General features: G+C 36.9%; 2 long non-coding RNA genes across 2 annotated transcripts; both read right to left on the bottom strand.

Annotated features, from left to right (window-relative positions):
• Positions 1-49,687: 49,687 nt before the first annotated feature.
• LOC139995189 (uncharacterized) lies at positions 49,688-121,086 on the bottom strand. Its single transcript, XR_011801904.1, has 3 exons — positions 121,052-121,086; positions 50,189-51,217; positions 49,688-50,110 (listed from the first exon to the last, which is right to left on the bottom strand). It is a non-coding gene; the product is annotated as an uncharacterized lncRNA (long non-coding RNA).
• Positions 74,171-76,659, bottom strand: LOC139994778 (uncharacterized). Its single transcript, XR_011801726.1, has 3 exons — positions 76,204-76,659; positions 75,227-75,379; positions 74,171-74,397 (listed from the first exon to the last, which is right to left on the bottom strand). It is a non-coding gene; the product is annotated as an uncharacterized lncRNA (long non-coding RNA).
• Positions 121,087-123,036: the final 1,950 nt, after the last annotated feature.

Consider the following 123,036-nt stretch of genomic DNA (forward strand, 5'->3'; position numbering starts at 1 on the left):
TAGCTCCGGTGCTGCTGTGCGCTGGTCCCGTCCTTCTCACTAATTCACTCGTACCACATGCGAAGGAAGCTGCCGTCTCTTTTGAGGCCTTGATATATGTCCCCTTAAGATTGGACGATGTCGTCGCAACCTTCGTTATCTCGGAGACATGCCTTGTTAGCTCGACGCTGATGTCCGCAGCCGAGCTCGTCCTCATCTGCAGTGTCATTTCTTCGGAAACGTCCGGGGTAGTGCGCATGATTTCTCTTGTGCCTCTTCTTTCCCCTGGTCACCACTGAAGCCTCTGATGAGCGCGACACGAATGAAGTAACCGACTCTTCGTCGTCGAACCCCGTTCGCGCCCGCAACACTCTTGCCATCGTATGATCGTGAGATCATACGCGGTGTTACGCCACGAGGCTTAGTATAGATCATGTTTCTAATCGTCGCTCGCGCTCCTCCAGCGTCGCAGACAAATCGTCTTATTTGCCCGACGAAAAATATACAACGTATCGACGAGCGCATGGTTGCCGCCAAGTCGCGAGTTCCAGAAACGTCGATTTTTATTTTCACAAAGAAGTCGGCATACGTGATCATCGGCGCCAGCGGTGGCGTGATCCGAGCGCAGTAGGGGGTGTCTCCCCGAGAATTTATCTAAGGGCAGTCAGTCTCTTTTGAAAATTCAAACGACATACATCGTGAGGTCTAACGATTGAGATTAAAGTTGCTCTTCCGTTTTCACTTGTACTTAGAATTACCCTTACACTCCATCGACTCATACGTTACTTATACATACGCACCACTGTAACTATCTTCATTACAAAGTTGTAGGAATAAACTGTAACTTCTAATTTGTTAGATCGGTGTCATATTCAATTCAATCACCCTTATTATCCTAATCGAAATAGGGGATCGATCATTTCGCGGCGTCGATTGTCTAATCGTAACGGGAATTCACGACTCGCATTAACGTGCTTCCTCGCGATCGCGTCTCTCCGCGAGTGAACGAAACAGAACGCGCACCAGCAGCTAGCGCACCCGAAATGGTATTTGACCCTGAAGGTAATAACGATAACGAATAACAAGACTACAATAAACTGCGACAACACCAGACTATGTTATCAGCGGCAAGATACATTCCAATTTTAAACGGTGACGATGATGTTAGAATAGAAAATTTCATTTAAAAAATACGTGCTATGCGAATAAGTCGTTCACAAAACGATTTGTTATTGAAAGCCATTAAAGTCGATAAAATAGTTGGTAAAGCCGCGCAAAGTATTCGGAACATACATATTGAAAATTATGCAGATTTACATGACGCTTTGACATCCGACGTAGCAGTTCAAGTAACATATTCGTCAGAATACGGTGAAAAATTACGCGATTTGAAACAAGGACGGGACAAATCTGTTCAAAGCTTCAATATCCGATTCCGCCGCATATTAAATAAACTTACTTATGGAATAACTAATGAAAATCCACAATCACTTACACCAAGAAAATAATGACTGAAGCCACCATGAGAAAAGTAAGTCGAATTTATTCGAAAGGATTTCGACACGACATAAGACGCATACTATTAGCAAACGAGCCAGTTTCATTGGGCGAAATTGAAAAGAAAGCCACCGGCACTGAAACTGCAAAAATATAGGAGGGATTCGGAAATACAAATAATTCACTTTATTCAGCACACAACAGTTATACATATATTTTATACTCTGAAGACCTCGTAAACCTACTCGCACGCACGCTTGTTGTCAACCGACTCTTCCGGATGCTTCTAAAAGATTGCCAATCGTCTTTTGTCCTAACTAAGGCCTGGACGCCCTCTGACGCTTACACAAACATTCACATGTACAGTGTAACTGTATCATCTTCCTAACACGCCTCCTTACATTTACATTGTACACTTTATCGTATTTACATGCTTCGTCGAATTACTTAACAGAAACTTTAACACTTATTGCTTTATTTACATTCCTCTTGGTTTACATTCATCCATGATCTAAACCTTTCGAATTTCTCTCTACACAATGCCTTCGTAAAAATATCCGCAGTATTTTCGTCTGTACTTACTTTAATTATATTTATCTTATTTTCCTCTAAGCACTCGTGAACGTAGTGGTAATGAACTTCAATGTGTTTAGAATTTTTTGTAAAATTTCCGTACTTTGCTATACTTATCGCTCCAGAGTTATCCTCATAAATTTTTACAGGGTTATCGTTTAGATTTACATTGAAGATTTTCATAATTTCTCCAATAGACATAATTCACTCACCGCTTCCCATAGAGCTACATACTCTGCATACGTCGAAGCTTTTGCCACACAGCTTTGTTTTCTAGACTTCCATCCAATTACATTTCCATACAATCTAATTACATATCCAGAAGTCGATTTCCTATCTAAATGATCTCCTGCCCAATCAGCGTCTACATAACCATCTATCGTTTCACACTTTTCATTCCTTTTATAATCTATCCTTAAATCTCTAGTCCGGTACAAGTATTTCAATATTCGCAAAGCATATTTAGAATGTGTCTCGCTACAACAATCTTGAAATCTACTCAGATAATTCACACTATAACTTATATCGGGTCTGGTATTCATACTAATATACAACAATGCGCCAATTAAATTCTTGTATCCAATGTCCTCTCTATTTATCTCGGCCTTTTCAATTTTTAAGTTGGTCTCCATAGGTGTACTGTACAACTTGCTGTTTTGTAATTTATATTTGTTTGCTAACGATTCAATGTATTTCTTTTGGCTTAATCTCATTTCATTTTTGAAATAATCATACTCTATATTTATTCCAAGATATTCTTTTACTTCACCTAAATCTTTCATTTCAAATTTGTCAGTTAATAACCATTTTACACTTTGTATCTTCCTTTTGTTTCTACTACAGATTAACACATCGTCTACATATATTAACAAATAAACGACATTTTCTCCCTCTCCGTGAGTATATAAGCACAACTCTATGTCATTCTTCTTAAAACCTAATCTCGTCACATACCTATCAAAACACTCATACCAGTCCCTCGGACTTTCTTTTAAACCATAAAGCGCTTTCGATAATTTACAAACTCTATTCGTTCCGTCTGCATATCCCTTTGGTTGATTTACATATACCTCCGAGGTTACTTCACCATTTAAAAAGGCAGTTTCTACATCCATTTGCTCAATGATTAATCCATCTTGACAACAATATGATGGCAATATCTTAAAGGTCTGATCCTGACTCGCTACTGGGGAATATATGTCATCGGCTACGTTTCTTTGTTGGAATCCTCTTACCACTAACCTAGCCTTATACCTGCCATCTGATCGTCTCGTGTAAACCCATTTTACATCTAATACTTCTTTGCCTTTTACCCTTTCTACCAATTTCCAAGTTTTATTCTTATAGAGACATTCTATTTCCTTATCCATAGCCTGTTTCCAATCTTCACTATTTTCGCAACAAATCGCCTCCTCAAATGTACGAGGGATATCTACTCTACAATAATTTGCATGAATCTCACTAATGTTTTCCTTTTCTGGATACCTTACTGGAGTTCTCTTATTACGCGTATATCTCCTAGGGATGTTTAAGCTTTCAGAACTGTTATCATTTTCATCTTTCCTACTTTCTAACTCTTCCTTATTCATGCCGTCCAATAAATAATTATCTTTGTTATCATCGCTATCTGCATCTAACGAATTCTCCTCAAATCCGATAGTGTCTGTCTCTATGACCTCTACATGTTTAGCTATTGTTATTTTCCCACCTAATAAGACTCTGTACCCTACTTCACTATATCCTAACAGAATTCCCATATCTTCCTTCATGTCCCATTTGCAAACTTTTTTTTGTTCTGGCCTTCTTACAAAAACTTTACTTTCATGTAGATGTACATTTTCAACACTTGGTATCTCCCGAAGAATATTTCAAAAGGTGTCTTTGTGTCTATAGTATTTGATAGTATTCGATTTTTCAAGTATGCCGCTGTACATACTATTTCCGGCCAATACCTTTTATGTACTTTCGCTTCCGCTAACAAGCAACGCGCCATGTCCATTACCGTTCTATTATATCTTTCCGCTGTCCCGTTTAATTCATGTACGTATGTTGGGCAATTATTTATTCTGATACCTTTATCCCTAGCAAATTTATAAATTCGATTATTTAAATATTCTTTACCATTATCGCATCTTAATATTTTTAATCTCTTGCCCGTTAAAGACCTCATCTTTTTGATTTTATACAATAAATTCCAGCTACTTTACTATAATCATCGATAAATGAAATAAAATATTTTTCTCCATTGAATCCGGTAGTCTTAAAGGGACCACACACGTCCGTATGAATAATTTTCATTATTTCCCTAGCCTTAGTTCGATTATTTTTGAAAGATAAATTATGCATTTTGCTTTCTATACACACCCTACATTTCAAAAATTCCTTTTCAAATTCGTTCGGTATGCCAGTCACTAGCTGCTCTTTACCCAAAATATTTAAGTATTTAAAATTTACGTGTCCTAGCATCCTATGCCATCTTTCCTTATTACTCATACCACTACGTTCGGCACTGTTTACTAAATGCTCCTTCCCTTTCAATATACTTTTCATTCTATATGTCCCATTCTCTTTGATCGCTACAGCTGTAAATTTATTGTTCTCATCTATTATTTTTGCAATATTTCCTTTTGAAATAACCGTATTCTTATTGTCTGTTATGTTAAGGTTATGCGATGTTTGTGGGATTAAAGAAAAGCGTGGGTAAATTGTAAGGTATTGTATGTATATAATTTATTGTGAATGTAAAGTACAAAGTGTGGAATATATGTAAGCTGGTCCAGATCCGCACGCTAGCAATGTTACCCTGAGACTAAAAGAACGCTGAAGCCAACGTCGCACGTTTATGGTCTGTCGTCGACGCATTCTTTTGTCTATGCGCTATCGATGACCTCGGCGCTTGAGAAAGCCGAAGACCAGATGTAGAGTTTTCCTAAAAGTGTCGATCACCTTAACATGTTAATTTACCTAAACTGATCAAATTTGCGGACATTTCTTTCGCGTAAAATACTTTACTCATATTTATTTTATTTTGTTTTCCAAATACTTCAAAGTAGCTTATAACGTTTCCAACTTTTGTTGCTTTTACCGGTCCATTATCGTCTAAATATATATTTACTGGTTCCTTAAGGTCACTACATTCCTCAAAGTAACTTACATTATTAATTATATGATCGGTACAACCGCTATCTAATAGCCACAATATTTTGTTCTCACTTATCTCATTCGTCTCGCTGCTGCGTGCTGCGTGCGTTGTTGCTATCCATGTGCCGCTCGTGTCGGCTGTTGATTGACGATGGAAGTTTCCACGTCCCCTGCTCGTATTGCTTTTGTTTCCTTTTCCTCTGCTGCGACCGCGTGTTGACCCACGCCAACAGCTGTTACTACTTCCTGCTTGAACGCCATTTTGACACTCTCTCGCAAAGTGTCCTTCTCTTCCACATCTGAAGCATCCTCCCTTTTTTTGCAGAAAAGGCGTTGGTTTGCGTTTCTCCTCGATTGGATTTATTTTTCTTCTCTGCTATTTCAATTTTATTTTTCACATATGCTACCGTTTGATCTTCTTCTCTCAATGCATCTGTTATGTCCGCTATGTAACTGTATTCTTCGGGTAACGTATTCAGCATGTAATTTAGCTTTTCCCTCTCACTTACTTGTGCGTCCGCACCTTTTAATTCATTTATTAATTTTTCGAAATCGCTGAAGAACGATGCTGAATCTCTGTAGTTCTCAAGTCTTATCTTTTCCAATCTCCTTCTGCATACGATCTGTAGTGCCGTCGACTCTTTCAAGTACATTTCATCGAGCTTTTTCACTATTTCATATGCCGTTTTTTCTTCCCTGATATATTCCAATTGTCTATTTGTGATGGCACTGTAAATTATATTTATTGCCTTCAGATCCTTTTTGTCCCAATCTTCATTGTCTGTTTCGGTCTTCACTCTAGTTGTAACAATCTCGCATTCTTTATGCCTGAGAAACATCGTGATTCTTTGCTTCCACATACTATAATCCTCACCATCGAATATAGGTATCATGATTTCCGATCTCTCCATTTTAATTAATTCCTTATCTCTTACTCAGGCGTTCCTACGGGCTCCAAGTATATTTTTTTCTTTTTATCCTTTGAACGTTTCTTCCCTTGCTGAAACTTACTCGAACTAACTCGCAAGATTGAAGAACCACGCTATGCTACCATGTAAAGATATAGGAGGGATTCGGAAATACAAATAATTCACTTTATTCAGCACACAACAGTTATACATATATCTTATACTCTGAAGACCTCGTAAACCTACTCGCACGCACTCTTGTTGTCAACCGCCCTCTGACGCTTACACACACATTTACATGTACAGTGTAACTGTATCATCTTCCTAACACTTTTACTACGGCATGTGTTCTTCCTAGAGATCCATTTGACCGAGGGTGGAAGCTAGTGGTTTTAATGTGTTTAATCTTAAATGCCTCTTCGAATTTTATAATGAGTTCGCTATTGAAGTTTTGTCCCTGGTCTGTTAGAATTGTATTGGGTGCAGAAAATATGTAAATGTAGTGTTCTAAGAGTGCATTTATTATGGATTCTGTCTGTTGTGTCTTTAGTGGTACTAGGACCAAGTATTTCGTCAGTTCGTCATGTATTGAGAGTATAAATTGATTCCCTTTCTTAGTTTTGGTCATAGGTCCTATGATATCCATAGCAATTTTGTCGTTAGGTTGTAATGGTGTGTCCGATATTACTGGTTCTTCTTTTGGTCTAATCCGCGTTAATTTCTCCTTTTGACAAGCTTCACATCTCTTTATAAACTCTTCGACTTTATTTAATAAATATGGAATTTTATATCGTTCTTTTATTCTTTGGTATGTCTTTTGTATCCCTAAATGTCCTATCGTACTGTTATGATTTTCTTGAATTATTTTCTCTATCTCTTCCTCGGTTAATTCTTGGATTGGGTCCCACGCGAAAGTGACAGGGTATCGGGTATCATTGAAATATAGAAGCATAAGTTTGATCTGGCTTTTTTCTAATTCTGTAAACGTGTTGTCTCCTATACCTACTTTCTTGTTATTTCGTAATATGTTGTCGATTTTCCGTAACCACACTGCCTCGTCGAACTCTCCTAATTCTGTTTCAGTTAATTGATAGAAAGATTGATCGTTAGCTTTTATTTCTAATCGTTTTGGGATATCTGATTTCTTTTTCCATTTTGTAAAATGTTGTAAGAAATCTAAGACTACTGCTCCTTCAGGGGTTTCTACTTTTTGAATCGCGTGAATTCTAGATAAGCTATCTGCGACTGGGTTTTCTTTGCCTTTAACGTATTCGATTGTGTATTCGTACTCTTCTAGCTTTAGTCTCCATCGCATTAATCTAGACGATGGGTCTTTGCAATTATTCAACCATTTCAAAGCTTCATAGTCTGTTCTAATAATAAATTTTCGTCCTAACAAGTATTGTCGTAGTCGTTTTCATGCCCATACGATAGCTAATAATTCTTTTTCTATAGTCTTATAATTTTTCTCTGGAGGGTTTAGCGTTCGAGAGATGTAACAGCACGGGTGTCCGTCTTGTGATAATACGGTTCCTAATCCTTCATTACTAGCGTCCGTCGTTAATATGAACGTTTTAGAGAAACTAGGTATGACAGAACAGGTGCTTGACAAAGTTTTTGTTTGAGCGTATCGAAACTGTTCTGTTGTTTGTCCGTCCAATGGAAGTTAGTGTCTTTTTTGTTTAGGTCCGCCAGGGGTTTGGCTATTTTAGAGAAGTTACGTATAAATTTCCGGAAGTATCACACGTGTCCTAAGAATGATTTGACTTCGGTAAGGTTTCTAGGAATTTTAAAATTTTCGACTGCTTCTATTCTTTTCGGCTTAGGTTTTACTCCTTCCGATGTTACTATGTGTCCTAAATATTCGAGTTCTGGTTTTAGAAATTCACATTTATCTGGTTGGATTTTTAGTCCTAATTCTCTTAGTCTTTGTAATACTATGGCTAAGTTTTCATTATGTTTTTGAATAGTACTTCCAAATATAATAATGTCGTCTAAATATACAAAGCAATGTTTATTAATTAATCCGCGTAACGCTGTGTCCATCATTCTTTGGAATGTTGCTGGTGCGTTTTTGAGTCCAAATGGCAATCTGTTAAATTGGAAATGTCCTTGCGGTGTTGAAAAAGCAGTGTATTTCTTTGAGTTTTCGTCCATAGGGATTTGATGGAAACCGGATGATAGGTCAAGTGCTGAGAAGAATTTCGCGTCTCCTAGTTGGCTTAATATGTCTTCTATGTCGGGTAATGGATAGGCGTCTTGGTCAGTCAGTTCGTTTAGTTTTCTAAAGTCAATAACTATTCTCCATTTCTGTTTTCTCGATGCATCTAATTTCTTGAGAACAACCCATACTGGTGAATTGAAAGGAGAGTCTGATTCTTCTATAATGTTTTTATTTAGCATTTCTGTCATTTGTTTCTCGATTTCACGTTTGTAGCAGTCGGGGGGTCTGTATTATTTGGTGTTTATGATTTTGTCTTGTCTTAATGTGATTGTATGTTTTGTCAAATTAGTACACGGTAATAGATCTGTTTCTAAATTGAATACGTCAATGTAATGTATTAATATTTTCTCTACGGGTTCGCGGAGTTCGCGTTCAATATGATTTGTTCTCACTATGGTTTTGAATTTAACAATTTGATCTAGTTCTTTACTGTTATCAATATCGTTAGAAATTTCATGGTTTGTCTCACCAGAATTGAAGAAGCATACTCGCGTTGGTTTGCCTTCGAGGTAGATGGTTCGAATTCTCTTTTCGCCTGGTTGTATCGTTTCTGGTTTCTGAAAGTATAAAATATTATTATCAAGTTTTAGTCTATCGTTGGAGATTTCATATTGGTACTTATCTAAACAGGGTAGTCCTATTATCCCATCTTCTATTAAGGGAAAGTCTTCCCGTGTTACCGTGGATTCTTTGCGTATGACCGTTGGAATATTCGATAAGATAGGTGCGTGGTTTGGATGAGACGATTTCTGCAGATCCTAGCCATTCGTGGTGTAGTATATTAGTTTTGTGATCGTTATGTACCCATACTTTATCTTTTACTCGGAATATCGTCTGTGCTTTAATAATTTTTCGTATTTGATTTTTCTGATATCGCTTTTTGTTAGATTCCTTAATTCGTCTTGCTTTAGCTGTATAGGCGTTGTGTCGATTTTTCCAGAGGTTAAACAATTGTTCTCTAGTTAGGCTAGAAGTGGTTGATATTGAGGATGTCATGTTAGCTTGTCATCGCTCGGGCAATCGAGGTAAGCAGACGTGTGTAAGCAAACGTGTGCTTCAGTCAAGTGATTCAGAGAAGTGTTACGAATAGTGATAGTGACAAACAATGCAGCAGCAGATACCAACAATTAAGATCGCAACCAAAGGAGAAAAATATTATATAAATGGGCCGTTAGATTTACCAGGCTTAAAGCAACAACAGCAAAATAGTAACAACCAAAACGATATGGAAACAGAAGAAATGGAAGAGCAGTGGAGACAGAAGGAGTGCAGACACGATAACGAAAGAAGTTACCAGGACGAAAACTGGAAGCTAGCAAAGACTAGCAAAAAAAGAAAAAAACGTAAAATAATTCCATGCACAAGTGCTGCTGGAAACCCAGATACAGAAAAGCAGCGATGGCTGCAAGAATTACCTTTAAGAAACTCCTTCAGCTCATTAACGGAAGAAATAGACAATGACCCGGCAAGCAAAACCACAACTAAATCAACTTACATATCAAAACCACCACCAATATTTGTTGAGGCCCAAATAATAGACCCGCTTATTGATCTACTAAACAATATAGTCAGGAAGGATAACTACACAACAAAACAAACAAAATTAGAGCAAGTAAAAATTCAAACAAACACCGCAGAAGTTTATAGGAGAGTGATAAATGAACTAAAGGAAAAAAATGCTATATACCACACGTACCAACTCAAAACGGAAAGGAGCTATAAAATAGTTATAAGAGGTTTACATCCAAAAACTAACACAAAAAAATTAAGTGAAGAATTAGGAAAAATTGGCCATGAAACAAGAGCAATAAACAATATGACAAGATACGATACGAAGCAACCAGTGCCATTATTCTTAATAGAACTGGAACCCAGAACCAATAACAAGGAAATTTATGAAATCAAAAAGATACTAAATACAATTATAACAGCGGAACCACCATGCTACAAAAAAGATATACCACAATGCATGCGGTGTCAACAATACGGACACACAAAAAATTATTGTAACAGAAGCCCGGCATGTGTTAAATGTGCAAAAAATCATCTAACAATACACTGCCCATACACAGGAAAAATAGAAGAAGTTAAATGCTATAATTGTAACGGAAACCACCCAGTCAGCTACAAAGGATTCCTCCACTTCGCAATAGATCGTACAATAACTACCAACCACAACAAAGTATAACGGATAATGAAACAACATTGAAAGCACGATACGAACTAAACGCTATAAACAGAACCATAGATCCCCAAGGTAACCGAAGCTACGCACAAGTAACCAAAAACGTTAGCCAAGCAACGCTTACAAACAATCAGAATCAAAGCAATAACATCGAAGACGTTACAGAAATCAAAGAAATGCTCAAACAATCCATTAAAGGTATGGAAATGTTAGGAAAAATGGTAAGTGAGCTAAACACAATACTAAGACAACAAGTACAACAAACAACAGTCGTGTTACGACTACTCACAAACTTGCTAAGTAAAAAATAGAGATGGACATATTGAAAATAGCAGCCTGGAACTCCAATGGCTTGCAACAGCGAGCCCACGAAACTAAAATATTTTTGTATAAAAATAATATTGATATACTACTTGTCTCAGAAACACATTTCACTCTAAAAAACTACATGAAAATACCGTACTACACCATCTACGATACCAAACATCCCTCGGGTAAAGCACATGGAGGAACTGCAGTAATAATAAAAAATGACATCAAGCATCACCTACATAGTCAAACAAATCAAGAACACTTACAAGCAACCACTGTCACAATACAAACCAATGACAATTACTTCCAGATGTCAGCAGTATATGTAGCTCCGAGACACAAAATGACACTAGAAAAATGGGAAGAGTACTTCCAATCCTTAGGCGACAAATATATAGCGGCAGGAGACTTTAATGCAAAGCACACATTATGGGGTTCGAGAATTAGCACGCCGAGAGGTAGAACATTAGAAAAATACTTTAGAAGCAGCAACCTCAACGTACTGTCTACAGGAAAACCAACGTACTGGCCGACAGACCCCAATAAAATACCTGACCTGTTGGATTTTGCAGTAACAAAAGGGCTAAATGTAAGCAAATTAAAAATAGCAACCAGCCTCGAGCTTAACTCCGACCATACACCAATTATAATAGAATATACAAGCAAACCACTACTTTATAACAAGTCAGAGTCGCTTTGCAATAAAACCACCAATTGGCAAACTTTCAAAGAGCTGATCGAAAACAAAATCAACTGCAATATCCCGTTGAAAACACCTGGACACATTGAGCAGGCAGTAGCAACTTCGACAGAAATAATACAGGAAGCAGCGTGGGCAACCACTACCTATGAAACAAATAGCAGGCAATCAAAAATTATTCCGCAGGACATCCTAGACAAAATCAGGGAAAAAAGAAAAGCGAAAGCAAAATGGCAAAAACAGTTACATACTGTTTTGTGGGCTTTCCTCCGATGTATTGGGTTGAAGTTAAAGCTTCGCCTGATCCTATCTCGTTATCGGTGTTCTGGAAATGTAATATGATCTAAGTTAAATTGCAAATTTTGTTAGTGGTATGTTTGTCACTTCCCATTAGGAAGGTCTTTGGGTTAAAGGTTTGGACGTTTAGTGAGGCTTTTTCTTTTATAAGGTTGATTCCTACTCCGGTATCGATGAAGAATCTGGCTGTTCCTCCATCTCTTCGTTGCAGTACGATTGATAGTAATCTTCCAGTGGTGGTGCAGTTGACTCTAGGTATGCTTCCTCTGGATTCTCCGTTGTTTGGTTTACTCGAGGTGGAATCTTTCCTTGATTGGCGAATGGAAAATTTCGAGAGTAGCAGTTTTCGGCTGTGTGTCCGATTCGTAAACACTTGGGACACTTCGGTTTCATGCGATCGTCTAATGGTCGGCTAGGTGACTCGGCAAAAGTTCGTGGTCGTGGATCGGTAGTATTTCGCTTGGATACTAATATAGTGTTGTGAGATTGATTCTTTGGGCGGTTGGCGACACGATTTGCTTCTCGTAACCATTGTTCTCTATCAGCTGCCAGTTGATCCTGTTCAGTATCCTGTTCAGTAGATTGTTACCTCTTACTGTAATAAGTCTACTGCTCCATTGAGTATGTATAGCGTTGTAGTCTCCTCCTGCTATGAATCTATTGCCGAGGTCTTCGAGGAAGTTATCGAATATCCAGGAGGACAGTATACTGCTGACGTGGTGATTGGACCATGCTAATCTTCTATTGCTACTTTTGTGGCTTGGAGGTAGTCTTTCTGAAATGATGGAGGCTCATAATGTTTTATGCTGGTTTTAATGATAATTCCGGTGCCGCAATGGGCTTTTCCGCTGGGATGTTGGATATGATAGAGGTTATGATCATTTATTTTTAGGTAATTTTTATCGGTGAAGTGGGTTTCAGATATGAGCATTACATCAATTTCTTGTTGTTTTAAGAAGAGTTCTAGTTCGTATTTATACTGAGTTAGACCGTTGGCATTCCGAAGAGCTATGTGTAATGGTTTTATTTTACGTCGCAGTGTAGTTTGCTCACAAGGAGTGTAAGCAGTGATAGCAAGCTTTTAAATTGCTCTGATTGTCTGTCGATTAATTTTTCGAGCCTATCGAGGTTATTCGTGCTTTGTGGACTGGGAACTGAGACTGGGATATTTTGGGAATGTTCATTATGGATTATCGGTCTGCTTTGTACTCCTTAAACTACCTGTGCATAGGAGATTGAAGGAGTAGATAGTTTTTGTGGGCTGGGTGTTGGAATCGTGAGGTCCTTTACTCTGGGTTTGGGGTACTTGTTGTTATATAAGATCTTGTAGGCTGAGCAGCCTTTGTAGTTCGCAGGGTGGTCTCCTTGACACTGGATAACATTTCGCAGGAGTTTCTGTTGATTTAGTGCATTGATCTGTAAAACGAGGACCTGCACATTTGCCGCAGCAGTAATTGCGGTTGCAATATTTTTGCGTATGGCCGTATCTCTGGCACCTTTTACACTGAACTATTTCTCTCTCTCTCTTTTTTTTTTTAAAGTAATTCTAATTTTATTATTGAGTTCATTAATCGGTTGATATTATATATTTCTTTGTTGTTTGGCTTTTGCTTTAATACAACAAAGAATAGAGATAGTGGGTTTTTTGTGATTCGGTGTCTTATATTGCTGATTTTGGTAACTTCATGGCCAAGATGTTGGAGTTCGTATTTCAGTTCATCTAAGTTAGCAGAGTGATGAATGTTGCGTAGTACCACTCGAAAGGGTCTTTCTTGTTTTAGTTGATAAGTGAGGAATTTAGCATTCAGGGTTTTTAGCAGCTTTATTAGTTTTCTGTAGGAGTCTGGATTAGTCGGTAGAATTTTAACCTGATTGTTTTTAATTTTTAGTTGATAATCTTCTTTGTTGATGTCTTTCTCGATGGACTTGATCATTGTTTGAATATCGGTGACGTCATCGATGAAGATTGGTGGGTGAAGGAGGAGCTTTGTTTGCTTTTGTTGGCTTGGTGATGTTTCTATTACATCCACAGAGTCGTGTGTGGATTCTAGTAGTTCGAATCTGTTGTAAGTGGAAATATTTATGTTTTTGTCGGGTGAGTCTAGCGTGCGTTTTCTGTTATTATTTGTGTGGTTTGGAAGGTGGGACAGTTTATCCTTTTGCCACGGAGGAGGGAGAATAAAGCGGTTATAGCTTTGTTCGAGTGAGCTAGTTCGGGATGTTTGGGCCACCTTCGAGCTACTTAATTCAAATTGAAATAACTAGTCGAGAGGCTATGATTCGGATTGCAGATTAGAAGAGTCTGATTATTCACTACTAAGTTTAGAAGCACTTGTTCTATTTTGGTTTCACTTCACTTTCGACGGAGGGTCGTCACTTGTATTGTGAACTGCACTAGGCACTAGACACACACGTGTTCACGCTTCGGCAGTCGACCGCTGAATGTCCAAACGTACACATGAATCCAGATTTCCAGCTTACCGTAGTAGCTATGGCCGTTGAGAAGTCTTTGGGGTGTTTTCTCTCTGGTTGGTTCTAGATTCCGAATCTTATTCGTAGGTTTGCTCTGCGCTGACCATAGTCCTCTCGTCTGGTTTCACCGTAGTGGAACGTTGAAAGTTGTTGCAGGGCTTCGTAGTAGCGAAGATTCGCAATGATCCTTCGATCTTCAATGATGCGCGTACGCCGAAATCGTGATTTCGTTTACACCGAAGCGAATGGATCCTGGCAGGATCGCCAAAATGTCGCGTAAAAATTCAACAATTGACTAAAATAAAAAAAACTTGTCGATTCCCGAACAGGAGATCGAGTTCTTTATTTTTACTCAATTTATACAATAATTAAATTTTGTTTAGTTTTTTAGTTAAATAACTATTACTGTGAATTTTAGAATCTATTTTAGATCTAATAAATTCGTTAGTAGTGTATCTGTCTTGTCCCATGGAGAACATTTGAGGTTCATCGGTTTTGTAGGTTTGAGAGTCTACCTTGTCCTTTTTCAATAGGTTAATTCCTGCTCCTGTGTCGATGAGGTGTGTTACATGTCCTATTCTTGTGTTAAACCGTATTGTGAGGAGTTTGCTCGTCGTGGAATTTTCCTTGGTCTTTCGTCATTTCGTTGGAAGTTTCCGTTTCTATGTTGGTTTGATTCATTCGCGCCTGCGGAAGTTTTGTTGGCTGGGTGATTAAAAATTTCAGCATTGAGGTGAAATGTGACCAATCTTTCCACATTTGAAGCATTTGGATTGCATTCGTTCACTGAGTGATGTTTGTTCTCCTTTGACAAATGTCTTCGTTTCGTTACGTTTCACGATGTGCCCTGTTGATGGTGTCTGTCTGTTATTTCTTAGTGGTTGACGGTCAGCGAAACGGTTTGTAGGTAATCAACCGGGTCCTTTTCTCCAATCTCTTTGTTCTTCTCGTAGGTGTCGTTCTATATCGACAGCATTCTTTTCCGTTTCATTAGGGATACTGGTTCATTGGCCAAAAGTATTCGTCCGATTTCGTGGCGTAGTCCTTTTAGCTAAATTCGTCCTAGTTTTCTCATTGTAGCATCAAGCATGATACGTCTGGTTAATGGTTGTGGATTTTCCGTGGTGATGGCGCAAGTTAATTTGTTTAATACGCATCTGAATCAAATATTGAATGATAGTACTGTTTCGTCGCGTCCTTGCTTTAAGTCGCGTGCGTAGCTGTTCGTTATACTCGTCTGAGGTTACTTGAATTGCTACGTTGGCTCTTAGTGCTTAGAGAAAGTCTACGTAGTTGTCGATTGGAATATTACGAATACTCTGTGCGGCTTTTCCTATAATTTTTTCTACTTTAATAGCTTTCAGTAATAACTCTTTTTGTGAACATTGATTTCTCATATCTCGAATTTCTTTGATGAAGTCTTCTATTTCAATGTCATCGTCACTGTTCAAGACTGGAATATATCTTATCACGTCTTTAGCAGACAACAAAGGATATTGTGCGCTGGCATTGCTTTGGAGTTTGTCATTGTCGCTGTCGTTATCTATCTCTACTGATGGAGCAAACGGAGTGTGCATTGATCTTTGACGTGCAGAGTTTAGAGTGTTATCAATGGACTAGTTTTCTGTTATTATTGTCGCTTGACTACCTAGTCCTAGCTTCATTTCAGCTATTGTTTTTCCTAAGAACTCTATTTCTTTAGTTCCTTTAGCGTTTTCTTCGTCGGTTTGTTTTGTTAACATGTTCATTTAATGGCGTAATTTCATTACTTCTCGCGCACTTTCTTCGCGTTATTTATTAATGAAATATAATATTTGCTTTAACGTTACTTCGTCTTTACTGTTGGTTGCTCAGTCTTTTGATATCTTATTAAATTTTATGGTTTCGACTGAGTCTTGACTGTCGAGGTTAGGACGTCTAGTTTTGTATTGTGAAAATGAATCCAACTTTTATCTGAGATTTAGCGTCCGTAGTTGCTTCATGCTTTTCAGGTTGGTTCAGGTAGGTTGGATGTCTTGTTTTCTCAACGAGCACTTTTCACTATCCTGACAGGATCGCCAAAATGTCACGTAATATTCGTGAGAAGAAAATAGAAAAAGATGAGTTGAGGAGGATCCCCAACTCTTATATTTTCTTTTACTATATTTATTGATCAAGTATAAGAATACAATAGATTTGCAAAAAGGAACGTTAGCGTATAATTCCGAAGTATGATCGGGGGTCGACAAGACTTGTCAAAACTGCGATTTCTGGGTAGATGCTCGGCTTTTATATCCTAAAGGTATTGGTGCTGAGGGACGGTGTTGAAAGCTGTGGGTGCTGTGTGCAAAAGCTGATGATGACTATCTGGATGACTTCATTTGAGGTGTGATGGCCGTCACAGGCTCGTTTCTCTTGCTATCTGTTCATAGGTCGTACTTGTCTTTGTTGTTCTTCCCGTAAATATCTATCAATGTCTCCTGCTCCTTTCTCGGCTTCTATTAAAGTTGTTGGTTTTCTTGGTATTATCATTCGTCCTATGTCGGTACGGAGTCCTTTCAGATATATTCGACTTAATTTCTGCATGAGCTTCTCGAGCATTATTTTTCGTGTTAGCGGTTGTGGATTCTCCTTGACGTACAGGGTCACGCAGGTACTCACCGGGCATGGATACTTCAGGAAGTACCTGCATCGGATCGGAAGGGAGGCGAGCACATGGTGCCGCTATTGCGGGGGGAGTGCACTCGGACCGGCATGCGTCGGAGCATTGCCCGGCGTGGGCGGCCCCGCGTCGTGCTCTCACCGTGGAAATAGGACTGGATCCCTTGCCGTCTGTGATGCTTAGAGGTGCAATGAGGTTAAAAAGGAGGTGGGACAGAGGTCGTGGGCCTGCAATGTCCAGACGGATTATCCTGCCATTCGGTGGATCCTAGGTGCCAGCAGGCCGAGCATCACGGTGTTGTCAAACCGTCTGGTCGCGAAGCCAGGCGGTCTTGCATGGGGGCCCGTGGGTGGGAACGCGAAACGCGGTGGTCGCGCATCGTGCCGCTACATCAAGATCAAGTCGGCGGTCTTACAGCATGCAGAAGGCTAGTGAAGTAATGCTATAGCGGTTCCGAGGACCCCCAAACGCGCTCGGTATTGCCACCGTGGCAACGTTTTAGTCGGTAAAAAAAGAAAAAAAAGATATGTTTAACCCTTTGCACTCCTATGTCGAGTCCCATTTGACATTCTTTCATGTCAACTCAATAGATGTCGCGCACATGTTACCGACACTCTTACCGAGCTGGCTTACTTACCTAACTTATATCAATCTGTCCAGAGTTTGAAAATTCTATACCTGTTACCCTCTAAATATTTACAATGAATGAAAGATGAGAAATAAATAAGAACTTTGACAGTAGTGATAGTGATGATTAAATGCAAGAAGTATATCTTGAGTACAATATAGTCGAAGAAGAGGTTCACACAAATGATCTTGATAATGATATCGCATAAGTCAATATAAGTCAAGATTTCGATACAGGCTTGGAAACATATTTGTGTCGTAGGCGCAAACGAGTGAGGAAACTTTCTAGAAGTGATGAGAATAACAATTTCAGCAGTAATCAAACTGGAAACGTACTATCACACCCACTAATCTGGAATAATGTAACACACGATGATAGTTACATTTATGATTACAATTTTTCTATCGAACGAAGAAATGTTGAACCAAGAGTTCCATCGTCATGTACTGCGCCTATTCAATATTTTAATCTCTTCTTTATTGAAGAATTGATTAAAAAAATTGTTGACCAGACAAATGCATACGCAGCAAAAGAAATAAATAGAGTGACGAGGCCATTTTCACTTTGGAATGATTGGAAAGATATCACTGATGCTGAAATGAATAAGTTTCTGGGAGTAATAATGAGCATGGGACTTGTAACATTATCAGATATGCAGTTATATTGGTCACGAGCGTTCAATAGAAGAATTCCATTTTTTGCTAAAATGTTCAGAAGAAAAAGGTTCTTCCAAAATTATTGCTCTCTCCATTTGGAAACAATATCATCATTAGATCGAAGCATAAAGATAAGAAAAAGGAGTTACTCAAATTCAAAATTTATGAAATATTTTGTTTCTGGTTAAAATATATGTGTTGATGAATCAACAGCTTTCAAGGGGAAAATTTCCTTTATTCCCTATAGCCCAAAAAAGCCTATGAAATGAGGCTTACGTGTTTATGTTTTTTCGGATTCTGTAAGCAGTTATATTTATTTATTCATGTTGAGGTTATTAGATGTATGAACAGAGGAACGCGTGGATAAATTGTAAAGTAGAAAATATATTTTAATACAAAAGTGTAAGTACAAGTAAGAATATAGTAGCAGTGTTACCCTATGATCGAAAGCCCCGAAGCCATCGTCGCCTGTCAACTGTCTATGGTCTGTCGTCGTCATAGTTTATTGTCTATACGCTGTCAATGGCTTCAGTGCTTGAGAAAACTAAAGACCAGATGTAGAGTTTTCTTAGAAGTGGCGACCACTTCAACACACACATTAACTAAAAGAGGATTATTGAATATTGTTGGATCCATATCAAAAAGTGTATTTGATACCTTTTATAATGACGATTTAAATTTAATAAATTTGATAAACTCTTTCAAGAAGGAAATGAATTAAAGACTATAGTAGCAAACCAAACTCATACGCAAAATTATAAAATCCGACGGTATTAAACTAATCGATAAAGTAAGAATAAAATTTGACGAATACATGGTCAATACCACTAGAGAAAGACTAATAACAGGTTTGATAATTCAAACTGAAAGTGCAATTTATGATCTTCATTTTCAATTCCATACAATATTCAATGCTATAAATATGAGAAACGCAGAAATTCTTAGTCCTCAAATTATCGATCATGTAATATTCATTGATAATTACAAGAAAGCACTGGGGCACCACCTTTACAATACAGCATTAGAATCGAAATATGGAAATTATCAATTTATACTAGACACATCAAAATTGACGGTATTCACTATCAAGATCAAAGTTTTCTTCAAAATAACTGTACCCCTATTAACGGATTTGGCATGGGATATAATGCGAGTATACCCCATACCAAGCAAAAGAGGCCAAGCATTTCTGACACTAGTAGTTGAACATACGATATTTTTGACACAACAATATACATACATGAATGTTGATAATGAGTACCTCGATAAAAATTGTAACATAAAAATAGGAATTACATTGTGCAAACAAACTCAAGTGATACATGACAAGGAACCTATCCACGACTGTGCGTCAGAAATAATCAATTTTAACAAAAAAATAAACATTTGTAAATTTGTAGTTTATAAAATCGAAGATATAACATTCATTCCATTAACATCTGAAATCCAATATATAGCTTACCAAAAGAAGAAATTTAAATATATGTACTTTGTGATAATACTTAGAAACAAATTAAAATAAGAAGATCTTCCATAATTCAGTCACCTGATGAACAATGTAATTTAATATTCAACGATAGTATAACGAAGATAGGACAGAATATCAGAATAACTTAGGTCAAATATCCGACCACATCAATCAGCTAACGAATACAGTCTCTTAAATCATGGGAACTCTCATTTTTACAAATAGCCGGTTATGTTGCCTTAGAACTAACAGGTACCTACCTTCTCAATAAAATAGGAATATGCGATGTACTTAAGAAATGTTTACCTACAAAGTATGTGTTCATTTACTATGTTGTAAAACTAAGAATAACATTCAAAATGTTGCGACAAATCCAACATCTTTAGCCATAGATACAGAAATACCGCAGAACACTTTAGCCATCCACCACTTGGACGAAGAAGATGAAACAGCACATTTGAAACCAAATTAGATGTGGCCTACCAAAGTGCGATTCTGCACCTGAAATGGTGTCATCCAGATAGCCATTATCAGCTTTTGCACACGGCACCCACAACTTCTAACATCACCCCTCAGTATCTATACTTTTAGGATATAAAAGCCGATCATCTACCCAGAAACCGCGGTCTTGATAAATCTTGTCGACCCTCGGTCATACTTCGGAATTATACGCTAACGTTACATATTGTAAATCTATTATATCCTTATACTTGATCAATAAATATTGCAAAAGAAAATGTAAGGGTTGAGGATCCTCCTCAACTCCTCCTTTTCTTTATTTTCTTCTCACGAATATTACGTGACAAAATCATCGGTGATCTGTTATTTTCGTTATTTCTTGTGTATTTCCTACGTGACAAAATTGGCGATCCTGCCAGGATCCATACAACGTATCGAGAGGAAACTTCAACGGGAACACAACGGATTCTACAGCGAAGGACCACGACCACCTCCTTGATCAAAAGAAGAATCTACAAAGAATCTCGGTGAGCTGGCTTTTGTACATTATCGAAGCAGTAGACTCGAATTACGTTCTGAAGATAGTGACTCTTCTGGAAGCATAATATCTATCAACATGAATCCAACTGACAAGAGTACGGCAAAGAAAAACGAACTAATTGTTACTATTCTCGAACAACTTCAAAGTCTAACTCATGAGTTTAGAAACTGTAGAAGTAATACTGATCAAAACATTAACAAAATAAAAGAATTTACGGAAACCAATGATAGAAACCGGGCCAAGGAAATACGTGACCTTGCAAAAAGTATAGAAGTAAAATACAACACTGAAACCGATCAGTCACAGATGAGCACCCACTTAGAAACCGGTGCCGATAACGTGACAGACGACGAAACCGACGGACCAGACGCTTTACAAGGACCACGAATTAGTCACGTCACGATTAGACAAAGAAACAACTGCGGCGAAGAAAGCCTCCAAGCAGGAGAGGGCATACGTACTATTGAGACACTACGGGGTCGAAACGACGTAAGTGTTGAAGACTTTATCTTATCAGTGCGCAAAGCAAGAATCAGGTGCGAGGCAAGTGCTAGAGACTCCCTATTAGACCTTATACTTATTGAAAAGATAACCGATAACGCGAAAAGGAATATACGATACCTAAAGATTAACTCGTTTGATGATCTACATTCGTGTTTAAGACAACACGTGTCAGCACTAACCACTGTTAGCAATTGCAGGGATAAATTGAAAAATTTAAAACAAGGAATAACAGAAAGCGTACAATCTTTCGACTCTAGATTCCGACAACAGCTCAACGAATTAAATCACGCAGTTCAAAACGAAAACCGTACGCCGATTAAACAACGCTTAGACGTGGATATATAAGAACGCGAAGCACTAAAGACGTAATTACTCAATTTACGATACGAAATAGGACAGACAGTAGTAGCTAGTGATCCGAAAAACCTGAACCTCTCCCAATAATTAGTAGTTGATAAGGAACAATAGTTGCGAGAAGCAAATCGTGTTGCCCACCGCCCAAAGAATCAATCTAATAACACTACGCCCGTATCTAAACGAAGTGCTACTGATCTACAACCACAAGCTTTTAGTCAAACATCAGGATACCGAATGAAATTAAAATGTTCCAAGTGCTCGCGAATCGGACACACCGCCGAGATATGCTACTCTCGAAATTTTCTATTAGGCAACCAAGGAAAAATCCCACCTCGAGTATACCAAACAGTGGAGAATCCAGAGGAAATATTCGAAGAGTCAACTGTACCACCACCGGAAAATTATTATCAATCACTGAACGTCCAAACCTCCAACCCAAAGACTCCTAATAGAAAATGACAAACACACCACCGACAAAATTTATAATCTAAACATGCTCAAGAAAAATGTCCAATTCCACGTAGTTCCTGACAATTTTCTTCTAATCGAAGATGGAATAATCGGCCTTTCAATAAGCTGGAAATCTGGATTCATGTGTACGTTTGGACATTCAGCGGTCGACTGCCGAAGCGTGAACACGTGTGTGTCTAGTGCCTAGTGCAGATCACAATACAAGTGACGACCCTCCGTCGAAAGTGAAGTGAAACCAAAATAGAACAAGTGCTTCTAAACTTAGTAGTGAATAATCAGACTCTTCTAATCTGCAATCCGAATCATAGCCTCTCGACTAGTTATTTCAATTTGAACTAAGTAGCTCGAAGGTGGCCCAAACATCCCGAACTAGCTCACTCGAACAAAGCTATAACCGCTTTATTCTCCCTCCTTCGTGGCAAAAGGATAAACTGTCCCACCTTCCAAACCACACAAATAATAACAGAAAACGCACGCTAGACTCACCCGACAAAAACATAAATATCTCCACTTACAACAGATTCGAACTACTAGAATCCACACACGACTCTGTGGATGTAATAGAAACATCACCATTCCAGAACACCGATAACGAGATAGGATCAGGCGAAGCTTTAACTTCAACCCAATACATCGGAGGAAAGCCCACAAAACAGTATGTAACTGTTTTTGCCATTTTGCTTTCGCTTTTCTTTTTTCCCTGATTTTGTCTAGGATGTCCTGCGGAATAATTTTTGATTGCCTGCTATTTGTTTCATAGGTAGTGGTTGCCCACGCTGCTTCCTGTATTATTTCTGTCGAAGTTGCTACTGCCTGCTCAATGTGTCCAGGTGTTTTCAACGGGATATTGCAGTTGATTTTGTTTTCGATCAGCTCTTTGAAAGTTTGCCAATTGGTGGTTTTATTGCAAAGCGACTCTGACTTGTTATAAAGTAGTGGTTTGCTTGTATATTCTATTATAATTGGTGTATGGTCGGAGTTAAGCTCGAGGCTGGTTGCTATTTTTAATTTGCTTACATTTAGCCCTTTTGTTACTGCAAAATCCAACAGGTCAGGTATTTTATTGGGGTCTGTCGGCCAGTACGTTGGTTTTCCTGTAGACAGTACGTTGAGGTTGCTGCTTCTAAAGTATTTTTCTAATGTTCTACCTCTCGGCGTGCTAATTCTCGAACCCCATAATGTGTGCTTTGCATTAAAGTCTCCTGCCGCTATATATTTGTCGCCTAAGGATTGGAAGTACTCTTCCCATTTTTCTAGTGTCATTTTGTGTCTCGGAGCTACATATACTGCTGACATCTGGAAGTAATTGTCATTGGTTTGTATTGTGACAGTGGTTGCTTGTAAGTGTTCTTGATTTGTTTGACTATGTAGGTGATGCTTGATGTCATTTTTTATTATTACTGCAGTTCCTCCATGTGCTTTACCCGAGGGATGTTTGGTATCGTAGATGGTGTAGTACGGTATTTTCATGTAGTTTTTTAGAGTGAAATGTGTTTCTGAGACAAGTAGTATATCAATATTATTTTTATACAAAAATATTTTAGTTTCGTGGGCTCGCTGTTGCAAGCCATTGGAGTTCCAGGCTGCTATTTTCAATATGTCCATCTCTATTTTTTACTTAGCAAGTTTGTGAGTAGTCGTAACACGACTGTTGTTTGTTGTACTTGTTGTCTTAGTATTGTGTTTAGCTCACTTACCATTTTTCCTAACATTTCCATACCTTTAATGGATTGTTTGAGCATTTCTTTGATTTCTGTAACGTCTTCGATGTTATTGCTTTGATTCTGATTGTTTGTAAGCGTTGCTTGGCTAACGTTTTTGGTTACTTGTGCGTAGCTTCGGTTACCTTGGGGATCTATGGTTCTGTTTATAGCGTTTAGTTCGTATCGTGCTTTCAATGTTGTTTCATTATCCGTTATACTTTGTTGTGGTTGGTAGTTATTGTACGATCTATTGCGAAGTGGAGGAATCCTTTGTAGCTGACTGGGTGGTTTCCGTTACAATTATAGCATTTAACTTCTTCTATTTTTCCTGTGTATGGGCAGTGTATTGTTAGATGATTTTTTGCACATTTAACACATGCCGGGCTTCTGTTACAATAATTTTTTGTGTGTCCGTATTGTTGACACCGCATGCATTGTGGTATATCTTTTTTGTAGCATGGTGGTTCCGCTGTTATAATTGTATTTAGTATCTTTTTGATTTCATAAATTTCCTTGTTATTGGTTCTGGGTTCCAGTTCTATTAAGAATAATGGCACTGGTTGCTTCGTATCGTATCTTGTCATATTGTTTATTGCTCTTGTTTCATGGCCAATTTTTCCTAATTCTTCACTTAATTTTTTTGTGTTAGTTTTTGGATGTAAACCTCTTATAACTATTTTATAGCTCCTTTCCGTTTTGAGTTGGTACGTGTGGTATATAGCATTTTTTTCCTTTAGTTCATTTATCACTCTCCTATAAACTTCTGCGGTGTTTGTTTGAATTTTTACTTGCTCTAATTTTGTTTGTTTTGTTGTGTAGTTATCCTTCCTGACTATATTGTTTAGTAGATCAATAAGCGGGTCTATTATTTGGGCCTCAACAAATATTGGTGGTGGTTTTGATATGTAAGTTGATTTAGTTGTGGTTTTGCTTGCCGGGTCATTGTCTATTTCTTCCGTTAATGAGCTGAAGGAGTTTCTTAAAGGTAATTCTTGCAGCCATCGCTGCTTTTCTGTATCTGGGTTTCCAGCAGCACTTGTGCATGGAATTATTTTACGTTTTTTTCTTTTTTTGCTAGTCTTTGCTAGCTTCCAGTTTTCGTCCTGGTAACTTCTTTCGTTATCGTGTCTGCACTCCTTCTGTCTCCACTGCTCTTCCATTTCTTCTGTTTCCATATCGTTTTGGTTGTTACTATTTTGCTGTTGTTGCTTTAAGCCTGGTAAATCTAACGGCCCATTTATATAATATTTTTCTCCTTTGGTTGCGATCTTAATTGTTGGTATCTGCTGCTGCATTGTTTGTCACTATCACTATTCGTAACACTTCTCTGAATCACTTGACTGAAGCACACGTTTGCTTACACACGTCTGCTTACCTCGATTGCCCGAGCGATGACAAGCTAACATGACATCCTCAATATCAACCACTTCTAGCCTAACTAGAGAACAATTGTTTAACCTCTGGAAAAATCGACACAACGCCTATACAGCTAAAGCAAGACGAATTAAGGAATCTAACAAAAAGCGATATCAGAAAAATCAAATACGAAAAATTATTAAAGCACAGACGATATTCCGAGTAAAAGATAAAGTATGGGTACATAACGATCACAAAACTAATATACTACACCACGAATGGCTAGGATCTGCAGAAATCGTCTCATCCAAACCACGCACCTATCTTATCGAATATTCCAACGGTCATACGCAAAGAATCCACGGTAACACGGGAAGACTTTCCCTTAATAGAAGATGGGATAATAGGACTACCCTGTTTAGATAAGTACCAATATGAAATCTCCAACGATAGACTAAAACTTGATAATAATATTTTATACTTTCAGAAACCAGAAACGATACAACCAGGCGAAAAGAGAATTCGAACCATCTACCTCGAAGGCAAACCAACGCGAGTATGCTTCTTCAATTCTGGTGAGACAAACCATGAAATTTCTAACGATATTGATAACAGTAAAGAACTAGATCAAATTGTTAAATTCAAAACCATAGTGAGAACAAATCATATTGAACGCGAACTCCGCGAACCCGTAGAGAAAATATTAATACATTACATTGACGTATTCAATTTAGAAACAGATCTATTACCGTGTACTAATTTGACAAAACATACAATCACATTAAGACAAGACAAAATCATAAACACCAAATAATACAGACCCCCCGACTGCTACAAACGTGAAATCGAGAAACAAATGACAGAAATGCTAAATAAAAACATTATAGAAGAATCAGACTCTCCTTTCAATTCACCAGTATGGGTTGTTCTCAAGAAATTAGATGCATCGAGAAAACAGAAATGGAGAATAGTTATTGACTTTAGAAAACTAAACGAACTGACTGACCAAGACGCCTATCCATTACCCGACATAGAAGACATATTAAGCCAACTAGGAGACGCGAAATTCTTCTCAGCACTTGACCTATCATCCGGTTTCCATCAAATCCCTATGGACGAAAACTCAAAGAAATACACTGCTTTTTCAACACCGCAAGGACATTTCCAATTTAACAGATTGCCATTTGGACTCAAAAACGCACCAGCAACATTCCAAAGAATGATGGACACAGCGTTACGCGGATTAATTAATAAACATTGCTTTGTATATTTAGACGACATTATTATATTTGGAAGTACTATTCAAAAACATAATGAAAACTTAGCCATAGTATTACAAAGACTAAGAGAATTAGGACTAAAAATCCAACCAGATAAATGTGAATTTCTAAAACCAGAACTCGAATATTTAGGACACATAGTAACATCGGAAGGAGTAAAACCTAAGCCGAAAAGAATAGAAGCAGTCGAAAATTTTAAAATTCCTAGAAACCTTACCGAAGTCAAATCATTCTTAGGACACGTGTGATACTTCCGGAAATTTATACGTAACTTCTCTAAAATAGCCAAACCCCTGGCGGACCTAAACAAAAAAGACACTAACTTCCATTGGACGGACAAACAACAGAACAGTTTCGATACGCTCAAACAAAAACTTTGTCAAGCACCTGTTCTGTCATACCTAGTTTCTCTAAAACGTTCATATTAACGACGGACGCTAGTAATGAAGGATTAGGAACCGTATTATCACAAGACGGACACCCGTGCTGTTACATCTCTCGAACGCTAAACCCTCCAGAGAAAAATTATAAGACTATAGAAAAAGAATTATTAGCTATCGTATGGGCATGAAAACGACTACGACAATACTTGTTAGGACGAAAATTTATTATTAGAACAGACTATGAAGCTTTGAAATGGTTGAATAATTGCAAAGACCCATCGTCTAGATTAATGCGATGGAGACTAAAGCTAGAAGAGTACGAATACACAATCGAATACGTTAAAGGCAAAGAAAACCCAGTCGCAGATAGCTTATCTAGAATTCACGCGATTCAAAAAGTAGAAACCCCTGAAGGAGCAGTAGTCTTAGATTTCTTACAACATTTTACAAAATGGAAAAAGAAATCAGATATCCCAAAACGATTAGAAATAAAAGCTAACGATCAATCTTTCTATCAATTAACTGAAACAGAATTAGGAGAGTTCGACGAGGCAGTGTGGTTACGGAAAATCGACAACATATTACGAAATAACAAGAAAGTAGGTATAGGAGACAACACGTTTACAGAATTAGAAAAAAGCCAGATCAAACTTATGCTTCTATATTTCAATGATACCCGATACCCTGTCACTTTCGCGTGGGACCCAATCCAAGAATTAACCGAGGAAGAGATAGAGAAAATAATTCAAGAAAATCATAACAGTACGATAGGACATTTAGGGATACAAAAGACATACCAAAGAATAAAAGAACGATATAAAATTCCATATTTATTAAATAAAGTCGAAGAGTTTATAAAGAGATGTGAAGCTTGTCAAAAGGAGAAATTAACGCGGATTAGACCAAAAGAAGAACCAGTAATATCGGACACACCATTACAACCTAACGACAAAATTGCTATGGATATCATAGGACCTATGACCAAAACTAAGAAAGGGAATCAATTTATACTCTCAATACATGACGAACTGACGAAATACTTGGTCCTAGTACCACTAAAGACACAACAGACAGAATCCATAATAAATGCACTCTTAGAACACTACATTTACATATTTTCTGCACCCAATACAATTCTAACAGACCAGGGACAAAACTTCAATAGCGAACTCATTATAAAATTCGAAGAGGCATTTAAGATTAAACACATTAAAACCACTAGCTTCCACCCTCGGTCAAATGGATCTCTAGGAAGAACACATGCCGTAGTAAAAGTGTTAGGAAGATGATACAGTTACACTGTACATGTAAATGTGTGTGTAAGCGTCAGAGGGCGGTTGACAACAAGAGTGCGTGCGAGTAGGTTTACGAGGTCTTCAGAGTATAAGATATATGTATAACTGTTGTGTGCTGAATAAAGTGAATTATTTGTATTTCCGAATCCCTCCTATATCTTTACATGGTAGCATAGCGTGGTTCTTCAATCTTGCGAGTTAGTTCAAGTAAGTTTCAGCAAGGGAAGAAACGTTCAAAGGATAAAAAGAAAAAAATATACTTGGAGCCCGTAGGAACGCCTGAGTAAGAGATAAGGAATTAATTAAAATGGAGAGATCGGAAATCATGATACCTATATTCGATGGTGAGGATTATAGTATGTGGAAGCAAAGAATCACGATGTTTCTCAGGCATAAAGAATGCGAGATTGTTACAACTAGAGTGAAGACCGAAACAGACAATGAAGATTGGGACAAAAAGGATCTGAAGGCAATAAATATAATTTACAGTGCCATCACAAATAGACAATTGGAATATATCAGGGAAGAAAAAACGGCATATGAAATAGTGAAAAAGCTCGATGAAATGTACTTGAAAGAGTCGACGGCACTACAGATCGTATGCAGAAGGAGATTGGAAAAGATAAGACTTGAGAACTACAGAGATTCAGCATCGTTCTTCAGCGATTTCGAAAAATTAATAAATGAATTAAAAGGTGCGGACGCACAAGTAAGTGAGAGGGAAAAGCTAAATTACATGCTGAATACGTTACCCGAAGAATACAGTTACATAGCGGACATAACAGATGCATTGAGAGAAGAAGATCAAACGGTAGCATATGTGAAAAATAAAATTGAAATAGCAGAGAAGAAAAATAAATCCAATCGAGGAGAAACGCAAACCAACGCCTTTTCTGCAAAAAAAGGGAGGATGCTTCAGATGTGGAAGAGAAGGACACTTTGCGAGAGAGTGTCAAAATGGCGTTCAAGCAGGAAGTAGTAACAGCTGTTGGCGTGGGTCAACACGCGGTCGCAGCAGAGGAAAAGGAAACAAAAGCAATACGAGCAGGGGACGTGGAAACTTCCATCGTCAATCAACAGCCGACACGAGCGGCACATGGATAGCAACAACGCACGCAGCACGCAGCAGCGAGACGAATGAGATAAGTGAGAACAAAATATTGTGGCTATTAGATAGCGGTTGTACCGATCATATAATTAATAATGTAAGTTACTTTGAGGAATGTAGTGACCTTAAGGAACCAGTAAATATATATTTAGACGATAATGGACCGGTAAAAGCAACAAAAGTTGGAAACGTTATAAGCTACTTTGAAGTATTTGGAAAACAAAATAAAATAAATATGAGTAAAGTATTTTACGCGAAAGAAATGTCCGCAAATTTGATCAGTTTAGGTAAATTAACATGTTAAGGTGATCGACACTTTTAGGAAAACTCTACATCTGGTCTTCGGCTTTCTCAAGCGCCGAGGTCATCGATAGCGCATAGACAAAAGAATGCGTCGACGACAGACCATAAACGTGCGACGTTGGCTTCAGCGTTCTTTTAGTCTCAGGGTAACATTGCTAGCGTGCGGATCTGGACCAGCTTACATATATTCCACACTTTGTACTTTACATTCACAATAAATTATATACATACAATACCTTACAATTTACCCACGCTTTTCTTTAATCCCACAAACATCGCATAACCTTAACATAACAGACAATAAGAATACGGTTATTTCAAAAGGAAATATTGCAAAAATAATAGATGAGAACAATAAATTTACAGCTGTAGCGATCAAAGAGAATGGGACATATAGAATGAAAAGTATATTGAAAGGGAAGGAGCATTTAGTAAACAGTGCCGAACGTAGTGGTATGAGTAATAAGGAAAGATGGCATAGGATGCTAGGACACGTAAATTTTAAATACTTAAATATTTTGGGTAAAGAGCAGCTAGTGACTGGCATACCGAACGAATTTGAAAAGGAATTTTTGAAATGTAGGGTGTGTATAGAAAGCAAAATGCATAATTTATCTTTCAAAAATAATCGAACTAAGGCTAGGGAAATAATGAAAATTATTCATACGGACGTGTGTGGTCCCTTTAAGACTACCGGATTCAATGGAGAAAAATATTTTATTTCATTTATCGATGATTATAGTAAAGTAGCTGGAATTTATTGTATAAAATCAAAAAGATGAGGTCTTTAACGGGCAAGAGATTAAAAATATTAAGATGCGATAATGGTAAAGAATATTTAAATAATCGAATTTATAAATTTGCTAGGGATAAAGGTATCAGAATAAATAATTGCCCAACATACGTACATGAATTAAACGGGACAGCGGAAAGGTATAATAGAACGGTAATGGACATGGCGCGTTGCTTGTTAGCGGAAGCGAAAGTACATAAAAGGTATTGGCCGGAAATAGTATGTACAGCGGCATACTTGAAAAATCGAATACTATCAAATACTATAGACACAAAGACACCTTTTGAAATATTCTTCGGGAGATACCAAGTGTTGAAAATGTACATCTACATGAAAGTAAAGTTTTTGTAAGAAGGCCAGAACAAAAAAAAGTTTGCAAATGGGACATGAAGGAAGATATGGGAATTCTGTTAGGATATAGTGAAGTAGGGTACAGAGTCTTATTAGGTGGGAAAATAACAATAGCTAAACATGTAGAGGTCATAGAGACAGACACTATCGGATTTGAGGAGAATTCGTTAGATGCAGATAGCGATGATAACAAAGATAATTATTTATTGGACGACATGAATAAGGAAGAGTTAGAAAGTAGGAAAGATGAAAATGATAACAGTTCTGAAAGCTTAAACATCCCTAGGAGATATACGCGTAATAAGAGAACTCCAGTAAGGTATCCAGAAAAGGAAAACATTAGTGAGATTCATGCAAATTATTGTAGAGTAGATATCCCTCGTACATTTGAGGAGGCGATTTGTTGCGAAAATAGTGAAGATTGGAAACAGGCTATGGATAAGGAAATAGAATGTCTCTATAAGAATAAAACTTGGAAATTGGTAGAAAGGGTAAAAGGCAAAGAAGTATTAGATGTAAAATGGGTTTACACGAGACGATCAGATGGCAGGTATAAGGCTAGGTTAGTGGTAAGAGGATTCCAACAAAGAAACGTAGCCGATGACATATATTCCCCAGTAGCGAGTCAGGATCAGACCTTTAAGATATTGCCATCATATTGTTGTCAAGATGGATTAATCATTGAGCAAATGGATGTAGAAACTGCCTTTTTAAATGGTGAAGTAACCTCGGAGGTATATGTAAATCAACCAAAGGGATATGCAGACGGAACGAATAGAGTTTGTAAATTATCGAAAGCGCTTTATGGTTTAAAAGAAAGTCCGAGGGACTGGTATGAGTGTTTTGATAGGTATGTGACGAGATTAGGTTTTAAGAAGAATGACATAGAGTTGTGCTTATATACTCACGGAGAGGGAGAAAATGTCGTTTATTTGTTAATATATGTAGACGATGTGTTAATCTGTAGTAGAAACAAAAGGAAGATACAAAGTGTAAAATGGTTATTAACTGACAAATTTGAAATGAAAGATTTAGGTGAAGTAAAAGAATATCTTGGAATAAATATAGAGTATGATTATTTCAAAAATGAAATGAGAATAAGCCAAAAGAAATACATTGAATCGTTAGCAAACAAATATAAATTACAAAACAGCAAATTGTACAGTACACCTATGGAGACCAACTTAAAAATTGAAAAGGCCGAGATAAATAGAGAGGACATTGGACACAAGAATTTAATTGGCGCATTGTTGTATATTAGTATGAATACCAGACCCGATATAAGTTATAGTGTGAATTATCTGAGTAGATTTCAAGATTGTTGTAGCGAGACACATTCTAAATATGCTTTGCGAATATTGAAATACTTGTACCGGACTAGAGATTTAAGGATAGATTATAAAAGGAATGAAAAGTGTGAAACGATAGATGGTTATGTAGACGCTGATTGGGCAGGAGATCATTTAGATAGGAAATCGACTTCTGGATATGTAATTAGATTGTATGGAAATGTAATTGGATGGAAGTCTAGAAAACAAAGCTGTGTGGCAAAAGCTTCGACGTATGCAGAGTATGTAGCTCTATGGGAAGCGGTGAGTGAATTAATGTCTATTGGAGAAATTATGAAAATCTTCAATGTAAATCTAAACGATAACCCTGTAAAAATTTATGAGGATAACTCTGGAGCGATAAGTATAGCAAAGTACGGAAATTTTACAAAAAATTCTAAACACATTGAAGTTCATTACCACTACGTTCACGAGTGCTTAGAGGAAAATAAGATAAATATAATTAAAGTAAGTACAGACGAAAATACTGCGGATATTTTTACGAAGGCACTGTGTAGAGAAAAATTCGAAAGGTTTAGGTCATGGATGAATGTAAACTAAGGGGAGTGTGAATAAAGCAATAAGTGATAAAGTTTCTGTTAAGTAATTCGACAAAGCATGTAAATACGATAAAGTGTTGTTACGTATTTATTTGTTTAAATCAAATTAAAATTAAAATTTTGTTTAATTTATTTTCCGTTTGATTTAGAGTTTAATTGGAAGGGAAATATTGAAATGATATTATTGTGTATGAAATATTGATTTGGATTTCTGATTAATACGGTAGTTGCTGCCACCAGAAATAGTCTGACTATTTCAAAAGAAAAAAAATTTTTTTTTTACTCTTATTATTATTATTGTTTCTCTTCAAGTTAAGAGTATTAGTAAGTGATGGGTATTGTTCGTCTATCGGGGTTTTTGTTACTTAGTAAATGCTTATCCAATAGTTTACGTTTATTGGGTAGCGTTAACTAACGTTTAATGCAACTGGCAAACGGATTCCACTTTTCGGCTAACCTGCTATGTGCAGGGATACTAGCACAGGAGAGGATTAAAGATGGGTACAATAAATATTTGTCCTCGTTGAACGGATTTTTATTTGAATGTCGAATTGCTTAGATTGTTACCTATATATATATATATATATGTGTGTGTAGACGTATATATTAGTGTTAGAGGAGGTAGAACAAGAATTTTCGCGTTGATGGATTGGATGAGAATGTGAAATTTTTCGTTGTTTGATATAAATTTATTTTTACGTTTACCTTCTTCTTCTCTTTTAATTTCGCTATAGTAGTTTGTCGTTAGAACCAAAGCTCAGTTCATTTGCTACGATGGATTCTATTGCCACGATTTTCTTGCCTTTTGAGTTTAATAATCGAGGATGATTCTAACGATCCTCTCTGTGCGGGACTTGTGTGATTTCGCAAGCCTTGCCCAAAGACTGGCAATATTTTGCCAACAATGGGAGGAGGAATGCGAAGATCAGTGGGTGTTTCAGTAGCTGAAAACACCGTTCGCACAAGCCAACACAGCGAACAACCCCTTTGTTTAAAGTTTAAAACAATGATTTTATCTTCAAACCGTTCACGGAAATAAAACGAGATCGATGATAGGTAGTTCTAGTTCGATTCTCGAGTGCAACGAAATTATCAGAGAAGAAGGAAATTTTCAAAATTAATTTTCTTACCTTGAGGAATAAGTGCTGTCGGGTGCCATTACTTCGCCTGCTCTAATGGTTGTCGGTTTTTTTTATTTTTGGGTTTATTTCTCGAACTCGGATATAGTTTATTATCAAACTTTTACTTTATTTATTTGTTTCGATACACGCTTTACAAATTGCTAACCGGATTAATACCGCAATTACAATGTGCTTTCTTTTGTCTAAGCGATGAAATGAGGACTTCAAAGATAAATTTTTCTTAGTCGCGACTCTCTTTTCTTGCCTGAACAACTAAAGACCGCCGAAATGCAAAATGCTACACAAAATTTCTAAACGTAGGAATGAGCGTAATAATGAACGCAATAACGAACGTAATAATTGAGCACAATAGGGAACGTAATAATTGAGCACAATAGGGAACGTAATAAATGAGCACGATATGGAACGTAATAATGAGCACGATATGGAACGTAATAATTGAGCACGATATGGAACGTAATAATGAGCACGATATGGAACGTAATAATTGAGCACGATATGGAACGTAATAATGAGCACGATATGGAACGTAATAGTTGAGCACGATATGGAACGTAATAATGAGCACGATATGGAACGTAATAATGAGCACGATATGGAACGTAATAATGAGCACGATATGGAACGTAATAATTGAGCACGGTATGGAACGTAATAATGAGCACGATATGGAACGTAATAATGATCACGATATGGAACGTAATAATTGAGCACGATATGGAACGTAATAATTGAGCACGATATGGAACGTAATAATGAGCACTGCTCTATGTTGCTACGCTTATTTATAATGCCATCCCCCACGGGGTGGTGGTCCACTGGGGGTACGCTTCCGTGGGAATCGGGATGTTGCAGTTTGGGTTTCCTGAAATCGTACGTGAGGGAATGTAAATTCCATATCTCGACTTAGTTCCCATCGGTCCTGTGTTTCTGCTGAGCTAGCGTCTAGGAGGCTTGAAGCATTCCATGCTGATCTAGTCTTTTCTCGAGAAACTTCCACGTTTGTACGGTGGGAATTACCTGTGTTTCTTCGGCGCGTGCAAGGGCTGGCGGCTGCAGCATCATTATCATTTCGATGTTTGCTCGGGCAACACGCGCAATCCGCTGCTCTCCCACAACAAGGACCTCCTCCTTCGAGTTAGTTTGCGTAAGTTTGGTTTAGATGGATATTTGCATATTATGGTTGTTTTCGTGATTTTGATTCTTTTTCCTTTTCTTGTTGTTTCTCTAGACTTCGGTGATCGACGTTTGAACAATGTCTGCGGGGGCACTTCCATCAGGGGTTCCTATCCAGACTTCTCTGGTGCGTATTTTGTCTTGTTTTTAGTCCGCTTGATTCGTCCTGTTTCGTTCTATTTAAACTATATTGTGTTGTTTCAGCGCAAGCGAAAGAGGGATTCCGAAGAACCCATGGGCGACTCGAGAAGACCCATCAAATGCATGCGGCGCTGCGACGAACCACAAGTACCAGAGTGGTCGGAGGAACTACTCGACATTGATACCGAGGCCGTGGATTTCCCGTCGGAATTGAGCTTTGACAATTTTGTTACTGTCGATGAGAGTTTCTTCGATGCAGAGACCGTCGTATTGGAGTGGGAACCCCCTCTGGTTAAAGCCGCTGATACCGATCGTTGTGTAAAAGTTCGTTTTGCAAATGAAATTCCCGGAGAGGTTTTGGAGGCACATCTTCGTCACCATGCTTCTAGGAGAAAGGGAATTTCCCCTGTTGTGCGTTATTGGTGTATGCGTGAGTTCAGCGAACTTTGTCCTGGAGCTCCTCTACCTTGATTCGGTGTAGCTGCTTCAATTTCGCTGGTTCGTTGTTTGATAATCGTGGGTTCCTTATTATTTTTTTAGATGTATTTTGTTGTTTTTTCTTTTTTTGTTCAATATATATATACACACATTTTAAATGTGATAGCGTAAGGTTATCTTTTTTTATGTTTGTTAAATATATGTGTATTTTTTAATTTTATATTTCCCCCTTTTTTAATGAATTATATATATATATATATGTCGGAGATGAAAGGACAACGGGGTCACCCGTTGGAATTGCTTGGAAAAGCCTCAATAGCATTCATGAAATAACCCAGACAGTCATTCGAAACTTGAGACAATGAGCTTGGGCTCGAGGCGACAACCGGTCGCCGAGCGTAGCCGCGGTCACGGGATGAATGTTTCACCTAACAGAAAAGTACCAATATTGTGAGACACACGTTGTATTAACAATCAAACCCTGGGCAAGAGCAATGTCGCAGTTATGCGAGTCTGCCTAGCAACGGTAACAGTTTGTTGGTATCCCAGGCCAACGTTAAACAAAGCCAACGCAACCGTAAGGAAAAGAAAGTTTCCTTTACTCAGATATTCTTGAGATCTCCTTGGTGAGTGACATATCGTTTAGAGAGCAATATAAAGAACGTCATTGTGAGCGATACTTTTGAGTATAGAAATTCTATTCTGAGTTTAATAAAAGTGAGCCCGTGGACCGTGGATTCGCTATATCCAATCTAAGGTCATTGCCATCAGCGTCTAGTTATCATTGTTATTGTTCAAACATATTTCTTCTGTGTTTGTGTTAATAAACGTTATCTTGATTGTGAAACTACAATGAACAATCCAGGCGAAGATTCTTTACACGCCCATAATCAAAACTCAAACAATTCTACATATATATATATATGTCGGAGATGAAAGGACAACGGGGTCACCCGTTGGAATTGCTTGGAAAAGCCTCAATAGCATTCATGAAATAACCCAGACACAGTCATTCGAAACTTGAGACAATGAACTTGGGCTCGAGGCGACAACCGGTCGCCGAGCGTAGCCGCGGTCACGGGATGAATGTTTCACCTAACAGAAAAGTACCAATATTATGAGACACACGTTGTATTAACAATCAAACCCTGGGCAAGAGCAATGTCGCAGTTATGTGAGTCTGCCTAGCAACAGCAGCAGTTTGTTGGTATCCCAGGCCAACGTTAAACAAAACCAACGCAACCGTAAGGAAAAGAAAGTTTCCATTACTCAGTTATTCTTGTGATCTCCTTGGTGAGTGACACATCGTCTAGAGAGCAATATAAAGAGCGTCATAGCGAGCGATACTTTTGTGCATAGAAATTCTATTCTGAGTTAAATAAAGAGTGAGCCCGTGGACCGTGGATTCGCTATATCCAATCTAAGGTCATTGCCATCAGCGTCTAGTTACCATTGTTGCTGTTCAAACTTATTTCTTCTGTATTTGTGTTAATAAACGTTATCTTGATTGTGAAACTACAATGAACAACCCAGGCGAAGATTCTTTACACGCCCATAATCAAAACTCAAACAACTCAACTCCGACATCAGAAGTGGGATCGTCGCCGTTTGTAACGTTGGACCAGCTCATAGCCATCATGAACCAATCCAGAGGACAAAGGGAGAGCGTGGAACCGAAGGAAGTATCCTTACCAGAATTTAATCCTGTTAACGCAGGCGCCGATCCAGCCGCATGGTGCTTAACCGCCAATCAGCTCATGGAGCAAAGGCCCATTAAAAATAACGAATTACTTCTTATTGTAAGCCGTGCGCTGAAGGGCACTGCTGCGCAGTGGCTCACGCATATACTGACCGTCGCAGACTTCACTTGGGCAAAGTTTAAAGAACAATTTCTTGCGCGTTTCGGTGGAAAAGAGACGGCAACCTCAGCGTTGATGAAGATGCTGGCCGAACCTCAGCTGGAGGGTGAATCTACGGGAGCCTATGGTATGCGTCTCCGCTCTCTCCTTGGAGCAAGGTGGGAATATTTGACAATAACCGAAGCAGTCAACGCCGCCGTTCTTTATCACCTGAGTTTACGCGACGAGCGTGTCGAGAAGATAGCGCTTACAACTGACGTGAAGACTATGGATCAATTTGCGGCGGAAATGAACGCTTTTCATTACGCGAAGAAGAGGCTGACGCCTTCGTCAAGAACTCCATCGGCAGGCCTCGAAGCAAAATGACGGAAGCTGTCTGACCCCCGTATTAAATGTCATTATTGTGGAGTCCCCGGACACAAAATGGCGGAGTGCCGTACGAAGATGAAGACCGAAAGACAGGAGACTACACGACGCCCGGAGAAAAGCCGACCAGCTGTATCATCCAAGGTGTTCTGTTTCAAGTGCCGCGAGGAGGGCCATATCGCGCCTGACTGTCCGTTATTGCGGAAAACAAACCGCGATACTGATAACGAAGGTCGAGTAAACTCCTGCGTGGTGGAGTCTCCAATGGGTAAATTAAGTCACCTGGGTGAGTCGTTTTCATTTTGTTTCTATTCTGGAGCCGAATGTTCGCTAATCAGAGAATCCATAGTCTCGATGTTTTACCGGTAAGGAATTTCAAGAGTTTTGTCGGAATAAACAGATCAAACTACACCTAATAGCAACCGGTGCTAGTAGAGCGAATGGACAGGTAGAGCGTACTATGGGTACGTTGAAAAGTATGTTTACGACAGTAGAGACGACCGGACGTTCCTGGCAAGACGCGATCGGAGAGATTCAATTAGCTTTGAATTGCACCACCAATCGTGTGACTAAATCGAGTCCGTTAGAATCATTAATTGGTAAAACGGCAAGACTCTATGGGTTATTACTACCTGAAAATATCGAGGAAAAGGAAGTAAACATCTCCAACGTAAGACAACAGGCCGTACAAAGTATAGAGAACAGCGCTAAGTACGATAAAGAAAGATTCGATAAAACGAAAGCCGAAGTAGTTAAATTCAATGTCGGTGATTTTGTATTAAAGAAAAACGAGGAAAGAAATCAAACGAAACTAGATCCGAAATTTAGGGGTCCATTTGGGATATCAGAAATTTTGGAAGGAGACAGATATATTTTAAAAACGTTAGATGGCAAACGGTCGTATAAATACAGCCATGATAGATTAAAGAAAATGAGTTAGCCCGTGGACCGTGGATTCGTTATATCGAACTTAAGGTCATTGTCATTAGCGTCTAGTTACCGCGGCCACTGGTCGATCTTGTACCATCTATATCCGTGATAATAAACGCTATCTCGATTGTACAACAACGATGTACAACCCAGGCGAAGATTCGTTACACGCCCCTAATCCAAGCCCTAACGTCAACCCGACATATATAACTGTAGATAGCAGTTATATTCAAAACCAAAAACCCCTATTATCCCACAAAAAATAAGAGGATCGCCCTGCTCGTGGTGTCGATTCGTTTAATCGTAACGGGAATTTACAATTCCCGTTGACGCGCTTCAACGCGACCGCGTCTCCCCGCGACTGGAAGAAAATACATGGTCCTTCGAGCCGGATTACAAACCAATGAAAACCGGATGACGTGCCAGTGAAAAGTGTACCTAACAGTGACCACACAGTGCCACGTGAAAACACCGCCATTCAGTAACACGCGTGGACGTCGGAAAGCAGCAAAAGCAAGTAACTTCAGCATCGTCATTATAAAATACATATAACTCGTTGGTCGAGGAACGCAACCAGACTGCGTCCCAACATAACTAGAGAATCAACCAATTGAAAGTTCAAATAACTTGAATATTAACTACGTCGCTAATCGTTCCGACCACGGCAAAGATCAATGTCATAAGAAAAAAACGCGATAAAATACTCGAAAATACCCTCAAGTTCCTAAGGGAGAGCATTGACGAATATGAGCAGTCCACCGCACTACAAATCTCGTTTTTGAGCACATATCAATCCCAGCTTTAGGATGGGTGGGAAACTCCTCCGAGGCGAGTTAGATGATCTCGACGGTGAGGACCTCGCGCAAGAAACGGAGGCCCTGAAAAATTGCGGTTACCTGTCCGCGCGACTCAAGACCCTCGCGGATAAAAATCGATCATTAACCCATCCGACACTTTCAAAACCCGAATCAGAAACCAATTCCGAAGTAATCGCCATCAAACTGCCAGAAATCCATTTGCCCACGTTCGACGGCACTATTGAAGAATGGAATTCCTTTTACGATACATTTGTGTCCACCATCGATCGCAATGAGAAACTGGCAAAGCCGCGAGAAACATACAGTCGTTAGATATCACCGAGTCCAATTATTCCATCGCAATTAATGTGCTAAGAGAAAAATTTGATTGTCACCGTCAAGTATGCATGCGTCATTGGCATCTGATACGTGACTATCCCAAGATATCGAAAGAAACACCAGATGCCATAGATGATTTTCTTGAGACGGTAAAACTTAATCTCAAAGCATTAGAGAAATTAGGGGAGCCGGTCACGTCGAATGTCATCTTGATCGATTTATTCACAGCTAAATTACCCTCATCAACTATACGCAATATCATCATACATTGCCCGATAAAAGGATGCCCTCGTATACACATCTAATAGATTTTCTGACGGCACGGGCAAACGGCGTCCAACCCAATACTAAATCAAAGGAGACAAAAGAGTCGTCTTACCAACGTCCCAGTCATCGATATAACTCGTCACGAGGACAAACTTTCACTACCACAAAGAGGACGTGGACATGTCACATATGCCGAGGACCTCATGTTATAAAGAATTGCCAATTCTTCAAAGCAAAGCCGGCAAAGACACGCGTTGAACTAATAAAGGAGGCATATCATTATGCACAAATTTCCTAGGCAAGGGACACACCATTACCCAATGCTCCGCTGGATCATGTCGCATATGTCGACGACGACACACCATACTCTTCTCCATCGAGATGACATTCAGGTCAGTGATAAAGTTTTGAACTCGCGATCATCCTGCAGTAGGTCACCGTGCGATCGATCCTTAAGCGAACGATCATCAAGCGATCGGTCGTCGAGCGATCGATCCTCTAGCAGTCATTCATCGAACGGCCGTTCCAATAAAGGCCGATCTCCAAATGGGTCACCGACACCTCGTTATACCCACCGGTCAAGACGTACTACCGAATCTAAACGAAGATCTACTCATCACCACGAATCACGTTCACCGCGATCTAACTCGATCGAATCGCACGGATCAGCCAAAGAACAGCGATCCAAGAAGAAATGACTGAAAACGACAATAGGAAAAGCGACCGAGGCACTAGATATATCTCCAAAGGCCCCACAAAATCATGATCTGTTAGTCACCGCGCAGATAAACATTTTAAATAACAGGGCACATCCCATCCGAGCTAGAGCGTTGCTAGACACCGGATCTAGCATGAATTTCATGACTGAAGAATTCGCCCGCTCACTTTACCTCAAACAAAGGAGATGTTCGGTGCCGATCGGAGCTCTAGACAACTTGACCACCACTGCGAAGCGACAAGTCACGGCTACCCTTACTTCTACAGATGGCACATACACGCATACAATGAATTTTTTAATAATACCCACGATATCGCCAGCAATTCCAGACCAACCCATCGATCGATCGCTAATCAAACTACCTCGAAACCTACGATTAGCTGATCCAGAATTCCACAAGTCACGCCCGATCGAAGTATTATTAAGCGCCGGACCAACTTTAGCATCACTATGCATCGGGCAAATCAAGTTAAGTCAAGCAAACCATTCCTAGTTATGCTTACAAAAGACTCGATTCGGTTGGGTCATCGGGGGGAGTCCAACCGCACAAGTAACTACCTGTTCTTTTCATGTAAACACCACTGATTTGCAAGCGGATCTAGCGCGTTTCTGGGAACTCGATGAAGGACCGTCCCACCACGCATTTGTTGGAATCGGAAAGAACATGTGAGGAGCATTTCCGAGACCATGACCGACGCGCACTATAGAAGGGCGATACGTCGTCGCCCTACCATTCAATGAGAGACTTCCTTCACTGGGAACATCGAAAGCCGTAGACATGAATAGGCTTACCTCACTTCATCATCGATTCCAACGCGATAAGCAATTGGAAACAGCATATCGTGCGGTAATTCAAGAGTATCTGGACCTGGGACACATGAGTAAGATCACATCTACTTATCCCTCAGGTAACGTATATTATTTATCGCATCACGGCATGGTCAAGGAATCGAGCGATACCACTAAACTTCGGGTTGTGTTCGACGGATCAGCATCCAGCACTACCGGAGTTTCACTAAACAACACTCTTCATACCGGTCCAAAGCTACAAGATCTAGTTAGCATTCTGTTGAGATTTCGCTCTCATCAGTATGTCCTCACTGGCGATATTGAAAAAATGTATCGTCAAATCCTAGTGAGACCAGCGGATCGGAAGTATCAGCACATTCTGTGGAGCAATTCTAAAGGCGATGTCGAAACCTATCGGCTCAATACCGTGACTTTCGGGTTATCGGCAGCACCGTATCTTGCCCTACGGTGCCTAAAACAATTGGCAGATGACGAGGGCCATCGATTCCCACGTACTTCATCGATTTCTACGTCGATGATGCTCCCACCGGAGCTGATACAAAAGAAGAAGTGGTGTCTATCAGAAAGGAATTAAACAAACTACTGCGATCTGCCGGGTTGAATATAAGAGAGTGGGCATGCAACGACCAAGATATACTACGTGGGCTATCAGAAATCGATAAAAATCAAAGACTACAATTGGGTGAGTCTCCAACTCTGAAAACTCTTGGGGTTTTTTGGGATTCGCATGACGATGCAATCCTATACTCAATTGAAACCAAAACTAACATTTCACATATCACCAAGCGATCAATTAGTTCTGTGATTGCCAGAATATATGATCCACTTAAATTGCTCGAGCCAGTGATAGTTCGAGCAAAAATTCTACTTCAACGAGTCTGGGCACTGAAGGTGGACTGGGATGAATCACTTCCATCAGATCTACATTCAGAATGGAAGCGATACTATTCACAATTAACATTATTGATTAAATTACCAGAAATTCACCTACCTACTTTCGACGGTACAATTGAAAATTGGCATTCCTTTTATGATTCATTCTCGTCCACAATAGATCGAAGCGAACGACTGACACCCGTCCAAAAATTCCATTACCTTCGATCATCTTTGACTGGAAAGGCCGCGCGGAGTATCCAATCGTTAGATATTACGGAACTCAACTATTCGATTGCTATTGACGTTCTTAAAGAAAAATTTGACTGCCACCGTCAAGTCTGCATGCGCCATTGGGATCTGATTTTCGATTATCCGAAAATAACCGAAGAGACATCCGAAGCAGTAGATGATTTTCACGAGACAGTTAAGGTTAACCTTCAAGCCTTAGAGAAACTAGGTGAACCAGTCACTTCAAACGCCGTTCTGATTAAATTATTCACTTTGAAACTACCATCAGCCACCATTCGTAAATGGCAACGCACCCTGCTTAATAAAAAAATGCCGTCATTCACGCACATAATAGACATTCAAAAAACACGAACGAACGGCGGTAGGACAAGCTCCACCACAATTATGAAAAAAAACGGGCTTCCGACCCACATAATCGTCAGCGATAAACCGCGCCGCGAACCCACACATTTACCACTACATATAGAACGTTGGTGTGTCAACTTGCCAAGGACCACGCGAAATTTGGAATTGTCTTGTCAAGGCGAAGTTGGTAAAAATTCGCCTTAAAACCGCCAAAAGGTCGAGCGAGCGATCATCAGGCAGACGATCACCACCTAGTTCACCGACACCTCGTTCGTCGCGTCGTTTGAGACGATCCGACACGTCTCCCCGATCATCTCACCGATCGTCTCCCCGAACATCTCCCAAACGCGAGTCTCGCTCGACAAGGGAACAAGGGAAACCGGATCAAATTTATCGCCGAGTCCTCAACGACAAGGGAAACAATGACTGCCTCAGACGACTTTATTAGGGATCGAATCGCACAAAACGGATTCAATCACCTCGCTTTCCTCTAAACCATCGTACCACGATCTGTTAATGACAGCGCAGATTAAAATTCTGAACGACAAAACTCAACCATTCCGTTGTAGAGCCCTGGCTAAACACCGGCTCTAGCATGAACTTCATCACCGAGAAACTTGCAAATTCATTGAAGCTCAATCAACGGAAATGTTCGGTCCCAATCGGAGCCCTAAACACGTTATCAACGACATCGAAACGTTATATCACGGCTACAATCACCTCAATCGACGGCACATACGAACGTACACTGACGTTCCTAATTATACCAACTACATCAACTTGGGTCCCAGATCAGCCCGTAGATCGCTCAATGATACAAATACCTAGGAATCTCCAACTAGTCGATCCAAGATTCCATAGACCTGCTCTGATCGAAATCATATTGAGCACCGGACCAACACTAGCATCACTCTTTGTCGGTCAACTTGACATCAGTCACTCAAACGGGCCTGACTTGCGTCTGCAAAATACGCGATTCGGATGGATCATCGGGGGGAGCCCAACCTCGCAATCATCAGCACATACGTTTCACACCTCCACGACGGCTTTACAGGCGGACCTCGCCCGTTTTTGGGAGATCGACGAAGGACCGCCCACTTCACACATTTCAGAGACGCAACGACAATGCGAACAACATTTCCGAAATCACGTCCAACGTACCAACGAAGGGCGATACATTGTCACTCTCCCATTTAACGAAACAACTCCTTCGCTTGAATCTTCTAAAGCCATGGCGATGAAGCGACTCGCATCTCTCTGCCGTCGGTTCCAACGAGACAGAAAATTCAAAGCCGACTATCACGCCGTAATACAAGAATACTTGGAATTAGGACACATGACGAAGATCACCACGGACTATTCCACCGACGACGGATATTTTCTGCCACATCACGACGTGATCAAAGAGTCCAGCTAAACTACAAAATTCCGAGTCGTGTTTGACGGATCTGCACCAAGCACCACCGGAGTTTCCTTAACACGTTGACGCTGGCGCCGATATTCATGGTTTTCTCTGTAAGGCGCTGCCCGAATGGACGGTCTGCTTCGTGGGGCGGTACAGGGTCATATTAGATTGTTTGACTTGACCGCAATTTTTCAACTTCGACCTCAATTTATAGCAAAATTACAAAAGCTATACAATTCCTGTTGGGTTCAATGAATTCCGTAGATTTTAACTACATACAAATACATTGATATACAATAGTTTGGCAATATCGATTTGGATATATCTATAAATGTTAAGTAAAGCTGACGGGACCAGTTTTGGCCCTAATTTTGTACTCTTTTCGATTTTTCTCAAAAAGTAGAGGTCTGACGCGAATTCTGACAATCGCACGCAATTTTGTGAACATTTTTCTATAAGAAACATTCATAACGCGAATCAAAAAATTTTTCAATTCCATACAGGGAAAAAGAATATTCATGCATGTAAACTCCCTCGAGTTCAAATGTGATAAGGACTCTCTCTGTTTACGGACAGCACGACTTTCTCTGTTTATGGACAGCATGACTTTCTTTATTTCACGAACAGCCATTTTGAGAGACACTCATTTCCCAAACGGACGGATAGAGAGCAACATCAGAGAAAGACAAAATCATAGAAGAAAGAATAATTATTTAAAACATTGAAGATTGGCGGAGAAAGATCGGTAGCTCAGGACGTTGAAAATCGATTTTCGATTTTCAAGTAGACATTGCACAGAACTTATTATTTATTGTTTACTGTTACAGAGTAGTATTAATTGTTGTTTACTGCTGTATTTCATTTAAGTATTTTCACAATAAACTCGATTTTCAGACTTCAGAATCGGTCACCTGAATTACCCCGAGATTTACGACATTACAAATCGATTTTCGTTACGCCATGCCGTTAAAAGTGAACCTCCGTATCGTTATGAACGAGAGAGCAAGAAGAGAGAAAAGAGAATGCATAGAATTCATAAGAAAACCAGAAGATGAAGTGTGTTATGTTTTTCCCCCGGAGTATCAAGCAAGAAATTATCATCCGCAGTTATTCAGTTCATCGATAGTGAGGAAGACCGCAAACAGCTTAACCAAGGTAGGCCATTACGGAAACATTACAGTAACGATGGATGACGCAACGGCAGCGTCATACACCGACACAGACCTACCTAAACTTCGTATTTCGAGATACTCACCTAGAAGAATCAGAAATCATCCCCACAAGGAAAACAAAAACCGAAACCGAGAAGCCCAGTCTTCACGTGGAAAGATTTTTAGAGATTCTCCAAAAACGAGACAAGCATGAGAGAGAAGGTACGGACTTCGCTATAAAACAATTTGATGGAACACAGAAAGTCACAGATTGGATATTAGAGTATGAAACGGAATGTGAAAAATACGAAATCCAAAGTGATGAGAAAAATATCAAAAATTTGAAGAAATATTTGAAAAAATATTTGAAAAAAAAAAACAGCATCAGAATGGTACCAGATATCTGCTGAAGGATGAAGAATACAACTGGGAAGACTGGAAGGCGGCATTTCTAAAAGCTTTTAGCAATAAAGGTTGGTCTGCAGTACGATACGCCTATAATTTCAGATACATTTCAGGTTCGTTCATCGAGTACGCCATAAAAAAAGGACGGTTAATATTGGAAGTAAGGAGGAAGACTCCTGAAGAAATAAGGATAAATTTGATTGTTATTGGATTACCCATTTACATTCAAGACAAAATCGATAAAGAAGCGGTAAAATCGACAAACGACTTAACCGGAATTTTGGGGAAATATGAAGATCAGATAAAAAGGGAAAAAATACAAGAAAGAAATGTAAGATTTGACAGAAAGTCAGATCCACCACCCAAGAAACACCCGTGCGTGGTTTGCGAAGCACTGAATTTCCCAGGCCGATTTCACCCAATAGAATTTTATGCAGAAACAGAAATGCTCAGATGAACCCCAAACAAGTAAAAAGGCAATAACACCAGATGAGAATGAAAAAAACTAAAACGCCTGGAGAAGTACGAATCACTGATAAAGCTTCGAGTTAAAATCAATGATCAGAAAGAGGTTGAAGGCGTCTACGACACTGGAGCCAATGCAAGCTTCATCAATCAAAAGATCATTGACCAAATAAAAGCAGACATAACAAAAGACAAGAGTATGTTCAAAACTACCAGTGGTAAGGACTTCACGAGTATTCGGGCGAAACTCAGAATGAAAATAAATAAAATAGAAAAAGAGATAGATGTTTACATAGTACGCAATGGTAACTTCACATATGACCTTATCCTAGGGCTGGACGCCATAAGGAAGTTCAAATTTAAACAAGACGAGAACTTGAGAGTCGCCCCAAAAATTGGTGACAAAGAGGCAATAATATTTGATAGAAATGAAGAAAGAAGGAATAATCAGAGAAGAAAGATAAACGTTACCGAATACATGGAGACGGACGAGCCTATGAACAACCTTGGACACCTAAATAATCTAAAAAAAAAGGGGGGGGGTATGTCAACTTATAGAGGAATATAAAGACGTATTCGCCAAACACAAATTTGATGTGGGAACTAGAAAATCACAAGAGGCTCCCATTAAGCTAATCGAAAACAGATACATATAAAAAAACCATACAGATGTAGCATTCCAGATCAGAAAGAAATAGAATTCCAGATTACAAAATTACTAGAATACGACCTCATAGAGGAATCAAGTTCACCATTTGCAGCACCGGTGACACTAGCTTTTAAAAAAGAATCGAACCGCAAAGATAGACTGTGTTATCGATTTCCGGGAGATAAACAAAATTGTAGTTCCGAAATCACAACCGTTCCCAAGAATAGAAGATATCATAGTCAAGACGGGAAATTGCCATCTCTTCTCAACGTTTGACATTAATTCAGCGTTCTGGTTAATTCCAATAAAAAAAGAAGATTGAAAGAAGACAGCCTTCATAACATAAAATAGACACTGGCAATGGAAATATTTACCGTTCGAACTGAAAATCTCTCCTGCTATTTTTCAACGAGTGCTTGCAAATACTCTTAGAAGGAATATACTAACAGAATTTTGCATAAACTATATTGACGACAGTCTTCTCTTTCCCTCACTTTCCTGAGATTTCTCTCATTTTTTGAACCAAGGTTTTCCTTAACGAATCCAATGATATCGTGCCCTTAGACACACTCCATCATAGTGTTCCTCTGCGGCATCACCGCGACGGAGAGACACATTCTCGTGCAATCTCATCAGCGAGAAAAACAACGTCTTTACGATCAGTGAATGCTTCACGTTCTTAACAAAGAGTCAGACTTAGACTTTGGAGGGAAGTACATTACGCTATTCCATTGACTACGGATTCGTTATCGAACCTAAGACCATTGTCATTAGTGTCTAATCACCGCGGTTACTTGTCAATTCTGTAATACTCACACTTGTGCTAGTCAACATTACCTCGATTGTATAACTACGATGGTTAATTCCAGTGAAGATTCATTACACGCCCCTAACCCTAATCATAATAAGAACCCGACATATATATAATATTTGATAGAAAATAAGAAATAGATGGAAAATACGAAATAAAAAGTATAAGGAACAGATTTTTTTCCTTCTAGCTATACTTCCAACATTAAAATATATATGGGGTGTTTGATTTCAAGAAATATATGCAAATTACAGAAATACCATCCACTGTATGAAAAAATGTTTTAGGCAAGAAATGAATAGTTTCAAAGGAAACATAATCTGGTATAATAATTTTCTCTGTATATGGCCAGGTGCAAATCATATGATGACAAAATACGTTTTTTTAATGGAATCATATAGTTTTAAATAAAGTAATTGATTCGTCTCAACGTCCCCTACGAAAAGGTATTAACCTATTTATGTCAAAAAGTAATTAGTTCAACAGATACTTTAACTTTAACAATTACGCGAAAGACACGAAAAGGTATTTTTGTTTTTACAATATCTTTGTCTTCCACATATTATATTTGACAAAAGGAACTTTGCTACTATGTCCTATACAACGATAGGTTTCTCACGCTCAAAATTGCATCCCATATGACCTGCTTCATATAAATCTATGGATGATATTCATAGCCCAGTCTTATACTTAAGATCGTCTCAAGAACAGTCTTCAGATGTCTTTTGATTTCATAACTGTGACTGAAGATTAATTTTAAGGTCGTGTCTTAAGGATTTGCTTAGTAAAGATCTTGTGAAATAAGAAAATCTCATATAACGTCAAAAGGCGCAAATAAGACTACCTTCATCCAAGTTCCCAATGATCTTGGACTTAAGGAAATCTTATTTTAAAATCGCCAATAACTGTAGCCATCTTGGCCGTTCAATCATTGTTCATTCAATGATTGTTAATTTCAAAGAGGAGTTTAGGAACTTGATGAAGATATAAGAAATATACTATCTCCGCTTCTTGTATTAAAAGAAATGAAAAGTAAAATATATAAATAAACAGTTTCATGCTATGAAACATTCTGCTATTTATAGTTACTTAATTTTTCCCCTTTTATAATTATTATATCTTTGTAGCAAAGATGGTTATTGATTCAGTTACATACACGACTGTAAATAGAAATTTAAACATAATACAAAATATAGAAGATGGTTACCAGCTACAGGAGGCGACTATGTAGCCGGGCTAATTCTTAGGTTATGGAGTTGCTAATCAGGCAAATCCAATGTTGTTAATTGCACTGACTGCTGAGGAGATAGAAGCGAAAACGAATCAACTTATGGCGAAGGAAGCTCGAATTTTGGCTATCGTGTACGAATCGATGCGACGTACAGCCGGGAACTACAGGAAAGGCCAAGGCGCGGGAACGAATTGATGCGCGCTTATGGCTAACGAACAGAAAGCAAGAAATATTAGTAGCAAACTGATAACGTTCAACTAATCGGTATACCTCGAGTGGCAAAGGTATATCATTGTGGGTGTGAGATCGCTGAGCTGGATATTGAACAAAATGTTATACAGTAAATGACAACGTACATATTTTATAAACAGGGACGTACAATTGTTTAATGTAATGGTCGGGGTATCTATGTGTACTCTCTAAGTCACAAGTCAAGTAATTTCAAAGGAATATTAAACTGAGTTATTTAAGTTTCAATTCCAACGAAGCAAGGGTCTAATCCTTTTCCTTCACGCAAGCGAGAAAACGGGAATCCAAAACTAATGAAAAATAATGCCTAACATAATGCTAATGTCACGTACTATATAGTTACTGAAACTTTTATGCTTCATATATGGACAATTATTTTATTATAAACATTAATAATAAATATTAATTAAATAAATACAGATAACAATAAGTAGTATAGGTTTTATATATGAAGTATTAGACCAAAAAAAGTATGAAACATACAAAATATAGTACTCGTTATAACATTTACAATAAAACAATCGTCTACTTAGATTTCATTTCTTCAATTTATAAAAATATGAATTTACACAAATATCCGCAGTCTACTTATCATTACTTCCACAACAACGTACTTGCTCTAAAGTTCAGATTTTTGTATGAAACTGCGGTTAAACGTGACACCCATATAGAAGTCTTGCTCGTAAACAAACGTGACAGACGTGTAATCGACAAAAAATCATTTACAAGGTCGTTTCTCTATTTACCCTTTTACTACGTGCATTGTTTTCGATATGAAAAAGCGGCGCACTTACAATTCACCAGGCCTATTATTCTGACTGCCAGTCATTTGGCTGATCCGTTTCCCATTCTTATCCACCATTCTCCGCTCGCCTTACACTCTCCCCCGTAAGTACTTTCTACCTGCATCGATCGTGAGTGAACCGCGCATTCATACACTAATTTCCTTCTTTCGTCCTGTCAGACTGTGTGAGAACCGAGAATGCACGTGTTTCAAATATTCATGACTCGATGAAAAATATCCACGAGACTTGACATTAATTCAGATCTATTTTCAAAAATAATATTATAATTAATTCTTTATTCATTACTCGACAGATTACCAAGATTCTGCTTACCATCCTCTTATTCTAACGCAATCTAATAGAATAATAGTAAACTAATAGTAAAAGGGTAAATATAGTAACACGTTATGTACATAATAATAATATAAAACAATGATACGAATTCCCTAAAAGACATATCGGTCAATTCCATACATGGAAAAGTGCGAAATAGTAACGATGTTACAAATACTACTTTTTAAATTTAGTCTGAAATTTACTATTATTTGTGTCGTATTGTTGTGTCTATTTTTACGGGCGCAATACATTTAATCAAAACGCACTAGAAACTAATACCGGCGCATTATGTAAAGTTTGTTTCAATCAATTGATTGCGCGTGATGTTCCGAAGATGGGAATTAAAATCGTCGCAAAGGCATCTGCTATTGTCGTGGCTCCGTTGTTCGCTCTCGCTACAGCTATGCAGTTTTTGGTTAAGTTGTCTTGTATTGTCGGTATGTGGCAGGTCCCACTATAAATTGTCTGTAATAAACATCAGTTGTGGAATTTTCGCTGCTACTAATTTTTTTAAGTTGTAAAGTTTCTCGCAGCTTTTGCATTTTCCGATTAATTCTTGTATATCGTTTTTAATTGCCATGAATATCTTACTCTGAAATGTCTGTAGGTTTTGGTCATTCGTTTGTATACTGCTATGTGTTTCTTCTATAAACTCTTTTCGAATGTCCTCCGGAGGTGCTATACTTGTTTCCGTATATGAAGTAGTAATTTCGACGTTGGTGTTTTTGAGTATTTTTCAGATGAGAGTTTAGTATTTCTGAATGATGGGTTGATTCTGGTTCTTTCCCAATGACAATATAACGGCTCTTGAAAATTATACTCAAGGAAACGAGAACAATATGTTCGTAGTACTATGACGATATTTTCGTCTTTCGTCAGTTCTTCAAAGATATATATTATGACAAATTTATTTTAGATTCATGGAAAAAATTCTGAATGGCTGAATGGTAGTGATGATTATTTATAGTCCTTCCTGCGAATTCTCCTTAGCAGGTGACTTTTTTCCAAGTAACTGACATCAGCAAGAATTCTTTCCCTGGCACCTTTTATGTAGCAATTTGCGGACTTATTAAATGTATCGCACTTTTCCTTTATAGCGATAAATATTTCTCCCGTTATGTTTATTTTACAGGGCTCGTAGTTGTCTTCTTCTTCCTCGGGTTGAGAATCTTAGGAAAGTGATATATCTGTATCAGATTCTCAATAATCGGGAATAATACTTCTCAACTGTGTTCATCTGCTTTCCAGAATTTGTGGAGTCTATATTCTTATAGGCTGAGGAAATAGACGAGATTGCAGGCTTTGATCGCGTGATTTCTCTATTTCACTCAATGTGTTGGGATTTTCAAGTGAAGTAAGTTCTTCGGTTTCTCCTTCGACCAACGTTATTAGATCCCTTTGTTAATTAGTAGTATTATATTTATTGTTCACACTTAACGTGAGATGATTGTTGGATAGTGTTGAATGTGCTATTAGAGTAAATATATCGTATGAGTTTACATCGCCTTCCATGTGGTTTTGAGGAACGGTGCACCAACGTCCTTCGTTGTTCTGTTGGTTGCTTCCTGGTGAACTTTTCCTCTTTCTACGGATAGATGTGGCGCTGTAATTGGTCCTTCATTCGAATTGCTAGGACGTACGCACTATGTAAACCGTCCTTGATTATCTTTGCGAGTGATTAAAAGAAGACCACTGAATTACGAGACAGCACGATTGCGTTCTTGTTTCGTTTTCGAGGTTTGAGTACGATATTGCATTTGTACTCTAGCAACATTAATTTTCATTTAACCAATCTTGCAATGGGATCTTTGTCTGAATATAGTTAGACTAAGGGTCGATAGTGGGTGATGAGTGCAAATTTACGAACACAAAATGTCGGAAATATTGCGTAGCATACACCATAGCCAGGCATTCCTTCTCAGTTGCTGAATAATTCTTTCCGGCTGGGTATAAATTGCGAGAACCATATGGAACCGATAAATCGGAACCAATTTCATCTTAGCTCAATACTGCACTCAATATTTGTATGATCTAAAGCGTCGGTAATGATAATGGATGGTTGAAATCTGGAGAAAGTAGTATTAATTTTATGCAGGCTTCGTCTTGCAGATTTTCAAAATGCTTATATTGTTCAGCAGTCCATTTCAAACGGATTTCATTTTTTAGTAGCTGAATCAACGATTTTGCGTTAACAAAGTAGTCTCTGATAACGACGATAATATGTGACTTGTCAATCCTAAGAAGTTAGATGTCCTTGGATTCTGAATTGTTGGATTCTGACTTTGGAGTAAGAAAATTTTCTACCGCGTGAAGTTTCCTTGGACCTGGTTTGACACTTCGGCAGAAATTATGCCTTAAGTATGTAATTTCTTTACACAGAAATTCACTTATATTGGTGGGGAAAGTAAATCCGTGATTTTTTAGGTGATACAACAATCTTTAAATTTTGACTTTCTGTAGAGATGAAGAGCAGAGTATTATATCATTCAAATAATTTTCAATTTATATTTCATTGAATTAATACTTGATATATGTAACGTTGAAATTCATTTGCGAGCTCAAAAATTGAGAAATACTTTACACCACTTAGTTGGTCCAGAGTTTCGGTAATTTGTGATAGTGGATACTTGTTGCTTTGTTTTTTCGTTCAGTGCACGAAAATTAATTATCATGCGCCAATGTTCAGTGTCATCGGCATCCGATATTTTCAATACAATCCATAAAGTGGAGTTATACGATGAAATGAACGGTCTAATTGTTTCTTGGAATAACAGCTTCAAATTAATGTTGTATCTTCTGTTGATTCATCGGTGGGTAGCGGTACTGGCTAGTATATATTGCAATTTCGTCTATTACATAAATCGAATGGTAAATTCTTCATTCGTTATACCTTACAACTTCCGCAAGTAATAATTTCCTTTATTATTTGGAATTACAATGATGTTCCAAGAGGACAATTTTGGTAGGACAAATATCTGTAGATACAGTAATAAAATTTCAATTTGACCCACCAAAATTGTATCTGTAGATACAGTAATATAATATCTGTCATAATACATTGCCGAATATTAGTGCCACTTACTATATGCATATTATTGGGCTTTTATTGAAACGTTTCGTCAGTGGCTTGCCTGGACAAACATTGAATCTTTGAAAAGTAACTAGGCAGGAACGTCTGCGCAGAGTGCAAAAAGTGGAAATCCCTGACCTCGAAACTAATTATTTATTTGTCAAAAGTAAAATTATTAGGATGATGTTTAATATCGTATAGTATTAGTATCTGTATCAATGTCTATTAATATGTATTAATATTGATTTATAGTATAAGTACATAGTGTTAGGATTCCCACTAGTATATTGCGTACGGTAGTTTTGTGCGTGTGTGTGTGCGCGCGCGCGCGCGCGCGTGTGTGTGTACTACTGTATACATATGTATATACATGTATATACATGTGCATAATGTAAGACAGTAGTATATATATATTATTATATATTATCTTTTTAATATCTTACCTGTCTTCTTATCTGTTACATTTTGTACAATGAAAAAATCGTATAATTAATATGGTTATTTTTCAATAGACAGATCACAGTTCATATTATTCTTAGCTAATATTATTAAAAATTACAAGTTGTAATTTTTCTGACTGAAACGTTATATTTATGTAAAAATAAATAAAAAAAAAATAAAATTGTATTTGTAAATAACAATTAATCTCATTACATTAACAAACATTGTCTTTAGACTTGTCCAAATAACAAATAATTCGTTTCTGTTTTTTATTTAAACTGTCCGAAAATTTATTCAATAATATCCAACATTACTCTCAACCAAACAAATCCTGTTTGAAACATTTTTGAATCAATAAATAATTCGAGAATATAATTGGCTTTATAGATTAAAATGAACTATTCTCTATATACAAGAATAGTATCTCGCACATCATCATGATCCAATATACTTTTCTTCCTTAGTTTCTCTTTAGTTACAGTTATTTTAGTTACATTTTTAGTTTTATGGTTATTGAAGCGTGATATTAGTCAGAAGTATTCAACTAGCACTTCCAAACATTTTGGAAATACTCGCAGGACATATGGAAGCAATTATGACTTGTAGTTTATGATTCGCACGGTCAACTTTTATGAAATCCATTAGCCAAATAGTGTTTAAGAACTGGAAACGATAGAAGATTTCCATTGGTTAATCTGTTCTTGAATAGTTCTCGATTACCAATGTTCGGTCAATGAGATCGACCTTTAGAAAAGTATGAACAATTTTGTCATCAATTTTGATTTATTATGAGTCTGTGCAATCATATATAAAATCGGTTGACACAATATGCCTGAAACGTAAACGGTACATTCTGCAAGTTGCATTGGAATTGAACACACCCCCCTCCGCCACCCACGTTAGATTGTAATGATTATGCTGCTAAGAATCCTGATTACAAAGAGCTGTTACTCATTAAAAACTAGGACATTGATTATTACGATACAATCGAAGTAAACTTGTTACAATTGAGGGGGTGGCAAGAAAACAAAGAGGCTTTTTGGTTTGACCTCTTACATTCACAACCTACTTACTTGCCAAATTTACAAATTTTTAGCTACTGTTGCACTTCCGGGTTATTTACTTATAACGGCCGTTTTTGTCTATACACTGTCAGCGAACAATACGAATTACATGCATTGATAACGGTATCTGTTACGTCTGGCGACACTCTACCTCGACCAGGCCACTGTCACAGACGAAATCCGACTAAACAAAGCGACAAGATAGCGAAATTCCAAGCGCCTTAGCGTGAGTGACCATCGGAATAACATCCAGTCACTCTATCCGTTCTCAGAAATATATGATAGAAGCCTTTTCCCACTCCCACGAATGAAAGAATTTAAATACTCCCCCTAAAATCATCCAAGTCAGTCTTGAACAGTCACGCCTAGAGCTCGGAAGTGTATTGCAAACTAGAAAAAAAAAGTTTCTTGTTTTCTTAAATTTCTTTTTATTTTACGTGACACCACACATCGCGGGCAGGCTGGCAACCAGATGTACGCACATCATCACGGCGTACCCTCAATAGCCTCAAGGATCCATCGTAAATCTTAGCAAATTTCAGCTTCAGATCGAACAAACATCTCTCTAGTAATTCGTTTTCTAATAGTTTATTGTTTACTACGGAAAGATTCGGGAAAGTTCGTTTTGTCACGTATGATGCTGTTACGCCACGAGGCTTAGTATAGATCGTATTTGTAACCGTTGCTCGCGGTCCTCCAGCGTCGCAGACAGATCGTCTTATCTGCCCGATGAAAAATATACAATGTATCGACGGGCGCATAGTTGTCGCCAAGCAGCGAGTTCCAGGAACGTCGATTTCGGTCCGTTATTTTATTCTAACAAAGAAGGTGACCTACGTGATCATAGGCGCGAACGGTGGCGTGATCCGAGCGTAGTGGGGATCGTCTCCCCGAGAAGACAAAGAATTGATCTAAGGGCAATCAGTCTCTTTTGAAGATTCAAACGATATATCTCGAGAGGTCTGACGATTGAAATTAAAGTCGCTCTTCCGTTTTCGACCTTTCACCATTTGAACTTGCGTTATTCTACTCGAACTTCGAAATTGCAATTATTTTCTATCAACTCATATTTCGTTTGTACATCAGTGGTTATAATAAACTGGAACTAATAACTTGTTATATCCGTGTCATAATCAATTTAATTACCTTTGTTATCCTAACCGAAATAGAGGATCGGACATTTCTCGGCGTCGATTATCTAATCGTAACGAGAATTTACAATTCCCGTTAACGTGCTTTCTTGCAAACGCGTCTCTCCGCGAGTGAACGAAACAGTATCCAAAAATTTTATTGTTAGTTAAATAAATAAATAAAAGTACAAAAAAGTTTTAATGATTTTACGAAAGAAGGTTTAAAATGAAACATATAGGTTTTGATACTCAAACTTAGTTCTTATCCTTTTTTATCCAATATTACATCGTTTCATGACATCACAAATATTTATAAACGAAGAAGAAAAGTTATTTATAGAATATCGATTGGCTTCGACAAACTTTAATTATGATCTTTCACCGATTCGAACAAGAAATTTTGCAGTTTTATTTACTAAAGAAAATCACAAAAATATTTCTCAAAATTGGATAAAGAATGAAACAGCATCGTATGAATGGTTTCGAAGCTTTATGTCTCGGAACTCTCAGCTTTCCCTTCATACTCCTGAAGCATTCAGTAAAAGTACGGAGACTTCATTTAGTAAACATAACGTGTTTTATCTTTATAAAAATTTAAGAATAATATTTTAAAAATATAGCTTTGGTCAAGAATCGATGTATAACGAGAACAAAGCTAGAGTAACCACAAAGGAGTATAAGCCACAGAGTATAGTATAAGCCACAAAAGATAATTCCTCGAAAAGGATAAAAATAAATTACGTAATATTATGTAATAATATATAAATAACACGCCTGTTGACGTGGACAGAATTGTTCAGACATTCTTAACAACACTACGGGACTACGTTTACCGGACTACGTTTACGGGACTCGTCAATTTGACGGATTTCAATCTTCGAAATGAAATATGCCAAAAACCATAGTATTAATTTTAACCATTTTGCATCGTAAATTAATCATTTCACCCAAAGAATTTATACACACAATTATTTTTTCCTAAGCTTCTTAATTTTTGAAATTTGTATATAATATAGGTATCTCTACGAAACCGGTCAAGTTGACGGGCTAACCGATTTCATAAATAATCCGTTTTTCAAAGACAGTGCGCAAAAGTTTCAGACATTGTAGACATTTCCCATTATTGTCTCCGCTTATTATAAGTACTTTCGATAGGATAATTGAATTTAGGCACAGTATTTTCTTATTTTAACCAATCTCCCTTTTCTAGCAATCATGTGTAAATCCAGGAGATATAATAAGATATCGAACAAAATTGTCAACATCAATGTAGATTGTTCTGAGGATAGCTCCGAAGGAGATCAGTATGAATTAGGCCAAAGCAAAGCTGACAGTGAAAGTTCTGAATATATTGAAAGTGGGAAGATGGAAAGATCTTCGGGTAATGAAGAAGAAAAATTCCTGAAAGTGTGTCGTAACAAGAAAAGGATGCGTATTCTTTCTAGTTCTGACTTCGAGGATGAAAGGACGAGCATTCCAAGCACATCCCAAAATGTAATGAGTGAAATTGAAATTGCAATTGACGGGACACAGTGAATAAAACTGAAAGCAGGGGTCTTATCACGTGTGACCGTCCGCTTAGCATTCGTTCTCAGCCGTCTGGGTGGCATTCGGTCACTCTAGCCGTTCTTAGAAATATATAATAAGTACAACCAAAGCCTCCTCCCACTCCAACGAATAAAGAATATAAATACTCCCTCAATACTCAAAATCATCCAAGTCAGTCTGAATAAATCCGTACTAGCCTGAATATTAAAAAGTCTATCTTCGCGAACCGCAAATACTATTTTATTGTATAAATTGAGTGAAAATAAAGAACTCGATCTCCTGTTCGGAAATCGACAAGTTTTTTTTATTTTAGTCAATTGTTGAATTTTTTTACGCGATAAACGCGTGGATATTATGTAAAGAGTACACCGGATCGAAAATATCCAGAAAGAGGTACATACTTTGTTTAGACGAGGAATTAGCTGAAGAAAACAAGGAGAACATTTGCCAACGATCAGACGCTTCATTTCTGTCACCTTCAACGTCAGAAGTGCGAAAAAGTTGTCAAGTGAGCTACTGCAAAAAAGATAGAAGCAATAATTGTTGTAGATCGTATGTGGAAAGTACATAAACAAAATTCAGTATATTTGTAAAAAATGTGCTCAATAAATATGATTGCCCTATACCGTTAATATTATTGTTATCATTTCCGTGATAATTTTTAAAGAAAGACTTTTTACTTATTAATAATATATTTAAACGTGAAGCCTAATATTGTTCAATTCAGACTTAATTTGAATAAATCGACTTTTTAAAGAAAATGCGTATTTTTATTTACCCGTCAATTTGACGGGTGCTCGTAGAGATAGGTATATAAGAAAGGCCCGTAAACCTAGTGTTAAAAACGTTGTATGTGTAGTGTACAAGATGATACCTACACGTACCCGCCGAATCTTCAAAATTGATTTATTCGAAAATGAAACTTTGTAAAAAAACGTATCACTACATTTTCGATGTATTTTTTCATGTAAATTCGCACACCTTTTTCTTATATCTTCAGATCGATATCAGCCTGCATATTACACAAAACATTTTAAAACATCATTAGTACCTAATCAAACACGACTATCGTCATTAGATTGACAAAATTTGAAACGAATCCGGAAATGAATAGAGCAAATACAGGATATTTTGGAGTATTGTTAATAACTCGAAATACTGAAGTATCTAAAAAGCTATTAACATCATCCAATTTGTAACATCGCAAATAGTAGCTGTTCAACGGCATTTGTGAACGAATCGTAATTTCTGCATTTCCAACTCAATCCAAAAGAGTGAAAAAACGTTCAAACAAGCTTTCCAATAAGTATCCAATCGTTGGAATCGTGATTAAAATATACATGTCAAAATTTTAGAATAAGTCATTTACTCTACCCACTTGCATATTAATTCTATGATCTCGTGTCAATTTTACGTTAACTTCGAAAATACAAAATATGACACCAACAAATTCTAGCTTTTAATGCCATGTTGCTAATTCGGAATATCGAATAGGAATGTAACTTGGAGTATTCCAAAGCGTAACAATACTTTTGTTTCATGGATAATGGCCAACGTCACGTCGGTTTGAGCTGATGGAATAATTCGGCATCTCTCTCTTCAGGATGCTCTCAGACGATCGATAATATTGTCAATATTTCAAGATTCTCATATCATTGTGTTTTGCTAATAAATATTGACAATATAAACAATATATATCGTCCATACCACTAGTATTTATTGACGATACATTCAGTTTCGAGTTAGCGTTCATTCAATAATGTCGAGTAAGAAGAAAGCTTTGTGCACTTTAGCATTATTAGCGAAGAAACCAAAGAAGGAAAGAGCAGCATATGTAACGAAATGGCTTTTAAGAAGGGATACATCTTCACATAGAAATTCGTTGTATGATTTGTTGAGATAAATGTCATGTTGGTATGATCACTGGTTTCTACATCCAGAGTTGGTACAACTGCTTGCGGTTCTCTTTTATTTTTTCCCCCGTCCGCCACGGTTTTTATCTTAGTATCCAGTGTGTGTAATAGCTGTACAAGGTGGTGAAATACAGAGCATACAAAACCATGTTGTGTGAATCAATTAATGTATCAAAACCCAAACCTATGTAATAACATGATTTTGAATATTTCTTCTTTAACAAACACAAGAAAGCAAACTTCCGATAGATGACGAAAGCCAGCGATATCTGCAACAATTTAAGGTTCTTCTTACAGAAACGAGCTTGAGATAATACAGAATAGGAGAAAAATAAAAAAGTAGGAGAAAACCAAGGAATAGGAAAAGACAAAAGTAAGACAATAAGAAAAAGAGAAAGGAAAAATGTTTCGAATAGTGAATCTTCAGACTCCAACATTAATCGTGATCATGTCCCTGTGATTAATCGGATAAAATAGAATCAACATTTGTGGCAACAGGAAAAGCTAAAATGAGGATGCTGTGTGTCTCTTCTACAATGTGAACTACAGCGAAGACAAAACAAGAGAAGAATGGGTGTAGTGTTTCATGTGTGAAATATCAACACACTGTGAATGTGCTGGTTATGATTTCGGAAGTTGCATCTGTACTGTAAAGACTCTGTTTCAAGACTCAGAATTGATATTTACCTAACATAACTGTTCCTATATTGTTATTCCATGTTTATATACTGTATTTTCATGTTTTGCCTGAATAGATGATAAGAGAAAATAATTTTATTATGCATTTGCTTTTTTAATTTGTGAAGTATAAAATGAAGATAAATTGGAATACAGCTATTCGAAATTACCTGCTCCGTATCAAAATCACTTTTCATTTAGTTTCATTAAGTTTCAGATACTTCTTCTTTTTCATATTATTACTGATCCTAAGATGTCATGCAATATCTCATGGAAAATATATCCGACGAAACAGTAACCTTTATTCATAACTGTGACTACTTTATGGTGAAATTTTTTTTTATTATAACTTCATTTTTTATTTATTCAATCCTTAGATTATGTGGACCATTAGGGCTCCATACAACCTTAAATGGAATTTTATTTAATGTGCGAGAGTAAGTTGTAATTGTAATTATAATAGCTATTTCTTGTCCCGAATCGTAAACACCAAATCTAGGTAATCTATGGTGTATTCTTCTTTCTTGTTGTTGTATTCTTCTCTCATTCGAATTCAATTAACTTGACTTGAAAAATGAATTTTTCAGATTGACATCATGCTTTTTAAGAGAGAATTTTGCAAAATATCCACAAGTTTGATCAGTCTAAGTGAACAATTGAGTTTCCTTGCGCCTTCTATTGAGGCTTCTAGAGAAACGAATTCAAAAATCATCACACGTCTGATCAAGATCACAGTTTGGATAAACGTATGAGACTTCATTTTTCTTTTTTCTTTTGCTCTTTTTTAAGCTTTCTTCTCTGAGCTATGATTTGGAATAGACATCACAAGAAATAATACAATAATATTCTAAATTGTCTTCCTCATTATCATTTTCATCTCTTTTTTGAGCGGATCTTCCGCTTGATTTGGTTTCTATGCTTCCTTCCCTCTGTCTCTCTTCCTTCTCTTTTCCTTATGTTCTTTATTTGCACTACAGAGATTAGGTTCTCTGTTTGAGGTTCGTTTTCCTTTTCGACATTCTGATGGTTGGTTCTTGGTTCTCAACTAATTGGTGGTGAAGTCTTAGCCCTAGTCTTCCAAACCTGATATGTGATCAGCTCACTTGCCGGGAGGGCACAGTGCATCTATCGGTCATCTTAGGACCAAAACACTTCTCCCGCAAATCCAAGCCAACGGTAGACGACGGAAGGAAACATTTCCTTTCGTGGGTTTTATACATCAACCTCCGTGGTACCAATGTCTAGGACATGCTGATCATCGTAGAATGAATCCGGTTTTCTGATACATCTAAATGCCTGAAAATGAGATCCTTGCTTGGATCCGCCATATCGAAAGGCCACCGATCTATTAGATTCTATTAGGTGTCCTCCTGCGGTTCGTTCCGAATAAATTAGACTTTTAGGAATGTTTCATTTGATGAAACCAGGGGAGTATTTATCTTTTTCGAATTCGAGTCAAGCGTTCATGTAGTATTGCAGATGTTTTTCATTCTGCATTCACGTACCGTATTATAGGAAGCCATCAACAGCAAATATCGCAATAGACGTTACCGCATTATGCTTCGCAGACCGCGGAGGGAAGGAACAGGAAAAAGAAAAATCGATATTGTTAAGAATATTAAATTTCGGTTGAATTTGCGATTTCAAAACTTTTCGGCAGTAAGTCATTCTCCAAAGTTTTACCACATTTCTTATATTGCAGTCATCTATCTCGTTGCGTCTCCTTTTTAACATTTAAAAGTTGACGGCCACGTTCGTATATCTGCGATACTATCAACTTAAATTGGACTCGGTAGTTTTCGACAGATAAAACTTCACCGACAGGTTGTCGACTTATCATAGCGATATACGGCGGGTGACAATTATTTTCCTTTCGAATCCGCCGTTAACTACTTTCGCCTTGAACGCCGAAAGGGTTCAAGTCTTAACGTGTACAAAATTCCAAAAACCACCAATCAGATTGTTACAGAAATGATATACTACACACAATCGCGATCCCGCTGCACAAAAGCATCCGCTCCAAGTATACACATTTACTTGACTTTACTGCATCGCCATTCTCGGTTGTTGTACTTAACAGGAGAATAAGACGAAGAAGGAGAGGTAGCGGTTGAGAAGGAAATGAAGAAAACGAAGGGCAGAAGGAGAAAGGAAGAAAAGGCCGCAGGCGATATCCGGATGCTGAGACAAGACAGGGACAATCGACTGAAACGCCACTCTGCTAGAACACAACTATATGTTAGCAGCTTCGCTTCCTCGTAACCTCCGTTGATAACGATGCTACAGGATTACTAGGTACTGTTGAAAATATACTGTATTCTGAAGAGAGCATTGTATTATAACACGATCAAGACTCCAAACATACCGCTAAAAGTGTAAAGAATTGACTAGACACACAAAAATTGTCTGTTTTGAAATGACCTGTCCAAAATTCCCATCTCATTCCAATTGAAAATCTATGGGCAATATTAGAGAGAAAAGTATATAAATACATTCTTATGATTCTCTACCGTTATCCGTCATTGAATTACATAAGAGAATAAATGAACAAATAGGATAAAATCCATCCCTATCATTACAGAAAATTAAAGGGCCCACTGCAAGAGAGAGCTATGCCACAACAGGTTTATTCCTGCTTGCACTATGAATGTGTCTAGAAATGATTGTTTTCCTTACATATTACAATTTTTGTACAAAGGAGAGCTATGACACAGAGAATTTTCATAATTGTTGCATACACGCCCAACTGCGAAACTGAAGGATATAACTTGCATACTGTCGTTTATTTCGTCCGTGTACCATAAAGTTTAAAAGAAATATAAATGTACGCTACGAAAAAATAGTGATGAAGAAAAAAACGTGTGAGATTAAATGCTTGTGCGTGCTTTCCAATAGTTTATTTAGAAAATTATTGTTCATAAAATTCAATACAAATAAAATGTACAAAAATGTTTTGTCATGTAAGATGGTCCTAAAAAACATTGTATTATGAGAACAACCTTTATAAAGCTTCTTCTTTCATCCGATTTTCAGGTTCAAACGCGCAAAAGAGTAAATTAATTGTTGAAGTGATCGATACTTCTGAGAAAACTCTACATCTGGTCTTCGGCTTTCACAAAGCGCCGATGTCATCGATAGCGCATAGACAAAAGAATGCGTCGACGACAGACGATAAGCGGCACACGTGCGACGTTTTTTTTCGGCGTTCTTTTAGTCTCAGGGTAACATTGCTAGTGTCACGTAAAATAATAAAAAAACACAAAAAATAATAAAAAAACATAAAAAAGACAGAATTTATTTCTTCACACTTGATTTACACTTGACTTCCGAACTCTAGGAGCGACTTTTTAAGACTGAAGCTCTTACAATTCCGCCTTTAAAAACTGATTTGTTTCTTTCTTTGTCATCCCTCAATATCCCCACTATCCACGCGTTTTTTAGCCGTTCTCGAATATTCGGCAAAAGGACCGTTGGGATATTGAAGGTTCATTGAGCACTTCGCCTCGCCGACATACACTGTCGCCGAGTGCGGCCGCATCTTTATTTCTATCATCAGCGGTTCCGAAGCGCGGCCCGGTCTTTGATGTAGATCGAGGTGTAGTTGATGTTACATACCCCCCTCCTTAGATTGATTTTGGTCCTCCAAAATCTTAGTACTTCTGCAGATCATTTCCAGGTCAATTGGCTTTTCTGGTATCGCTATATAAATATATGTCGTTAAGTATTTTTTTTTTTTTTGTTTTAACGGTAGAATTTCTGTTTGCGTGTTGGCTAAATATACTACAGTTATGAAGATCGTCCACCATTGATAAAGCATACTGAAGTTGGTTTTCCTTCTAGGTACACTGTTTTTGATATGGTTTGCCCAGGTAATATGGTCGTATCCTTTTTGCCAAACAGATTTATAATAACGCGTTCTGAAGTTTTGAATTTAGAATGTCCCATCGCGAATTTCGTTATAGGTGTTGGTTCTGTTCTTGATACCCATTTTCGCTTAAGTAGATTAATTCCTGCTCCTGTGTCGACAAGAAGTCTCCGTTTTGGTTCTCCAACTGGTCCAAGGAGCACTGTTGGGAGTTCTCCTGTAGTTGCGTTGATTCTAATTCTTTTATTTCCATTTCGATGTTGTTGATTGGAGGTGCTCGTTGTTGTAGGCCTGGTGTTCGAAAATTTGAACATTGGTTTGACGTGTGTCCAAGGCGTTTACATTTGAAGCATCGTAGTTGGGCTCGTTCTGCTAATGGTGAGCGTTCGATTTGTTGAAACGCAGTTCTTGGTCGCTGTGCGGGGGTATATTCAATCGCTTTGAGAGGTGTGGACGTAGAGTTCGTTATTGGTCGTGGTTTATACTGTGGTCCATTATTGAGACGAGCAGTCTGTTGCTTGCGCGTTCTGTCTTCACGAAAATATCTTTCAATGTCGGCGGCGCGTTTCTCGGCTTCGATAACGTTGTACGGCGGATTGGCAAGTAGAACTTGTCCTATTTCTGTTTTTAATCCTCGAATGAAATCTGTTACCGAATCTTTTAAAATTCTGTCGCTCATGGCACGTCTGGTTATTTCGTCCGGGTATTCATTGGTAACACTATACTGTAATTTGTTAAAAGATTTTCTAAAACGAATAATATAGCTTTGTACGCTTTCGTTAAATCCTTGTCTAACCTCTCGTAATTGGTCTTGGTGTTCCCGAACCGAAGCTTGAGTTGCTACGTTCTGTCGTAATGCTTGGTATAAATGTGCGTATTCTGATATGTGTACGTTACGTATTGCCGTAGCTGCTTTTCCCGAAATTTTCTCTATCTTAATCATTTTTAATAATAAATGTTGTTCAGTACACATTACCCTCATCTCTCTAACTTCCTTAATAAATTCTTCTACTCCTATATCGTCTTCGCCGTTAAGTTGTGGGATGCACTTTAATGCGTCTTTAGCTTTAAGCTCTGGTTGTGTAAAACGTCGAGTAAAAGCTCTGTCTTCGGATAGCTGAGGTGGCATCTGAGGAGGTCCTCGAAGGGGTGATTGGTCTTTAGCAGTGTGGGTTGTTTCGTCTGCGGTCATTAGCGAATTGGCTTCTGATACATCTCCCATACGTATTTTTGTTAAACTCTTTCCTACTAATGCGATCTCTGCTGCGAGTTTTTTGTTCTCTTCGTTTGCTGCGCGTTGAGTTTCGTCAATACGTAGTGTGAGTGTATTGATTTGTTGAGTGAAAGTTTCATTTTGTTTCTGTATTGCATCTAATATAGCCCTAACTGTTGGGTCTATCCCACTACTAGTTGAAGCGGCGTTAACAGTCTCGATTTTATCCTTTCGTGACGTTGCCATTATTATACTGATTGTATTATTTGTGCTTGAATGTCTCTTCTCGTTCTATATTTGGTAAAAGAATGCAGAGTTTCCTCACCTTGATCGTTTAACCCGTAGGAAAGGTTCCGTTGCGGTGTTCCTTTGTCAAAACGTCAAAAGTGTTTCCTCTGTTGGAGTGGTTCGTTGATCCTCAATCTTCAAGGTTGACCGTAGCCCGAAATGCGTAGTTTCGTTTACTTGAAGCTGATGGATCCTGGCAGGATCGCCAAAATGTCACGTAAAATAATAAAAAAACACAAAAAATAATAAAAAAACATAAAAAAGACAGAATTTATTTCTTCACACTTGATTTACACTTGACTTCCGAACTCTAGGAGCGACTTTTTAAGACTGAAGCTCTTACAATTCCGCCTTTAAAAACTGATTTGTTTCTTTCTTTGTCATCCCTCAATATCCCCACTATCCACGCGTTTTTTAGCCGTTCTCGAATATTCGGCAAAAGGACCGTTGGGATATTGAAGGTTCATTGAGCACTTCGCCTCGCCGACATACACTGTCGCCGAGTGCGGCCGCATCTTTATTTCTATCATCAGCGGTTCCGAAGCGCGGCCCGGTCTTTGATGTAGATCGAGGTGTAGTTGATGTTACACTAGCGTGCGGATCTGGACCAGCTTACATATATTCCACACTTTATACTTTCACAATAAATTATATATTTTCAATACCTTACAATTTACCCACGCGTTTCTTTAATTCCACATCCATCCTATAACCTTAACAGGTTATGGGCCCAGGGCTGTAGATTGTAAGGTAGCAACGCGAAGTGAATAAAGTGTTAGGGTGTTGTGCTTGGTAAAGTAAGAGATAGTGCTAAAATAGAATCAGCAAGTGCGAAAATCGAGATGTTACGTGGCGAAGAAAACTGGCTCCAGTGGCGTTTTATTATGCGTACACTTTTAGAGGAAAATGACAACCTGATCAACGTGTGTGAAGGGAATCTGTGTCATCCAGGTAACAGTGCGGAAAAGGGAATCGCCCGTGAAAGATTTTTGAAGGCAGATCGGTTAGCGAGGAAATTAATTGTGACCTCGGTAGGAAGGAAACCGTTGGATCTTCTTTTATGCTGCACAACAGCACATGAAATGTGGAAAAAATTAAATTCAGCATATGATATGAAATCAAATGAAAATTTAAATATTGTCCAGAAGCAGTTCTTCAATTTTAAATGGGAAGAATCTGAAAATGTGTCCCACAACTTGTCGAAGTTGGAACTGATCGCGGCGAAGATGAAAGCCCTTGGAGGTGAAGTGGCCGAGAGAACGCTGATAACACGCATTTTATCGGCGTTACCAAGCAAATTTGACCATTTTCACAGTGCGTGGGATTCAGTGGAAGAAGAAAAGAAAACCCTACACAAGCTTAGTACCAGACTGATGGAAGAAGAAACCAGATGGAAGAAAGACGACCAGGAAACATCGGTGGCGCTGGTAACAAAAAGTAATAATTGTAAAAGGGAACAGCAAAAACGATCAAATAAAACCGAATATGAGAAACAAGGACCAAGCTGTTTCAACTGTGGAAAAGTCGGACATCTAAAAAGAGATTGTTTTAGATGCTTTATATGTAAAAGAAAAGGCCACATCAGCAAGAATTGCTTTCAAAATAAAGGAAACAACAGTAGAGACAACCAGGAACCCAGAAATCGAAATCGAGATCACAGCAGAATTGGTCTATTAGGAAGCACCTCAACGATGCATGCGGCAAACCATGATCTTTGGATAATCGACTCAGGAGCTACGGATCACATGACAGGACGACAAGAATGGTTCAGCGTCCTCGAAAAATTCGACAACACGGTGAAGATAGAGATCGGCGATGGTACGTTCATGGATGCAGCGGCAAAGGAAAAATCAAAGTAGAGACTTTTGTGGACGGAAAATGGGTAGCATGTACAATGAACGATGTATTATACGTACCAGGTATGAAAAGAAATTTGTTTTCCATAAGATCTGTCGCAAGGAGGGGTATAGACTTCTGTATTTCAAAGGAAGGGCAAAATTGTATATTTTTACAAAACCGGAAAGTAATAGCAAGAGGTTCGGTTATCGGAAATTTATATAAGGTCGATATGCGAGTTATCATACCGTCAGTTTGCAATCTTAGCAATAGAGCGGAGTCAAACGCGAATACGTTGCAATTATGGCACGAACGACTATGTCATCAAAACATCAGACACGTTAAGGAATTTTTAAGAAATTCAAATATAAAAGTGGTAGAGGATAGTAGCTTTTTCTGTGAAGGTTGCGCATACGGGAAACATCATAGATCGAGTTTTCATGAGAAAATCAAGCGTGCGACTAAACCTCGCGAGATTATTTATACGGATGTATGTGGACCTATGGAACTCGAGTCATTAGGAAAGAAATTGTATTTTCTTATATTTAAAGACGATTTTTCGAAATTCACGAAGATTTACTTCTTACGACGTAAGTCAGAAGTAATCGAAAAGCTAAAAATTTTTTGTTTAGAAGTCGAAAACCAATTCAACAGTAAGATCAAAGAAATTCATAGTGATGGAGGGAAAGAATTCAAAAATAAAGAGGTTAAAGAATTTTTAAGAAACCAGGGAATTAGGCACACGGTTAACGTCCCATACACTCCTGAACAGAATGGCATCGCAGAAAGAGGAAATAGAACAATAGTAGAGGCAGGCCGGTCAATGCTACATTCGAAACCAAATCTACCGCTGTTTTTATGGGCCGAAGCCATGAACACAGCAGTGCATGTCATAAATAAGACAGGGCCAACAGGACAAGACAATAAAACACCATATGAATTGTGGTACGGGAAATCGCCAGATGTAGAAAAGTTTAGAGTTTTCGGTACTGAGTGCTTTACACACACACCTGAAGAAAAGAGAAGTAAACTTGACAAAAAGGCTAACAAAGGATATTTGGTAGGCTATCTAGATGACGGACGAGGGTATCGAGTATACGTGCCGACCGTAAGAAATGTAATATTAAGCCGTGATGTAATATTTATGCCCGAACTAGAAACTGCAAAATTCGTTAATATAAGTTTACCGAAAATTGTCGAGCGCGAAGATGTGTGTACGCAGAGCGATAGAGCATGTACGTATGAAAGCGCAGAGAGTGAACATGAAAAACAACTTCATGTAACCAACGAGAATGTGAGACAATTGAGAGATAGAGATAAGATCAAACGAACCGATTTTTATGGTAGTCCAACAATGTACGTAGCGGAAAAACTACCGGTAGATTTTAACGAAGCGATGAGATCCGAAAAGAAAGAATTATGGAAAGCGGCTATGCATAATGAAATGAAATCGCACCAGGAAAATAAGACGTGGATCCTTGTAGAAAAACCAAAAGATCAAAAGACACTTAGTAATAGGTGGGTTTTAACGGTAAAGCAAAATCCGGACAATTCGGAACGATACAAAGCGCGATTTGTGATTAAAGGGTGTTCACAGAAAGAAGGCATAGATTATAAGGAAACCTATAGTCCCGTTGCTCGGTTTGACACAATTAGATTAATGCTCAGTATTGCTGCCAAAAATAATTTATACCTTGGACAGTTTGACATTAAAACCGCATTTTTATATGGAAGTCTGAAAGAAGACATCTATATGAAACAACCTAAAGGTTTTGATGATGGTACAAATCGCGTTTGTAAATTGCTAAAAAGCCTATATGGCTTAAAGCAGTCTCCAAGATGTTGGACGGAACGTTTCACAAAATTTATTTCAGGTTTAAAATTTTATCAGAGTAACGCAGATCCTTGCTTTTATATTTATACAGAAGATGACAAATTAATGTTGATGACCATATACGTAGACGATGGACTGATAGCAGCTTCAGACGAATCTCTAATCGATAAATTTTTCAACAATTTAAATAAGGAATTCAAAATTACGAGTTCGAAAGTAGTAAAGAGGTTTCTTGGATTTGAAATTGATAGACTAGAAGATGGTTCAATATTCATTCATCAGAGCAGGTATATCGAAAGCATATTAGAAAAATTTAATATGAATGAGGCAAACAGTGTTTCTACACCTATCGAGACTAATTGGAATGAAAGTAACATAGGCGATAATGATTGTAACGCACCATACAGAGAAGCTGTAGGAAAACTTAATGTTTTTACAAACCGTAAGTAGGCCAGATATTAGCTTTGCAATAAATATAGCGTCGAGACATTTAGAAAATCCAAATAAGCATCAGTGGCAATTAGTCAAACGAATTTTACGCTACATAAAAGGGACCGCAGACATGGGACTCTTATATACAAAAGCAGGCAGTCTCGAAACCTTCAGCGATGCTGACTATGCAGGCGACAAAGAAACAAGAAAGTCAACATCAGGCGTTGTATGTAAGTATGCGAATGCAGCCATTACATGGCAATGTAAGCGACAACAATGTATAGCTTTATCTACGACCGAAGCTGAGTATGTCAGTGCAGCCTCAGGAGCGAAAGAAATTATGTGGTTGAAAAAAATATTTCCTGAATGTAAAATAGACATCCTTAAGTATATGCTATATGTAGACAATACTAGTGCTGTGAAGTTAATTAAAAATCCAGAATTCCATCAAAGAAGTAAGCATATTGATGTAAGATATCATTTCTTGCGAGATTTATACAATAGAGGCGAAATTAATGTAACGTATGTAACAAGCGAAGACCAACTAGCAGATATATGTACAAAGGCGTTGCCAAAACCAAGATTTGAATATTTGAGACAGAAATTAGGCCTGAAAAATAAAAGGGATATTAAGAGGTAATTGTTTGTAGAAATGTAGAGTTTTTAGGGAGGGTATCGAAGTGGTTATTACTTGTAAAAGAAAAAGAAAAACTCTACATGATCTACTAAGTATTCTCGTAGTATTTTTAGTAATAAATTAATTTGAATGGTAAAGAGAAAGGCATTGTCGAAATTAAGCTTCAAATATTCACAAAGAGATAATTGTATGTGAGGATGTAGAGTTTTAGGGAGGGTGTTGAAGTGATCGATACTTCTGAGAAAACTCTACATCTGGTCTTCGGCTTTCACAAAGCGCCGATGTCATCGATAGCGCATAGACAAAAGAATGCGTCGACGACAGACGATAAGCGGCACACGTGCGACGTTTTTTTTTCGGCGTTCTTTTAGTCTCAGGGTAACATTGCTAGCGTGCGGATCTGGACCAGCTTACATATATTCCACACACTTTATACTTTCACAATAAATTATATATTTTCAATACCTTACAATTTACCCACGCGTTTCTTTAATTCCACATCCATCCTATAACCTTAACATTAATATTAAATTATTTTCCAAGATATACCAATATATTAACACATTGTAGACCGGTTACGAGTTTACTCGTGTTTTCGTGGCCAAACGTAGCCGCCAACCGGCCACGAGTAAACTCGTGATCCGCTTTTTTCTGCATCAACGTCGTTTTCTCAGTGCGCTGTTGGAGATCATACAGTGCAATTGATGGTCCTCAAGCTGTGTCTCTCGCTTATAAGACCCGTCAAGTTGCGTCCTTTGTTATAAAAAAAAAAAAATTTCAACGATGACGCAACATACCAATGAAAAATTTTTCAATGAATTATACGCGGTTACTTTATCTGATTGTCCGAGTCGTTGTGAATCAAATTGTGGTGACTTGGAAAATGATACTGTATCAGAAGATAGTGAATCTGATATTAGGTCACCAAATTATCGTTAAACCTACGTGCACATTATAATACAATAAGCACATGAAAAAGGTAGATCGTGCAGATCAATATTTGGCGAACAGCAGTATTTTACGAAAAACTTCAAAGTGGTCCAAAAAATTAGCATTTTTCTGATAAACTGCACCTTGTTCAATGCATATAAAATGTACTGTACCTATCTGCCAGAAAATAAAACAAGATACAAAAAATTTCCGATGCAATAGCGAAGGAATTAGATGTATGGGCGAATAAAGATGGTGGGTCTGGCGAATAAAGATGTGTGGGACATAGTGCAAAGGCCATTAAATAAAAATCTTATTGACTGTAAGTGGGTCTTTGCCATAAAAAGGGATCCTGATAGATATAAGGCTAGGCTTGTAGATCGGGGATTCTGGCAAAGACCTGGAGTAGACTACTCAGAGACCTTCAGTCCAATTGTGAAACGCAGGACTCTAAGAATTTTGCTTGCTCTATGTGCCGAGAATGAGTGGGACTATGAACATCAATATCTAGAGTGTGCATACCTGAACAGCCCTTTGGATGAGGGCATATACATGGAGCAACCTGAATTATCTTAAGTTCCAGGAAAGTACAAGACTCTATATATGTGCAAACTTAAAAAGAGCCTGTATGGATTGAAGCAAGCTGAGAGAATGTGGTTCAAACACATTAATAACATTTTGAAGGGTATGAACCTGAACCCCTGTGTGAGTGATCCGTGTGTGTATGTGAATGCATCCAAAGATCTGATTGTAGCTATGTATGTGAATGACATTCTTGTGGTTGGAACAAAGGACTATGATAAAAGTATTCAAAATTAGTATTAAGGAGAAATTAAATGTTAAGATGCTAGGTGCTGATACTCAATTCTTGTCCGCTCATTTGAGTAAACTAAACAGCACTACCATTGTGTTTGGTCAATCTGTGCAAATAAGTCGAATACTGAATATGTTTGATATTACTCGTTAAACTGGAGTATCAACGCCATTAGCTAAGGATCGCGAAGCTGGGTTCGACATTGAATGCGACGAATCTTTTGATAATAAGTTGTATAAACAGGCTGTTGGACACATAATGTGTACCGTTACTGTAAGCCGTCCTGATTTCGCATGTGCAATAGGAAAATTAAGCCAAAAATGTGCACATCCGACTGTGTCTGATTGAAGAGCAGTGAAGCAAATTCTTAGGTATCTGCTTAAAACCAAAGACTTGAGGGCTAATATATCAAAAAACGGGGCAACCTTTGAAGGTGTTTTGCGATTCTGACTTTGCGGACTGTGTTGTAGATAGAAAATCTAGGAGTGGATATGTCTTCATACTTGCTGGTGGTGCAATATCTTGGTTGTCGAAGAAACAACCAATAATATCTCAGTCGACGTGTGAGGCAGAGTTTATAGCGATGCAACAGGCAGCAAGAGAAACTGTGTGTATATCCTTGCTGTTAAGGGAGTTGGGTCAACTATCACAATGTCCTCGCCCATGCAAAATCTTCTGTGGTAATATTGGAGCCATTTTATGGTCCAAGGACGAGATAGTCGCTGAAAGGCCTAAACACGTTCACGCGCGTTATTTTTACGTTAAGAATTGCGTGTCAAAAGAAATACTAGATTATGTCTACATGCCGAGTTCTGAGAATATTGTAGATATTCTCACCAAAGGTTTAAATAAGATTAAGACTCAGCGTTTTACCAAAGCTATGGGGCCTGTAGAAACTATGATCAAAGGGGAGCATATAGTGGGTTAGTATGATCATCTTGTAGTTCCTACAAGCTAAGTTGGTACGACTTCTAACGACGCTCTTTTATTTTAGACGTCGGCCATCCAGTGTGTTCGCATGTTTGTACTCGATGGTGAAATATAGAATATACAAATCTAATCTGAGTGAATCAATAAATACCAACTCTAAAACTTATTGATTAGCATGCACTATAGAAGAAAGTGCTTTCAGAAATGTGTTAATGACCGGAAGACACGCTGGCAAAAATATATTATATTCAAGGGGAACAACTTAAATACAGACGAACAAATAAATATTTTCTCAAATAAGAAAAAAATTCAACGATCTTTTTGATCATGCCTCATATGAGGGGGAGAAAAGAAAAAGAGGAAAATAAAAAATGATATGGAGCTGGGTAAAGGTTCAGAAGAAAAGTCTGTGGAAATTGTGAAAGGAAAATGTCTGTGAACAAATGTGATGATTAAGAAAAGAGTCAGATATGAAACATGTTATATAAAATATACTTTATACATTCTATTTTGGTTCATGTATATAATATAAAATATGTATATGTAATACAAAACGAGTGTAGAATATAAGTACTAATGTTTAATCAGAGTTTCTGTAATTTTGATAGTTTTGTATCTTTTTATTTTTATATCTTTATATTTTCTATATTTCTGTATTCTTAAACGTTCTCTATAATTCTATATTCAAGTAATGGTATAAAAGGAAGGATACGAATAGTGTGGAATGGCAACGCATGTAACGGTACGTGAATGTTACGCGTGCGCCAGATAATCAGGGGAGTTAAATATGTTATTTTTATGTAAACTATATACCAAATAATTCCAAAAAAGAAATAAATAAAATCGGGTAACTAATTAGTTACCCAAAGAAAAATAGGAAAACATTCGCTAAAGAATATGGCGCGATCAACCAGCGAACCCACGGTTGCGACGATTGGCGTTAATAGTTGGGATGCACGATACAAACAATTTCAAATCAGAGTTTGACCGCTAGCCGCGACAAGACCACGGTGATTTTCACTCTTTTCTACACGCAGGCGGCGCGTTATAAATAGAGATCTCACTCCGCTGGTCCGATGTTTTTAATTATATTTTTAATACCAAGCTTATTGCATCGAGTAGCATCATGGCCATTTTGTAAGCATTCATTGGTAAAGGCGTACAGTACATCATTTAAATCCGTCATAATAAAAAGGAGAACGCATGATTACACACATTTCGTAATAAAGATAATAAAAAAAAGACTCACCATACCAACGTAAGAGAAGATTTATAATGATTTACCTTACAGGAGAATAGGTTTATTTGAATAACACAAAATCCATGCACAAGGTTTTGGAGATCCAAAGACTTTGAGCACCCTAAAAAATTAAAGCAAGTTAGATGAACGCAAAAATTAAAATTGAAACATGATTATGTTATAAGAGTATCGTATTGAATTATATATTTAATGCAAACAATTAAGTTAAAATGTTACAATATTTTGTCGTTATTTGTTTGAATTTCATCAAATGCTTTTAAATAAAAAAATTTTGATAAAAACAAGTAACTTACAGAGTTAAAATAAAAAATTGTATTATCCTTATAGTGTAATTTATTGATAGGTTATAAATGAATTTATAGCTATAATATTGACAATTTTGTAAAATATTCTCAAGATTTATCTTCTTTCACTTGCTAAAACTTTTTAATGAATTGTTATCTAACATACATGATTAAAGCACACTCTTCTGTTAATCATTGATCAATCAAATTGGTCCAATTCTTAAAATCTTAACAAATTCCATAATCAATGTTTCTCAATATATAGAAAAAAATAATTTTGAAGCGATTTGATCTATATAGAAAAAGAACATTCTCAAGTTTAACATTGCAATGTTGTAATATTTTTACGTTTATAAAAGAAACGTCGACATATTTAAACAAAATAAACCATCAGCACATATAAGTTATGACAAGAAATAGAAGAACAAACAAAGGTTCAATAGTTCAATGCTTGCTTATCATATATTAATGTTAATACAAATAAAGATGGGTTTTAACATTGAAAAACTAACGCTTATATTAACGCATTGAAAAACTATCGTTTATATATATATAAGTAACTATATGATATAAAATCTATGTATCAATATTAATGGTTTCCTGCCTGCTACTTCATATCTAATACAATTTTATATCTATACTCACAATTTAATTTATGAAATGTAACAGTGACATATGACCAATATGGATATAATTAACTCTTGCTGGAACACATTTGAAACAATCTTGACAATTCAATCCTCCGATTCCATAAGAATCTATATATACATCTATACATGGGTACTACCTTTATTTATTCTGCAACATAAACAAATTGATATTGTAATTTTACTGAAAAACTTTACAAGATCATGATATAAGAAGATCATATAAACATATACATATACATATTTGCTAATATACACAATTTTCATATACACCTGAAATCTAACCCATAGCGCTTTATGACTTTCAGCATTGTTTGAACATATTTCATGCTAATATAATATCTACATTAGGACGCTCTTTCATTGTTTTATAGACAAGAAATTTTATTGTTGTTATATAATATAACGAAACGTGGTAAAAAGGTAGTATGATAATATGGCAAATTTATAACTTTTAATTAAAAAGGGAGGAGACAAAAGATATTTTAAATTTAAAAATGAACCTTTGAAACCTATTATCTTGTATCAAATAAGGATAGAGATTAAACAAATTTCGTATATCGCATCGCAAACTCAACTATGAAAATTGGAAAGTTAACTGTTATCGATCGTCACGTAGACCCATACCAATAATCACAAATAGGTATTTTATTGCATAATTTTCTTCAGTTCTGTACATATTCCTAAGTAGTCGTGTATTAATATTAGATAGAAAAGTACGAACCTATCTACACAGTTAATAAAAATATGATTGAATTAAGAACATAAATTCCGTATTTTATAATACATATTACACGTTTATTTCTCTTATACGTACGTCTAGATCTACGATCTCTTCTATTTATCTTTGATATATATGGTTTAATATATTTGGTATACGGCAATAATTAGGTTAAATTATATAAAACATATCAGTTTCATATTAGAATACTTAAGCAAAATCTTTAATTGTATAAACACATATAAAATATTTACCTTAAATAAAACAATAATCGATCAAGTGTAACATATTTTGTATTTATATATTTTCTTCTAACAAAATTTAACAGATTAACTTTGTAATTCTTTGTTTAGCATTCATTACTAACTGATATATATCCACATTGTAGGCACCCTTTAACACGACGAACATCTCACCACGTCCAAATCCACAGAACGACTGTGCGGAGCTTCGTGTCGGTCAACCGTTATTATTTCGAATTGCTTACAACGCTGTTCGTTGATTGGCTACAATTCAGCAGTACAACATGGTACCTGCGCACATCCTCCCGCGAATATATAAGAATATAAACGTATAATATTTGTATTTTAAGATTGATTAAATAGATGTATAAGTACGATTTTAACAAGCCGTCTTAACAAGATCTATATGCACATATCATACATTAAACATGATACATGCAAAGTATGTATAATATTCAAGATACATGTATATATGTATAGTGAAAAACAAAAGTGTTTGTACAGTTGAAATGTAGAAATAAAAAGAACAATATTTTCTACATTATTCAAATATATGTATTTGTACATCATAAGAGACATTTACATCATAAATAATGTAACTCTATAATAAATGTACACAAACATTGACATTATTTATAATATTTCAATGTATGTATTTAATAATATAGAAAATATTGATCTTTTTATTTCCACACTCCTCTTTTTTTTTTTAATTTGTGCTTTTTAGAATTTGTTAATGTAACTCTATAATAAATGTACACAAACATTGACATTATTTATAATATTTCAATGTGTGTATTTAATACTATAGAAAATATTGATCTTTTTATTTCCACATTCCTCCTTTTTTTTTTAATTTGTGCTTTTCAAAATTTGTCCAGTTGGACATTTGATAAATTTTTATAACACTTTATTACTATATAACTCGTGGATGGCTACCTCCAGGATGGATACCATCTTACGGCTTGCCTATTATGGTGGGATGTTTTCTTCTTAGCCTTCTTTTGATATGGGTTTTGTATATAATATTGGTCCTAAGACGCTTTCTTGCAGTACCCCTGCCTTAATGTCTTTAACTGCAGAATATGTGTCCTTTATTTTTACTACAAAGGTTCTATTGTTTAGATATGATTTGAGTAAGTGGTAGATTTGTTCTGGGAAATGTTTTTGATTGTTTGTAAGAGGCTTTCATGATTCACTTTGCCAGATGCTTTCTCGATGTCCATGAAGAGGACTGTACAGTATTGTTTCTTTTTTATTGCTAGTAAAATTTCATTGACAAGCTTGTGCATTTGCTCTATGGTGGAGTATTTGTTTCTGAATCCAAATTGGTGATCTGGCATTAATTTTTCTTCCTCTATTGTTGATTTTAGGCGATCATATAATATTTTCTCTAGTATTTTACAAAACACATGAAGTAGTGATATTGGTCTGTAAGATGCAGTTTGCTGTGGGTCTTTGCCTGGCTTAGGTAGCATTATGATCTGTGCTGGTTTCAATAGAGTAGGAAAATATTGAATTCTTAAAATTGTATTGAATATTATTGTCATTAATCGTATTACTTTTGGGGGAAGGGTTTTCAAGATTTTACCATTGATTAGGTCGATTCTTGGTGCTTTACTATTTTTTGTTTTCTTGATTATGTTTCTAACTTCTTGAGCAGTTGTACCAGGTATGGTATAGTGCTTGTCAGTTGAGGTACTAGTATTTTGCACGTCTATGTCTGTATGACAATTGGAGGTACTGTTGTTAATATTATGTGGAGTAAATGTGTTACAAAGGTGGTTGGATAATTCTTCAGCTTGCTCTTCGTTGTTTCTGGCCCATGTGTTGTCTGTTTTTCTGATTGCTGAGATTAGTTTTACTGGCTTCTTTATTTTGTTCATGGCTTTCGATAGGGCATTCTCATGTGCAGAGAGTTAATCTATGAATTTTGAGAATTCGTTATTTTTATGATCTTTTATTTTACTTTTTATTTCCTTTCCATGTTTTTTGTTTTCATGTATTCCACGTTTTTGCCATTTTGCTTTAGCTTTTCTTTTTTCTCTGTTTTTGTCAAAGATGTCTGGTGGAATTATTTTTGTTTGCCTGTTGTTTGATTCATAATTAGTAGTTGCCCATACTGCTTTTTGTATAATTTCTGTCAATGTTGTTACTGCATGTTCGATGTGTTCGGGTGTTTTTAGTGAAATATTGCAGTTGATTCTGCTCTCGATTAGTTCTTTAAATGTTTGCCATTTGGTGCTTTTATTGCAAAAAGACTCTGATTTCCAATAAAGTATTGGTTTGCTTGTATATTCTATTATTGTCGGTGTATGATCGGTGCTAAGCTCAAAACTGGGTGTTATTTTTAATTTGTTTGCGTTTAGTCCTTTTATAACTGCAAAATCAGGCAAGTCAGGAATTTTGTTTAGATTTGTCGGCCAGTATCTTAGTCTGCCTGTGGATAATATGTTGAGATAACTAGTTCGAATATATTTCTCTAGTATTCTATCTCGAGGTGTGTTAATTCTTGAGCCCCATAGCGTGTGCTTTGCATTGAAGTCTTCCGCTGCGATGTATTTGATGTATTAAGGATTGAAAATACTGTTCCCATTTTTGTAATGCCATTTTGTATCGCGGTGGTACATATACTGCTGACATCTGAAAGTAATTGCTGTTAATTTGTATTGTAACGGTGGTTGCTTGAACGTGTTCCTGACTAATTTGACTATGTAAGTGGTGTTTGATATCGTTTCTTATTATCACTGTGGCCCCTCCGTGTGCTTTTCCTGAGGGGTGTTTGGTATCATAAATGGTGTAATATGGTATTTTCATGTAGCTTTTTGGTGTGAAATGTGTTTACATTCCAAGTGTATGAATATTTTTGTCCTACATGTAGACATGTAGAATGTGGAGATATATGTAAAATATACAAATTGTATAGCATATTTTTTGTTCTAGTTTGACTACTGATAATATGAGCGAAAATCGCATTTAAGGCAGTATATGATTAAGCCAGTATAAAAATGTGATGCACTCTTAAAGACACTAATTGTAATGGTATAAAACATTTGAATAATTGTAAGTACAGCATAGACGTGACATTAAATGGGACTCCTGCCCTCGCGTTCTGAAGTATCGACCTCGAAAGAAATATATTTTTCATATTCTCTACAATTTATAACGTCAAAGCGCGAAAATTATAATTATAAATCCGTTTGAACCACAGATTTGATCGCGCTCCGTTTATTCAAATAAAACTTTAATTAACGCTCGAGTAAGTAAACTTCTTGTCATTGAATTCATTTATCTGAACGTGAAATCTAGTATATGAACGAGAAATCGCAAATATCTAGTAAAGACATAAGTATTTGTTGCACGATAGGTTTAAATAAACGGAATTCTACCGTATATTAAATATAAATTACAGATGTTATTGAATAAAACAACATAAGTAATTAAATTAATAATTAAACTAAATTAATATTTTAATATAATCTTATATTATAAAATAATACAGAGTTGTGTGTGTGAAAACATATTAGATTTATAATTGTTAAACAACGGAATATGCTTAGCATGAAGCTAAGAAAATTTCCAACTCGCTCTAGAATAGTATGATGGGTCGTAGAAATCACAAATCTAGTAAAAAGATTTTCGGGAAATCTGAAATTATAACAGATAGAAACATATTAGAAAGTCTTTTCTCTTTGGAATGGATGCTCATTCTTGACCACTGGTCAATTTCATGTTTAACTACATTAATACAATTGTTTTTGTCATAAACTGACATTTAATAGATATTAGCACATTTTTAAGTAAAAAAACTAGTGCTACAGAAGTAAATTTAATTTTATTTCGTAAAAAATATCGAAATTATAGAAACAATTATTGTAATGAATTGAGGTAGATATTAAACGTGTTGGCATGTTTAATAAAGAGACGAGTGATAAAATCGTAATAGTTACTTATATTAATATCAATGTAAGTATAAGCACAAAGATAGTGTATGCCGGTCGTAATTGTCACGTAAAATAAAAAAGAGAAATCGAAAATGAAAAATAAAAGATAAAAATAAAGAAATAAAAAGAGATAATTTATTTTTTAACGCTTGGTTTACACTAACTACAATTTACTTCTGAACTGCAGCCGCGACTTTTCAAGGCTGAAACTCTTACAACTTGACTTTCGGCGGAATCCGATTCTTTTCCTTTGTCATCCCTCAATATCCCCACTATCCACGCGTTTGTTAGGCGTTCTCGAACATTCGCCGAAAGGACCGTTGGGATATCGAGAGTTCATTAAGCACCTCGCTTCGGCGACATACATTGTCGCCGAGTGCCGCCACATCTTTATTTCTTATCTTTATTTATAAGCCCATCGGTTCCGAAGCGCGGCCTGGTCTCTGATGTGGATTAAGATGTGGTTGATGTTACATAATCGTCGCTCGCTCAATGCGACTATTCAACTCTCTAACTGTTTGTAGCAGAACTCGACAACAAAACTTTCCAACGGTTTCGTCGGTACAAGCATATCATCGAAGCGTAAGTGCTGACATGACGTAAGTGCGTAATGAGCCATCGATATTCCTACGGTTCTTCTGCCGAATGTTTGGAAGAAGGCGTGCGTGCCAAACGGTCGCGAACGCCTAACGAACGCATGCGTAGTGAGGATATTGAGGGGCGACAAAAAGAAACGAATCAGATGAAGAAAACAGTGGAGTTGTAATCGAGAAGTGAGAGTCGTCAGTTGGAATCGAGAGAGTTATACGTAAAGAGTTGAAAGCGAGAATTGTTAATAAATATACTATTAAACACCGTCGAGTATTTCTTTGGCACCCTACACATCCTACACCAATTCACCTTATGTTTAACTATTCGACTATATGACCCTCCTAGAGAGCACGTTCGTCTATTTGTATCGACAGGTGTTATTATAAAAAGTTCAAATGTAACTCCGATTGGAGATTATAAATAACGGCAATAATATTTTGTCTGGAGTTCGTTTACCTTTACATCTAGCAGACCAAAACAACGTTGGTATTTCAAAGCACAATAGTACGAGTCTCTGCCGATTTAAATCTTCCGTTGACTCATGTGTCATTACAGAATTATCGTAATGAATTGGAGGCATCAGTTTACAGTAGCAATTAAAAAATTATTAAATTTTATTGTATAATAATGGAAAAATCATTTTTCATCGTCAATCTGAACCGTTGTTACTGGTACATAAGGAACATCCTACTCGCGCGTAAGCTCATTTTTTCTTGAATCACCGCATCATGAAAGTAGGAAAAGAACTTTCACTTAGTTATTAATAATTTAATTATTAATTTATAACAATTAATGTAATAATATATTACGTTATAACATAATAATGTAATATAATAATGCAAGCCCATGGATGAGTGAAGTTAGAACTCAGCTTGAATGTCGAGATTTACGTGTAATGTTAAGTGACATATGAGCGGGTCTTGTTCGCAGTCACCTCGTTATTTTGATACATGGTAATTGACATAATTTTTCTAAAATAAATCTTTACATTGTTTTCGCAGGGACATCGTAAGGTACATGTACTTTACTTTCAATTAATTTTAAGATAAATGTATCTAGGCTAAGTCCATTGTGTGCGCGTTTTGTACAAAGATACATTTACTAACTTAGAGAAAAGTTAGTAGCTTCTTTTTTCAATCCTTTTAAATATTAAATTAACAAATAGAACAATTGAAAAGTGTTTGCAGGAAACACTGTAAGTACCAAAAAATAAGATTTTCAGAAGGAAAAGAAAATTTATGCCAAATTCATTGTTACGTCCGGTGACTCTTTACGTAATAATTAGTCGGATCGCAATAATCCTAAGGGACTGTTATAAAACTAAGCATTTGTATTCTACTGTTAGGGCCCTTAATCGTTATAAAATATATTCAAGTCGAGACATTCCTTATGGTTATTCCTCCATCAGGTAAAAAATGGGAAAGTCGAGTTTTTCCATGTTCAACGGTCATTTCCACCAGTAAGCAACCGGTGGTGGGGCGACCAACACCCAGCAGGAGTTTTCCTCTGCGACAGCATCATTACCGAACTTCACTGGTTCATCTTCCTCAGATCAGTTAACATCTCTTGACTGGTTTTCCATCTTTAGATCAGTCACATCGCTTGACTGGTTTTCCATCTTTCAGTCATCTGTTTATTTAACTTATATCGATACGCACCGAGCGTAACTGTCTATGTCTACAAATTGTTGGAATAAAGTATACATTGTAACCTGTTATTCTCAGTGTTATAATCAATTCAACCACCTCTATTATCCTAACCGAAATAGGGAATCGATCAGTTCGTATTCAGAAGTGATCAGAAGTTTTTATAGCTTCAGTTTTTATATTTCGTTGAAAGTTGAAGTTTGAAAAGCTACCAGTATGATTGCAATATAATGTACTTCAATTTAAGGAGATTTTAGTTCCAAGATCTTAATTAAGTTACTTTTTAAGCCACATTGTTGGGCGGTGAAGTTCAGCGGGGGGACTTATTCTGTGTTTTAAGTCTCAATTTTAAATCTTAGTCTAAGCTTTAATTTTAAGTCTACGTTTAAGCATTACTTTTAGGTCTCAGTTTTAAAACTTTTCAGTCGTAGTTTTAAGTTACATCGTTAATTTTAAGCATTATTATCGTACATATTAGGATTTTTTCGGAGTTTTTTGTTTCGGATGGGTAGAATAACGTGAATCATAGAAGTTGTCCAAAATAAGCATTAAAGCGTATAAAAAAAAAAAAAAATAATTACATAATAATTACGAGATGTCTCCTAGAAACATACTCAAAAGCCGTATCTGAAAAGGATCCCTTCAGAGGAGGATACGTTCATCCTGTTATTAAATAGGTTTTGAAGTTTGATATTTATTGATTCACTCAGATATAGTTTTTACGTTCTGTATTTCACCACCATGTACAGCCATATGAACACACCAGATACACTTAGATAATTAACACGTGGCCGACGCCTAAGACAAAGGAGCGTCGTTAGAAGTCGTACCAACTTATGTAAGATAGTGATCATACCAACCTAATATTTCCTCAACACATCCAAACCAGAATTAATTGAAATATGATGTAGTAGACGCAATACATGTTGGCCATCATGAAACAATATTATTCTTTGCAAAATATCGGCCATTTCATGTGCAATAACATAATAGCTTACTTAATTTGTCTCTTCTAGTAGTCCAATAGTTCTCTTCCAGAGGTTCATTCTTCCAAAAAATTATCAATTATAGATGTGTTGATACAGTTTGTAAGACCTTCACGAGCTGTATTTTCGTCCAGTCGCGGGGAAACGCGATCGTTTGATGTAGCGCGTCAACAGGAGTCGTAAATTCCCGTTACGATTACACGAATCGACACCACGAGCAGGGCGATCCCCTTATTTCTTTTGGGATAATAGGGGTGATTGGTTTTTAATATAACTGGAATCCACAGTTATATAATATATATATGTCGAAGATGAAAGGACAACGGGGTCACCCGTTGAAAAACCTCAATAGCATTCACAAAATAACCCAGACACAGTCATTCGAAACTTGAGACAATGAGCTTGGCCTCGAGGCGACGACCGGTCGCCGAGTGTAGCCACGATCACGGGATGAACGTTCCACCTAACAGAGATATGAAGTTACATAGCTTCCCTTTAAAGAATTCGCCGTACCGACACTTGACAATGAAACATTCCAGCGGCCACACGCAGACCCCATTTTTTGGGTAAGATGATCGCCAGATGCCGACGCATCATTCGCAGTTTATGTTCAGATAGCCTGAGGAACCGTTACAACTCTTACGATCTGGATAATTAAAGTCCTTCAGATTGGCAAACAGTCTTTATTATATCAGCCCGTATATCTGTCACCTATTGCGGCAAGATACGGGAGATCTGCTTTCCTCACGTACGACGCTTCCCGCTAGAAACTCTCTCTCAAGAGTGGCTAGCATCCTTTTCTAACCGCCAACATGGAGATTGGTCAATTAACAGCAACGTCTATTTCCCTCACCCTCCGAGAAAAGGCTTTCTTTGACGAATCCGATGACCTCGTGCCCTTAGGCACATCCCACCATAGTTTTCCTCTGCAGCGTCGTTGCGACGGAAAGTCATTCCTTTTCTTACAGTCTCATTAGTTAGGTACCTAGTGTGTTTGTACGATCAATGAATAATCTGCGTCTTAGCAAAGAGTTAATCAAGCGATCCTTGTATCACGAGGAGTAAGTCGAGTTCGACTTAGACTTTAAAGTAAAGTAGATCAGTTATCCCGTGGGTCGTGGATTCGCTATACCGACTCCACGATCATTGTCATTATCGTTCGAGCATTGAGACCGGTAGTTTATCTTGTATTTGTGACAATAAAAGATATCATCGATTGTACACCGACGATGAGCGACCTTGGCGAAGATTCTTTACACGCACCAAATCCAAGTGTTAACGCCAACCCGACATATATATTTATTTACACTAGCCTAAATAATTATTGCGTCGACAGAAATTGTTTGACTTCGTCGTGTCGGAAAGCACAGCAATTGATTAATCCGAAGATTGATCGATTTGATGGATAGAACGCCGAGAACTTGATCTTTGATATGTTTTGATGTTCGTTGAATTCGCGATTTTATCCGTTAGGGTTTGAGATGTATGCGGTAGGATTTCTGAGGAAAAATTTCTTGTCCTCTCGGGGAGACGACCCCGCTCTTGGATCACGCCACCGCTCTCGCCGATGATCACGTATGCCGACTTCTTTGTGAAATTAAAGAACGGATCGAATCGACGTTTCTGGAACTCGCTCCCGGGCGGCAACCATCGCTCGTCGATACATTGTATGCCCCGTCGGGAAGATGAGACGATTCGTGTATGACGCTAGAGGACTGCGAGAGACGGTTAGAAACACGATCCATATCAAGCTTCGCGACGTAACACGTTCTATTCTGTAAATATATAATTACGTAGTTTTACCATTGTATTATGTTTTATTGATATGTAATGGAAAATTATATAAATATAGCGAGACATGAGTTAGAGGACAATTCAAATCATATTGTTTTGCCTCGGAGTATTAACATCGTCAGGATACACGTAATATAATAATAAATAAACTGCGGGCAAAACAATTTCGCCGCTACGTGCAACCGTCAAGCAAAATGGAATTCGAATTTTCCGACTGACCCCCGACCTGTATAAATAATCGGACGCGATCGCAAGCAGTTCAGTTATCAGTTAGTCGCGCGAATCAGTATCTATAATTATATATGGTAATTACCAACGAGTATCTACCGAGTATCGATCAGTTATCAACGAGTTTATTTTGCGACTTATACACTGTCGTAGCGAATCTGTTAGTAGGAGCGAACATTGTCTGTATTGTCGATTTGCTTGCTGCAACTGTCCGTTACAATTTCGAAACCATCGTTATTGAATTCTCGCAGACACATGTTCCTCGCAGACACTTTACAATCTTTCGAAACAGTAGTCAAGCAGCAAACATCCACCGGCCATGCCTTGTACCTGCATGCCTCATTGCGCTAAATTTTGAACAACTCAACCGGATGATCGACCACCTCCTCGACTTTTGCCAAGTCCGAAAGGTCTGACGTGAGTTGAACACGACTAAACAATCTCCACAATTGATGACACAGACGTGCGAAAAGTGATTGTGTTTAATCGACCATTCGCGGAGAGACACGATCGCAAGAATGCACGTCAACGGGAGTCGTAAATTCCCCTTACGATTAGATAATCGACGCCACGAACTGATCGATCCTCTTATTTCTGTTACGATAATAGGGGTGGTTTAATTGAGTAAAGACTGAATTAACACGTATAAAATAATGTTTATTCCAACAATTTTGTATAGACGATAGTTACGCTGATGCGTAGGTACAAATTAAGTAAGTGATTGATTTAAGGGTAGAGACCCGTTACATATATATGTTGACTATTCTAACGGTGAAGAATAAGTGAAGTTAAGTGACGATGCTGTGTCGGAGGAAAGTTAGTGATGGGTGTGTCTAGCACACGGGACCATCGGATTTGTTGATGACAATTTTGGTTAGGAAAGTGAGGGCAGTAGATATTGCTTGTGATTGGATAATAAAAGGGTTGATGGACTAAGAAGGGTCTTAGCCGCCCTCGATAGAAAGTTGCTGGTGGCAAGCATCGTATGTGAGAAAAACTAACTTCCCGTGTCTTCTCGTAGTAAACAATAAACTTTAGAAAACGCTTTAGTAAAAAGATCTTTATTCGGTCTGAAGGACTTTAGCTAGAAAATTTCTGAGATTTATGGTCGATCCTTAAAACTATTGAGGGTACGCAATAAGGATGTGTAGACATCTGGATGCTATCTTGCCCGCGGTGAGTGGCCTGGTTTAGGTAGAGAGTCGGCCGACGTAACAGATTTCGAAGTGAACATTCACAATGACGAGTACCGACAGACAATTTCGTACAGAATTCGCAGACTCAAACAGTTCAAGACTGCACTGGGAGTTCGAGAACGAAGAAATGGGCGATAGGACGCCGTCTTAACTCTATACGGATCTCCGACGATTTAGTGCTGGCGATCTGGAAGAAACAATAAGTACTAACTGCGCTGAGGATAACGAAAACGAATGCCCTGATCAAGATGGTCGACAACATCCACGGAAGGCACCCGGAAGCCGGAAGCACCCGAATCGCCACAACCCGTCCTCTCTTATTACCACACGACGATCCAGGACCGTGCGAAGAAGTGCCGTTCCCCGTGCACCTACCACTACGACGAACACGAAACGGCGTTTCACGTTAGCATGTCTTTCATCGGCGTGGACTTCTTAAGCCACTACGGGTTACTGGTCGACCCTTGAAATCGACACCACATTGAAATCGACGTATCGCCGACTTCTCGTCGAATTTTCAGAAGTGACTCGTCCACTCGTTCAGTAGCGACAAAATACGACACAGTGCGGTACTTCATATCGAAAACCACGCCAGGCCCTTCCGTCTTCAATCAACCTCGATGCCTCGCCTTCTATCGATGCAAGCAGATCAAGGCGGGATTTGAGACGATGAGCAAGGAGTGATGCGGCCAATGAAAAGTTTGAGCATCACCTCTGCACGTCAGACTGAAGAAGGACTACGACACCGCGGCGACCGTGCGTTGAAGCCTGCATCGTACCGATAGTTATCCACCGCCGCATATCGAAGATGTCGCGCAACATCTGCACGGGTTTGACAACAAGCGGCTGACGCTTTACCCCGCATCGAAACGACAAACCCGCAGATGCCGAACTTTCGCAAGCGCACACGAAATCGATGAGCGAAGTCGTACGACCGTATGTATCAAAAAAAAAAAAAAAAAAAAAAAAAAAAAAAAAAAAAAAAAAAAAAAAAAAAAAAAAAAAAAACCAATTTCATATAAAAAATGATGTGTTGGTACAGTTTGTAAGACCTTCGCGAGCTATTCTGTAAATATATATGTCGGGTTGGCGTTAACACTTGGATTTGGTGCGTGTAAAGAATCTTCGCCAAGGTCGCTCATCGTCGGTGTACAATCGATGATATCTTTTATTGTCACAAATACAAGATAAACTACCGGTCTCAATGCTCGAACGATAATGACAATGATCGTGGAGTCGGTATAGCGAATCCACGACCCACGGGATAACTGATCTACTTTACTTTAAAGTCTAAGTCGAACTCGACTTACTCCTCGTGATACAAGGATCGCTTGATTAACTCTTTGCTAAGACGCAGATTATTCATTGATCGTACAAACACACTAGGTACCTAACTAATGAGACTGTAAGAAAAGGAATGACTTTCCGTCGCAACGACGCTGCAGAGGAAAACTATGGTGGGATGTGCCTAAGGGCACGAGGTCATCGGATTCGTCAAAGAAAGCCTTTTCTCGGAGGGTGAGGGAAATAGACGTTGCTGTTAATTGACCAATCTCCATGTTGGCGGTTAGAAAAGGATGCTAGCCACTCTTGAGAGAGAGTTTCTAGCGGGAAGCGTCGTACGTGAGGAAAGCAGATCTCCCGTATCTTGCCGCAATAGGTGACAGATATACGGGCTGATATAATAAAGACTGTTTGCCAATCTGAAGGACTTTAATTATCCAGATCGTAAGAGTTGTAACGGTTCCTCAGGCTATCTGAACATAAACTGCGAATGATGCGTCGGCATCTGGCGATCATCTTACCCAAAAAATGGGGTCTGCGTGTGGCCGCTGGAATGTTTCATTGTCAAGTGTCGGTACGGCGAATTCTTTAAAGGGAAGCTATGTAACTTCATATCTCTGTTAGGTGGAACGTTCATCCCGTGATCGTGGCTACACTCGGCGACCGGTCGTCGCCTCGAGGCCAAGCTCATTGTCTCAAGTTTCGAATGACTGTGTCTGGGTTATTTTGTGAATGCTATTGAGGTTTTTCAACGGGTGACCCCGTTGTCCTTTCATCTTCGACATATATATATTATATAACTGTGGATTCCAGTTATATTAAAAACCAATCACCCCTATTATCCCAAAAGAAATAAGGGGATCGCCCTGCTCGTGGTGTCGATTCGTGTAATCGTAACGGGAATTTACGACTCCTGTTGACGCGCTACATCAAACGATCGCGTTTCCCCGCGACTGGACGAAAATACAGCTCGTGAAGGTCTTACAAACTGTATCAACACATCTATAATTGATAATTTTTTGGAAGAATGAACCTCTGGAAGAGAACTATTGGACTACTAGAAGAGACAAATTAAGTAAGCTATTATGTTATTGCACATGAAATGGCCGATATTTTGCAAAGAATAATATTGTTTCATGATGGCCAACATGTATTGCGTCTACTACATCATATTTCAATTAATTCTGGTTTGGATGTGTTGAGGAAATATTAGGTTGGTATGATCACTATCTTACATAAGTTGGTACGACTTCTAACGACGCTCCTTTGTCTTAGGCGTCGGCCACGTGTTAATTATCTAAGTGTATCTGGTGTGTTCATATGGCTGTACATGGTGGTGAAATACAGAACGTAAAAACTATATCTGAGTGAATCAATAAATATCAAACTTCAAAACCTATTTAATAACAGGATGAACGTATCCTCCTCTGAAGGGATCCTTTTCAGATACGGCTTTTGAGTATGTTTCTAGGAGACATCTCGTAATTATTATGTAATTATTTTTTTTTTTTTTTATACGCTTTAATGCTTATTTTGGACAACTTCTATGATTCACGTTATTCTACCCATCCGAAACAAAAAACTCCGAAAAAATCCTAATATGTACGATAATAATGCTTAAAATTAACGATGTAACTTAAAACTACGACTGAAAAGTTTTAAAACTGAGACCTAAAAGTAATGCTTAAACGTAGACTTAAAATTAAAGCTTAGACTAAGATTTAAAATTGAGACTTAAAACACAGAATAAGTCCCCCCGCTGAACTTCACCGCCCAACAATGTGGCTTAAAAAGTAACTTAATTAAGATCTTGGAACTAAAATCTCCTTAAATTGAAGTACATTATATTGCAATCATACTGGTAGCTTTTCGAACTTCAACTTTCAACGAAATATAAAAACTGAAGCTATAAAAACTTCTGATCACTTCTGAATACGAACTGATCGATTCCCTATTTCGGTTAGGATAATAGAGGTGGTTGAATTGATTATAACACTGAGAATAACAGGTTACAATGTATACTTTATTCCAACAATTTGTAGACATAGACAGTTACGCTCGGTGCGTATCGATATAAGTTAAATAAACAGATGACTGAAAGATGGAAAACCAGTCAAGCGATGTGACTGATCTAAAGATGGAAAACCAGTCAAGAGATGTTAACTGATCTGAGGAAGATGAACCAGTGAAGTTCGGTAATGATGCTGTCGCAGAGGAAAACTCCTGCTGGGTGTTGGTCGCCCCACCACCGGTTGCTTACTGGTGGAAATGACCGTTGAACATGGAAAAACTCGACTTTCCCATTTTTTACCTGATGGAGGAATAACCATAAGGAATGTCTCGACTTGAATATATTTTATAACGATTAAGGGCCCTAACAGTAGAATACAAATGCTTAGTTTTATAACAGTCCCTTAGGATTATTGCGATCCGACTAATTATTACGTAAAGAGTCACCGGACGTAACAATGAATTTGGCATAAATTTTCTTTTCCTTCTGAAAATCTTATTTTTTGGTACTTACAGTGTTTCCTGCAAACACTTTTCAATTGTTCTATTTGTTAATTTAATATTTAAAAGGATTGAAAAAAGAAGCTACTAACTTTTCTCTAAGTTAGTAAATGTATCTTTGTACAAAACGCGCACACAATGGACTTAGCCTAGATACATTTATCTTAAAATTAATTGAAAGTAAAGTACATGTACCTTACGATGTCCCTGCGAAAACAATGTAAAGATTTATTTTAGAAAAATTATGTCAATTACCATGTATCAAAATAACGAGGTGACTGCGAACAAGACCCGCTCATATGTCACTTAACATTACACGTAAATCTCGACATTCAAGCTGAGTTCTAACTTCACTCATCCATGGGCTTGCATTATTATATTACATTATTATGTTATAACGTAATATATTATTACATTAATTGTTATAAATTAATAATTAAATTATTAATAACTAAGTGAAAGTTCTTTTCCTACTTTCATGATGCGGTGATTCAAGAAAAAATGAGCTTACGCGCGAGTAGGATGTTCCTTATGTACCAGTAACAACGGTTCAGATTGACGATGAAAAATGATTTTTCCATTATTATACAATAAAATTTAATAATTTTTTAATTGCTACTGTAAACTGATGCCTCCAATTCATTACGATAATTCTGTAATGACACATGAGTCAACGGAAGATTTAAATCGGCAGAGACTCGTACTATTGTGCTTTGAAATACCAACGTTGTTTTGGTCTGCTAGATGTAAAGGTAAACGAACTCCAGACAAAATATTATTGCCGTTATTTATAATCTCCAATCGGAGTTACATTTGAACTTTTTATAATAACACCTGTCGATACAAATAGACGAACGTGCTCTCTAGGAGGGTCATATAGTCGAATAGTTAAACATAAGGTGAATTGGTGTAGGATGTGTAGGGTGCCAAAGAAATACTCGACGGTGTTTAATAGTATATTTATTAACAATTCTCGCTTTCAACTCTTTACGTATAACTCTCTCGATTCCAACTGACGACTCTCACTTCTCGATTACAACTCCACTGTTTTCTTCATCTGATTCGTTTCTTTTTGTCGCCCCTCAATATCCTCACTACGCATGCGTTCGTTAGGCGTTCGCGACCGTTTGGCACGCACGCCTTCTTCCAAACATTCGGCAGAAGAACCGTAGGAATATCGATGGCTCATTACGCACTTACGTCATGTCAGCACTTACGCTTCGATGATATGCTTGTACCGACGAAACCGTTGGAAAGTTTTGTTGTCGAGTTCTGCTACAAACAGTTAGAGAGTTGAATAGTCGCATTGAGCGAGCGACGATTATGTAACATCAACCACATCTTAATCCACATCAGAGACCAGGCCGCGCTTCGGAACCGATGGGCTTATAAATAAAGATAAGAAATAAAGATGTGGCGGCACTCGGCGACAATGTATGTCGCCGAAGCGAGGTGCTTAATGAACTCTCGATATCCCAACGGTCCTTTCGGCGAATGTTCGAGAACGCCTAACAAACGCGTGGATAGTGGGGATATTGAGGGATGACAAAGGAAAAGAATCGGATTCCGCCGAAAGTCAAGTTGTAAGAGTTTCAGCCTTGAAAAGTCGCGGCTGCAGTTCAGAAGTAAATTGTAGTTAGTGTAAACCAAGCGTTAAAAAATAAATTATCTCTTTTTATTTCTTTATTTTTATCTTTTATTTTTCATTTTCGATTTCTCTTTTTTATTTTACGTGACAATTACGACCGGCATACACTATCTTTGTGCTTATACTTACATTGATATTAATATAAGTAACTATTACGATTTTATCACTCGTCTCTTTATTAAACATGCCAACACGTTTAATATCTACCTCAATTCATTACAATAATTGTTTCTATAATTTCGATATTTTTTACGAAATAAAATTAAATTTACTTCTGTAGCACTAGTTTTTTTACTTAAAAATGTGCTAATATCTATTAAATGTCAGTTTATGACAAAAACAATTGTATTAATGTAGTTAAACATGAAATTGACCAGTGGTCAAGAATGAGCATCCATTCCAAAGAGAAAAGACTTTCTAATATGTTTCTATCTGTTATAATTTCAGATTTCCCGAAAATCTTTTTACTAGATTTGTGATTTCTACGACCCATCATACTATTCTAGAGCGAGTTGGAAATTTTCTTAGCTTCATGCTAAGCATATTCCGTTGTTTAACAATTATAAATCTAATATGTTTTCACACACACAACTCTGTATTATTTTATAATATAAGATTATATTAAAATATTAATTTAGTTTAATTATTAATTTAATTACTTATGTTGTTTTATTCAATAACATCTGTAATTTATATTTAATATACGGTAGAATTCCGTTTATTTAAACCTATCGTGCAACAAATACTTATGTCTTTACTAGATATTTGCGATTTCTCGTTCATATACTAGATTTCACGTTCAGATAAATGAATTCAATGACAAGAAGTTTACTTACTCGAGCGTTAATTAAAGTTTTATTTGAATAAACGGAGCGCGATCAAATCTGTGGTTCAAACGGATTTATAATTATAATTTTCGCGCTTTGACGTTATAAATTGTAGAGAATATGAAAAATATATTTCTTTCGAGGTCGATACTTCAGAACGCGAGGGCAGGAGTCCCATTTAATGTCACGTCTATGCTGTACTTACAATTATTCAAATGTTTTATACCATTACAATTAGTGTCTTTAAGAGTGCATCACATTTTTATACTGGCTTAATCATATACTGCCTTAAATGCGATTTTCGCTCATATTATCAGTAGTCAAACTAGAACAAAAAATATGCTATACAATTTGTATATTTTACATATATCTCCACATTCTACATGTCTACATGTAGGACAAAAATATTCATACACTTGGAATGTAAACACATTTCACACCAAAAAGCTACATGAAAATACCATATTACACCATTTATGATACCAAACACCCCTCAGGAAAAGCACACGGAGGGGCCACAGTGATAATAAGAAACGATATCAAACACCACTTACATAGTCAAATTAGTCAGGAACACGTTCAAGCAACCACCGTTACAATACAAATTAACAGCAATTACTTTCAGATGTCAGCAGTATATGTACCACCGCGATACAAAATGGCATTACAAAAATGGGAACAGTATTTTCAATCCTTAATACATCAAATACATCGCAGCGGAAGACTTCAATGCAAAGCACACGCTATGGGGCTCAAGAATTAACACACCTCGAGATAGAATACTAGAGAAATATATTCGAACTAGTTATCTCAACATATTATCCACAGGCAGACTAAGATACTGGCCGACAAATCTAAACAAAATTCCTGACTTGCCTGATTTTGCAGTTATAAAAGGACTAAACGCAAACAAATTAAAAATAACACCCAGTTTTGAGCTTAGCACCGATCATACACCGACAATAATAGAATATACAAGCAAACCAATACTTTATTGGAAATCAGAGTCTTTTTGCAATAAAAGCACCAAATGGCAAACATTTAAAGAACTAATCGAGAGCAGAATCAACTGCAATATTTCACTAAAAACACCCGAACACATCGAACATGCAGTAACAACATTGACAGAAATTATACAAAAAGCAGTATGGGCAACTACTAATTATGAATCAAACAACAGGCAAACAAAAATAATTCCACCAGACATCTTTGACAAAAACAGAGAAAAAAGAAAAGCTAAAGCAAAATGGCAAAAACGTGGAATACATGAAAACAAAAAACATGGAAAGGAAATAAAAAGTAAAATAAAAGATCATAAAAATAACGAATTCTCAAAATTCATAGATTAACTCTCTGCACATGAGAATGCCCTATCGAAAGCCATGAACAAAATAAAGAAGCCAGTAAAACTAATCTCAGCAATCAGAAAAACAGACAACACATGGGCCAGAAACAACGAAGAGCAAGCTGAAGAATTATCCAACCACCTTTGTAACACATTTACTCCACATAATATTAACAACAGTACCTCCAATTGTCATACAGACATAGACGTGCAAAATACTAGTACCTCAACTGACAAGCACTATACCATACCTGGTACAACTGCTCAAGAAGTTAGAAACATAATCAAGAAAACAAAAAATAGTAAAGCACCAAGAATCGACCTAATCAATGGTAAAATCTTGAAAACCCTTCCCCCAAAAGTAATACGATTAATGACAATAATATTCAATACAATTTTAAGAATTCAATATTTTCCTACTCTATTGAAACCAGCACAGATCATAATGCTACCTAAGCCAGGCAAAGACCCACAGCAAACTGCATCTTACAGACCAATATCACTACTTCATGTGTTTTGTAAAATACTAGAGAAAATATTATATGATCGCCTAAAATCAACAATAGAGGAAGAAAAATTAATGCCAGATCACCAATTTGGATTCAGAAACAAATACTCCACCATAGAGCAAATGCACAAGCTTGTCAATGAAATTTTACTAGCAATAAAAAAGAAACAATACTGTACAGTCCTCTTCATGGACATCGAGAAAGCATCTGGCAAAGTGAATCATGAAAGCCTCTTACAAACAATCAAAAACATTTCCCAGAACAAATCTACCACTTACTCAAATCATATCTAAACAATAGAACCTTTGTAGTAAAAATAAAGGACACATATTCTGCAGTTAAAGACATTAAGGCAGGGGTACTGCAAGAAAGCGTCTTAGGACCAATATTATATACAAAACCCATATCAAAAGAAGGCTAAGAAGAAAACATCCCACCATAATAGGCAAGCCGTAAGATGGTATCCATCCTGGAGGTAGCCATCCACGAGTTATATAGTAATAAAGTGTTATAAAAATTTATCAAATGTCCAACTGGACAAATTTTGAAAAGCACAAATTAAAAAAAAAAGGAGGAATGTGGAAATAAAAAGATCAATATTTTCTATAGTATTAAATACACACATTGAAATATTATAAATAATGTCAATGTTTGTGTACATTTATTATAGAGTTACATTAACAAATTCTAAAAAGCACAAATTAAAAAAAAAAAGAGGAGTGTGGAAATAAAAAGATCAATATTTTCTATATTATTAAATACATACATTGAAATATTATAAATAATGTCAATGTTTGTGTACATTTATTATAGAGTTACATTATTTATGATGTAAATGTCTCTTATGATGTACAAATACATATATTTGAATAATGTAGAAAATATTGTTCTTTTTATTTCTACATTTCAACTGTACAAACACTTTTGTTTTTCACTATACATATATACATGTATCTTGAATATTATACATACTTTGCATGTATCATGTTTAATGTATGATATGTGCATATAGATCTTGTTAAGACGGCTTGTTAAAATCGTACTTATACATCTATTTAATCAATCTTAAAATACAAATATTATACGTTTATATTCTTATATATTCGCGGGAGGATGTGCGCAGGTACCATGTTGTACTGCTGAATTGTAGCCAATCAACGAACAGCGTTGTAAGCAATTCGAAATAATAACGGTTGACCGACACGAAGCTCCGCACAGTCGTTCTGTGGATTTGGACGTGGTGAGATGTTCGTCGTGTTAAAGGGTGCCTACAATGTGGATATATATCAGTTAGTAATGAATGCTAAACAAAGAATTACAAAGTTAATCTGTTAAATTTTGTTAGAAGAAAATATATAAATACAAAATATGTTACACTTGATCGATTATTGTTTTATTTAAGGTAAATATTTTATATGTGTTTATACAATTAAAGATTTTGCTTAAGTATTCTAATATGAAACTGATATGTTTTATATAATTTAACCTAATTATTGCCGTATACCAAATATATTAAACCATATATATCAAAGATAAATAGAAGAGATCGTAGATCTAGACGTACGTATAAGAGAAATAAACGTGTAATATGTATTATAAAATACGGAATTTATGTTCTTAATTCAATCATATTTTTATTAACTGTGTAGATAGGTTCGTACTTTTCTATCTAATATTAATACACGACTACTTAGGAATATGTACAGAACTGAAGAAAATTATGCAATAAAATACCTATTTGTGATTATTGGTATGGGTCTACGTGACGATCGATAACAGTTAACTTTCCAATTTTCATAGTTGAGTTTGCGATGCGATATACGAAATTTGTTTAATCTCTATCCTTATTTGATACAAGATAATAGGTTTCAAAGGTTCATTTTTAAATTTAAAATATCTTTTGTCTCCTCCCTTTTTAATTAAAAGTTATAAATTTGCCATATTATCATACTACCTTTTTACCACGTTTCGTTATATTATATAACAACAATAAAATTTCTTGTCTATAAAACAATGAAAGAGCGTCCTAATGTAGATATTATATTAGCATGAAATATGTTCAAACAATGCTGAAAGTCATAAAGCGCTATGGGTTAGATTTCAGGTGTATATGAAAATTGTGTATATTAGCAAATATGTATATGTATATGTTTATATGATCTTCTTATATCATGATCTTGTAAAGTTTTTCAGTAAAATTACAATATCAATTTGTTTATGTTGCAGAATAAATAAAGGTAGTACCCATGTATAGATGTATATATAGATTCTTATGGAATCGGAGGATTGAATTGTCAAGATTGTTTCAAATGTGTTCCAGCAAGAGTTAATTATATCCATATTGGTCATATGTCACTGTTACATTTCATAAATTAAATTGTGAGTATAGATATAAAATTGTATTAGATATGAAGTAGCAGGCAGGAAACCATTAATATTGATACATAGATTTTATATCATATAGTTACTTATATATATATAAACGATAGTTTTTCAATGCGTTAATATAAGCGTTAGTTTTTCAATGTTAAAACCCATCTTTATTTGTATTAACATTAATATATGATAAGCAAGCATTGAACTATTGAACCTTTGTTTGTTCTTCTATTTCTTGTCATAACTTATATGTGCTGATGGTTTATTTTGTTTAAATATGTCGACGTTTCTTTTATAAACGTAAAAATATTACAACATTGCAATGTTAAACTTGAGAATGTTCTTTTTCTATATAGATCAAATCGCTTCAAAATTATTTTTTTCTATATATTGAGAAACATTGATTATGGAATTTGTTAAGATTTTAAGAATTGGACCAATTTGATTGATCAATGATTAACAGAAGAGTGTGCTTTAATCATGTATGTTAGATAACAATTCATTAAAAAGTTTTAGCAAGTGAAAGAAGATAAATCTTGAGAATATTTTACAAAATTGTCAATATTATAGCTATAAATTCATTTATAACCTATCAATAAATTACACTATAAGGATAATACAATTTTTTATTTTAACTCTGTAAGTTACTTGTTTTTATCAAAATTTTTTTATTTAAAAGCATTTGATGAAATTCAAACAAATAACGACAAAATATTGTAACATTTTAACTTAATTGTTTGCATTAAATATATAATTCAATACGATACTCTTATAACATAATCATGTTTCAATTTTAATTTTTGCGTTCATCTAACTTGCTTTAATTTTTTAGGGTGCTCAAAGTCTTTGGATCTCCAAAACCTTGTGCATGGATTTTGTGTTATTCAAATAAACCTATTCTCCTGTAAGGTAAATCATTATAAATCTTCTCTTACGTTGGTATGGTGAGTCTTTTTTTTATTATCTTTATTACGAAATGTGTGTAATCATGCGTTCTCCTTTTTATTATGACGGATTTAAATGATGTACTGTACGCCTTTACCAATGAATGCTTACAAAATGGCCATGATGCTACTCGATGCAATAAGCTTGGTATTAAAAATATAATTAAAAACATCGGACCAGCGGAGTGAGATCTCTATTTATAACGCGCCGCCTGCGTGTAGAAAAGAGTGAAAATCACCGTGGTCTTGTCGCGGCTAGCGGTCAAACTCTGATTTGAAATTGTTTGTATCGTGCATCCCAACTATTAACGCCAATCGTCGCAACCGTGGGTTCGCTGGTTGATCGCGCCATATTCTTTAGCGAATGTTTTCCTATTTTTCTTTGGGTAACTAATTAGTTACCCGATTTTATTTATTTCTTTTTTGGAATTATTTGGTATATAGTTTACATAAAAATAACATATTTAACTCCCCTGATTATCTGGCGCACGCGTAACATTCACGTACCGTTACATGCGTTGCCATTCCACACTATTCGTATCCTTCCTTTTATACCATTACTTGAATATAGAATTATAGAGAACGTTTAAGAATACAGAAATATAGAAAATATAAAGATATAAAAATAAAAAGATACAAAACTATCAAAATTACAGAAACTCTGATTAAACATTAGTACTTATATTCTACACTCGTTTTGTATTACATATACATATTTTATATTATATACATGAACCAAAATAGAATGTATAAAGTATATTTTATATAACATGTTTCATATCTGACTCTTTTCTTAATCATCACATTTGTTCACAGACATTTTCCTTTCACAATTTCCACAGACTTTTCTTCTGAACCTTTACCCAGCTCCATATCATTTTTTATTTTCCTCTTTTTCTTTTCTCCCCCTCATATGAGGCATGATCAAAAAGATCGTTGAATTTTTTTCTTATTTGAGAAAATATTTATTTGTTCGTCTGTATTTAAGTTGTTCCCCTTGAATATAATATATTTTTGCCAGCGTGTCTTCCGGTCATTAACACATTTCTGAAAGCACTTTCTTCTATAGTGCATGCTAATCAATAAGTTTTAGAGTTGGTATTTATTGATTCACTCAGATTAGATTTGTATATTCTATATTTCACCATCGAGTACAAACATGCGAACACACTGGATGGCCGACGTCTAAAATAAAAGAGCGTCGTTAGAAGTCGTACCAACTTAGCTTGTAGGAACTACAAGATGATCATACTAACCCACTATATGCTCCCCTTTGATCATAGTTTCTACAGGCCCCATAGCTTTGGTAAAACGCTGAGTCTTAATCTTATTTAAACCTTTGGTGAGAATATCTACAATATTCTCAGAACTCGGCATGTAGACATAATCTAGTATTTCTTTTGACACGCAATTCTTAACGTAAAAATAACGCGCGTGAACGTGTTTAGGCCTTTCAGCGACTATCTCGTCCTTGGACCATAAAATGGCTCCAATATTACCACAGAAGATTTTGCATGGGCGAGGACATTGTGATAGTTGACCCAACTCCCTTAACAGCAAGGATATACACACAGTTTCTCTTGCTGCCTGTTGCATCGCTATAAACTCTGCCTCACACGTCGACTGAGATATTATTGGTTGTTTCTTCGACAACCAAGATATTGCACCACCAGCAAGTATGAAGACATATCCACTCCTAGATTTTCTATCTACAACACAGTCCGCAAAGTCAGAATCGCAAAACACCTTCAAAGGTTGCCCCGTTTTTTGATATATTAGCCCTCAAGTCTTTGGTTTTAAGCAGATACCTAAGAATTTGCTTCACTGCTCTTCAATCAGACACAGTCGGATGTGCACATTTTTGGCTTAATTTTCCTATTGCACATGCGAAATCAGGACGGCTTACAGTAACGGTACACATTATGTGTCCAACAGCCTGTTTATACAACTTATTATCAAAAGATTCGTCGCATTCAATGTCGAACCCAGCTTCGCGATCCTTAGCTAATGGCGTTGATACTCCAGTTTAACGAGTAATATCAAACATATTCAGTATTCGACTTATTTGCACAGATTGACCAAACACAATGGTAGTGCTGTTTAGTTTACTCAAATGAGCGGACAAGAATTGAGTATCAGCACCTAGCATCTTAACATTTAATTTCTCCTTAATACTAATTTTGAATACTTTTATCATAGTCCTTTGTTCCAACCACAAGAATGTCATTCACATACATAGCTACAATCAGATCTTTGGATGCATTCACATACACACACGGATCACTCACACAGGGGTTCAGGTTCATACCCTTCAAAATGTTATTAATGTGTTTGAACCACATTCTCTCAGCTTGCTTCAATCCATACAGGCTCTTTTTAAGTTTGCACATATATAGAGTCTTGTACTTTCCTGGAACTTAAGATAATTCAGGTTGCTCCATGTATATGCCCTCATCCAAAGGGCTGTTCAGGTATGCACACTCTAGATATTGATGTTCATAGTCCCACTCATTCTCGGCACATAGAGCAAGCAAAATTCTTAGAGTCCTGCGTTTCACAATTGGACTGAAGGTCTCTGAGTAGTCTACTCCAGGTCTTTGCCAGAATCCCCGATCTACAAGCCTAGCCTTATATCTATCAGGATCCCTTTTTATGGCAAAGACCCACTTACAGTCAATAAGATTTTTATTTAATGGCCTTTGCACTATGTCCCACACATCTTTATTCGCCAGACCCACCATCTTTATTCGCCCATACATCTAATTCCTTCGCTATTGCATCGGAAATTTTTTGTATCTTGTTTTATTTTCTGGCAGATAGGTACAGTACATTTTATATGCATTGAACAAGGTGCAGTTTATCAGAAAAATGCTAATTTTTTGGACCACTTTGAAGTTTTTCGTAAAATACTGCTGTTCGCCAAATATTGATCTGCACGATCTACCTTTTTCATGTGCTTATTGTATTATAATGTGCACGTAGGTTTAACGATAATTTGGTGACCTAATATCAGATTCACTATCTTCTGATACAGTATCATTTTCCAAGTCACCACAATTTGATTCACAACGACTCGGACAATCAGATAAAGTAACCGCGTATAATTCATTGAAAAATTTTTCATTGGTATGTTGCGTCATCGTTGAAATTTTTTTTTTTTTATAACAAAGGACGCAACTTGACGGGTCTTATAAGCGAGAGACACAGCTTGAGGACCATCAATTGCACTGTATGATCTCCAACAGCGCACTGAGAAAACGACGTTGATGCAGAAAAAAGCGGATCACGAGTTTACTCGTGGCCGGTTGGCGGCTACGTTTGGCCACGAAAACACGAGTAAACTCGTAACCGGTCTACAATGTGTTAATATATTGGTATATCTTGGAAAATAATTTAATATTAATGTTAAGGTTATAGGATGGATGTGGAATTAAAGAAACGCGTGGGTAAATTGTAAGGTATTGAAAATATATAATTTATTGTGAAAGTATAAAGTGTGTGGAATATATGTAAGCTGGTCCAGATCCGCACGCTAGCAATGTTACCCTGAGACTAAAAGAACGCCGAAAAAAAAACGTCGCACGTGTGCCGCTTATCGTCTGTCGTCGACGCATTCTTTTGTCTATGCGCTATCGATGACATCGGCGCTTTGTGAAAGCCGAAGACCAGATGTAGAGTTTTCTCAGAAGTATCGATCACTTCAACACCCTCCCTAAAACTCTACATCCTCACATACAATTATCTCTTTGTGAATATTTGAAGCTTAATTTCGACAATGCCTTTCTCTTTACCATTCAAATTAATTTATTACTAAAAATACTACGAGAATACTTAGTAGATCATGTAGAGTTTTTCTTTTTCTTTTACAAGTAATAACCACTTCGATACCCTCCCTAAAAACTCTACATTTCTACAAACAATTACCTCTTAATATCCCTTTTATTTTTCAGGCCTAATTTCTGTCTCAAATATTCAAATCTTGGTTTTGGCAACGCCTTTGTACATATATCTGCTAGTTGGTCTTCGCTTGTTACATACGTTACATTAATTTCGCCTCTATTGTATAAATCTCGCAAGAAATGATATCTTACATCAATATGCTTACTTCTTTGATGGAATTCTGGATTTTTAATTAACTTCACAGCACTAGTATTGTCTACATATAGCATATACTTAAGGATGTCTATTTTACATTCAGGAAATATTTTTTTCAACCACATAATTTCTTTCGCTCCTGAGGCTGCACTGACATACTCAGCTTCGGTCGTAGATAAAGCTATACATTGTTGTCGCTTACATTGCCATGTAATGGCTGCATTCGCATACTTACATACAACGCCTGATGTTGACTTTCTTGTTTCTTTGTCGCCTGCATAGTCAGCATCGCTGAAGGTTTCGAGACTGCCTGCTTTTGTATATAAGAGTCCCATGTCTGCGGTCCCTTTTATGTAGCGTAAAATTCGTTTGACTAATTGCCACTGATGCTTATTTGGATTTTCTAAATGTCTCGACGCTATATTTATTGCAAAGCTAATATCTGGCCTACTTACGGTTTGTAAAAACATTAAGTTTTCCTACAGCTTCTCTGTATGGTGCGTTACAATCATTATCGCCTATGTTACTTTCATTCCAATTAGTCTCGATAGGTGTAGAAACACTGTTTGCCTCATTCATATTAAATTTTTCTAATATGCTTTCGATATACCTGCTCTGATGAATGAATATTGAACCATCTTCTAGTCTATCAATTTCAAATCCAAGAAACCTCTTTACTACTTTCGAACTCGTAATTTTGAATTCCTTATTTAAATTGTTGAAAAATTTATCGATTAGAGATTCGTCTGAAGCTGCTATCAGTCCATCGTCTACGTATATGGTCATCAACATTAATTTGTCATCTTCTGTATAAATATAAAAGCAAGGATCTGCGTTACTCTGATAAAATTTTAAACCTGAAATAAATTTTGTGAAACGTTCCGTCCAACATCTTGGAGACTGCTTTAAGCCATATAGGCTTTTTAGCAATTTACAAACGCGATTTGTACCATCATCAAAACCTTTAGGTTGTTTCATATAGATGTCTTCTTTCAGACTTCCATATAAAAATGCGGTTTTAATGTCAAACTGTCCAAGGTATAAATTATTTTTGGCAGCAATACTGAGCATTAATCTAATTGTGTCAAACCGAGCAACGGGACTATAGGTTTCCTTATAATCTATGCCTTCTTTCTGTGAACACCCTTTAATCACAAATCGCGCTTTGTATCGTTCCGAATTGTCCGGATTTTGCTTTACCGTTAAAACCCACCTATTACTAAGTGTCTTTTGATCTTTTGGTTTTTCTACAAGGATCCACGTCTTATTTTCCTGGTGCGATTTCATTTCATTATGCATAGCCGCTTTCCATAATTCTTTCTTTTCGGATCTCATCGCTTCGTTAAAATCTACCGGTAGTTTTTCCGCTACGTACATTGTTGGACTACCATAAAAATCGGTTCGTTTGATCTTATCTCTATCTCTCAATTGTCTCACATTCTCGTTGGTTACATGAAGTTGTTTTTCATGTTCACTCTCTGCGCTTTCATACGTACATGCTCTATCGCTCTGCGTACACACATCTTCGCGCTCGACAATTTTCGGTAAACTTATATTAACGAATTTTGCAGTTTCTAGTTCGGGCATAAATATTACATCACGGCTTAATATTACATTTCTTACGGTCGGCACGTATACTCGATACCCTCGTCCGTCATCTAGATAGCCTACCAAATATCCTTTGTTAGCCTTTTTGTCAAGTTTACTTCTCTTTTCTTCAGGTGTGTGTGTAAAGCACTCAGTACCGAAAACTCTAAACTTTTCTACATCTGGCGATTTCCCGTACCACAATTCATATGGTGTTTTATTGTCTTGTCCTGTTGGCCCTGTCTTATTTATGACATGCACTGCTGTGTTCATGGCTTCGGCCCATAAAAACAGCGGTAGATTTGGTTTCGAATGTAGCATTGACCGGCCTGCCTCTACTATTGTTCTATTTCCTCTTTCTGCGATGCCATTCTGTTCAGGAGTGTATGGGACGTTAACCGTGTGCCTAATTCCCTGGTTTCTTAAAAATTCTTTAACCTCTTTATTTTTGAATTCTTTCCCTCCATCACTATGAATTTCTTTGATCTTACTGTTGAATTGGTTTTCGACTTCTAAACAAAAAATTTTTAGCTTTTCGATTACTTCTGACTTACGTCGTAAGAAGTAAATCTTCGTGAATTTCGAAAAATCGTCTTTAAATATAAGAAAATACAATTTCTTTCCTAATGACTCGAGTTCCATAGGTCCACATACATCCGTATAAATAATCTCGCGAGGTTTAGTCGCACGCTTGATTTTCTCATGAAAACTCGATCTATGATGTTTCCCGTATGCGCAACCTTCACAGAAAAAGCTACTATCCTCTACCACTTTTATATTTGAATTTCTTAAAAATTCCTTAACGTGTCTGATGTTTTGATGACATAGTCGTTCGTGCCATAATTGCAACGTATTCGCGTTTGACTCCGCTCTATTGCTAAGATTGCAAACTGACGGTATGATAACTCGCATATCGACCTTATATAAATTTCCGATAACCGAACCTCTTGCTATTACTTTCCGGTTTTGTAAAAATATACAATTTTGCCCTTCCTTTGAAATACAGAAGTCTATACCCCTCCTTGCGACAGATCTTATGGAAAACAAATTTCTTTTCATACCTGGTACGTATAATACATCGTTCATTGTACATGCTACCCATTTTCCGTCCACAAAAGTCTCTACTTTGATTTTTCCTTTGCCGCTGCATCCATGAACGTACCATCGCCGATCTCTATCTTCACCGTGTTGTCGAATTTTTCGAGGACGCTGAACCATTCTTGTCGTCCTGTCATGTGATCCGTAGCTCCTGAGTCGATTATCCAAAGATCATGGTTTGCCGCATGCATCGTTGAGGTGCTTCCTAATAGACCAATTCTGCTGTGATCTCGATTTCGATTTCTGGGTTCCTGGTTGTCTCTACTGTTGTTTCCTTTATTTTGAAAGCAATTCTTGCTGATGTGGCCTTTTCTTTTACATATAAAGCATCTAAAACAATCTCTTTTTAGATGTCCGACTTTTCCACAGTTGAAACAGCTTGGTCCTTGTTTCTCATATTCGGTTTTATTTGATCGTTTTTGCTGTTCCCTTTTACAATTATTACTTTTTGTTACCAGCGCCACCGATGTTTCCTGGTCGTCTTTCTTCCATCTGGTTTCTTCTTCCATCAGTCTGGTACTAAGCTTGTGTAGGGTTTTCTTTTCTTCTTCCACTGAATCCCACGCACTGTGAAAATGGTCAAATTTGCTTGGTAACGCCGATAAAATGCGTGTTATCAGCGTTCTCTCGGCCACTTCACCTCCAAGGGCTTTCATCTTCGCCGCGATCAGTTCCAACTTCGACAAGTTGTGGGACACATTTTCAGATTCTTCCCATTTAAAATTGAAGAACTGCTTCTGGACAATATTTAAATTTTCATTTGATTTCATATCATATGCTGAATTTAATTTTTTCCACATTTCATGTGCTGTTGTGCAGCATAAAAGAAGATCCAACGGTTTCCTTCCTACCGAGGTCACAATTAATTTCCTCGCTAACCGATCTGCCTTCAAAAATCTTTCACGGGCGATTCCCTTTTCCGCACTGTTACCTGGATGACACAGATTCCCTTCACACACGTTGATCAGGTTGTCATTTTCCTCTAAAAGTGTACGCATAATAAAACGCCACTGGAGCCAGTTTTCTTCGCCACGTAACATCTCGATTTTCGCACTTGCTGATTCTATTTTAGCACTATCTCTTACTTTACCAAGCACAACACCCTAACACTTTATTCACTTCGCGTTGCTACCTTACAATCTACAGCCCTGGGCCCATAACCTGTTAAGGTTATAGGATGGATGTGGAATTAAAGAAACGCGTGGGTAAATTGTAAGGTATTGAAAATATATAATTTATTGTGAAAGTATAAAGTGTGGAATATATGTAAGCTGGTCCAGATCCGCACGCTAGTGTAACATCAACTACACCTCGATCTACATCAAAGACCGGGCCGCGCTTCGGAACCGCTGATGATAGAAATAAAGATGCGGCCGCACTCGGCGACAGTGTATGTCGGCGAGGCGAAGTGCTCAATGAACCTTCAATATCCCAACGGTCCTTTTGCCGAATATTCGAGAACGGCTAAAAAACGCGTGGATAGTGGGGATATTGAGGGATGACAAAGAAAGAAACAAATCAGTTTTTAAAGGCGGAATTGTAAGAGCTTCAGTCTTAAAAAGTCGCTCCTAGAGTTCGGAAGTCAAGTGTAAATCAAGTGTGAAGAAATAAATTCTGTCTTTTTTATGTTTTTTTATTATTTTTTGTGTTTTTTTATTATTTTACGTGACATTTTGGCGATCCTGCCAGGATCCATCAGCTTCAAGTAAACGAAACTACGCATTTCGGGCTACGGTCAACCTTGAAGATTGAGGATCAACGAACCACTCCAACAGAGGAAACACTTTTGACGTTTTGACAAAGGAACACCGCAACGGAACCTTTCCTACGGGTTAAACGATCAAGGTGAGGAAACTCTGCATTCTTTTACCAAATATAGAACGAGAAGAGACATTCAAGCACAAATAATACAATCAGTATAATAATGGCAACGTCACGAAAGGATAAAATCGAGACTGTTAACGCCGCTTCAACTAGTAGTGGGATAGACCCAACAGTTAGGGCTATATTAGATGCAATACAGAAACAAAATGAAACTTTCACTCAACAAATCAATACACTCACACTACGTATTGACGAAACTCAACGCGCAGCAAACGAAGAGAACAAAAAACTCGCAGCAGAGATCGCATTAGTAGGAAAGAGTTTAACAAAAATACGTATGGGAGATGTATCAGAAGCCAATTCGCTAATGACCGCAGACGAAACAACCCACACTGCTAAAGACCAATCACCCCTTCGAGGACCTCCTCAGATGCCACCTCAGCTATCCGAAGACAGAGCTTTTACTCGACGTTTTACACAACCAGAGCTTAAAGCTAAAGACGCATTAAAGTGCATCCCACAACTTAACGGCGAAGACGATATAGGAGTAGAAGAATTTATTAAGGAAGTTAGAGAGATGAGGGTAATGTGTACTGAACAACATTTATTATTAAAAATGATTAAGATAGAGAAAATTTCGGGAAAAGCAGCTACGGCAATACGTAACGTACACATATCAGAATACGCACATTTATACCAAGCATTACGACAGAACGTAGCAACTCAAGCTTCGGTTCGGGAACACCAAGACCAATTACGAGAGGTTAGACAAGGATTTAACGAAAGCGTACAAAGCTATATTATTCGTTTTAGAAAATCTTTTAACAAATTACAGTATAGTGTTACCAATGAATACCCGGACGAAATAACCAGACGTGCCATGAGCGACAGAATTTTAAAAGATTCGGTAACAGATTTCATTCGAGGATTAAAAACAGAAATAGGACAAGTTCTACTTGCCAATCCGCCGTACAACGTTATCGAAGCCGAGAAACGCGCCGCCGACATTGAAAGATATTTTCGTGAAGACAGAACGCGCAAGCAACAGACTGCTCGTCTCAATAATGGACCACAGTATAAACCACGACCAATAACGAACTCTACGTCCACACCTCTCAAAGCGATTGAATATACCCCCGCACAGCGACCAAGAACTGCGTTTCAACAAATCGAACGCTCACCATTAGCAGAACGAGCCCAACTACGATGCTTCAAATGTAAACGCCTTGGACACACGTCAAACCAATGTTCAAATTTTCGAACACCAGGCCTACAACAACGAGCACCTCCAATCAACAACATCGAAATGGAAATAAAAGAATTAGAATCAACGCAACTACAGGAGAACTCCCAACAGTGCTCCTTGGACCAGTTGGAGAACCAAAACGGAGACTTCTTGTCGACACAGGAGCAGGAATTAATCTACTTAAGCGAAAATGGGTATCAAGAACAGAACCAACACCTATAACGAAATTCGCGATGGGACATTCTAAATTCAAAACTTCAGAACGCGTTATTATAAATCTGTTTGGCAAAAAGGATACGACCATATTACCTGGGCAAACCATATCAAAAACAGTGTACCTAGAAGGAAAACCAACTTCAGTATGCTTTATCAATGGTGGACGATCTTCATAACTGTAGTATATTTAGCCAACACGCAAACAGAAATTCTACCGTTAAAACAAAAAAAAAAAAAATACTTAACGACATATATTTATATAGCGATACCAGAAAAGCCAATTGACCTGGAAATGATCTGCAGAAGTACTAAGATTTTGGAGGACCAAAATCAATCTAAGGAGGGGGGTATGTAACATCAACTACACCTCGATCTACATCAAAGACCGGGCCGCGCTTCGGAACCGCTGATGATAGAAATAAAGATGCGGCCGCACTCGGCGACAGTGTATGTCGGCGAGGCGAAGTGCTCAATGAACCTTCAATATCCCAACGGTCCTTTTGCCGAATATTCGAGAACGGCTAAAAAACGCGTGGATAGTGGGGATATTGAGGGATGACAAAGAAAGAAACAAATCAGTTTTTAAAGGCGGAATTGTAAGAGCTTCAGTCTTAAAAAGTCGCTCCTAGAGTTCGGAAGTCAAGTGTAAATCAAGTGTGAAGAAATAAATTCTGTCTTTTTTATGTTTTTTTATTATTTTTTGTGTTTTTTTATTATTTTACGTGACACTAGCAATGTTACCCTGAGACTAAAAGAACGCCGAAAAAAAACGTCGCACGTGTGCCGCTTATCGTCTGTCGTCGACGCATTCTTTTGTCTATGCGCTATCGATGACATCGGCGCTTTGTGAAAGCCGAAGACCAGATGTAGAGTTTTCTCAGAAGTATCGATCACTTCAACAATTAATTTACTCTTTTGCGCGTTTGAACCTGAAAATCGGATGAAAGAAGAAGCTTTATAAAGGTTGTTCTCATAATACAATGTTTTTTAGGACCATCTTACATGACAAAACATTTTTGTACATTTTATTTGTATTGAATTTTATGAACAATAATTTTCTAAATAAACTATTGGAAAGCACGCACAAGCATTTAATCTCACACGTTTTTTTCTTCATCACTATTTTTTCGTAGCGTACATTTATATTTCTTTTAAACTTTATGGTACACGGACGAAATAAACGACAGTATGCAAGTTATATCCTTCAGTTTCGCAGTTGGGCGTGTATGCAACAATTATGAAAATTCTCTGTGTCATAGCTCTCCTTTGTACAAAAATTGTAATATGTAAGGAAAACAATCATTTCTAGACACATTCATAGTGCAAGCAGGAATAAACCTGTTGTGGCATAGCTCTCTCTTGCAGTGGGCCCTTTAATTTTCTGTAATGATAGGGATGGATTTTATCCTATTTGTTCATTTATTCTCTTATGTAATTCAATGACGGATAACGGTAGAGAATCATAAGAATGTATTTATATACTTTTCTCTCTAATATTGCCCATAGATTTTCAATTGGAATGAGATGGGAATTTTGGACAGGTCATTTCAAAACAGACAATTTTTGTGTGTCTAGTCAATTCTTTACACTTTTAGCGGTATGTTTGGAGTCTTGATCGTGTTATAATACAATGCTCTCTTCAGAATACAGTATATTTTCAACAGTACCTAGTAATCCTGTAGCATCGTTATCAACGGAGGTTACGAGGAAGCGAAGCTGCTAACATATAGTTGTGTTCTAGCAGAGTGGCGTTTCAGTCGATTGTCCCTGTCTTGTCTCAGCATCCGGATATCGCCTGCGGCCTTTTCTTCCTTTCTCCTTCTGCCCTTCGTTTTCTTCATTTCCTTCTCAACCGCTACCTCTCCTTCTTCGTCTTATTCTCCTGTTAAGTACAACAACCGAGAATGGCGATGCAGTAAAGTCAAGTAAATGTGTATACTTGGAGCGGATGCTTTTGTGCAGCGGGATCGCGATTGTGTGTAGTATATCATTTCTGTAACAATCTGATTGGTGGTTTTTGGAATTTTGTACACGTTAAGACTTGAACCCTTTCGGCGTTCAAGGCGAAAGTAGTTAACGGCGGATTCGAAAGGAAAATAATTGTCACCCGCCGTATATCGCTATGATAAGTCGACAACCTGTCGGTGAAGTTTTATCTGTCGAAAACTACCGAGTCCAATTTAAGTTGATAGTATCGCAGATATACGAACGTGGCCGTCAACTTTTAAATGTTAAAAAGGAGACGCAACGAGATAGATGACTGCAATATAAGAAATGTGGTAAAACTTTGGAGAATGACTTACTGCCGAAAAGTTTTGAAATCGCAAATTCAACCGAAATTTAATATTCTTAACAATATCGATTTTTCTTTTTCCTGTTCCTTCCCTCCGCGGTCTGCGAAGCATAATGCGGTAACGTCTATTGCGATATTTGCTGTTGATGGCTTCCTATAATACGGTACGTGAATGCAGAATGAAAAACATCTGCAATACTACATGAACGCTTGACTCGAATTCGAAAAAGATAAATACTCCCCTGGTTTCATCAAATGAAACATTCCTAAAAGTCTAATTTATTCGGAACGAACCGCAGGAGGACACCTAATAGAATCTAATAGATCGGTGGCCTTTCGATATGGCGGATCCAAGCAAGGATCTCATTTTCAGGCATTTAGATGTATCAGAAAACCGGATTCATTCTACGATGATCAGCATGTCCTAGACATTGGTACCACGGAGGTTGATGTATAAAACCCACGAAAGGAAATGTTTCCTTCCGTCGTCTACCGTTGGCTTGGATTTGCGGGAGAAGTGTTTTGGTCCTAAGATGACCGATAGATGCACTGTGCCCTCCCGGCAAGTGAGCTGATCACATATCAGGTTTGGAAGACTAGGGCTAAGACTTCACCACCAATTAGTTGAGAACCAAGAACCAACCATCAGAATGTCGAAAAGGAAAACGAACCTCAAACAGAGAACCTAATCTCTGTAGTGCAAATAAAGAACATAAGGAAAAGAGAAGGAAGAGAGACAGAGGGAAGGAAGCATAGAAACCAAATCAAGCGGAAGATCCGCTCAAAAAAGAGATGAAAATGATAATGAGGAAGACAATTTAAAATATTATTGTATTATTTCTTGTGATGTCTATTCCAAATCATAGCTCAGAGAAGAAAGCTTAAAAAAGAGCAAAAGAAAAAAGAAAAATGAAGTCTCATACGTTTATCCAAACTGTGATCTTGATCAGACGTGTGATGATTTTTGAATTCGTTTCTCTAGAAGCCTCAATAGAAGGCGCAAGGAAACTCAATTGTTCACTTAGACTGATCAAACTTGTGGATATTTTGCAAAATTCTCTCTTAAAAAGCATGATGTCAATCTGAAAAATTCATTTTTCAAGTCAAGTTAATTGAATTCGAATGAGAGAAGAATACAACAACAAGAAAGAAGAATACACCATAGATTACCTAGATTTGGTGTTTACGATTCGGGACAAGAAATAGCTATTATAATTACAATTACAACTTACTCTCGCACATTAAATAAAATTCCATTTAAGGTTGTATGGAGCCCTAATGGTCCACATAATCTAAGGATTGAATAAATAAAAAATGAAGTTATAATAAAAAAAAATTTCACCATAAAGTAGTCACAGTTATGAATAAAGGTTACTGTTTCGTCGGATATATTTTCCATGAGATATTGCATGACATCTTAGGATCAGTAATAATATGAAAAAGAAGAAGTATCTGAAACTTAATGAAACTAAATGAAAAGTGATTTTGATACGGAGCAGGTAATTTCGAATAGCTGTATTCCAATTTATCTTCATTTTATACTTCACAAATTAAAAAAGCAAATGCATAATAAAATTATTTTCTCTTATCATCTATTCAGGCAAAACATGAAAATACAGTATATAAACATGGAATAACAATATAGGAACAGTTATGTTAGGTAAATATCAATTCTGAGTCTTGAAACAGAGTCTTTACAGTACAGATGCAACTTCCGAAATCATAACCAGCACATTCACAGTGTGTTGATATTTCACACATGAAACACTACACCCATTCTTCTCTTGTTTTGTCTTCGCTGTAGTTCACATTGTAGAAGAGACACACAGCATCCTCATTTTAGCTTTTCCTGTTGCCACAAATGTTGATTCTATTTTATCCGATTAATCACAGGGACATGATCACGATTAATGTTGGAGTCTGAAGATTCACTATTCGAAACATTTTTCCTTTCTCTTTTTCTTATTGTCTTACTTTTGTCTTTTCCTATTCCTTGGTTTTCTCCTACTTTTTTATTTTTCTCCTATTCTGTATTATCTCAAGCTCGTTTCTGTAAGAAGAACCTTAAATTGTTGCAGATATCGCTGGCTTTCGTCATCTATCGGAAGTTTGCTTTCTTGTGTTTGTTAAAGAAGAAATATTCAAAATCATGTTATTACATAGGTTTGGGTTTTGATACATTAATTGATTCACACAACATGGTTTTGTATGCTCTGTATTTCACCACCTTGTACAGCTATTACACACACTGGATACTAAGATAAAAACCGTGGCGGACGGGGGAAAAAATAAAAGAGAACCGCAAGCAGTTGTACCAACTCTGGATGTAGAAACCAGTGATCATACCAACATGACATTTATCTCAACAAATCATACAACGAATTTCTATGTGAAGATGTATCCCTTCTTAAAAGCCATTTCGTTACATATGCTGCTCTTTCCTTCTTTGGTTTCTTCGCTAATAATGCTAAAGTGCACAAAGCTTTCTTCTTACTCGACATTATTGAATGAACGCTAACTCGAAACTGAATGTATCGTCAATAAATACTAGTGGTATGGACGATATATATTGTTTATATTGTCAATATTTATTAGCAAAACACAATGATATGAGAATCTTGAAATATTGACAATATTATCGATCGTCTGAGAGCATCCTGAAGAGAGAGATGCCGAATTATTCCATCAGCTCAAACCGACGTGACGTTGGCCATTATCCATGAAACAAAAGTATTGTTACGCTTTGGAATACTCCAAGTTACATTCCTATTCGATATTCCGAATTAGCAACATGGCATTAAAAGCTAGAATTTGTTGGTGTCATATTTTGTATTTTCGAAGTTAACGTAAAATTGACACGAGATCATAGAATTAATATGCAAGTGGGTAGAGTAAATGACTTATTCTAAAATTTTGACATGTATATTTTAATCACGATTCCAACGATTGGATACTTATTGGAAAGCTTGTTTGAACGTTTTTTCACTCTTTTGGATTGAGTTGGAAATGCAGAAATTACGATTCGTTCACAAATGCCGTTGAACAGCTACTATTTGCGATGTTACAAATTGGATGATGTTAATAGCTTTTTAGATACTTCAGTATTTCGAGTTATTAACAATACTCCAAAATATCCTGTATTTGCTCTATTCATTTCCGGATTCGTTTCAAATTTTGTCAATCTAATGACGATAGTCGTGTTTGATTAGGTACTAATGATGTTTTAAAATGTTTTGTGTAATATGCAGGCTGATATCGATCTGAAGATATAAGAAAAAGGTGTGCGAATTTACATGAAAAAATACATCGAAAATGTAGTGATACGTTTTTTTACAAAGTTTCATTTTCGAATAAATCAATTTTGAAGATTCGGCGGGTACGTGTAGGTATCATCTTGTACACTACACATACAACGTTTTTAACACTAGGTTTACGGGCCTTTCTTATATACCTATCTCTACGAGCACCCGTCAAATTGACGGGTAAATAAAAATACGCATTTTCTTTAAAAAGTCGATTTATTCAAATTAAGTCTGAATTGAACAATATTAGGCTTCACGTTTAAATATATTATTAATAAGTAAAAAGTCTTTCTTTAAAAATTATCACGGAAATGATAACAATAATATTAACGGTATAGGGCAATCATATTTATTGAGCACATTTTTTACAAATATACTGAATTTTGTTTATGTACTTTCCACATACGATCTACAACAATTATTGCTTCTATCTTTTTTGCAGTAGCTCACTTGACAACTTTTTCGCACTTCTGACGTTGAAGGTGACAGAAATGAAGCGTCTGATCGTTGGCAAATGTTCTCCTTGTTTTCTTCAGCTAATTCCTCGTCTAAACAAAGTATGTACCTCTTTCTGGATATTTTCGATCCGGTGTACTCTTTACATAATATCCACGCGTTTATCGCGTAAAAAAATTCAACAATTGACTAAAATAAAAAAAACTTGTCGATTTCCGAACAGGAGATCGAGTTCTTTATTTTCACTCAATTTATACAATAAAATAGTATTTGCGGTTCGCGAAGATAGACTTTTTAATATTCAGGCTAGTACGGATTTATTCAGACTGACTTGGATGATTTTGAGTATTGAGGGAGTATTTATATTCTTTATTCGTTGGAGTGGGAGGAGGCTTTGGTTGTACTTATTATATATTTCTAAGAACGGCTAGAGTGACCGAATGCCACCCAGACGGCTGAGAACGAATGCTAAGCGGACGGTCACACGTGATAAGACCCCTGCTTTCAGTTTTATTCACTGTGTCCCGTCAATTGCAATTTCAATTTCACTCATTACATTTTGGGATGTGCTTGGAATGCTCGTCCTTTCATCCTCGAAGTCAGAACTAGAAAGAATACGCATCCTTTTCTTGTTACGACACACTTTCAGGAATTTTTCTTCTTCATTACCCGAAGATCTTTCCATCTTCCCACTTTCAATATATTCAGAACTTTCACTGTCAGCTTTGCTTTGGCCTAATTCATACTGATCTCCTTCGGAGCTATCCTCAGAACAATCTACATTGATGTTGACAATTTTGTTCGATATCTTATTATATCTCCTGGATTTACACATGATTGCTAGAAAAGGGAGATTGGTTAAAATAAGAAAATACTGTGCCTAAATTCAATTATCCTATCGAAAGTACTTATAATAAGCGGAGACAATAATGGGAAATGTCTACAATGTCTGAAACTTTTGCGCACTGTCTTTGAAAAACGGATTATTTATGAAATCGGTTAGCCCGTCAACTTGACCGGTTTCGTAGAGATACCTATATTATATACAAATTTCAAAAATTAAGAAGCTTAGGAAAAAATAATTGTGTGTATAAATTCTTTGGGTGAAATGATTAATTTACGATGCAAAATGGTTAAAATTAATACTATGGTTTTTGGCATATTTCATTTCGAAGATTGAAATCCGTCAAATTGACGAGTCCCGTAAACGTAGTCCGGTAAACGTAGTCCCGTAGTGTTGTTAAGAATGTCTGAACAATTCTGTCCACGTCAACAGGCGTGTTATTTATATATTATTACATAATATTACGTAATTTATTTTTATCCTTTTCGAGGAATTATCTTTTGTGGCTTATACTATACTCTGTGGCTTATACTCCTTTGTGGTTACTCTAGCTTTGTTCTCGTTATACATCGATTCTTGACCAAAGCTATATTTTTAAAATATTATTCTTAAATTTTTATAAAGATAAAACACGTTATGTTTACTAAATGAAGTCTCCGTACTTTTACTGAATGCTTCAGGAGTATGAAGGGAAAGCTGAGAGTTCCGAGACATAAAGCTTCGAAACCATTCATACGATGCTGTTTCATTCTTTATCCAATTTTGAGAAATATTTTTGTGATTTTCTTTAGTAAATAAAACTGCAAAATTTCTTGTTCGAATCGGTGAAAGATCATAATTAAAGTTTGTCGAAGCCAATCGATATTCTATAAATAACTTTTCTTCTTCGTTTATAAATATTTGTGATGTCATGAAACGATGTAATATTGGATAAAAAAGGATAAGAACTAAGTTTGAGTATCAAAACCTATATGTTTCATTTTAAACCTTCTTTCGTAAAATCATTAAAACTTTTTTGTACTTTTATTTATTTATTTAACTAACAATAAAATTTTTGGATACTGTTTCGTTCACTCGCGGAGAGACGCGTTTGCAAGAAAGCACGTTAACGGGAATTGTAAATTCTCGTTACGATTAGATAATCGACGCCGAGAAATGTCCGATCCTCTATTTCGGTTAGGATAACAAAGGTAATTAAATTGATTATGACACGGATATAACAAGTTATTAGTTCCAGTTTATTATAACCACTGATGTACAAACGAAATATGAGTTGATAGAAAATAATTGCAATTTCGAAGTTCGAGTAGAATAACGCAAGTTCAAATGGTGAAAGGTCGAAAACGGAAGAGCGACTTTAATTTCAATCGTCAGACCTCTCGAGATATATCGTTTGAATCTTCAAAAGAGACTGATTGCCCTTAGATCAATTCTTTGTCTTCTCGGGGAGACGATCCCCACTACGCTCGGATCACGCCACCGTTCGCGCCTATGATCACGTAGGTCACCTTCTTTGTTAGAATAAAATAACGGACCGAAATCGACGTTCCTGGAACTCGCTGCTTGGCGACAACTATGCGCCCGTCGATACATTGTATATTTTTCATCGGGCAGATAAGACGATCTGTCTGCGACGCTGGAGGACCGCGAGCAACGGTTACAAATACGATCTATACTAAGCCTCGTGGCGTAACAGCATCATACGTGACAAAACGAACTTTCCCGAATCTTTCCGTAGTAAACAATAAACTATTAGAAAACGAATTACTAGAGAGATGTTTGTTCGATCTGAAGCTGAAATTTGCTAAGATTTACGATGGATCCTTGAGGCTATTGAGGGTACGCCGTGATGATGTGCGTACATCTGGTTGCCAGCCTGCCCGCGATGTGTGGTGTCACGTAAAATAAAAAGAAATTTAAGAAAACAAGAAACTTTTTTTTTCTAGTTTGCAATACACTTCCGAGCTCTAGGCGTGACTGTTCAAGACTGACTTGGATGATTTTAGGGGGAGTATTTAAATTCTTTCATTCGTGGGAGTGGGAAAAGGCTTCTATCATATATTTCTGAGAACGGATAGAGTGACTGGATGTTATTCCGATGGTCACTCACGCTAAGGCGCTTGGAATTTCGCTATCTTGTCGCTTTGTTTAGTCGGATTTCGTCTGTGACAGTGGCCTGGTCGAGGTAGAGTGTCGCCAGACGTAACAGATACCGTTATCAATGCATGTAATTCGTATTGTTCGCTGACAGTGTATAGACAAAAACGGCCGTTATAAGTAAATAACCCGGAAGTGCAACAGTAGCTAAAAATTTGTAAATTTGGCAAGTAAGTAGGTTGTGAATGTAAGAGGTCAAACCAAAAAGCCTCTTTGTTTTCTTGCCACCCCCTCAATTGTAACAAGTTTACTTCGATTGTATCGTAATAATCAATGTCCTAGTTTTTAATGAGTAACAGCTCTTTGTAATCAGGATTCTTAGCAGCATAATCATTACAATCTAACGTGGGTGGCGGAGGGGGGTGTGTTCAATTCCAATGCAACTTGCAGAATGTACCGTTTACGTTTCAGGCATATTGTGTCAACCGATTTTATATATGATTGCACAGACTCATAATAAATCAAAATTGATGACAAAATTGTTCATACTTTTCTAAAGGTCGATCTCATTGACCGAACATTGGTAATCGAGAACTATTCAAGAACAGATTAACCAATGGAAATCTTCTATCGTTTCCAGTTCTTAAACACTATTTGGCTAATGGATTTCATAAAAGTTGACCGTGCGAATCATAAACTACAAGTCATAATTGCTTCCATATGTCCTGCGAGTATTTCCAAAATGTTTGGAAGTGCTAGTTGAATACTTCTGACTAATATCACGCTTCAATAACCATAAAACTAAAAATGTAACTAAAATAACTGTAACTAAAGAGAAACTAAGGAAGAAAAGTATATTGGATCATGATGATGTGCGAGATACTATTCTTGTATATAGAGAATAGTTCATTTTAATCTATAAAGCCAATTATATTCTCGAATTATTTATTGATTCAAAAATGTTTCAAACAGGATTTGTTTGGTTGAGAGTAATGTTGGATATTATTGAATAAATTTTCGGACAGTTTAAATAAAAAACAGAAACGAATTATTTGTTATTTGGACAAGTCTAAAGACAATGTTTGTTAATGTAATGAGATTAATTGTTATTTACAAATACAATTTTATTTTTTTTTTATTTATTTTTACATAAATATAACGTTTCAGTCAGAAAAATTACAACTTGTAATTTTTAATAATATTAGCTAAGAATAATATGAACTGTGATCTGTCTATTGAAAAATAACCATATTAATTATACGATTTTTTCATTGTACAAAATGTAACAGATAAGAAGACAGGTAAGATATTAAAAAGATAATATATAATAATATATATATACTACTGTCTTACATTATGCACATGTATATACATGTATATACATATGTATACAGTAGTACACACACGCGCGCGCGCGCGCGCGCGCACACACACACGCACAAAACTACCGTACGCAATATACTAGTGGGAATCCTAACACTATGTACTTATACTATAAATCAATATTAATACATATTAATAGACATTGATACAGATACTAATACTATACGATATTAAACATCATCCTAATAATTTTACTTTTGACAAATAAATAATTAGTTTCGAGGTCAGGGATTTCCACTTTTTGCACTCTGCGCAGACGTTCCTGCCTAGTTACTTTTCAAAGATTCAATGTTTGTCCAGGCAAGCCACTGACGAAACGTTTCAATAAAAGCCCAATAATATGCATATAGTAAGTGGCACTAATATTCGGCAATGTATTATGACAGATATTATATTACTGTATCTACAGATACAATTTTGGTGGGTCAAATTGAAATTTTATTACTGTATCTACAGATATTTGTCCTACCAAAATTGTCCTCTTGGAACATCATTGTAATTCCAAATAATAAAGGAAATTATTACTTGCGGAAGTTGTAAGGTATAACGAATGAAGAATTTACCATTCGATTTATGTAATAGACGAAATTGCAATATATACTAGCCAGTACCGCTACCCACCGATGAATCAACAGAAGATACAACATTAATTTGAAGCTGTTATTCCAAGAAACAATTAGACCGTTCATTTCATCGTATAACTCCACTTTATGGATTGTATTGAAAATATCGGATGCCGATGACACTGAACATTGGCGCATGATAATTAATTTTCGTGCACTGAACGAAAAAACAAAGCAACAAGTATCCACTATCACAAATTACCGAAACTCTGGACCAACTAAGTGGTGTAAAGTATTTCTCAATTTTTGAGCTCGCAAATGAATTTCAACGTTACATATATCAAGTATTAATTCAATGAAATATAAATTGAAAATTATTTGAATGATATAATACTCTGCTCTTCATCTCTACAGAAAGTCAAAATTTAAAGATTGTTGTATCACCTAAAAAATCACGGATTTACTTTCCCCACCAATATAAGTGAATTTCTGTGTAAAGAAATTACATACTTAAGGCATAATTTCTGCCGAAGTGTCAAACCAGGTCCAAGGAAACTTCACGCGGTAGAAAATTTTCTTACTCCAAAGTCAGAATCCAACAATTCAGAATCCAAGGACATCTAACTTCTTAGGATTGACAAGTCACATATTATCGTCGTTATCAGAGACTACTTTGTTAACGCAAAATCGTTGATTCAGCTACTAAAAAATGAAATCCGTTTGAAATGGACTGCTGAACAATATAAGCATTTTGAAAATCTGCAAGACGAAGCCTGCATAAAATTAATACTACTTTCTCCAGATTTCAACCATCCATTATCATTACCGACGCTTTAGATCATACAAATATTGAGTGCAGTATTGAGCTAAGATGAAATTGGTTCCGATTTATCGGTTCCATATGGTTCTCGCAATTTATACCCAGCCGGAAAGAATTATTCAGCAACTGAGAAGGAATGCCTGGCTATGGTGTATGCTACGCAATATTTCCGACATTTTGTGTTCGTAAATTTGCACTCATCACCCACTATCGACCCTTAGTCTAACTATATTCAGACAAAGATCCCATTGCAAGATTGGTTAAATGAAAATTAATGTTGCTAGAGTACAAATGCAATATCGTACTCAAACCTCGAAAACGAAACAAGAACGCAATCGTGCTGTCTCGTAATTCAGTGGTCTTCTTTTAATCACTCGCAAAGATAATCAAGGACGGTTTACATAGTGCGTACGTCCTAGCAATTCGAATGAAGGACCAATTACAGCGCCACATCTATCCGTAGAAAGAGGAAAAGTTCACCAGGAAGCAACCAACAGAACAACGAAGGACGTTGGTGCACCGTTCCTCAAAACCACATGGAAGGCGATGTAAACTCATACGATATATTTACTCTAATAGCACATTCAACACTATCCAACAATCATCTCACGTTAAGTGTGAACAATAAATATAATACTACTAATTAACAAAGGGATCTAATAACGTTGGTCGAAGGAGAAACCGAAGAACTTACTTCACTTGAAAATCCCAACACATTGAGTGAAATAGAGAAATCACGCGATCAAAGCCTGCAATCTCGTCTATTTCCTCAGCCTATAAGAATATAGACTCCACAAATTCTGGAAAGCAGATGAACACAGTTGAGAAGTATTATTCCCGATTATTGAGAATCTGATACAGATATATCACTTTCCTAAGATTCTCAACCCGAGGAAGAAGAAGACAACTACGAGCCCTGTAAAATAAACATAACGGGAGAAATATTTATCGCTATAAAGGAAAAGTGCGATACATTTAATAAGTCCGCAAATTGCTACATAAAAGGTGCCAGGGAAAGAATTCTTGCTGATGTCAGTTACTTGGAAAAAAGTCACCTGCTAAGGAGAATTCGCAGGAAGGACTATAAATAATCATCACTACCATTCAGCCATTCAGAATTTTTTCCATGAATCTAAAATAAATTTGTCATAATATATATCTTTGAAGAACTGACGAAAGACGAAAATATCGTCATAGTACTACGAACATATTGTTCTCGTTTCCTTGAGTATAATTTTCAAGAGCCGTTATATTGTCATTGGGAAAGAACCAGAATCAACCCATCATTCAGAAATACTAAACTCTCATCTGAAAAATACTCAAAAACACCAACGTCGAAATTACTACTTCATATACGGAAACAAGTATAGCACCTCCGGAGGACATTCGAAAAGAGTTTATAGAAGAAACACATAGCAGTATACAAACGAATGACCAAAACCTACAGACATTTCAGAGTAAGATATTCATGGCAATTAAAAACGATATACAAGAATTAATCGGAAAATGCAAAAGCTGCGAGAAACTTTACAACTTAAAAAAATTAGTAGCAGCGAAAATTCCACAACTGATGTTTATTACAGACAATTTATAGTGGGACCTGCCACATACCGACAATACAAGACAACTTAACCAAAAACTGCATAGCTGTAGCGAGAGCGAACAACGGAGCCACGACAATAGCAGATGCCTTTGCGACGATTTTAATTCCCATCTTCGGAACATCACGCGCAATCAATTGATTGAAACAAACTTTACATAATGCGCCGGTATTAGTTTCTAGTGCGTTTTGATTAAATGTATTGCGCCCGTAAAAATAGACACAACAATACGACACAAATAATAGTAAATTTCAGACTAAATTTAAAAAGTAGTATTTGTAACATCGTTACTATTTCGCACTTTTCCATGTATGGAATTGACCGATATGTCTTTTAGGGAATTCGTATCATTGTTTTATATTATTATTATGTACATAACGTGTTACTATATTTACCCTTTTACTATTAGTTTACTATTATTCTATTAGATTGCGTTAGAATAAGAGGATGGTAAGCAGAATCTTGGTAATCTGTCGAGTAATGAATAAAGAATTAATTATAATATTATTTTTGAAAATAGATCTGAATTAATGTCAAGTCTCGTGGATATTTTTCATCGAGTCATGAATATTTGAAACACGTGCATTCTCGGTTCTCACACAGTCTGATAGGACGAAAGAAGGAAATTAGTGTATGAATGCGCGGTTCACTCACGATCGATGCAGGTAGAAAGTACTTACGGGGGAGAGTGTAAGGCGAGCGGAGAATGGTGGATAAGAATGGGAAACGGATCAGCCAAATGACTGGCAGTCAGAATAATAGGCCTGGTGAATTGTAAGTGCGCCGCTTTTTCATATCGAAAACAATGCACGTAGTAAAAGGGTAAATAGAGAAACGACCTTGTAAATGATTTTTTGTCGATTACACGTCTGTCACGTTTGTTTACGAGCAAGACTTCTATATGGGTGTCACGTTTAACCGCAGTTTCATACAAAAATCTGAACTTTAGAGCAAGTACGTTGTTGTGGAAGTAATGATAAGTAGACTGCGGATATTTGTGTAAATTCATATTTTTATAAATTGAAGAAATGAAATCTAAGTAGACGATTGTTTTATTGTAAATGTTATAACGAGTACTATATTTTGTATGTTTCATACTTTTTTTGGTCTAATACTTCATATATAAAACCTATACTACTTATTGTTATCTGTATTTATTTAATTAATATTTATTATTAATGTTTATAATAAAATAATTGTCCATATATGAAGCATAAAAGTTTCAGTAACTATATAGTACGTGACATTAGCATTATGTTAGGCATTATTTTTCATTAGTTTTGGATTCCCGTTTTCTCGCTTGCGTGAAGGAAAAGGATTAGACCCTTGCTTCGTTGGAATTGAAACTTAAATAACTCAGTTTAATATTCCTTTGAAATTACTTGACTTGTGACTTAGAGAGTACACATAGATACCCCGACCATTACATTAAACAATTGTACGTCCCTGTTTATAAAATATGTACGTTGTCATTTACTGTATAACATTTTGTTCAATATCCAGCTCAGCGATCTCACACCCACAATGATATACCTTTGCCACTCGAGGTATACCGATTAGTTGAACGTTATCAGTTTGCTACTAATATTTC

The sequence above is a fragment of the Bombus fervidus genome, chromosome 15 (assembly GCF_041682495.2).
Source record: "Bombus fervidus isolate BK054 chromosome 15, iyBomFerv1, whole genome shotgun sequence".
Classification (NCBI taxonomy): Eukaryota; Metazoa; Arthropoda; class Insecta; order Hymenoptera; family Apidae; genus Bombus; species Bombus fervidus.